This window comes from Phoenix dactylifera, chromosome 14 (assembly GCF_051530095.1).
Source record: "Phoenix dactylifera cultivar Ajwa chromosome 14, Ajwa_hap1_PhDact_Kaust_v1.1, whole genome shotgun sequence".
NCBI classification, from domain to species: Eukaryota; Viridiplantae; Streptophyta; class Magnoliopsida; order Arecales; family Arecaceae; genus Phoenix; species Phoenix dactylifera.
Window position 1 is genome coordinate 10,499,248 of NC_143203.1, and position 144,179 is coordinate 10,643,426.

General features: G+C 41.0%; 2 protein-coding genes and 1 non-coding gene across 5 annotated transcripts; 2 read left to right on the plus strand and 1 right to left on the minus strand.

Moving 5' to 3' along the window:
• Positions 1-15,005: 15,005 nt before the first annotated feature.
• LOC103697088 (Small nuclear ribonucleoprotein family protein) lies at positions 15,006-21,112 on the plus strand. Of its 3 annotated transcripts, none has more exons than XM_008778869.6 (2): positions 15,006-15,143; positions 20,490-21,112. In XM_008778869.6, the coding sequence occupies exon 2, from the start codon at positions 20,519-20,521 to the stop codon at positions 20,897-20,899; it is 381 nt and encodes a 126-aa protein (XP_008777091.1). In that variant the 5' UTR covers positions 15,006-15,143; positions 20,490-20,518; the 3' UTR covers positions 20,900-21,112. The 3 variants fall into 3 exon arrangements, with proteins under 3 accessions (XP_008777091.1, XP_008777092.1, XP_088566869.1); XM_008778870.6 differs by having other exon boundaries at positions 20,494-21,112; XM_088710743.2 differs by having other exon boundaries at positions 15,007-15,143; positions 20,412-21,112.
• Positions 21,113-22,462: 1,350 nt separating this feature from the next.
• On the minus strand, positions 22,463-61,718 carry LOC103697090 (uncharacterized). Its single transcript, XM_026801122.4, has 19 exons — positions 61,193-61,718; positions 59,316-59,419; positions 54,502-54,588; positions 54,330-54,405; positions 52,985-53,059; positions 52,791-52,844; positions 47,860-47,919; positions 47,588-47,704; positions 45,924-46,018; positions 45,582-45,784; positions 30,761-30,858; positions 30,086-30,189; positions 29,841-30,006; positions 29,572-29,694; positions 28,954-29,036; positions 25,609-25,750; positions 24,063-24,092; positions 23,655-23,725; positions 22,463-23,574 (listed from the first exon to the last, which is right to left on the minus strand). The coding sequence occupies exons 1-19, from the start codon at positions 61,229-61,231 to the stop codon at positions 22,890-22,892; spliced, it is 2,412 nt and encodes an 803-aa protein (XP_026656923.3). The 5' UTR covers positions 61,232-61,718; the 3' UTR covers positions 22,463-22,889.
• Positions 61,719-128,150: 66,432 nt separating this feature from the next.
• LOC120109115 (small nucleolar RNA R71) lies at positions 128,151-128,259 on the plus strand. The gene has a single exon (XR_005510150.1). It is a non-coding gene; the product is annotated as a small nucleolar RNA R71 (small nucleolar RNA).
• The last annotated feature ends 15,920 nt before the right edge of the window (positions 128,260-144,179 follow it).

Consider the following 144,179-nt stretch of genomic DNA (forward strand, 5'->3'; position numbering starts at 1 on the left):
TGGCTTGCACATGAAATTTTAGGAAGACTTTGAATAGCTAATCGTGGATGTGATAATGATCAGATAGTACAACGTAACGAAAGTTCGAACTCGATTGGATGCGAAAGAAACAGGGGAGTGAGGCTGGACCGGGGTGTGTGTCATTCGGGTTTAGGGATCATCCGAAAAAGTTTGACTCGACCTGCATATATTAGATTCGACCTGCATACATTAGGCTCAATTAATAAATAATCAAATCAAACTTGAATTACCTTGGATAATTTATTAAAATGCAATCATGAAGGTAATACATTTTTTGGTTGAATTTATAAATTATGTGAATTAAAATAATGATAAGTGCTATGAATAAGATATTAATTTATGCATTATTTAGCACTTATCACACCCCCCAACCTACATTTTGCTAGTCCTCAAGCAAAATAAAAACTAACTCACTTTCGCAGGAATCGCGATTGCATTTACCGTATGCAATAAGCCTTTAAACCCCTAGGTGGCCCTAGTGGACGAGTTTTGTCTCGTGAGGGTTTCCGGCTCAGATACCCACAAACTGTTGTCTCTACTCAAAGAGTTTATTGTTTTATAAAATCTAACTTCAAATGCATAAGTGCCAAGAATTTCAAAAGCACACAGAGTTTTAATTACTAAGTCAGCCCAAATCCTAGGTCAGTATGCAACTTAAGTTGAAGTCATTAAGTTTCTGTTAGAGAGTTGTAAGGCTAATTTATACTTGGGTGCCCGGTGATATCTGGACCATACACAAGCTAAGGCTTTAGATTCTCCAAAATACTGCTAAAACTAGTAGCTTCCAAGAATTGGTCAGATAAGACCTAATCACTGATTCAAAATCATCCTACCTTGCAGGATTTCGAGAGTTGTGGATGTTTACTTTAATACCTCATGGGCTTTATCTGTAATATTCCAGTTTACTCGAATTTTTACAACGACGGCTTTCACACTATCGTCTTTTTCAAGGTCAATATTATTTTCTCTTTTTCTCTTTTTTTATATTTTTATTATTATTATTATTATTATTATTTTTATTTTATATTTATTACGCACTTTTACTCTTGTAATGATTCTTCCATGTAACGAGCATTCAGTCAACACTCCCACACCAGATGGCATAAGGTGTTAGGCATCAAGACTCCCCTACGGACCTATGCTCGGATTCATCATTGCAAGCCCGCTAACCTTTGACAATAGGTAGCCCTTTTCGATGTACCTGACTAAATTCACTTTTTTTTTTTTTTAAATAGTGAATTAGATAGGTATGATTCATCAGGACTCAAGGTTGCTACCAGACTTAACAACATAATGTTGAACCTAACCCTTAGAAGTGCAGGCCATGTGTGTTGTGAAATTCCAAAGTAAAAATTATCTTACAACTTGCTAAAAGAATATTTAATAAAAAGAACTCAAATTGACTTACTCCTGACTAGTTATTGGGCTTTTTAGATTTTATATACTTTGTGTGTTTATCATTTCAGCACTAAGGCATAGAAATTAGGTTTTTTTTTTTTTGAAATTCATTTTTTTTTTTTGAAATTCACTTAAAAATGAGAAAATGCGAAAAAATTTTCAAAAATTCGAATCCTATACCCCCCAACCTAGACCAGACATTGTCCTCAATGTTTTTTTTTTTTGATGAATTTGTTTTTTTGAATATTATATTATTATTTTTATTGTTTTATATATTTTTTATTTTGGACGAAAATATGATGCATATGGAGGATAGAAGCATTTTACCGTAGTTGCATCAGTAATATGAGGACTCCTAAAAAATGCGATAAATAAATGTGCAAAAATAACATATGAGAATTGGGTTGCCTCCCAACAAGCGCTAAGTTTAACGTCTTCAGCCAGACGCATCAGGTGCAGTTAAGCATGTATTAAAAGAAAAACACATCAATTCCTTATATTTGCCCTAAAATCACTAGACAGCTCCTAACTGATTTGAAGAGGGCACCTAAGCCTCCAATCCGGTCTAATGAACTTAGTTGACCAGGTAAGCTCCCAGGTAAGTGGAGGGGTCACGATACGTTTGCAAAGGTCCCACTTAAAACCCACTTGCCTCGAACAGATGAACTGTCTCCCTTAAAGGGACAAAGCTTGCCTAGACATCAACTAAGCCACAGAGCGAAATTGGTGCAACTTTCGGTGATCTTCATCCTATTGAGCTCGAATGTCCCTAGGGGCCAACGTCTAATTGATTTTAATTAAGGTGAAAACTATGTAATAATTGATTCACCTAATTTGGGCAAGAATCTGGTGATGAAATCCAGTTCTTATCTTGTTGGGGTGATTGCCCTTACTATGTGCAGATTAATTGGTGTATGTGTATCAAGCATGCATTCACACTTTTGCTGAAATTAAAATCAAGCAATCACTACAACTTGCAGGCTAGATGGGAATCAATTTAAATAAGAAAGGTTCAGATGTTACCAGAATTTCCAGCATTTTTTTTTTTAAAGCAAACCTCTACAGTATTCCCTTTTCAGCCGTTCCCTTTCTGATTGTCCCAGATGTCTTCTTCGGTTCCTGATCAAATGATACCAAGAAAAATCAAAAATTAGTAAGAGAGGAGAAGGAGATAAGGAAAGTAAAAATAGAAACTATTTTTATTTTATTTTTTTTTCGATTTTTTTTTTCGAATTTTTTTTTTTGAAAATTTTTTTTAATAAAAAGAAAAACAACTATGCTACCAATCCCCGGCAACGGCGCCAAAAATTGATAGTCAACTTTAAAGACCACGCAATAGCACGTATCAGGTAGGATAGTGATTACGGGTATCGATCCACAGGGATTGGGGTATAGTTGTTTTCTTAAAAATAAAAATATTTAAAAGGAAGAGTTTGTGAAGAAAATTAAACTAAGAAATTTAATAAAGCAAAATGCAATTAAAAGGATATTAGTTTGGGAGAACCTAGGGCAAGGAATTCACCACTAACATCAGAACAAGGGTTATTTATATTTTATTTCATTCTTGGATTAACATGCAAATTGGCTACAAGCCTAATAAGCATTTAAATAAAAATTCACAAAAGTAATTTGGGCATAATCCATCTTCAGTAGGCATGAAATGTCTACCCTAATCTAAGGTGGCAGCATATCGCATCTTCCCTAAGCATGGACTATCTTATATTTACTTAGTGATCATGAAGAACAGTTGTATAAACTTCACATTTAAAATCACAGAAATTAAACATGAAATAAAAGAAGATATTCATTAGAAACAATAAGTTCATACAACTCCAAGAACATAAAATAAAATATAAAACCCATGTTCCTGTGTTAGGGCTGCATCCAGCCCTAGAGAGGAGATCAGCCTTCCATGGAAAATTGAACAGCTGCACTGCAGGGGGACTTCATAATGATTGGCTCCTTCCTCCCGTCGGCTTCCTCTCTCTCTCTCTTGGATTTCGGTGGAAACTCTCCTGCCAAGAGATGGAACCGAACCGAAGTTGAAGAATGATGGGAGCAGCCCCCCCGGTGGGGAAGGAGAAGTGCCCCCACCCCCCAGTGGGGAAGAGGGAATGCCCCCCCCCCCCGGTGGGGGAGGAATGAATGGAAGAGAAGAATGAATCCCGGAGAAGAGAACTCCCTTCCTTTTATAGCTTTCCTATCCTCTGTTAGCATCCGGAGGATAAGCTTCCCCAGTGAAAAGATGAGGATGGAGGAACGGCTTCTGTTCCACGGCAGCGGGCGACGCGTAGAAGATTTGATTCGAGCGTTGGGAAGAGGCAGATGGTTGGGAAGCTTGATCCGCGGACTGTTACAGTTCTGATCCGTTGAAGCAAGGGATAAGGGTGGTAGGTGGTTCGAAGATGCTGCCGTTGGCTGGTTTGGATCTGCTTTCCGTGAAGTCTGAGAGGAAGACGTTGGCGTTGAGAGGATCTCAGCGGCTGATGGCTGGGAGCTTATCCATTGAGAAAAATCGGAAGGAGTTTGATCTTGCGAACGATGAGAGAGTTGGGATAGCAGCTGAAAAATAGGGGATGAAGCTGGAAGATTCAGAGAAAAGGATGAGGTTGAATCGCGGAAGAAAAGGAATAAGAATGAGTTGCATAAGCGGCTGGGAATGGTTCTGAAACAAAGCTTTGTTCGTTAGACTCGGAAGAGAGAAGAAGTTCATCCGAAATGACGTGGGTGGGGAGATGAGCTGGGAAGAAGAGATGATCTTATCGCAGAAGAAGAAGAGATTCGCGGAATGGTTGCTTGAGGTTGTTCCAGAAGTAGGTTCTGGTTTTCATCCGCACGAAACAGGGGATTTGATATGGATGTTTGGATATCAGCTGATAACAGGGAAGATGAAGCCAAATCGCGGAGAAGAGGTGCGAAGTAGTTGCTTCAACGAGGTGGAGATGAAGATGTTGAGGAGATCTGGGCGTGGGAGAATCAACGTGGAGGGGATCTAGCAGGAGAAGCTGGGAGAGGTGCTTGGTTTTGTTGTGGAAACAGGGGAGGATGATGCATCGTGATGGACTCGATGTGGATGAAGTGCTTGATTTTCGGAGAAGTTATTCTGTTCTGTTTGGATGCAGGTGATAATCACATGGATTCATTCACTCGAGCGGGAAATGCTGGGAAAATCCAGAAACGGATGCGAGGGAGGGCACGCGGATGGAATGCGTGAGATATGAGGTCGGCTGAGACGTCTTGGGATGACCCTGTTCTTTGGGCATAGAACCTGTTCTTTGGACATGGAACAGGGGAGATTGGGAATGCTTAGAAGACATTATGACGTGGCTGAGATGTGGTGGAAGAATAGGAAGATGATGTGTAAGACTTGATGTGGATGGCTTGCACATGAAATTTTAGGAAGACTTTGAATAGCTAATCGTGGATGTGATAATGATCAGATAGTACAACGTAACGAAAGTTCGAACTCGATTGGATGCGAAAGAAACAGGGGAGTGAGGCTGGACCGGGGTGTGTGTCATTCGGGTTTAGGGATCATCCGAAAAAGTTTGACTCGACCTGCATATATTAGATTCGACCTGCATACATTAGGCTCAATTAATAAATAATCAAATCAAACTTGAATTACCTTGGATAATTTATTAAAATGCAATCATGAAGGTAATACATTTTTTGGTTGAATTTATAAATTATGTGAATTAAAATAATGATAAGTGCTATGAATAAGATATTAATTTATGCATTATTTAGCACTTATCACTAACATATCTTTGTTTTTCTTCTTTAGAAACAGTGTTGTATCTACATTTCCCCTAGAGAACTCATGTTCTAATAAAAATTTGCTAAGTCTCTCATACCATGCTCTAGGTGCTTGTTTCAAACCATAAAGTGCTTTGTTCAGTTTATACACATGATTAGGGTATTGATGGTTTTCAAAACCAGGAGGTTGTTCTACATACACCTCCTCATTAATATACCCATTTAAAAATGCACTTTTTACATCCATTTGGAATAATTTGAAATCCTTAGAGCATGCAAATGCTAATAATAATCTAATTGCCTCGAGTCTAGCTACAGGAGCAAAAGTTTCATCAAAATCTATACCTTCTTCTTGATTATACCCCTTTGCTACCAGTCTAGCCTTATTCCTTATTACAATTCCATTTTCATCAAGTTTGTTTTTATATATCCATTTGGTACCTATAATTGAATATTCAGAAGGTCGTTCAACTAGGTTCCATACCTTGTTTCTAGTAAATTGGTTTAATTCTTCTTGCATTGCATTTATCCAATTTACATCTTTTTCAGCTTCTTCTATGTGTTTAGGCTCAAAATGTGAGACAAAAGCTAGATGATTATTTAAGTTCCTAAGAGATGCTCTAGTCCTAATAGGTTGAGATGGATCATCTAAAATTAATTCCTTAGGATGCCCGTGAGCAAACCTCCAAGCCTTAGTCAGCCCATGATCCACCATAGCCTCTTGGCTTGATGATGCATTTCCAATTAATTTTTGTTCATCATCTTGTAATGTCATCTCATCAATCTTTTCTTCAAGAATTTCAGCATCATCATCAAGATTAACTCTCTTGCTAGAAGAGATATCAGTAGAATCATCAAAAACAACATGTATGGATTCTTCTATAACTAGGGTTCTTTTATTAAAGACTCTATAGGCTTTACTAGTTGTAGAGTACTCCAAGAATATACCCTCATCAGATTTAGAGTCAAATTTTCCTAGATTATCTTTCTCATTATTATGAACAAAACACCTACATCCAAAGACATGAAAATAGTTCACTTTTGGTTTTCTGTTTTTCCAAAGTTCATAAGGTGTTTTCTTTATAATGGGTCTCAATAAAACTATATTTAAAATATGACATGAGGTATTGATGGCTTCTCCCCAAAAGTACTTAGGGAGGTTACTTTCACATAACATGGTTCTAGCCATTTCCTCTAGAGTTCTATTTTTCCTTTCCACAACTCCATTTTGTTGTGGTGTCCTAGATGCAGAAAAATTATGAGTTATCCCCTTTTGACTACAAAACTCATCAAATAAATGATTTTCAAATTCGGTTCCATGGTCACTTCTAATAGCTATGACTGAAGTATCTCTAGCATTAGTTACTTCTTTATGAAATTTCTTGAAAACTGAAAATGCTTGATCCTTATGAGCTAAGAACATGACCCAAGTGTATCTAGAATAATCATCTACAATAACTAGACCATATTTATTTCCACCTAGACTTGTGGTTCTAGTTGGTCCGAATAGATCCATGTGTAGTAGTTCTAGAGGTCTGGAGGTAGAGACACAATTTATAGATTTAAAGGAGTTCCTTGATTGTTTGCCAAATTGACATGCTTCACATATTTTATTCTTTTCAAACTTTAGTTTTGGCAAACCTATCACGGAATCTCTTTTAACTAGTTTTGATATTGTGTCCATGCTTGCATGACCTAACTTACGGTGCCATAACCAACTAGCATCATTATCCTTAGTTTCATTAACAACTAAACATGGGTTATGTTTGGCAAGATCCTCAAGGTCTACAACATACACATTCCCACGTCTTATTCCTTTAAAAACTAAACTATTGTCATTTGAGTTGGTTATGATGCATAGTGATGGTTTGAACAAAACATCAAAACTTCTATCACATAATTGACTAATGCTAAGTAAATTATGCTTTAGACCATCAACATATCGAACATTATCAATAAAGGTTGAAGGGGTAATTTGTACTTTACCTATACCAATGATGTGACCTTGGTTATTGTCTCCAAAAGTCACAGCACCTCCCTTCTTAGCTTCAAGGGTGAAGAATTGATCCTTGTCACCCGTCATGTGTCTTGAGCAGCCACTATCTAAGTACCAATAATTTTTGTCGACCTTGGCTGCAAGACACTCCTACACAAGCAAATCATACAATTTTAGGTACCCAAGTTTTCTTGGGTCCTTCATGGTTAGTAATGTTGGTTCCTTTTGGAACCCAAACCCTTTTAATTTTTTTTTTAGTTTTTCCTTTTCTATAATCACACACATTTGCTTTATGTCCTAATGTTCCACAGCAAAAACATGTTACTTTCTTAGTTTTACTTTCCCCAGCTTTAACAAAGAAATTACTAAGGAGTTTTTGCTTATTTTTAGGTTTATACCCTAAACCAGCTCTATTGAATACAGCTCGTTGACTATTAAGTATCATCTCTAATTTTTCTGAGCTATAAGTAAATTTTTCTACAAAAGGTTTGTACTTTTCAAGTTCTAGTGTCAATTTTTGTTTTTCTGTTTTTAGATTATTTAGGTCTTTTGTGAGACTCTCTTTTATGATATGATTATTGTTTTTAAGTTCTAATATTTCTTTGTTCAGCCTATCGTTATCTTTAGTTAAGGTATTAGTCTTTTGAATTAAGATTTGATTGCTTGTCTTGAGTTCTGAATTTTCTTTGATAATAATATCTTTTTCTTTAACTAATGTATCATACTTACGGAGGTGAGTTTGGTTAGTTAGTTTTAATTCTTTATTTTTAAGGTTTATTGTCTTGTACTCGTTCATTAATTCATTGAAGGCATCATATAATTCATCGAAAGTAAAATCTAAATGTGTTGCGGATGTTACCTCATTGTCGTTAGCCATAAAACACAGATTGGCCTTTTCTTCTTGTTCTTCATCCGATGATGATGATGATGTGTCGGAGTCCGATAGGGTGGAGACGAGGACTTTCTTCTTCTTGTACTTGCTCCCCTTCTTCAGCAAAGGACACTCAGCTCTGAAGTGCCCCGGCTTCTTACACTCATAACATCCAATCCCCTCATTTTCCCTCTCCTTACCTTTATCCTTGTGATAGGAACTTGAGGGGCCTCTTCTTTGATGTGAGGACTTCTTCCGGTTGATGAATCTTCTGAATTTTCTTACAAGGAGAGCCTCATCATCATCTCCCTCATTGTCTTCTTCTTCACTGCTACTGCTGCAAGACATATCTTTGTTAGTGGAAACCGATTTTAGTGCTATTACCTTTTTCTTGTGAGAAGATTCTTCTTCATGGTGTTGTTTCATTGTTAGCTCATGCGTCATGAGGGATCCAAGTAGCTCCTCGAGTGGCAGCTTGTTTAAATCCTTAGCTTCTTGGATTGCCGTCACCTTGGCTTCCCATGACCTTGGTAAACACCGAAGAATCTTCCTGACAAGCTCACTGTTAGTATAATTTTTGCCAAGACTTTTTAGGCCATTGACAATATCAGTAAATCTAGTGAACATGCAAGTGATTGTTTCATTAGAGTCCATTTTAAATAATTCATACTTATGTACTAATATATTTATTTTGGATTCTTTTACTTGATTTGTGCCCTCGTGGGTCACTTCAAGTCTATCCCAAATTTCTTTTGCAGAATTGCAAGTAGAGACTCGATTGAATTCATTTCTATCTAATGCACAGTAAAGCACATTCATTGCTTTGGCATTAAGTTGTGCCTTCCTAATGTCATTATCATCCCAATCCTTTTCAAGTTTGAGTACAGTGACACCCTCTACATAAATGGATGGGATGTATGGTCCATTTAGTATAATGGTCCACATCTCATAGTCTTGGGCTTGGATAAATATTCTCATCCTAGCCTTCCAATATGAGTAGTCGGATCCATTAAAGTATGGGGGTCTTTGGGTGGACTGGCCCTCAATGTGGGAAGATCCAAATGGGGTTGTCATTTTGATCTTTTACTCTTTGGGTAGAAGAGTTCCGGCTCTGATACCACTTGTTGCCCAGATAGACAACCCAAGAGGGGGGGTGAATTGGGTTTTAAAATAATTATTACAATTATTTGATTTGTGAAATACTAATTAACACTTTTTGCAAGTTGATTAATTAGATGCTATGTGCTGTGAATGAAATAAAAGTAAGAGAGAGACACAAGCAATCACAAACACAATGATTTTGTAGTGGTTCGGAGCTAACCCTTGCTCCTACGTCCACTCCCCAAGCCTCACTTGGGAATTCACTATAACCCCTCGGATTACAGCCGGTTGTTTTACAAGCTCACAACCCAACTTGTTGTTTTACGAGGTCACAACGAACTCGGTCGGTTTTCCCAGGCTCACCGACTAGAACCACCCGATTGTTTTCCCGGGATCACAATCGAACCCTCACACGTTGGTTTCAACCTAGGCTCACCAACAAACCTTTACACCCTTGATTCAATCCCCTGATTGAATCAAGTAAGGAACAAATGGAAAGAAGGAACAAAGAGAAAAATACAGCTTCTAAATAAGCAGATATACAGCGATATAATTAAGAGAAAAGTTAAGAGCCCTCAAACAAGTTTATGATGATGTAGAGGAGGGCTTCTCGAACTTTGGGTCTCCTCTTGAATGTCTTGAAGACTAGAAGGCAGGAGGAGACTTCTTTTAATGCTGGGAAGAAAATTGCTAGATTTTATAAAAATAAAATCAATTACAAATAACAATGGAGATTAGAGGTCTCATACTCCTCTTTTGCAAATAACAGAAAGAAAACAAAACAAGAAGCTTCTCTCTCCTGGTGGAACCCCTAAAACAAATAAAATATTACTTCTTTTTGTTTTCATCTTCTTCTTCTCGAAAAACAGGGCCTCCCCTGTTTTTTTGGCCCAACACCTAGCCCGCCCGAACCGAGCTCCCCCTTTCTCCCCTTGAACCAGCTGACCACCTCCCTTGTTTCTTGGCCCCAATCCCAACCGAGGACTCCCCTCCCCTCCTCCTCCTTTCCCAGCTGATGGCCTCCTTATATAGCTCGCCCCCACCTCTTGAAGCCGGCTGAGAATCGAAACGGTGGCGGGATCACGGAAGGACGCCGTGGAAGATGGACGGATGCAGGACCACTTGGAGGAGGCGGTCACGGCTTGGATCCAGGTGCTGGGACTGCTGGGAGCGTGATCGATGGGGTGGCTTGGAGTCTCTGGGAGGAATCTCGGAGGAGGCGGACTCGGACGAGCGCGTGAGCTTCGTGGGATGCTAGGAGCTGCTCTCGGGATCACTGGAGGAGCCATTCACGGACGGACATCTCGAATGGCCGGATCCGGAAGGGTGAGACGCGAGCTGAGGCGCTGGCATTGACGACTCCAAGATGGCTGGGCGCTGTGCTTGGATCACGCTGCAGTCGAACGGGCGTGGGAGGTTGGGGAGGCTGGGAGGTTGATCCGGAAGAGCTGGCACGGGAGCTCTCTATGCGGAGGAGACCGGACGGGGTGATGGCGTGATCCGAGGTTTGGACGCAACCTGTGAGGTGGTTCCTTGATGGCTGGGAAACAGAGGAAATGGGAGGCTGCAGTGGAATGAAGCTGGAACATTGCGGGATCACTGGAGGAGGCTGGATCGCTAGGATTTTCTTTGCCCTCTTGGGAGACACCAAGTTCCGTTCAATTAGTCGTATAGATAAAAAAATAGTATGATATGAAATTTGGCTTGTAGACGGATGGACTTAGTTCGTCATGAGTCATCTGTTCTGACTGGAGGTCAATTGCAAGTCTTTCAAGTCATGGGTCACCCAGCACCTCATAGTTATGATATGGCCAAATTAGATTTGCCCAAAATTCTTTCCCAAAAGCACAGAAAAATTGGACCCGATTCGGACCCGAACCCGACTCGGACCTGACCCGATCTTCAACCGGGTCGGATCTGGAAAGGGATCCTTCTGAAGTCAAATTTGTACTCAATGTGCATTTTATCTCTAATTTATGATAATCTGTGTCAAACCCAAATATAATATTAATCTAGTGAATTTATTATTATCGGTTAGCAATAACACTAATTTTAGTGACATTTAGGTCGCACTTTTGTGCTCTCATCAGGATGGTGGGTTCTGGAAGGGGAATAACAACGGGACGGCGGCTGCGTGATGGAGGTGCTTGGCCGCAGGTGGGCGGCTGATGAGAGCACAAAAGTGCGATCTACACATCACTTAAATTGGTATTGTTGCTAATAAATAATAATAAAAGTGCTACATTAATATTATATTTTTGGTGGATGCAGTTGATCGTAAATCAGAGTTAAGATGCGAATTTGGTACAAATTTGGATGATACATAACCCCGAACCTGATCATGCTGGAGCATAATTAATATGATCAATTACACTTGCACTCGAGCAACACTTGGCAGTCATTCGGAGGCACCGCATAATGGATTCGCCAAGGGCTTTGTTTCATTATCCGAGAGGACCCACAAGCCCGTGGGCTCACAGCAGCGGATCCGTCATCACGATCCATCCGCGCCTCCCTGCATCATGTTCGTGTCCAACTCATTTCGTCCACGTCTGCCTCTCCCAAACTCCAGCTCGCGCGATCGTGAAGCATCCCAAACCGTCCACGAGTCCAAGCTTCATCCCTAGCGATCTTCCGGATTCCCAGCATCTGCACGTCGTCCGCGTCCGCGATCACCTCCGGCACTCGTCTCGTCCGCGTTCTCCTCCTTCTCAGCCTCACAACCCGATCAACGCTCCTCCACAGCAGCCGCGATCACCTCCCAGATTCCACCTCACCCGCGATCAACGCCCGCATCCAAGCTTCCGAGTCCACATTTCCTCCATCCCGCAGCCAGCTCTTCAGCCATTCCTTTTCCACGTGTGAGCCAGCATCCATTCTCGCGATCGTCCCGGCAGCAGCATCCCATGCTTCCGTACTCGTATCAGATCTCCCTGCAACCCGTGAAGCTTCCCAGCGGCCGTCCGGAAGAGATCGCGATCCAACCGCAGCTGTCCTCCTCCTCCATCGATTCATCTTCACCAGGACAATCCCGCAATCAGCGCCCTAGCCCCATCCATGGCGTCCGATCCTCTTCTCCCACGCATCTCACGCAGCCTCCATAGCGTCCGTTCAAGACCGAGGTTCCCAGTGATCCCGCCGCATCATCCTCTCCCGTTTCTCGCCATCAAGGAGCCACCAACCCCCTCCTCCGTGATCCGGCCGCAATCAACACCCAGTCGAGATCAGCGCCCGGTTCTTCCTCCATTCCAACGTTTGTGAGCATCTTGGCACAATCCGCATCCCAGGTTTCCTTGAATAAATAGGAGGGGGGGAGCTCCGATTCGAAGGAGGAAGGGGGGAGGAGGAAGAACGGAGGAGGCGGGAGCTGCTGCGGTTGAAGGAAGGAAACAGAGTAGGAGCTCCAGCCGTTTGGGAAGAAGAAAAAAAAAAAAAGAAACAGGGTATGCCCTGTTTCGGAAAAGAAAAAGAAAAAAAATAGGGGAGTTGATGTTAGTAATGGCTTGCTAACTCTTTTGGCAAAGGGTGATGGATGAATCCTTGTCATGTTGCTTTCATCAAGTATACTCTAATCTTTTATTCTAATTGTTTTATATCTATTGGTATGTTTTGAATTCTTGAATATTTATTTATTAGATAGATCTTTTATGGTTTATATATATATTGATGCATGGATTGTTTCGATTTTTGATTTGTCGTAGACGTAACCGGCACGATAAATACTTAGATGTTGAATTCATGTTTTCAGATTGTATACTCCATGATTAGAACTACTCTATCTTATTAATCTTTAATCAAGAATCGCCGAGTTTATTTATTGAAAGTAATATTGTTAAGGAGGATTCCGGATCCCTAGCCTTCTCTATATTCTTGAACTTTGTTTAATTATCTATTAATCCTCTGCTTTTAAATTTTGAAAATCAACTGAAAATTACATCTAAAAATTACGCTAATAATCTATAGATCATTCCCTGAGGAATCGACCTCGGACTCCCGAGTTATATTACTTGTGCGATTCTCCTGCACTTGGGAGAGCAATTTTATTTTTGCACCAGCGGCGTCTCAGGCGGCGAGGCGGCACGGAAAACGGGTGGTGGAGGGTGGTGCTCGGGGAGCCAAGGCAGCGGCGGAGGCCTTGAGGTGGATGCGGACAGCGGCGGCTTGGCAGCGACGCAACACAACGATGGAGGAACAGCGCTGCGGTTAGCTGCGGGAAGAAGGTGCACGAAGGAGGCGCTCGGGGGAGGCACGGCCGAAGGGTGGTGCTCGGAGGATGGTGTCGGCAGCGGTCTTCCAGCGCTGGCTCAACTGGAGAGGATGGAGGGGCGACGGCCTCGGCGGCTAGGGTGGAGCGGCGCTTCACAGGTGGCGGCAAAAGCGAGCGAACAGAGGTAGAAGATGAATAGAGGTAAGGGTTTTTTTTTTTCCGCGTGCAAGGCACGTGCTACTTTTTTTTTTTTTTGAACCTTTACGGGTTCGGGTTATCGACTTCGGGTTTTCGGTTGCAACCCGTTCCGATACCCGTGAGATCTAACACGTGCAAATCACGTGCACTTTTTTTTTTGGATATTTGGACCCGGGTTATCGGGTTGTGGGTAACGGGTTTAGCACGTACCCGTTACTTGACTTTGTCTTCAACCTCCCGACCGATTCAGGAGGGTGAGCCGGTCTCCTCGGCGGCAGCTGCGGAATGGCCGAAGGGGACTGTGACGAAGCTCGTGGCCGCGGCGCTGTGGTCGGCGGCGACAGGCGGCAGCCGATCACGGCGGCGGGTGGACCCTTATTGTGTGCAGTGGCCGGTGGTTGCTACGGCGGGTCCGAGAGACAGGGCCGAAAGAAGGGCGGCGATGCTCCTCTTCTTTTTGGCAACGGGAGTTGCGCGTGGCCCGTGGTCGGGGTACAGCGTAGATCTTGTGCGCCCACCGGAATCCTGGAATCCGGTGCTGCTCCGCCATACACCAAGGTAGAGCTTCTGTGGGACATCGTTCTCCAGCAGAAATCAGTGGTGCGGCGGCGTTGTGAGGTGGTTCGGGGAATGGGTCTCGACGCCGAGAAGGAAACATAGGGGAGGGAGAGAGCACAGCGACGGGGAAGGGCAAATCACGCAGGGGATGTTCCTTTTTTTTTTTGGGTCTTGGTGTTCCTTCCAGTGAGGTCTGAAAAGAGAGGCACGGGAAGGGGTCTTTTTCCGACCCACGGCAGCCCAGAAAAGAGAACGATTTTGGCACAGGGGCAAAACCAGAAGCTCTGATACCAAGTTGATGCCGGACCGGGAGAGAGAAGGCGGTAGCGGTGACAGATCAATCAATCTTGGATGACTGTTGTCGCTACAAATCAGGAGACAGAGGAAGGAGAAGAAGAAAGAGGGAGAAGGAGAAGGAGGAAGAGAGAAGAGGGAGACGTGGGGGAAAAAATTCTTAATCCTTCATTAACCCTAATCATCATAAAAATCCGCTATAAATAAGCCCAAATAAGAACAATTAAAATAAAACCCCTTACACAAAATAATTCCCAATAAGCCCAAAATACATAAATAAAGTCCAACAATAATAAAATTGTAAACAAACCCAGAAATAAAAGAAAATAAAATGCAAATAAAATATGGAACTAAATAGAAGGATGATCAGCTCTGATGTCCCCATCACAAACACTGTTTAACAAAAAAATCCTTGGTACCTAAAACTATTTACGTACAATTCTGAAAATAATTTTTTTTACAACGCATGGCTTTCAGTCGTCTTCTTTTTTTTTATTGGGTTTTTTTCCCTCTAGGCGCAGGCACGCAGCCAAAGCCGGTTCATCCCAGGAACCGGTTCTCGGAGATTTTTTTCGGACCCAACTTAAATCCCTGCCACATCGAGCACCATTTCTCGTTCCGAACGGACCTAGGGCAAGAAGGAGCGCTCCTCTTTTGCTACCTCTCCGCTCTCCGGTCTTCTCGAACCGTGGTCGACGGTGGCCGGCGAGTCTTGATGGGGGCTGGCGAGGCCAATTGAGGTAACTCTCTCTCTCTCTCTCTCTCTCTCTCTCTCTCTCTCTCTCTCTCTCTCTTTCTCGCCCCCCTCTCCGTTTCTTCTTCTTCTTCTTCTTCTTCCCCTTTTCTGATGCTGTTAAACCCCGAGGGATACGTTTTGAGAGAGGCAAAGATTCCTCTCGCAGAGCGTGCATTTCTTACAGTTTTTTTCTTTTTTATGTTAAAGCTATTTGGATTGTTCTGTTCAAATGTTTGGATTTAGGTAAAGTATTTAGTTGTACTTTCACTATGCTTCAAGTGTTCATTGTAACTTATCTTTGTTAGAATTGTGTTCTTATAATTATTTTTCTCTGTTTGTTATTTTATGCTCTCATTTTATATTTTCCTGATCGTAGTAATTAATGAAAGAGGAAGCTTCATGACTTAGGTTTATATTAGTAAAAGAGAGTAGTTTATGTTGCTTTGCTTTATGTTGTAGTCAGAGAGGAAACGGTCAACAGTTATTTCTCTATTTATTATCTCAAATTGTTCTTATTCTCTGTTATCTTCTGTTAGGAATATGCGTTGTGTACCCCTTGGCGTAACCCGACCCAGTTTTTTGAGACCCAGTTGTGGTAAAATTAGCAATAGAGCCCTTCATAAACCACCCACCCCATGTATAGTGCGCAAAAGCCTGGTTTTGCACTTATTCCAGTTACGCAATGGGGTACGCCAAGCAGTGCTTGTTTTATTATGCTTTAGAAAGAGGAAATTTGCTTTGTTCCCATTATCTTAAATTGAAGAAGTACTACTAGTGTTACTACTATTGCATATAGTAGCATGCTCTTACTAAGGAATGTGTGCTTTACCATTTGAGCTAAGACAACAAGATATTTCATTTTGTAAATTCTGTATAAATAATAAAATTGTGATAAGTGCATAAATTCATTTTTTGTGTCTGAATGGTGTGATATCGGTCATAACATCCTGTTATGACAGTTTTTGAATCCATGTTAGTACGTAGGCATATAATGAATCCATGATGTTTGAACATAAAAAAAATAAAACAAACGCACAAAATGCATCCACTAAGGCACACCAATTGCATTATGTCTTGTGCCTAGGCTTCAAGAAACCTTGGCACCTCGGTGCGCCTTCAGCCTTTAATAATTTTGAGTTTTTTACAATCAATTAAATAAACAAGTTAGTTTCTCCAAATTATCTTTTTTTAAAACAATAGGTTATTATGTACATAGTTCTAGTGGTTGATAGGTTCTATGACTAAACAAATCTAACGAATCCTAGTAAGTTCTCCCAATTTTAGTTTTCAGCATATCATAGTGAATAAGGGTGAAAATAAAAAGGGAACCATTGTCTTAGCAGCTAAAATATCTAGGAAATTGTTGGGAATATCATAACTAAAACCATATAATTGGTGGTTACTGATTTAAATAATATTATTCATTAAGCTGTCTACTACTATAATCTATTCGTTTTATCATATAATCATAGATGCTTTATTTAACAGCAACAACATGCCTTTTGTAATATAACCTTATTGACAAAGCCATGTTTTACTCTCTTCTTATTCATTTATATGCCATTATGAAATTATCAATGATAGATTTATCTTAAAAAATATATATTGCTCATCATTGATAACTAACTCAATCTTTCTTCAAGAGCTTATTTTACCAACACATTGGTGATAATTTTGTAGGTTCAATTTTATTTTTTTTGGCTGGAAGGGAGGAAAGACCCACTGACTTCATGAAAAAATTAATAAAAGATACAAGATCACCAAAGGAAAAGGGGAGGGGGGAAGAGAGAGTGATATTGGGGGATGGCAAGTGAGAGAGAGAAACAAGGAGAGTGAGGCAATTTCCTTTTAGACCTTAAGGAAACTAGATTTCCTCTTGCTACAACAAAGTGTGGCTTGCTCTTTAAAATGTTAAGTGCAACCTCCCAAAATGATCTTAGGTGGGGCTTCTACAAGAAGATTGTGGAATTCCACTTCCTTCATAGTCTCCAACAAGTTACTAAAGGGGTTAATTCCATGTAGTTTGCCATGAAGCTAGCACCCTTTTCTTTCTCCATAGCATCGTAAGAAGCAATGGTGGCAGCTCAACTGTTAGCCTTCAAGGAAAACTTTGAGTTGTAGCCAAGTACTTCTGGTGAAGGAGCAGTTCATAAGGATTTGTTTTGTAGATACTACGAGAGTCACAAGGATAGGCCAAGCTATCCAACCACCCTTTATTGGCCAAGACTCTGCTTGTCTCAATGTGATATTTAAAAGCCAGCCATATAAAAATAATGAATTTCTCAACAGCAATCGACTTCCACAGGTTAAATGTAAGGGGCAGAGGAGCCCTCTTTTGTTGAACAAACTATAGAATGACATGACTAAGTACACTTAGGAAGAGTCAAGTTTCCATCTGAATCCATCAGATTTATGACTTACCTGATGTGGGTGCATCAAATGGGTCCATTCAAAGTCTTTAGTTTTGTGTTTTGGTCACCTCACCTGAACTTTCCAAAGACTTGCTCTCTTGCTGCATTAATAAGCCGCCGAGATCTCAAGCTTCGAACAAGAAAGCTAGGAGAGTAACGAGGAGGCAAAGGGGATATCAGCTCACTAGGTATCCTTCCAAACTTTGAAGTGGGAGCCGCTACCGAAGGAGAAAGACAATACCTAAAGGACTTGATGTTTTTGCAAATGTCCCACTAGATTGGAGGAGAATCCAAGGGACTACAACATTGACCCTAAACCCATGCCACGTCCATTATCCTCCCAAAATTGGCCAATGCCATGTGTCATTAACATCATGGAAGTATCCCCAACACTATTGACAAGGTCCTATTCATATCTTCAAGATTCTTGATTTCTAAACCCCCCTTCAGTTTAGCTTTGTTGATAGTCGTTCAATTGACCACGCACAAAAAGCGACTAACAAAAGGAGTGCCCTTCCAGAAGAAGGCTCTCCTTGTTTTATCAATGTTATCAATCATGCAAATGGAAGTTTGGAAATAGATATTCACATCAGAAGGTTAGAAAGGAGAAAGTTAACTATCTTGATGTTGCCACTTAAACTTCCCTTTCCAACTAGTTAGTCTCTTATCCATCACCGCCAACCAGTGCCACTGTCTTTCTTTTGGGGTAAGTTTGAAAAAGTGGCAGCCCTCAATGCTTGACAGGAAGGGAGGCTAGTTTACAGTTTGTGATGTTAGCCAGACAATCCATAGAAGATTAATCAAGGAGTAAGCGATCCGAAAAAATTTGGAGATCAATCGTCAACTCATAGATGATATCAAAACAATAAAGTTGAACTTTGGAAAACCTAGGTGAGACTCATCAGCTTTGAAGAAAAGAAGAATGTCATCAACATATTGAAGTTTTGTCAAGCCACTCATCTGTTTTAAGACTTCCAGCCCCTTGATTAACCCCTCATCATCGCCAAGAAGGTTGAATAAACTAGCCAAGAGATCAACTGACGATTAAAAAGGAAAGGGGAAGGGGTCCTTGTGCCTCAAGCCACGATGGCATTCAGTTCAATTCCTGGGATCTCCCTAGACCAAATTTGCTTTCTTCTATGAGCTAATAATATTTTTGATCCAACTAACCCAGGGAGAAGAGAATCCATGTTTGGTAAGAAGCTCCAAGAGGAGTCTCAACTTAAGAAATCAAAGGTTTTTCCATAGTCAAGCTTGCAAAGATTACCATCTTTATGAAGTCTTTCACAGTGGCTGATGATGTCCTGGGTGCTGAGAAAACTAACCAAGATGAATTTACTCTTAGTGCAAGCCAACAGGGCTGGATGAAGGCACATGGATAAGAGGGGCTAATAGATTGGCAAGACATGGAGGTTACCTTAACAACATTTTAGAATAGACTTGGAGACTTGAAGTCCTGGAGAATTTGGTCCCTCTCATGAATCAACACAATATAAGCACAATTAAGTTTGAAAAGTTGAGTTGCTTATCAAAAAAATTGTTGAATTACAAGAATTGTGCTTTGACAAGCTCCTAGCATCTCTAAAAGAAGAAAACACAAGAAAATCATCAAGCTTGGGGGCCTAATCAGTTTCTAGGGAAAAGGCCATAGCCTTAATTTCATTTTTAGAGAAAGGAGCATAATTAAGAAGGCTTATCGGGTGAGGTTCAAAAGCTCAATCAATTGACTTTGATTGAAGAAGCACAAGGAGAAAAGAGATCTTTAGAGAAGGCAAAACGTTTTAGATATGGAGCTATGGGGTTTAACTGAGGGCTGACTGAATTTGAACCCAATTAGATGCAATTAGACAAGGATCTGGAAAGTGTTTTAGAAAGCCAAAGGGAAGTAGTCTTCAAAATTAAAGGATATCAAGAAATGCTCAAGCTCAGCTATTGAGAGCGAGTCTCTCTAGTTGCTCCAGGTCTGCTTATCAATTCTAGCTCCACCGAGATAATGATTTTTTATAAACTTAAAGATTATGCCTGATATTTTGTGTGCATGAACAATGTGTGTTCTTTGTTTTTTTTTATCCCCAGTGATATTGGTATGTATTATCAAACTTTTGTGCGGTATGCATGTTCCATATGACACCAATTCCTTACCAGCATGGGACTATTTGTACATACAATACCTTACACAGTATAATCTCATACCTCAATCATTAAATTATTCCCTCAAGGTTCCCTTAAGGTTGTCCTTCAATTTCCCAGATGTGATTTTCTTTATCTTCTGGATCCCTTAAATATGTCAGATTCTTAATTGTTTAACATATCATAGAAAATGCCCCCATACTCATGGTTTCTCCAGCCTGGCTCATTTTCTTGCGTTCAGTAAGTTCCTTGGGTTGCCCTCCCTTCATGCCCTATGCCACAGAGACCCGTTTTGTGGCACCAGTGATCTGGTTCCAGATTTTCTTGGTAATACTGTCTGTCAGATAAGTCATATAAATCAATCAGTTAGACGAAAATTGGAATGAAATTCTGTTGCTGCAAATTTGAATATCTTCATTTCATTTTGTGAATAACTAGTAGAAATTAAGTTCCAGATCTAAAGCATAAGCGTCCTTCTCACAAATGGTCACACAACGCCCTATGTTACATGGACTTGGATTTGTGTGCTTGGTGTGGGTGTACGTTTAAGCATCAGATCCTTTTAATATTTTAGAATATCTTCGCGCAGAGCCATGTTCCAGTGCCATACCAATCCCTGTGTTCATGTCAAGTGCGATACTGTAGGTCAAATCAAGGGGTCATAGGTGTTCCTTTGTGATCTCTTGCTCTAGTGACTGATATGGTGATAGCTCAATAATGTTATTTAGCAGGGATAAAATGGTATTTTTATCAAAACAAACAAAATTAGGGCTCTCGGTAATTTGGACTGTTGCCTGCTTTTATTGAAGGAAGAACATTTTAAGAAAACCAACGATCCATGCACATGGAGACAGCATCAGCATCAGCCTCAACTCCTCAAAATGCACAAGATCCCCACCCTGACTCACCATTGGTTTCAGAGGGCTCCAGCGGCAATAGCTCACCACTTGTAGCACAGCTAAGGAAGATGCTCTTTCGGCGGATGCTTATAGGGGTCAACGACGGCCGATTCTTCCTGGGTTTGTTCCACTGTATTGACAAACAAGGCAATATCATCCTCCAGGATGCTGTGGAGTATCGCAGCACTCGCCGATCCTTGCCATCTCCAATGGAACAACGATCCCTTGGACTCATCTTGATCCCCTCTTCCTGCCGATCCTCGTGTCACGTTGACTGCTCTATAGAGGAGCACATGTCTCTCTTATCGCTTAGTAAATGAAGCAGAGCTGATATTTGTTGTTCCTTGTCAAATTAGTAATGATCGTTCTTGTGGTTCATGAGATTACTAGAATAGCTTTATATGCAGTCTGTTGGGCTATGATACTTTTTGGTATCCGGGCAAAGCTTGGCATCAAATAATTTTGTATCAATATTCATTTTGGTAGTTGAAAGAGAGATTTAATAATATGCTTTAAGTTCCATTTAAATATAAGTTTTTTTGCCAGATTTGACACGGACGACGGACGGAGGGGTAACCATGTATTGAATTTAATCCGATAGATCTTGTAGGATTAGTCCCCTTGTTGGCATCTAATCGCCATGGGTAACAATGTATTCATGCTTTTGTGATGGACATAAGCTTCTGGTTACTTTCATATGTTGCATGGAGCCAGTATGTGACTCGATAGTCTATTTCAGAGTTTCAAATCAATTTACTTAGCTGCAATACAGTGTTTGAGGAACTGCGAAGATAGAAATAGCTACATCTTTCGCAGCAGCACTGGATCAGCTGTAGTTCTAATTTACCTCTCAAGTTATGTTCAAATCGTAATTTATGTTGATAAGCCTCGCTAATCATTAAACAACCTAGAGGCGTTTAAGAGAGATTGTCCACCGCCAGGTTGAGAGAGGTCAGCAGCCACAGGCTGTCCATACCTTTAGTGCCGCCTGCTCCACAAACTTTGTCAACCACCCATACTGGTTGACCTCCAGGGAACCTGGAACTCTTTTTAACGTTTTGTTTGGATTCAGGTTGAAACCATACCGGACACTGGCAGTTGGCCTCCATGCCGACAATGTTACCATTTTGTGCAGGGAGTAAAAAGATCGTTGAAAAGATGCCGTTAGAATTCCACAGAACGGCTAGGGATAGATGTAGCTCAGACTTTGCAAGCTTAACATCAAACCATACCAAAACAAATAATCACCGCATTTTATGGAGCCCGTTATTATCTTCAAAACATGTTTCTCCATGTTGGGCCACATCGAAACAGGCCAGCTTAACCGAACCAAAATAAATTGCTGAAAAGACGGAACAAGGTGGGTCATTTTAATTTGGAAAGGCGAGAGTTGATAACGATACAAAGGGGTGTTTGCGTCTATTATTTTGCCACTCTCCAAACAGAAACAAAATTCCATCAAAAATAACAAGCGAAACATCAATCAGGACCTCTTGCCCCACTACTCCATTTGGACTTAAACCTGAGGGTTCATCTACAAATCCGGATTAAAAAGAAAAAGAAAACAGGGTGTACCAATGTTGTAATAAAGTACAAAAGTAACCAGATATCCTCTTAAACTGTACAAAATTAAAATAACAAGCCACAAAATAAATTAGTATCTTCCAAAACGTAGTTGGGCCCGCAATACGACCAGCAGCAATTCTAGAATTTAAACCCTTTAAAGTGCAATGCAATCGGGCACCGTGCGGAGTAACAGGAACTAAATGGTTTTTAACAGACAAAATAATTCAAATGCAAAATAATGAATATAATACTAACACCAGAAACCAAAATTGTTTTGTCCGAACTTGAGGAAAAGGAAACAATAACAAATGCCTACCTTAGAGAAATCAAGAATCACTGTCTATATCAATAACTGAACAGGCAATTAACCATTTATGCATCACATTTGAAGCAGAGACTACAGAAACAGCAAAATAAGACTTAAACTACCTGCCAACGTCTGCCAACGTGATTGGCACCAATCAATTTCAAAAATTGGAAAGAAATTAAAATATAGAAGAAGCTTCAGGAGATCTTGCTAATACTTTCCGAGGTTAGAGAGGGCTGTCATTTTGTACAGTGTTAGTAATGATGAATGCCAAATTAGTATATCAGCCCTTATACAACAAGCCCTCTCCAAAGATGTACAAGGCTCTAGTGTTACAGCGAGCAACCTTTAGGCCATCATCCTCCGACAAGGCCATCGAATGCCACATTGGTCAAGATCTCAAGCTGAATAGCGGATGGCAGATGCCCAGCTAAATTTCAGTTCGCCGCATTCTCAACAGCCATTTTTTCATGTTCTGCATCCTCAACTGCATCTTCCCTGGTCGATAACTCTGAACTAATATCACCATTTACAGGTTTAGATGATTCAGATGAATTGGCACATAGATCACCATTCCCAGATTCTGGCGAATTTTTAGCAACCACACAAGTTGACCCAGGTGATCCATCTGCATCATCACCATGCCTTTCTATTTCTGCATCCCCTGATGATGACAAACATTTGCCTACATCTGAGGTTACCTCATTAACCGAATGTTCGTCTTCACCTTGTTCAAGTCCACCATTTAGACCACCTGAAGTTCGATTGATATCAGGCAGGTCACCTGACTCGGAAGTCTCTCTCCATTCAACCCACCCCGGTGGCTTCTCACCTTCATTTATGCTCGACTGTCCAGAGTCTTCTTTGGACTCCTTGACAGGACCATTTGCCAAAACCACGCTTTCAGGTTCCCCTGGAGTGGCACTTAACTCAGACACTTGTAAAGATGTTTTGTTGTCAATCAGATCATTAATTTCAGCAACAACAACCTCATCAGCCTCATCTATATTGGATGCTGTCTCATCTGAATTAGGGGATGGTGAAGCAAGGGAACCAGTTGAACGATCATGAACGGCTTTGTCGTCTTCAAAAGCAAACCAGTTTGAGTTTGTGAAGAGTGAACTGGTGCCACACATTGTTTTGGTCAGCCTGGTGATCAGCTGTATAATTATATCAAAGTCACACATTAGAGAAGGAATTACCTATCCTGATCATCCCCTAGACGAAGAGATGAAATAACCACCTCTGCAGATTCATCATCAAAATAAACATCCTGCGAACATCATTTGTCAGTATCTTAGTTATTTTCTCTACAATACAAAAAGAAACATTTAATGGAAGATGCAGATGCAAAGTTAAATCTTATTGGCAAGTCTTTTGTGTTGTCTAACAAGCTGGCATAGATAATACACAACAAGACTGAAATGCTCATGCAATTAGAAAACCAATAGAATAATTCATTCATAAAAATAAAATTTTTGTCAACGTTCTATATCAGACAACCCAAAAGTCGTAACCAAGACACGTCATTTGACCAAATCGATTACTGGATGAACTTTCAACAGCAAATCACAAAGCAAAATGCAAGGGAATAACAGCCTTGACCATACCTCATCATCTCGTTCAAGTGAGCCTTGCGCCTGCATCCATTAACCATGACACTAATTATTTTTTTGGGTACGAACAACAAAATACAAAAATAGTTCAGCCAATGAATTGAACATAAATGAATGATTTGACTAGACTTAAATTGGTGTCTGAAAAAACTTTAGACTTAATTCAGGATGATAACAGGGAGACAGATTCTAAAAGGAGCCAATATAAAGATTGTAGCAACAGAATCAGTATCCAACTCCAAGAAAATACCAACTGGATTTGCAAACTTCAATAGTACCAAGCATATAAGGTACCTAAAAAATTAAAAAGAACAAGTGCCTTATTTTAATAGGCAAAAGAATCAACTTCACAGGAAACTGTTAAATGGGGACACCTATGTCGTAGAAATTCTACATGCGCAAATCAAGAGAGGTGTAAAGATCATCCATAACCCCCCCCCCCCCCCCCCCCCCCCAAACAACAACCCTTACAGTGTGCATGCCTCAAGAAAATGTGTTCAAGTACATAATCTTTCCAAAAGAATCTAAAAAAACAACTAAATGGGTAATATCAACAGCACATCAAGTAAATATTTTCTAACAAATAAAATCCATGGAAAAAATTAGCAAAGCCTCACAAGAAATAATGGAAGATTTATATAACAAATGTATTTGCACAATTCAGGAATAGCTAAGGAGTAGTTGTGAGTACAAAGTATGCAAGAAACCTTGATTTTCAACCTCATTTACTATTTGGAAAAAATTCGGTCCTCATGAACAAAATTGCCAGACAAGAAAAAGAGCATCTACTAGGTCACTAGGAAGACCTGCAATACCATGTTGACATTACATACTGCATACTAGAACAAGTTCTATTTTAGGCTCATACTGATTGCCATTTTGAATTTCAAACATCACATCCAATGCATTCACTAAATGCAAGCATAAAAGAATGAACCTGACCTTAATTTACAAAGTGAAATAATGCAAAAGGGCTAAAATTACAGGTAAGAACTACCAAAGTTATGACAAGGTAGCTTTTCCGAGCCACTTACATAAAAGATTTTCTAAATCAAAAAAAGGACAATACCCTAAAATAATATCTTTCAAGGAAACAGAATTATTTTAGAAGTTTCATAGGAGAATCTGTCACTGATGCTTTTGCAGCAGATCAGAAAAAAGAAGCTATCATTTGTATGCTCCAACTGCCAAAAGTTAAGTCCCTTGACCATTGTTCTAAGAAGCAAGCAATGATGATTAGCATTCCCTTAAGTTACTGTTAACTTTCAGTTTCCAGTGCAAAGGATCAAGATTTCACACTAATCCCATCCCATGTCAAATTAATGTTTAAAAGGCGACTGTTGACAAAAAAATCTTTACTGACTCTTGAAGCATAACACTAGTTCAAGCAAAATTTAGGGACACAAAATCTAAGCAAAAGCACTGCCTCTGATGATTCACATAGTTACCAATTTAAATTCAATTGATTTCAATATGAAAAATAACGGCAGACAGAGTGCAGGAGAGTGAAAGTCATTTGTCAAAGCATCCAGGTGTTTACCTCTTCAATATCATCATTACTGTAGATCCCATATCTAAATGCCTGACTTAAGTTACTTGCCAATGCTGCCACATCATAGTCCCTATCTCGGAAGTCTTCATCATCACTATCCCTACCTCGGTCCTGTAGTGATGTCGGACGCCTGCAACAAATGATGAAAAGAGCAACGCTAGCTTCACAAAGTATCAAAATAGAATTTATATACAGGGGCGTTGATGTAGCAGTTGACACAATAACCTATAGTAAAACAAGCCAAACTAGTAAGCAGAACAGAGAGCACCAAGCATACAGGAAAATCATGCCACCAAGGCAGATATCTAAATGCATGATTTATGCCTAGAGGTCAGCATACCTTCAATTAGCACTTGAATGCCTTTCTAACGCTCATCCAAACAAGCATGGTTCAAGGAAGTTATGTTTTCTGATGCATACTTTCAGCTTGGAGAATTTTAAGCTAGATATACATCCCCATTGAATAGGACTTGAATTGGTTTTGCTGAGATAGCAAATGGGCACTTGCTCTCCCCTATTGATTCTGCTGCCAATAGGCTAAGTTTAATCTGCTAGCTCTGCCTTTTGAAAAAGAAGACAAGAAACAGATTGATGGATGGAAAACTACACTAATGAAAGGAGCCAGCCTAGCTCTTGCTGAAGGAAATAGGAGAAGGTGCGGGTAAGCCACACATTCATACGTGTGTGCATGTCTATCACATCTATATTTATGCATGCACATATGTATTGCTTTGGCCTTGGAACTGTTAAAAGAATCTTGTACTGCACATTTGTTGCATTCCAAATATACAATTTGCTATTTCATATACTTAATTTCTTGACATCAGTGCTAATTTATAAAATCTTATGTATCATACACTGGTAAGCCTGAACTTTGTTCAAGTCATATGGTGCAAGCATAGGAACAAATCAACTAAAATAAAAATCAGCTTATTCAAGTGTAAATTGTTTATAGAATCAATTGGTTTACAGCTTATGAATACAAGTATCTTTTAAATTCTATTGCACATTTTTGTAGTTTTTAAAGATATAGAACATGATATAGGCAACCATGCACTACATACAAAAAGACCTAACAAGAATAGCCATAAAAGAAGTTTGCTTAAATAATTATCGACAAAAGGTATAAATATAAAAAAATATAGTTTTACCATAGTGTTGAGTTCATTTAGGATCATAGTTTGAGTAGTTTCACACTATTTTAAAGCTTAATGCATTAAATATGTTATACTTTTCACTAATTTTTACAATCATCTACATGTTTTCTCATTTTTATAATTTTTCTACACTTTTCTATTTTATTTGTAATTTGTCCATATTAACTTTTCCCTAAGCATATTTCGCTTTATTTTATTTTAATAACTCATATAATCAAGAGAAAAAATATTTGAGCATATTTAATTATAATCCATTTCAACAATCTATTTAAGCAAGAAAAGTTCCATCCGAATAAAATCCCATTTTATTTCACTATTTCATTGATCTATCATTTTATTCTAAAAGAAGAGAAAGGAAAACTCATTTAGAGAGGAAAAGAATGAAAGGAGCACACATTCTAGTAAGTAAAAACAAACATCAAGAATGAATCTTGCCCATTATAATAACAAAGCTTAGACAAAAATAATAAAAATTAGATCATTAGAACCTTAGATAAATGTGATAGTAATAATATTAACAAGTTTTAGATAACATTAGAAATATTGAACAAATATACCTATTTAAAAAGATAAAAAATGATAGTTTGATCAGTTTCAACTAGGGCTAGAAATAGGCTACGACCAAGCTGGCTTTGTCAAGCTTGGGCTTGGAATCCAAGCGCGAGAAAATCTTGGGCAGGGTTTGGGTCTATTCTTGGCCCAATCTAAACTCAGCACAAAGCTTGAGCCTGATACTAGGCCCAACCACAGCCCACCACTAGGCCCAACCGAAGGAGCCCCCCTCACCCCATATCCGTCTCCTCTCTCCATCCCATGCCCCAGCATCCACTCTTTCTTGATCTCTCTCTTCTCTGTCCCCTCTTCTTTCTCCCTTTCTGGCGTCTCTTTCTCGAACTCTCACAATCTCACTTGCTCTCTTGATCTCTCCTCTCTCTAATCTCCCTCTCCCTCCCAAATTCTCCCTCCTCTCTAGATCTATCTCCCCTCTCCCTCCTCAATGCCCTCCATTCTCTCTTTCCTCTCTCTCAATCTCCTCTCTCCCAATTTCTCAATCTCTCCTCTCTTCTCACACACACACTCTCTCTCTCTCTCTCTCTCTCTCTCATTTTTTGCCTTCTCTATACATTAGGCTAAGATCTGAGATAGCCAAATTGTGCTTCTAGCTAGGCTCCAGCTAGAGCTTGGGCCAGGTTTGGGTCAGAGTTGGGAAAAGTTTTTTTGAGCCTATGCCCAGTTTGAGGCCCCAAAAAACTTTTCAAGCAGGGCTCAGGCTGCAAGGAAGCCCAATCCAGCCCAGCCTGGTGCCGACCCTAGTTTCGAACAAAACTACCAATCAATTTCGGCTGAAACCACCAAAACTAACTAAAACCAAATTTGGATCGCTCTCGACCAAAATGGATTTATTTCAGTTGAAAAATCAAACCATGTGTATACAACATCAAGTTTGAAGAACCCTGTTCCATGAGTTTGAATCTAACATCCAAACCCTCGAAAAGGTGGTGAAATATTCTTAGCACAAAAGAAAATGACAACCAAAGCAGAGAATGCCATAACACTTGGAGACCTATAACTAGGAAGAAGACCAGCTCTAGTTGGCTATATGGTTTAAGCTTGAGAAACAAGGGAGAAACCAATCAGAATATTTACCTGATCAATTATATGGTTTAAACAAATGCAACCACCATCCAGGATGCTTGTAGACAATGCAGACTAAAGAGATGAGAAGATTAAATTATGCATGGGAATGTGCTTCATTTGTAAAGCACAAATTACAAGAACAAGGGCCGCCTAAAAATCCAATGGTAGGTTAGATTTGATATAATTTGCAAATTTGAAACAATCAGCCCAATGTAATCAAAGGTTAATAGCAGATTGTATATAATCAAACAAAGAAATAATGTAGTCAATCTATAATCCCATGCAAAGAAAAGACTATGATACATCCTCAAAATGCCACAAAACTGCTTCCGAAGTGATACAAATTTCATATATTCTGAAGTTTTCTTTCCTCAAGACACTCAAGGAGGTTATGTTTCCTTGGTTTCTCTCTTAATTTTTTGTTAATAATCTCAAATTCATTAAGATGAAGGTCTAAGATGAAAAGGTGGGAAAATCACTGGAAATAAAAGGAGATATTAATAAGTACGAGTAAAGGAAGAAAAATGAAGAGACCTACCCACAAGCCCACTGATAGACATTTTCCACCACATTTCTTTTGGGCAAGACACTTGTATGCCATTCAACCCATTCACTGTTTTCCTGTAAACAAATCACTGCTAGTTAGATTAAATCTTTTCAACAACATGTAAAAGGCTAAGAGAAACTAGTGTTGGTCTCTATGAATGCTATAACAATCTTTAGAATACAATGCAAATGAATGAAGGAGAGCACAAGAAATATGACATTCATATAATGGAGTTACTAGAAAGAGCAGAGTCAGTATCAAGAGTCTCTATAGACTATCATCACATTATTTGATTGAAAATAACAGGTGCTTCAGATATCCTGAAAATAATTTAAAGTGTTTCACAGAGAATACTTCTATGCCATCACCATTTTAAATATGTAAAATCTATCAAACAGAGAGTGAAAATGTGAATTAGAAAGCATAAGAAAGACAGGAATGCCTGTTTGTTGAAGAAACAAAACTGCTCCATAACAACTAAAACTTCCAATTCACATGTCAGTCCATCAATTTTGCCAACATTACTTGCAAAATTAACAATTAATCAATTATCATGCAAGATATAATAACTTAATATTTGTCAAGGACAAGTAGGTAAGAATGATCAACCTGCAAGCATGTCTGGATTAAGCTGTTGTCATTCCCGAACTGACAAAGCTTGTTAGCTATGCGTGTCATGTGGCCCACACTTCCTATCCTGGGAGGTGATTTTCCCTGTGCAGATACTGTTGGCTGCAAAGAAATATTCCACCATACATGGTTTTACCAAAGTTTTTCAGCATATATACATTGTATATTTGTGGAAACACATTAGCGAAAGGGTTGGGGTTGCTGAAACATGACAGAGAAAGCTAATCATCTTAGCAGTAAATGGTTACCTTGCTCAAATCCATTGACAATGTAGGCTGTTTTTCTGCTGCTAGGATTTTACCAACAATGTCACAGTCGTGGAGAAGATGTTCAATTAGTGGAGTATTCTTGCTCTCTAAGCATGATACTACAATGTTCTCCACATGGTGATGCAAAAAATTGTTGTAAGGGTACCTATATTCATCATGACTTGTCAACACTGAGCTTCATAGATTTCAACATGATAATTTGTATTCTCAACAACACAACTTACTCAAAAAACAAATCTATAACACATTTTATGGCTCCTAGCCGGATCAGTTCCTTTTCAGCAGAGTCACTACCAATTGTCAATAAAACAGAGATGAACTCCACAATCTGAAAAATAAAAAAACCATTTTGAGTTATAATATCATAGAAATTCTATGCAATAGTCTATCATTATAAATTCTGAAATGCCAGTTAGGCTTTCTAGATGGAAAAAATTATCGAACAGTTTTCTGTTTTCATTAAAATACTTTCAACTATTGACTGATAGCAGTAACTACCCTAAGATAGTAATCCATACTTCTGACTAAAACATAAGTAATCCACCATATACAGACTTGCAGAGGCTGATATCACAAGGTATCTAAGAGTATGCTGCTGTTGCTTTTCCTAGGTCTATTTTTCCATCGTTAGGAATGAAAATGTATGTGTAAAAAGAGATTAATTAAATATCACGGTTGAGTGGCTAATTTCACACAGACAACTATAATTTAAGCTTTTCAAATTTATTTAACTAACAAGTTCATTTTAGAAATGAACAGTATCTTGTATCCATGTTGGATACACATGCCTGTGTCTAAACTGCACTATTAGAAAGGATTGCAAAGTTAAAACACATTATCCAACACCATATATAAGAAAGACAAGAAAATCAGTCCAAGACTTTTTGACTAGTTGAGACCTTCAAACGATGCTTTCCAAGGGGAGGCTGTAGGTTCCCATATGTGGTAGGCAATATGCTTTCAGAAGAAGAAACATCCAACAACTTCAGCAAATCACCTGCAATATGATGAACAATCGTGTTTAATACACTATAAACTTTAGAAAAGAAGATACTGAAGGCTGATAAATATCATCAGTAATTATGGCTGACTGTGGGAAATTGCCATATTAGGTTATAATGGCACCTAAAAGGGTAATAACAGTAGGACTAATGATATAGCTAACAATCAAAGTTGGTATTTGACAGAGCCCTGAAATTGTGATATAAATATAGCTGTCAGAATGCAAATTTCTAATTGGAGATAATGATGCAGGAAGAAATAATGTGTAGGAATATGCAGCATGAATTTTTAACTAGATTATCGATTACGATGTCTATGCATATTTTAATGTTAAGTTTCAAACAAGTTTCCAATTACATGAGGCTCAAAAAGTAACAAGAAAATTAATAAGTATATGGTGTCATGTTCAATAGTTTCACATATTTTCAAGTGGGAGGAAATTAACAATGTCCACCATGATCATAAGAAAAGATCACTATTATTGGATGGAGCAACAACACAGAACATATTCAAAATAAAGACACAAATACATGTAAAACATGTGTTCGTAATTGTTGCTGGTGGTCCAAACCGAGAACGATTGACACAGCGGTGTGAACGGGGTTCCGTCTGAGTTGTCTTGGTTGGTGTTGGTTACGCTCCACCTTCCACCGGAAAACCTGCGAGCAAGCCTCGCACCACCACTGGGGTAGTGGGGGCCCTCCGACGATCAAGTCAGAGGAGATTGGAGGAGAAGGAGAGATAATAATCGCAAGCAAGAGAGTGCTCTGGAAGATATTGCTTACCCCCCCTTCTCCCCCCAGCCGCATATATACCTGGCTGGGGGGTCTCTCAGAGGGGTTTGTCATCGTGAGGCGCGATGGAGTGGCCACTGACATGGCCGTTACAGGGCGTCGTGGAGCAGCGCTGGGTACGGCCATGACAGGGCGTAGTGGAGTTCCGCTTTGTACGGCTGATACAGGAGATCGTGGAACAGCATCGGATACAGCCGTTGCAGGGAGTAGTGGAGCAGGAGGCCTCGGCGTGCCTCTGGGAAGCAGCCTGTCGTTATCAAGAGATCTCCGACTCGGGGTCGGAGTGCTGGATCAGGGGGCAGCCGACCCGGGGTCGGGCTGCGGTGCTGAGGATATCCGACTTGGGGTCGGATTGCTAGATTAAGGGGCAGCCGACTCGGGGTCGGGCTGCGAAGCCGAAGATGTCCGACTCGGGGCCGGACTGCTGGATCGAAGGGCAGCTGACTCGAGGTCGGGCTGTGGAGCCGAAGATGTCCGACTCGGGGTCGGATTGCTGGATCAAAGGACAGCCGTAGTCTTCATGGGCGCGCGTGCCGGTCACGTGGAGCATGGCGGCTTAGTTCCCCCGTAACAGTAGCCCCCCACTTCCGAGCCTGGAACCAGAAGGGGAACGGGTGAAGGGAGTGATGCTTCGAGATTGCCGCCATCCCTCGGAGAGGCGCGCGCGCTTCGAGCTCCCCGCCTTCTTTATGGCGTATGGCGGTTGTTGCTGACCTGGCAGTCTGAGGATTTCGGCGGACATCCTTCCTTAATGGTGTCGATTTGCCTTTGGGGCGCGAGCGACCCTTCGGCGGCCAGGCGTCCTCTGGCGTCATCGAGGCATCACCCGCCTTTCCGCCTATTTAACCGGGGGCCCTCCCCCGTCCGTCTTCCTCTTTACAGACATTTTCGAGTTTCCCCTTTGCGCTGCCGTTGTTGCCGTCGGACTGTTCGCTTGCTTCTCCTTTGACGCTCTCGGAGCCGTTCTTCCTTCTCTTCCGGTGAGTTACCCCATTCTTCTACTTAGGGCTCTTCGTACTTTCTCCTTTTGTACTAGTGTACCCCAGTCGTCCCGGTCTTTCCCCCCTTCTTGTCCCCGTCCTGACCGTAGGTTTATTGGCCATTAGGAATGGGCGAAGTGAGAGCAGACCACATTAAGTCGGAGCTGGTCGCCGAGGACTTAGACAAACTCGTGGCTCGGTACCACCTTCCCGAGGCCTGCAACGTTACGCTCCCGGGGCCTGAGGAGAGGATGTCCCATCCTCCTCCAGGGAAGATCGCCATCAATGAGGGCATTCTCCAGGCCGGGTTCCGCTTTCCCCCTTCGGACTTAGTCGTGCAGGTACTCCGGGGTTTAAGAGTTGCGCCGACGCAACTGGTGCCGAACTCGTGGCGTGCCCTGACGGTCTTCCAGGTTCTCTGCCGCATGCACGAGATTCCCGCCACTCTGAATGTTTTTTGGGAGTTCTACAGCCTGAGTGGCCACCCCCAGGACAAAGGGTGGTGGTGTTTTGCGGCGCGGCGAGGGTGCGGCCTCGTCAAAGAGGCTCCTTCCTCCATTCACGGCTGGAAGGAGCGTTTCTTCTTCATCGATGTAGATCCCTCTTGGGAAATCAGGGCGACCTGGGAGACGCCGATGAAGTCCCCGATCGGCCTATCGAGACTGTCGAGGGAGCAATCCGATGGCTTGGCCGCCTTGAAGGGGTTGGTTGCCGAGGGCCAGCTCCCCCCGGTGGCCCGCCTTATTTCCGAGGATACCTTGGTGAATGTCGGTCTGAGCTCGGTCCCCACCGACCGTGAGCCCGCCACCATTTCTTTTTTGACTCTTTTCTCCTCTTTCGTCTCGTTCTTTCCTTCGGTTTCTCAGCCCTCGACCATCTCGTTCTTGTTGCAGAGATTGACGACGTCATGCGGTCGGACAAGGGACCGGCTGTTGGTAGGTCGTCCCTACTGGAAGCGGTCCGGAGGAGGAAACGAGCTCCTCCGAGCGGGGCCCCGCCGGCGAAGAAGTCCCGCAAGGAGGTGCCTCCGACGCCGACCGACGAGTCCGGGCCCACCGATCAGGGAGACGCCGTGGGCACGGACCGGCAGCTGACGCTGTATCAGCCCTCCGGTGGTGAGACTGCCGCTATTCCGGAGGTATCATCCGAGCCCGCTCAAGACGGACGGGTCGGACGTGATCGGTCCCCGGCCCGGCCTTCGACTCAGCCGGCTCCTGATGATTCAAGGAGGGACGCGCCGAGGCCCCGGCCGAGCGGGGCCCTATCAATTCCTGGAGTGACCCCCGCCCCGAGCACAATCAGCAGGACTCTTCTCCAGGCGATGGATAAGGGTAAGGCTGCAGAACCACCATCCGGCTCCGGGGAGAAATCGGGGTCGGCCTTCACTACCGATGGCGCCCGAAGCCTCATCGAAACAGTGCTGCTGGAGAAGGACCGTCGGCGGGTCCGGGAGTTGGGGGTCTCTGACGTCGGGGCTGCCAGCTGCGTCTGTCTCATGTCGGTGAGTGTTCTTCTGGCCGCTTTTCACCATTTATTAGCTCTGTTGTTCTCCGCCTGACGCCCTCACTTTTCCTATCTCTTAGCTCGCCCAGTACATGATCCGTCTAGAGGAGTGCTACAAGGAACAGGCGGGGCTTCTGGCGAAGGCCGAGGACCGACTGAAAGCAGTGGAAGAGGGAGGCCAGGCTGTGGCGGGCAGGACGACCGGGGACCTCGAGGCGAGGCTCCGGGAGGCCGAAGAGCGGGCACTCGGCTTCGCCGCCCTCGAGAAGCAACTGTTGGAAGCTCGGGAGCAACTCAAAGTCGCCTCGGGCCTCGAAAGCAGGGTTAAGAAGGCGGAGGAACGAGCTGAAAAGCAGTCCCGGAAGGTCGCGGACTATCGAGAGAGGTGGGAGAAGGCTCAGTGGTCTGCCGACAGCGCCCGCAACCGAACCCGGTCTCTTGAAGCCAAACTGGGCGAATTGGAGTCAGCCTTGGAGAGGTCCCGCGCGAACGACCAAGAGCTCCGTTCGCGCCTGGAGGAAGCTGAAGCCGCTCGCACTGCTGCCGAGGCGAAGCATAAGGAGGCTCAGGCTAATCTGCTGAGGGTCTCTTCCGAGGCTAAAGACCGGATTGTGGTGAAGGTCTTGGAGGCTAAGGCTCAGATTACGGAGCGAGCAGAGGCGGCGCTGGCCGAGAAGAGTGCGGAGATCGGGCGCCAGGCGGTACAGGCTTATCGTCAGTCCGCCGAGTTCACCCGTGATATGTCGGAGGCGGTACGGGCCTATCGTCAGTCTGACGAGTTCATCCGTGACGCGTCGGACGCGGGGTCCGAATCCTTCATCTTAGGCTTCGAGGAGGGCCTGGCAAGGGTGTCGGCTAAGTACCCCGAAGTTGACCTGAGTGGGATTTCCCTTCTCGACTCCTCTCCGGCGCCATCGCCTGCTGATTCTCCTACCGCCTCCCTACCCCCTGCGGACGAGCCCGACGCTCCCGACCCGGGGGTTCCTCCAAGCTGACCTCTTGTACCTTTCGTTGTCCTCTTTTTTTTGTATGTCGGCGTTTTGCCAAATTGTATGGGCCTTGGCCCTGAAACAATGAAAATTAATACAAGTCGAATGTTTCTTCATCTCGCTTTCGTCCTCCTCTTTTTTTTTCTTTTTAACTCTTGGCAGCGTCTTGCCGACTCCTAACTCTCGAAGTTCTTCCGGCGCTAAGCCAGGCATCCGAGGGTTAGGCCTCAGGAAATTCTTCCGGCGCTAAGCCAGGCATCCGAGGGTTAGGCCTCAGGAAATTCTTCCGGCGCTAAGCCAGGCATCCGAGGGTTAGGCCTCAGGAAATTCTTCCGGCGCTAAGCCAGGCATCCGAGGGTTAGGCCTCAGGAAATTCTTCCGGCGCTAAGCCAGGCATCCGAGAGTTAGGCCTCAGAAAATTCTTCCGGCGCTAAGCCAGGCATCCGAGGGTTAGGCCTCAGGAAATTCTTCCGGCGCTAAGCCAGGCATCCGAGGGTTAGGCCTCAGGAAATTCTTCCGGCGCTAAGCCAGGCATCCGAGGGTTAGGCCTCAGGAAATTCTTCAGGAAATTCTTCCGGCACTAAGCCAGGCATCCGAGGGTTAGGCCTCAGGAAATTCTTCCGGCGCTAAGCCAGGCATCCGAGGGTTAGGCCTCAGGAAATTCTTCCGGCGCTAAGCCAGGCATCCGAGGGTTAGGCCTCAGGAAATTCTTCCGGTACTAAGCCAGGCATCCGAGGGTTAGGCCTCAGGAAATTCTTCCGGTACTAAGCCAGGCATCCGAGGGTTAGGCCTCAGGAAATTCTTTCGGCACTAAGCCAGGCATCCGAGGGTTAGGCCTCAGGAAATTCTTCCGGCACTAAGCCAGGCATCCGAGGGTTAGGCCTCAGGAAATTCCGCTCGTTGGTCGGCCAAAGCTGGCGCAAGCCGAGGCGACCGGTCGGGGCTTCAGGCTAGTCTGGTCCCCGGATGGTCATCGGGTTAGCCTGGCATCCGAGGACCGAGCCTCGGAAGATTCCGCTCGTTGGTCGGCCAAGGCTGGAGCAAGCCGAGGCGACCGGTCGGGGCTTCAGGCTAGTCTGCTCCCGGGATGGTCATCGGGTTAGCCTGGCATCCGAGGGCCGAGCCTCGGGAGATTCCGCTCGTTGGTCGGCCAAGGCTGGCGCAAGCCGAGGCGACCGGTCGGGGCTTCAGGCTAGTCTGCTCCCGGGATGATCATCGGGTTAGCCTGGCATCCGAGGGCCGAGCCTCGGGAGATTCCGCTCGTTGGTCGGCCAAGGCTGGCGCAAGCCGAGGCGACCGGTCGGGGCTTCAGGCTAGTCTGGTCCCGGGATGGTCATCGGGTTAGCCTGGCATCCGAGAGCCGAGCCTCGGGAGATTCCGCTCGTTGGTCGGCCAAGGCTGGCGCAAGCCAAGGCGACCGGTCGGGGCTTCAGGCTAGTCTGCTCCCGGGATGATCATCGGGTTAGCCTGGCATCCGAGGGCCGAGCCTCGGGAGATTCCGCTCGTTGGTCGGCCAAGGCTGGCGCAAGCCAAGGCGACCGGTCGGGGCTTCAGGCTAGTCTGCTCCCGGGATGATCATCGGGTTAGCCTGGCATCCGAGGGCCGTGCCTCGGGAAATTCCGCTCGTTGGCCATGCGCTTGTCGCTTGCAGCCCGACGGGGTTTCTCCGTGGCCAGCTGCGATCGTGTTTCTCCTCTTCTCCAAGCGTTGCCTGGGGAACACCAGAAGGGCATTAAACGCTAATTGATGCGTTACCTGAGAAATCGGATCGCCAGTTGCTGCTTGCGAGGAGTGTCAGTTAAGCGGCCGCGATGCGCGCGTTCTTCGAGGCGGATGCGGCCTGGGCGCGGGCGGAGATACGTGGACCTAGGGGTACAGGGCACCCGGAGTGTCCTGCACAAAAAATGCGATTAAGGAGAATGACGCTTAGAAAATCGCGGAAAGATACGCCTTGAGAGCCGGATCGGCTCCGGATTCAATGCGCCCGCATCTATTGGAGCCACCCGTATCGGAACGACCGGGGGGCCGCAGTTTGGCTATAAATATAGGTGCAGGTGCGATGGAGCCTGCCAAGCCGGAGCTGTTCAAGTTGCCATGGATCGTGGACCTTCTCTCTGGCGCATGGCTGAGAGACTCCTGCCGAAGGAACGGGAGGCGCGCCCCTCGCGACTTCAGCCAACTAGCCGTTTCATCTGGGATCAGCAAGGAGGGTCTCCCCGGCGGAACTCCGCTCTAGGCGTTTCATCCGGGATCACATCTCCCCTCCTTGAAGTTCAGCCTCCCGATTGAGCTCTGCACCAGACGCCTGATCCGGGACCGCGCCTCCATATGCTCTTCCCCCTCGTATTCCTTCTCTCCCCTAACACTGGGGAGGACCGGAATATCCCTTGGAGGTGGCGTTCCTCTGGAGGCAGCGGGAGCTTCGTCGGCGGCGGCTCCTCATCCTCTTCGTGGGGCGTGGATGGCGCCTCCGGTTGGAGGCAGTGTGGACTTCTCCTTCGTCCACTTCTTCTTCATCCGCGCCGGCTCTTCGTCTCTTTCGTGAGACGCCGATGGCGCCTCCGGTTGGAAGCACCCACTTCCGACGGGATTGCAACCGCTTCAGATGGAGGTTTCGGGATCCCAGATCTTCAGCTCCTCGGAGTCTCCACCTCTTCTTTACTTTCTTTACACCCTAATTCCCCCCTGGGAATTCCTTGTAATCACACGAGCACGCCGTTGTAACCAGAAATTATTGAAATGCAAAACGTTATACATTTTTGAACTGTCTTTCTGGCATCGTCGTTCTACTGGTAATACATCCGCAGGTTAGCGGAATTCCAGCTCCTTAGAATTTCTCGACCATCTAGGGCCTCCAACTGGTAGGAGCCAGGTCGGTTTACCCAGCGAACCTTATATGGGCCTTCCCAATTTGGCGCTAGCTTCCCACCTTCCGCAGGTCGAGATGCTCTAGCTCGCCTTAGCACCAGATCTCCGATTCTGAAAAGCTTCGGTCGGACCTTGGAGTTGTAATATCGGGCCACCCTCCGCTGATACATCGCCATCCGAACCTGCGCCATTTCCCTCGCTTCTTCCAAGAGATCCAGGTTCCCTCGGAGTTGTTCCGAATTGGCCTCGGGTCGGTGCGCGGCCACCCGAGGTGAGGGGAGTCCGAGCTCCACGGGGACAACGGCTTCCGTGCCATAGGTTAGGCTGAAAGGCGTCTCCCCGGTAGGGGTCCGATGCGTGGTCCGATACGCCCAAAGGACATTCTCGAGTTCTTCGACCCAAGCTTGCCCCGTCCGACCGATTCGCGCTTTGATTCCTTGGAGGATTGTCCGATTTGTGACCTCGGCCTCGCCGTTGGTTTGGGGATGCGACACAGATGTGAACCGATGCTCGATCCCGAACTCCTCGCAGAAATCACGGAAATGCTTGTTGTCGAACTGTCGCCCATTATCCGAGATGAGGACCCGAGGTACCCCAAATCGGACAATAATGTTCTTCTTCACGAACTTCCGAACTTGTACCTCCGTGATAGCGGCCAGCGGCTCTGCCTCCACCCACTTGGTGAAGTAATCGATTGCAACAATCAAAAATTTCCGCTGAGCTGAAGCGACGGGGAATGGTCCGAGGATATCCATTCCCCACTGGGCGAAGGGCCAGGGTGCAGTGATTGGTGCCAAGGGGACAGAAGGGACTCTCTGGACGTTGGCGTGGCGCTGGCAGGCGTCGCATTTCCGCACATGATCCTTTGAGTCCAACAAGGTAGGCCAATAATAGCCTTGCCTCATGATCTTATGCGCCAAGGACCTAGCCCCCAGGTGCGATCCGCAGATGCCTTCGTGGACTTCGCTGAGGGCGTAGGCCGCTTCCGAGGGGCGGAGGCACCTTAAGAGGGGGGCGGTGAACGAGGTCCGATACAGCCTCCCTTCATAGAGTACGTAGTGGGCGGACTTCATGACGAGTCGAGAGTACGTAGTGGGCGGACTTCATGACGAGTCGCCGAGCTTGATCTTCGTCCTCTGGGAGGATTCCTTCGGCGAGGTAGGCGACGAGCGGGTCCATCCAAGATGGCTCCGGATCAATCGCCATCACCGCTCCGGCCTCGCCGATGCTCGGGGCATCCAGGGTCTCCAGGTAGATCGCCCTCGACAAGTTGTGCGCGTCTGCGCCCACCAAGCGGGACAGCCTGTCGGCCCTGGCATTTTCGCTTCTTGGGACCTGCTGAATGTCAACACTGCCGAGGTCGGGAATGAGTGCTTGCACCTTCCAGACATAGCTCTGCATGGTCGGGCTCCGAGCCTCGAACTCCCCTCGGACCTGCCCGACCACCAGCTGGGAGTCGGTGAAGACCTTCAAACGCCGGATGCCGAGCTCCTTGGTGAGTTTGAGTCCTGTGACTAGGGCCTCGTATTCCGCCTCGTTGTTGGTCACTGGAAATCCGAACCTCAAGGCATACTCGGCTATCACTCCATCGGGACTGGTAAGGACCAGCCCGGCCCCTCCACCTTCGGGGTTCGACGACCCATCAATGTCAAGCGTCCAGATTGGGAGGTCGAGGCTGGGTGTTTCCGGCGGCCTAGGTTCCGCCTCCTGCACAGTGCACTCAGCGAGGAAGTCCGCGAGCACCTGGGCCTTGATGGCGGGTCGGGGCTGATAGCGGATGTCGAACTCACCAAGTTCTACTGCCCACTTCACCAGCCGTCCCGCATTCTCAGGATTGCTGAGGATCTGCCGCAGTGGTTGATCGGTCAAGAGGGTGACAGGATGAGCCTGGAAATAGGGGCGAAGCCTCCTGGCCGCGGTGAGCAGCGCGAAGGCGATCTTTTCCGCCTTCGTATACCGCGTCTCGGCATCCCGTAGGATCCGGCTGATGTAGTACACAGGCTTCTGGAGCTTTGCCTCTTCCCGAACCAGTACTGCGCTGACTGCGGTTGGGGAGACCGCCAGATAGAGGTAGAGCATCTCCCCCTCTTGCGGCTTGGACAGCAGGGGAGGAGACGCCAAGTACTCCTTGAGTTGGTCGAATGCCACTTGACATTCGGCCGTCCAAAGGAAGTCTTTCGGGCGCTTCAACACCTTGAAGAACGGTTGGCAGCGTTCGGCCGATTTTGCCACAAATCGTCCGAGCGCGGCGACCCTTCCAGCGAGCTCCTGAACCTCCTTCACTTTGGTCGGAGGGGACATATCTTGGATGGCCTTGATTTTGTCAGGGTTGGCTTCGATCCCCCGCTGGTTGACAACGAAACCGAGGAACCTCCCGGCCGAAGCGCCAAAGGCGCACTTCGCTGGGTTCAGCTTCATGCGAAACTTCCGCAGGGTGGCAAAAGTCTCCTCCAGATCCGCGATGTGCTGGTCGGCATGGTGGCTCTTCACCAGCATATCGTCCACGTACACCTCCATGTTCCGGCCGATTTGCCCTTTGAAGATTTTGTTGACGAGGCGCTGGTAAGTGGCGCCAGCATTCTTCAGACCAAAGGGCATTACCTTGTAACAGTACAGCCCCCGGTCTATTATAAAGGCAGTTTTCTCCTCGTCCTGTGGAGCCATCATTATTTGGTTGTAGCCGGAGAAGGCGTCCATGAAAGACAGCAGCTGATATCCGGAAGTCGCGTCGACCAGTTGGTCTATCCGTGGAAGCGGAAAGCTATCCTTGGGGCACGCCTTGTTCAGGTCGGTGTAGTCGACGCACATCCTCCACTTCCCGCTCGCCTTCCGGACAAGTACGACATTTGCCAGCCATTCGGGGTAGCTGACCTCCCTTATGAATCCTGCCTCCAAGAGCTTGTCTACCTCCTGGTCGACCACTCGGATCCGATCCGGGGCACAGTGTCTCTTCTTCTGCTTTACTGGTCGGTGGGTTGGGTCGACGTTGAGGGCGTGAGAAATGACCTCCGGGTCGATCCCAGGTACATCGGCCGCCGACCAGGCAAATACATCAGCATTGGCTCGGAGGAATTCCACTAACCTGAGCCGAGCTTCCGAGTCGAGGTTGGCACCGACCCGGACCGTACGGTCCGGGCGACCCTCCTCAAGGGGAACTTCGATCACACCCTCGGCCGGCTCCCCGTGCCGCAAAGCCACCTCGTCTCTGGCGTCAAGGGACTCGACGCTTAGGGCCTCCACGGGCTTCTTCCCTTTGAGAGTTGCTAGGAAACATTGCCGTGCGGTCGGTTGGTCACCTCGGACCTCTCCAATCCCGGCCGCCGTGGGGAACCGCATTAGCAAATGGTATGTAGAGACTACCGCGCGAAGGGCGTTCAGTCCGGGTCGTCCGAGGATAGCGTTGTAGGCCGAGGGAACACGGACGACCAAGAACCCGAGCCGCACCGTGGCTTCTGCGGGTGCAACGCCCGCAGTCACAGGCAGCTCAACGACACCTTCGGCCGAGATAGCGTCTCCAGTGAATCCTATGAGGGGGGTGGATGTTTTGTGCAACACTTGTCGGGACAAGCTCATCTTTTGGAAGGCCTCGTAAAACAAAATATCAGCTGAGCTTCCACTATCCACAAGAACACGCCTTACATCATAGTTCGCCATAGTGAGGGAGATCACCATGGCATCATCATGGGGGGTCTGAACCCCCTTTACATCCTCATCACAAAAAGTGATTACATTTCCGACCCGCTGCCTCTTCGCGTCGGCCACCCCTGATGCTTCCACCGAGCCCCCTGCGTTCCTCACAGGCCGAGAGCAGCCCCCAGTGATGGCGTGGATCACGCCCGCGACGGGTCGATTCTGCTCCCGAGGCTCCTGAGGGGCCGGGTCGGCCGGGCGCGGGTCTGCGGGGGGACGTCGGTCGTTTACATATCGACCGAGACGCCCTCGGCGGATGAGAGCCTCGATCTCGTCCCGAAGCTGGAAGCAGTCTTCGGTGTCGTGGCCGTGGTCTCGGTGGTACTCACAGTACGCTCGAGAGGGCCTCCTCCCAGGGATTTTCTTCATCTGCCTCGGGACCGGGAGGTTCTCCCGCCCCTTGACCTCCATAAGGATCTGGGCCCGGGGGGCCAGGAGTGGGGTGTACCGGTTGAAGCGTCGGTGCGGAGAACGAGGGCGTGGGGCGCCGTGGTTCCTCGCCGGTGACGGGCTTCTGCGCCGATGTTGAGGCGTCGGGCTCCTCCTCTGGGGTGCCTCTTTTCGCCTTTTCTTCCCGAGCTTTAGAGGGGCCTCGGCGGCCTCCTTGTTCCGGTGGGCGGCTGCCTCCTCGGCGTCTGCATACTGGTTCGCCCGAGACAACAGCTCCTGGAAGCTCCGCGGCAGGCGTTTGTCCAGGGAGAAGGTGAGTCTGCCCTTCCGGAAGCCACGCTTCAGGGCTGAGAGAGCCACCTCCTGGCTCAGGTTCCGGACCTCCAATGTAGCCTTGTTGAAGCGGATAAGGTAATCCCGCAGGCTTTCTCCCTCGTTTTGCCGGACATCAAAGAGGGAGTCGGAAACCAATCGCCGCCGGCTACTGACGGCGAAATGGCTGATGAAGAGGCGAGTGAACTGGTCAAAGGACTGGATAGAGTCAGCCTCCAGGCCGGCGAACCACGCCCTGGCTGGGCCACGGAGGGTCGCCGGGAAGGCCTTGCAGAGAAGGGGATCTGATGCTCCATGGAGGAGCATAAGAGTCCTGAAACTCTCCACGTGATCCCGCGGGTCCGCCGCCCCGTCATAGGGCTCGATCGCCGGCATTTTGAATCCCGGCGGATTTGGGGTCCGCAGGATCCTCGAGGCAAGCGCCGGTTGGGAGGAGATCTCCAAGTCGGCGAAGAGATCTTTGGAGTGGCCCTTCAGGACCTGGAGTTGTCTGTGGAGATCGTCCACCCGCCGGTCCAGGGAGCGCGACCGGTGGGTGGGAGACAAGGAGCGGCGCGAGGGGGACCGACTGGAGTGCGGGCCCCTCGAGGACTGGGGGGTCGGAGAACGCGCCCGGGTCCGCCTCTCGTACCCCGCGCAGCTTCGATGAGAAGGTCCTGGCAGAATGGACCGTGCTCGAGAACCTTCCTCGCGCCGGCGCTCCTTCCCATGGGAGAGGAAGGAGCGCGGGTTGAGAAAGACAGGTGAGCGCTCGGGGGGCAGCGGCTCCTGGGCCCGCTGTGGCGCTCGAGACATCACACCCTGCAGGTTCTGCACTACCTCCGCGAGGGTGCGAACCTGCTGGGCTAACTGGTCGAACTGAGCGGCTTCGACCATCTGAATGGGGGGTGGAATGGTGGAGTGTTGCTAAGAATGTGTTGGAGACGCAGCGGCCTCCCGGCCGGAGGCGCGAGAGGCCCCGCGACCGGAGGCATTGGAAGCTCCACGACCACCTCGCCGTGCCATTACGATCGCTCTGAGATCAGGGGCCCTCCTTCCTCTAGCGCCAACTGTTGCTGATGGTCCAAACCGAGAACGATTGACACAGCGGTGTGAACGGAGTTCCGTCTGAGTTGTCTTGGTTGGTGTTGGTTACGCTCCACCTTCCACCGGAAAACCTGCGAGCAAGCCTCGCACCACCACTGGGGTAGTGGGGGCCCTCCGACGATCAAGTCAGAGGAGATTGGAGGAGAAGGAGAGATAATAATCGCAAGCAAGAGAGTGCTCTGGAAGATATTGCTTACCCCCCTTCTCCCCCCAGCCGCATATATACCTGGCTGGGGGGTCTCTCAGGGGGGTTTGTCATCGTGGGGCGCGATGGAGTGGCCACTGACATGGCCGTTACAGGGCGTCGTGGAGCAGCGCTGGGTACGGCCATGACAGGGCGTAGTGGAGTTCCGCTTTGTACGGCTGATACAGGAGATCGTGGAACAGCATCGGATACAGCCGTTGCAGGGAGTAGTGGAGCAGGAGGCCTCGGCGTGCCTCTGGGAAGCAGCCTGTCGTTATCAAGAGATCTCCGACTCGGGGTCGGAGTGCTGGATCAGGGGGCAGCCGACCCGGGGTCGGGCTGCGGTGCTGAGGATATCCGACTTGGGGTCGGATTGCTAGATTAAGGGGCAGCCGACTCGGGGTCGGGCTGCGAAGCCGAAGATGTCCGACTCGGGGCCGGACTGCTGGATCGAAGGGCAGCCGACTCGAGGTCGGGCTGTGGAGCCGAAGATGTCCGACTCGGGGTCGGATTGCTGGATCAAAGGACAGCCGTAGTCTTCATGGGCGCGCGTGCCGGTCACGTGGAGCATGGCGGCTTAGTTCCCCCGTAACAGTAATATTATACAGCAGGACTCTAATGAAATTGATGTTTTGGTGCTCTACTGTAAATGTAAAAGCATGGAAAGCACAAAAAAGGAAAAAAATTCCTTGGAAAGAAAATTTGAATGAAGAAAATAATACCATGCCAAAAACTTAAGGTTTACCAACAGGAAGCACAGCCCACAACCATAATGCAGTGTCTTGACTTAAAAAAAAAAAATGTTATCCAGCCAACTCAGCCTAAAGAATAAAGTGATAACAGTTGGACCCAGTTGATACAAAAATAATATTATGAAGCTGTGATAGACGATAGGTAATAAACCAGGCAAGTCATTTATCAGTATCAGATTCACATCAATTCAAATCCAAAACCAACACCTTAAAGTAAATCACAAAATGTATTCAAAATAATAAAGTTCTTAACAAATATACATAGAAGTATTAAATGTAATCATTCTAGGGTTCAGAAAGGCTTGTTAAGGTCTGACTTGAAGCCATTGAGTTTAGTAATTTAAGCAAGGTGGTGGACTGAAATAAGTACATTCTATGAAGCAGGACTAGCATATAAATATTGATCTGATCCACAAGTTTGTTAATTTCACTCGACATTGGTCTTCCTAACCCACATTTTAGATGGCATAAACCTTAACCAGCAAGCATTAAAACCATCTACTTGGGTTGGCTTGATGGATGAGAATTTATTGCAGTCCAATAATGTGAACTCATCACCAACACAATTTCTAAATTGAGGACACACTAAATAATTTCTTGATTACATGCATTCTTGAAGACAGTATGTATTTTCAACTTATCTGTTGTAAAAGCAACTCTCAATGAAATAGTCAGATCACATACTGGATAGTTTATCAGATTGAATTGCACTAAATTGTGTCAACTACTCTCAAACCAATTAGCCGAAAAATCGGACATCGCCCTAAATTGTACAATAGCAAAACTGCAATACGGTCTGATTTCATGACCCCATACAGTTGTACCACATTAAAATGGATTAAAGGATCAAAGAGAACAACATGAAGGTTGCGAGGAAATAAACATGAAACCTACATAACTATTAAAAACGGATGAAATGAGCCACAAAGTCCGAAATATTCGATGTCTAAATGGGAAACTTAAACTGGCCACAAAAAATTTGGACAATAATTAACAGTTGTTATCACAACAATTAAACTCGAGCATCTTGAGATTCTGTAACTTCAAACAGAAACTGTTACTGTTTTGTGATAATAAAACTAGAATGCTCCTAAATAAATGTCTATAATTTCAAATTACGGCATTCCACCAATGGAAGCAGCCACCTACCTAAGCTCTCCAGCATGCCATCAACTGTCTCAGGACTAGCAGCAACCATTGTACCATGACTCAGCTGGCTCCGAAATGATTGATAGGAAGATGATAGTAGTCTTTTAGGATCTAACAAAGATATACATACAGACAATGAGTGCACCAGCACAGATTTAGGTCTCGAATCTTCCAGTGCATGACGAAATAATCTTCCCACGAAACTGCATTTTAACATCAAAGTGTTGTCATTGGTAAAAGTAATTAAGGGTTAAATATAAAAAATAATAGGTTCAAACTCATCAATATGATGATTTATGAAAAACTAACATTAGACAACTAGAAATCCTAAGAAAAAGTCACCTTGGACTGCAAATCTTAGCAGCAAGACCTGGTGGGGCATATCGAGTTATGGCACAAAGGATCTCTGATGCATTGGCATGCACTTCAGCAGAGTCCTGTTCCAGTAAGGCAAGATAAAATACAAACAAATGAGGTGATTGGTATAGAAATTTATAGCAATCAAGAAAATAAGTTTTGTTTCACTTAATGCCAAAAGTTAAATAAAACTGAATATAAAACATCAAAATTATGCATAGCTTTATGATTTCAACAGACATACTTCAATTACAATGTCTAAGAAATATAAAGTCATGTTCAATGGCAACATAAGAACACCTATGCCCAAATATGCAAGCCAACAGATACTCTAAAACTTGTACATAAGAAAGTATCCGCTAGTTAAAGGAAAGCTCAATTTTAGAATGAGACGTATGAATTTCTCTTAAACTTTAGCAATGCTTGACAATGATCCAGCAACAACGTGAGAGGTGTCAAACCCCTTATACTGAAAAACCTAGAATAAAGTTACGGTAACATGTAAGATTTTAACTCTCCTTTTCTTTTCCCCTCCTGTGATAGGATCGCTAACTTAAACAAGGATTGGTGGCATAACATATGAGACGGTAGACACCAGAATCACAGCCAACTATACAATCTTGTTCATTTCCTCCTTGAAGACTTCCTTTAGAGTTGTATGACAAAGCTAAACGCATGTTGATGGGAAAAGGCTTGTAGTTATTGTTATCGCATGCAATTATCATAGTTAAACAGTGAATTATTATATGACAAAAAAGATTAATAAAGGAAAAGGAGAAGAATAATACATGATTTATGGCTCCCATCAAAGAACAAAACCCGCATATAAATAATTAATTGTATAAAAGTGTCTGGCATGAGCAGTATTAAGAACCTATAACCAATGCTATAAAGTGTTCTATTTGCCAAGCATATTCTGATGACACATGCAGCTAGAAGTAAACATGCGAGGACAACTAGTGAAAATCCACAGGTCCTTAAGTCACTGTATGTAAATTAACTCTTTGAAGGAATCTGATGTCTAAATGGCGAAACTGCTCTTCCAATTCCCACCTACGATAACTAGCATGCTCACTCAAAAAATTAATTTAAAAAAAAAATCATGTCTCTTATTATTCATCCATTTGCCTGACTTGAAGAATTCACATTCTAAAAGATAAAAAATCTGACATATTCCTCCCTTATTAAGACATGAAATCTAACCATAAATCACTAAAACTACAAAAAAAAAAAAAATCCACTGAAGAACATTGTTGTCTCCATGTAGAATTTTAACATTCTGGGCTATGGATTCTTGAAAAAATAAACTACTTTCCGGCATTTGTATAGATCATGCATGATAAATTTTAATGACTACCATCAAATTCTAAAACCTGGTTTCTTTATCTCAAAAAAATTTGACAGTTTGTTCATGTGTCTGCTCTAGTAGATATACTAACATAATACAGCTTTAAATGTTTGACCAATGAGCATTTAGTCTCTATTTTCTTGTCTACAACTGTGTCATTTTTCCTTTTTTCTTTTTTTTTCTTTTTTTTTTCTTTTTTTTTTTGTGGGGGTGTGGGGGGGGGGTGTTTATAGATTGACACCACCAAAACAATATACAACACAAGACCGAATATACAAAATCATGCCACCAAAACACCTACCGATGAGCCAAACTTATCCACTATCATCTCAAGAACATCAGTATCTTCTAGCCATCGCATTGTATCCACATAGTTGGAATACATATTTTCATCGGCGCCAATCAACCGAATCAGTACCTGCTCAAAAAATCAATAGAAGAATTGAACTCTTGATTATTTGTATAAAAAACTAAGAAATGGTTGGAGCATAATGAGAATGGCTAAAGATTTGTATATTAATTAGATGTGACGTAGTCGGTTAAATAGATATTCACAACTTCTGCATGGCTGACCTCCATGATAGACGTGATGCCAATGAGATCAACAAGTTGGCAGATTATCTCCTGATGGCCCTAGATAATCATCAGGACAAAATGTCATTACAATGCAATGCATATTTATGAGATATATTAACAAAAATAATTATCGCAAAACTGTACAAAATTTTTCAAAATAGTAAGTCTTAATGCAGATAAGAGAGTAAAACTTACAAAAATACAAATAAAGAAAAAATGCAGGATAAGGGGCAGCCATACAACTTCTGCTGTTTGCTTTGCCCCAATGCAAGGCTGTCACCAATGTCGATAGGTATTTCTCATAATTTCCTAGTGGAGATTCTAACACTACAAACAATGAAGAGATTAACATTTTGTAATATTGCATTCCCCATCACACGATGGTAAGTACTGCACCAAGATATCCACTGGTTTCAATACATGAAACAGCAATCTACAGAAGGCCCCTTTTAAAATTATTACGCAGAGCAAGCAAGAAAGAACATTGCTCCCTCCCTCCCTTTTAGACCCAATTTATTTCATTAGTCTTGGACTTCCTATTTAACTACATTGTGGGCTTAGTTCCACCTAATCTTACAGTCATAAGATTACAAGTAAGAACTTATTACTCTACCTCATGTAGCCAAAAACTTGGAACAGAAGCAACAAAGTGAAATCATAATATCAAAAAAGGTAAGAGTTAGGTTTGCCGTACCGGTCGGTACCGTGCCATATCAGATGTACCGTATCATACCAGTACCGAACCGGTACGCAGTCTCGTACCGTGCCAACACTCGGTACGCCTTACCGTCTCATACCATACCGCATACCAACACTATAATAAGATGCCTACCTGTATGGAGTCTGGTACCGAAACGGCGAACCTTGGGCAAGACAATGCCTTGTATTTAACAAGGCAAGGGTACACTTGCTCCCTATATTTTCATGTCTTTAATTTCTACTGCTATATCAAGAATATAATGAGGTTCGGTTAAAATAAAAAAGAACATAGAAGTAGAACCAAAAGTCAAAAAATAAGGGCTGAAAAACAAGAGCTAAACAAGGTGAAAGACAGAAAGAACCTATGATTTTAATCCTAGTGCCGGCGGGCATGCCAGCCACCGACTAGCATGGCATAGCGACTAGCATGGCACATGCTGTGCCATGCCGTACAGGCATGACTATTCTGCACTGAAATAAAGAATATAAAAGGACTCAATACCCCCTTTTAGTTAAAACTATCTTTAAAAAGAATTAATAGATGCCATGCCGGTGCCAATATTGGCCTACCATGATGCATGCTAGCAGGCATAGAACAACAGTTGAAACCTCAGAAAAAACCATAAACATCACCCATTAGTCAATCTGGTAAAGCCTCTCTTAGTGGTTGCACAAAGATACTTGGGCACAAATGCCGCCTTCACCAAGTGTTTGAGAGGTTACAAGTATTTGGACAAGGGCTACCCACACCATGTAGCCCATTTCCTATAAACTTTTTCTACTGAAAAATAAATAACAAATAAATTTTGTTTAGACTAATGAAAGTCCATCAGTGAATTATATATTTCTAAAACTACTGAAGCCAAGAAAAAGAATTAGGCCATACATCAACAGCAATTCCTATTCTAGATTACCCTTTATTTTCCCACATCTGAAAGCAAGCCAGGTTATGCATGTGGAAGGTAATAATAAAAGCACAATTAGTGGTAACAGAATGTGTTGATAAGTTTCATATAGTTTGAACTCATGAACCTAGAAGAACTAGATGTCCGTTGCTTCTCAAACTTAACATCACAAAGATTATGGACAAAACCCACAATTTTTCATGTCCTAAAGAATCTTAACTAACAGGGGAAAGAACTCCATATAAATTTGCACCAAGAAATTGCTAACCAAGCTCAATTTAATATGGATGACTCCAAATAAAACAATCGAGCAAATGTCCTATATGTATATCCCAGATTCCGCATGGTCAGTCCAGCCCTCTGAAATCAAGGTACTTACCAACCAAAGCAACTGACTAGTGAGATGAGAACAACTTTAACAGCGTAACTTTAAGAAGGTACCTCCATATGCACCGAAAAAAAAGGGTACCTCCATGAGGAAAGGTTCATGGTATAAAGACTCTCCAAAACTGGTAAGTCTTATCCCAGACAGCCATAGCCACCTTTCACCATAATTTGGAAGAGATCCAATAGTCAAAAGCAAACTTCAAAACCAAAGAAACATGTCCACCCTCTAGGTTCTCCTTTCCTTGTACAACTTAGCTCGGCTACATGTTTCCAAAGAGCTCTATCTATCCTCCCCTCAAGTCAAAACAACTCGTGCCCAAAGTGAGAAATATTACCAAGTGTATTATAAGACCAGCCTCACTTAAACCTAGAGCTGGTTTCATATAACTAGGCTATATCCAGCATTTCCCTCTAGTCTTCCCCTTAGTTTTCTGTTGATGGGAACAATGTCAAATCTATACACAAACAAGGACCAAAAGAACATTGAATATTATATAGTTGGAAAAAAAAAATTGAGTAATGAAAGGTACCTCCATATATAGATAGAAGTTTCTATTGCACCTTGCCAATGAATCTACTATTTGATTTTTCAATCAGTAAGTCCTTAATCTAACTTCCTACATCATCAAAAAACCAGGAGATGCCCATAATACTTTCACAGAAGCTCCTACATCACAACAGAAAATCAAGTACTCCATCAAAACATTTACCAATATTGATTCCAAAAGGACAGAAAAAAACATGTTTCTCTTAACCCCATTCACCCACTCATAACAACCCAGTCAGATTCACAGTTCCTTCAATTGTTCAAATGAACATCATGAAACAGCACTAGCACAAATGGCAGTAGGGTTTTCCACACCTTGGCCATTCAAGAAACCATGAAAGGAAATCTTTGAAAGCTCTTTGACAGAACCTCTTCTACACTAATAACCTCCTAATTTAGGTAAAAAAGAAAAGTTAGAAGAGATGCTCACTAAAAAAATCCTTTATAAATACCATAATGAGTATGAAGTCGAAAAAATAAAAGCAATGCAGGATTTAACCATATCCGCCTCAACCTAAGACTCAATTCTCTTCATAACAGATACGAGTTGCCCCTGATCCACATAATCTTAAGCTTTATGAACAATCATCCAGACTTCTAGCCTTGTATCACTCCTATACAATAAGAATCCATTGGATACAACTATAAGTCATGAGGAAGTAGTTGCTAACGGAGCATCTTTTTTTTCTTTCATGGAAATAAGTGCGAGGAAATTTAAAGGCATGCAACTTTCCATGAGTTTAAGGCATTTCATGGGTGCTTAACTAGCAAACCTCTAATATATATGATCAAGATACTTTGCACACCCTAATTCCTGGTACAAGAGATGCCATATCATCCTATAGTTGAGGGTCTCGAGGTCTTTATATAGCAAGTTGTGCTAGCTGTAAATTTACTAAAACTGAAACAAATATGAGAAAAACTTATGTGAGTTTCTATGAATAAACTAAAAAAATACTGAATATTGTCACAACCACTCAAATTCCTGTTCATCTTGACAATAGTATGAGTTTATCTATTGGCACATAGATCATGTCTCGAACTAAAGATTCTCAGGAGATCTCTCTTCTCATGAATTACCTCCAGCATCCCAACGAAATTATTGCAAAGTTCCTTTTCTTGTTCTTATGCCTCATATATAAAAGAGGTAAGGGACAGTTTCTTGATTTTGTATAATACTAACTAATAGTACTTCCCATTAACCAATGTTTTTACTCAAAATTGAGCTCTTTGCCAAGTTTTTCATACCATTCAACAAGTACCAGAGTCTCCCAGATTCTGATCCATGAAAAAGTACCATTACTGCAGAAAATGATATCTTTAAATGTCCCTTTCAGCAAGAGATCCCCAAATATGAGCAGAGAGACTTAGCTAAAGAAGGTAAACAAAAAGCAACAACAGATTGATTGAAGCAAGAAAATCGAAGAGTTCAAATTATTCAAATCATGCCCATGCTATACTGCTTTGCATATCAAAGAATGTGCTGGACAACAAGATCCTTGAGCTTATCTGTTTTCTCTGGACATAATTTTTGACTAATGACTGAAATTCTAAGTGGATTGTCAAATGATAGTCTTCATAAGCACCATTTCTGCTCAATTACGTGGCCATTAAAATCCCAAGATGAGCATCGTACTTTATGTGAGTCGACTGGATTGCACACAACCATCATCAGTATGATCACCATGTTTATAAATTTGCCAGCAAACAAAGTAACGCACCTATTTAATAGCTTGATTGAAGCCATTTTTCACACATCATCACCAGGATAAGACAGCACATAGAATCATATTTGTCAGTATGAACCTTTTCATCTGTATACACCATCTTGTTCTCAATTCACGAGTGGAAACATCCCAAGCAAGTTCCCATAAGAAGGTACTGATTGATTAAAAAGAAAAAAAAAGACTTATGTTGACAAGTAAGACATGCCCCACAGAGGCCTTTATGCCAAAGGCGAACTGATTCTTTACAACATACACCAGCATACTGAATCAAGAAAGATAACAGGAAGAAAGACAGCAACTCCATGATTGAGTGCTACACAACTTTTTTTTTTGATAATAGTGCTAGACAACTAAGTGCACGCACATGTTTGGTTTTCATATGGATAGTTTGCTTTAGGCGATTGGAGATGGTTTCAGCTGCAAGGTGACAGAGGCCCATATTACAGAAAAATGATAAATGCAGTTTGACATTGTTCTCGTGAGTTTTATAATGTTTCCTTGCATTCATTTATTTTCAGGTTTTGGCTGTGATAAAATCTGGTTAAACATTTTTATTCACAGGTCTCGTGACCAAAAAAAAACCTTAGTTATTCATAAAGAGAATTCAAATACAAAACAATTTAAATAAACAAATTGAAGAAGTCCTTTTTTTGGATGAATCACCTGAACATAACTGATAAGAGGAGCTGTCTTCCGCAGCATCAGACATATGACAACCTGGCAGGTGTGAAAGAAAAGTTTGCATAGAGATTATAGGAAACTTTAGAACAGTGTAAGATCTCTTATATTTTCAAAATTTTATTTCCTTCCTTAATGTACTTAATCCATAACATACAACAAATAAGATAGAAGAATACCTTACTGAAGTAACCAGCCAATAATGTACTATGCGGGTGATCCGGTTTCAGGAAAGAGAACAACAAATTCATCAGCTGCAAAACAACAAAAAACACAGAGGCAACATAAGTAAATTAAAAAGAAAAACCAACCATGCTTAACACAAACTGAAACTGTGCAGGACTGATTTTTTAACAAAGAAAAATATAGGTATGAGGAATATATGTACATATCAAGGAAGGCAAAACCACCTTGAACCGCCCAGTTCAGGATGTACCGAGCTGTACCGGCGACGGACCAGGACAGTTCTAGCAATGAAATCGAGGAAGAGGGAAAGGGAGCAAAAAAGAGAGGAAAAGAGAGAGGGGGGAGAGAGGGAGGGAGAGGAAGAGAAAGAGAACAAGATGCCGGAAGAGGGAGAGAGAAGGGACTCGGAAGCCCTCCTCTCCTCCTTTGCTTGTCCGCAAGGGCCGCTGGGTGGAGCCCCTATCTCCCTCTCTCTCCCCCTCCCTCTCTGAGCCTTTGTTTCATTTGAAACAGGGCTCCGTCTTGTGGGGCTTACGGACGACCGAAAGAGGAGAGGAGAGCTTTCGAGCAGCCTCTCTTTCCCTCTCCCGACATCACTCTCTCTCTCCCCCCTCCCTCTCCCTCTCTCACTCTCTCTTTTCCTCTCTCCCCTTCCCCCTCTCCCCCTCTAGTTTTACCAAGATGGGACGGCATGGTACCGCACCATACCGTACTGTCGGCCTACCAGCATGAATGCCAGTTTCGGTACTGTAGACTCTAGTGTATGCATTTATACATATGTATATATGCATATGTATATATATGTGCCTGTGTGCATATGCATGTGCATGTGTTCATATGTATGTGCGTGTGTGCATATGTATGTGCATGTGCATATGTGCATACGTATATATATGTGTGTATATACATAAGTATATGTGTATATACACACACATATATATATGTATGTATATATGTACGTATACGTGTCTACGTATACGTACGTGTCTACGTATATATACATATATCTATACAAATACATATATACATATATCTATACATATACATATATACATATATCTATACATATACATATATACATATATCTATACATATACATCTATACATATATCTATACATACATATACATATATACATATATCTATACATATATATATATGTACGTATGTATGTACGTATGTATGCATGCATATATGTGTGTGTGTGTGTGTGTGTGTGTGTGTGTGTGTGTATCTATGTGTGTGTGTGTGTGTATCTGTGTGTGTGTGTATGAATATATGCATATATATGCATATATACACACACAGAAACTGGAGAGTATATGATAGATGAACTTACCTCCTCATCCTCTACCAAGGTTCTCAATATAATGTCAACCTCGCAAGTAAATATCTCACATGCAATAAAAGGAAACCTATACAACACCATGAAACAAAAGTCAAAAATAAATAAATAACACATAGAAAGGTGACACTACAGCAAATTCATGTGCCAATTTATTGTAATTTACTTGAAAGCCTGTTTCTTTTCAGCATCCTCAGGAGCTTCCTCTACAATATAGTGAAGCAATTGCTCCACTTGAGTCCTATCTCGCAAACTACACATGCAAAAATGATCAAAGGATAAGTAAAAGTACAGCAAACTATATTCAATTGGAAAGTGGACATATCGATTTAATGGTCACAAATTTCTTGAAATATTCATAATAGATATGTGTGTTTCTATATACATACAAAAACACATAAATATATACATACACACACACATATATATATATATGCAGATATATATACATATATATATATATACATATATGTATGTATATATGTATATCATTCGCATAGCTTTGCTTATTCATCTTCCAATTAACATAAAAATTCATTAAAAATTTGAACTTGGTGACAGAGTCAAGGACTATTTTATTAACTCTACCTTAAAAATTCTTAAGCCTGCCCCACTTAAAATTTTTATCCATTTTCTCAAATTTTGGTAGCATCTGCCAAAGAGAGTGACCTAAATCAGATGCTTACAAAAATATAGTTCCCACTTCCGCAAATGGCAAGAATTTTATTCTTTCAACACATACAAAGTCTCAAGTGTCCTGACCATAAGTCCCTATCATCCTTTGTTCTCTTATTCTTCTCCTTTTATCCATCTTTTTTCCATTTCAGAAGGGGGCCCTAGGGTGTACTATATCTCCTAGAACATTTCTAACATTCAATAATTTCATTTTCCATTTTTTTTCTTGAATTTAGCATACTAAAAGCTCCACAAGCTATTTGAAAGTGTGTTAAAAGGATAAATTAAATAGGAAAAAAATTAACAGTTAATTCAACTACCAAACAATAGTTTACTAATTGCAAACTTATGTCAATCTCATTTAATAATGTATTTATCATCTCAGATACTGCCTGCCAGTCATGGTAAAATATTTTAAAAAAAAGGTTCATTTGGGATGTCAGGTAGGAAGATCTCATTAAGCCTTCCACCAAGAGTCTAGAGCTACCTAGTTTCAATCCTTAGTTCATCAAAATTTTATAATGTATTGTATAACTATTTCACATATTTGATAAATATTAGATTTTCAATGTTGTTGTCTAAACATCATTAAAAATGAAAATTATCTGAATTTCCATATTTTCTCCAGATTATATGTTCTTTTCTTCATTTAAGCAACCAAAAATGTTGATTGACCCATGGATCATGCTGAAGTATAAAGATTATTTTAATTAGGAAAAGATAATTAGTATAAAGGACTAGACTGCCTTACCATTCCTTTTAAAAAAAAAGGTATGGTGAAAACAAATTAAAAAAACATAAGTCAGATTGATGAAAATCAGAAAAAGGTGAAGACATATCATATGAAAGACAAGGAGAAGATGAACAAGAAGGGAGAAGACAAAGGAATAGAGACAGAGGTGAGGTCCCATTAGTTATTTGGTGACGTTAAATGACCAAAGCAGAAATTTTACTTTCTTTTAAATGTAGGAGCTCCTTGGGAAGCTATAAGTGGGTAACTGGCTCTCCCTGTTTTTTTTAATAGAGGGTCGACCCTCTCTAATTAATATACATCGATTATTTTGAAACTAAAATATTTCTTGGTCTACCTTGATGGTGCAAGTCAATGCATCCTCTTGGATCATCAATCCTAAAATCACCAAATACAAACATCACCTCTGTAACGTATATGATTCCTCTATATTTAAACCTCAAACTAATATTTTCTTTGCTGCAACAAATACCAGCATAGACCAGTATCCACCTTTAAACATGAATCTTTTGTATAACACAGGCTTCCTAAAGCCTAGATAACCCTTCCTAAATCCTATTTTCCTTAAGAATGCAGCTCTAACTGTAAAGATTGAGGTATTTCAGATCTGACTTGCAAATTTCAGCAAGAAACTGATTGCTTCATACAAATACTAAAGCACACCGAACAGGATTGTTCCTACTCAGTTACCTGTTCCTGAACCAAATATCTACATGAATAACTCAACACAGGTTAATTATCCATGCCATCCCAAAATAAATTTATATCCTTCTAGAATCCTCACATGCCAGAAGCAAACAGTTTACAGCCTTCTTCCTCTTTGGAATATACAGGTATTTGGGCAACCATTAAGGTGAACTTCTCCACTGCTATGACCAAGAAACATATCTCAAATAAAATAAAATTCTGCGATTTGCAAATCAAGTCATATGTATTGCTTGGTCATATAGTGTTGTATTGCAGAAATGTATAGCCAACTTAGACTCAATGGTTTTGTTGGGGCTCCAAAGCTAAAAGGGGTGGCAGAGGTAACAAGTTTTGGCTAAGAAAGTAGGTAGGGTGATCTAATATTGGCCAGGGTATTAGATTTAGATTTTTCTATAAGATTTTAATAAGAACTAGGATCAAATATGAAAAAGGAATAAGTGGTGATCTTTGGAGATATTCTTTTCATGATTCCATCTTCAAATCTTTTATAAGAGCAATTAGTAGGAAGCCTTGAGGAACCTAGTAAGCTCCACACAGCTCAAATGGAAAACCAATTGGTTATTTGCTTCGCACTGCTCAAATGGAAAAGCAATTGGTTTTCCAATTTAAGATAGATAATTCATATTGTCTAATTTCTGTTCAGAACTACATAGATTTTTAATTAACAAGAAAGAAAAAGAAAATTTACCAATATTTTTTTGCTAAATTTAGACACATTCACAAAAGAAAACTCAAAAAAAATATTATTTAGATAAATAATGAAAGTACTATTATTAGCTATACATAACTCTAGAATGAAAAAAAAAAAATCACTCCCACTGCATGGATATTTTTGCAAGGACACATCAATTCTAACTTCACATTTTCATGTTGGATTTAAGACCTGATGAGATTAACATGGCATCCTTAAAGTTGTGACTAAGCATGTTGGAGGTTAACATGGCATCTTTAAAGTTATGACTAAGCATGTTGGGGAACTTAAGCATCAATTTCACATCAAAGTCATGTCACATTAGGGTATGCCCTTGCAAATTCTTAATGGAGGATTACTCAATGATCTATATTATTTATAATAAACCCCAAGCAACAAGTTGTTGCAGCAGAAGTTTAACTGATATAACTTAAAATTTAGAATGCTCAGGCATGTCAGAACTTCAACCCTCATAAATTTGGATAAATAATATACAACTTTATCAACTTTAATTGTTTATCATCATGGCACACCCTTCACCGTTGTAAAGGCCGTAAATACATTGAACAACACCAATAGAGAATCAATCCATTTCTCGAGTCAGCAAAAGTGCAAACAAGGTATTCCAATTGATCATCATATTGTCAAAGCATTTGGTTGCATTCTACTTCTAATTCTTAACTCGATGATCTTCACTTCCAGTACCAATTAAGGTAAAATAGACACAAAGATTAAAACCTTACAATTACAAATCCAATTTTAGATCAGACTGAAAGAGAAGAAAAGGAGGGTAGATCTTTGATCAAGTAAATCATCAAGAAAGATGATGAGATGAAACCCAGCCTCTTCTACAAGGGAGATGAAAAAGAATTTCAAACATCATACCTGAAAATAACATATAACAAATTCCCCTTAAAGGGCCATAACTAACCAATATGTGTGTATGCATAAATGTCTATATTTTCTAAAAACTATGGAACAATAATCAGTGATATAAGGCTAGAAACTTAAAAAACTGCAAAAAAAGAAAAGATGTTCTTGTCAAAAGAAATGATACTGCCATGCTTACTAAACTTTTAAAATTTTACTAATTCTCAATATCTATACGATATTTTTATATTATACGACTATTATATGTACATACATATAAGCTAAGAATAATTGTGAAGCAAGTTTATTGTACTTTACATTTCCCAAACATCCCAATTAGGTATATCAGACATCTTTGTAAATTCAACTGCCACGCATAAACCTTTTTTATAGTTCCAATATTGTCATTCCTGTAATAATGTTTGCATACCATAGGACCCTTTTCCAGTATTCTCAACATTTCAGGATTCATGACTAATGCTACCTCGGAGATGGGTGCCATTGCCCCTTGCTTGACGAATAGGAGATAAGACTAAAAGATTATCTTAAGTAGACATCCATGAACTATGTGGAGGAAAAGAAAAGATGTTGAACAGTTACAAGGAGAGTATAAGTATTCTTATCAAGCTTAAACATATACCGGCTGGTTTTTGGCTTTCAATTTTACCTCTGAAAGACGTCTGGTACATATAGATCTTCCCATGCTATAGATGAAGTTTGCCTTTTGTTTTGCATTTTTAAAGAAACACTTAGTATTGTTGTCCCAGCAAAGGGTTTCAAGATGAGCATACACAATCTCCATATCAAATAAGGCATTCTAAATGCTTCACAATTTGTTGGATTCTTCCATCTCAAGTTCTTGAGTCAAGGAAAGTTTGATCTTTGACAAACATTTAGTTCTTGAATTGTTTATTTCTTTCTTTGAGCTGGTGTTTTCACACACATTCATTCACCTTGAATGGATCACATTCAAAAACAGTCCTCCCTTATAGTCCAGTAGTTTCTATTGTATCCAGTATTTTGGTGGTGCTCATAATTGAGCAGATGTAACATTACTAAATCTGTTGCTTGATCATTCTTTCATAGGATACATGGATAAGTTCTCTTTTCAATGTTAAAAATACATTATCAGTTCATATGGCAAAAAGAATGAAAAAGAAGCAAGCAGAATATCAAAGATAAACATCTAATATACCTAGATATTAATAAGGCCTCACCTAAAAACTGGAAGCAAATGAAGAAACAAACTATCAGAAGGTAAAGTCAGAAAGGAAAAGCTCATTACAAATTAATAAGACGGGTATTCAGAGCTTTGCATTCTTGAATTATTTCATCCTCATCAAGAAGCTCTTCCAAAGTAAAGCTTTCCTTGTCTAAAATAGTATCCACCTGAGTAATAAAAACAAAAATGGATCAAAAAAAAAACAGCACAGTTGCATTACTAATAGATTGTTGAAAATAATATCACCTACAACAATAAAAACAGTAAAAAAATTTCATGATGACACCAGAATAGATAAAAATCCTTGCATTAATAGATGATCTGAAAGAACATACTTTGAAAGATAGCATAAAGGTTTTAACATAGGATCTTGAAAAAAGGCATACCTCCTGATAAATATACATGGTAAAGATGATAAAACAACAAACTATATAGATGTGAAAAGCATATGGGTTATAATTGTGGATATCAAACTCAAAGAAATAGTGAAAGTTAAAACAACACAAACTCATCACACTTCCCAACAAAATGAGACCTTATCATGGAACAGAAGGCTCCACACAACAGACAGCCATAAACAATAAGATGTTAAGCCTAAATCTTGATGTGGCTGACATCCATAAGAATAATTCCAAATTACAAACTTAACCAACCAACCCAACCTTCAGGCTTGAAAGATAACTTTAATATATGGTGAGGGTCACTCAGTCAGTTCTCACATGCTTTAATACTTGTAGATACAAAGTCCATGTGAGAATTGTATATGAACCGTTAAAAAATGATGCATTCGCATATGATTGAACGTATATAGACAGTAGTTTGATGGTATTCTCAAAGAAGGACGCCCAAAAATGAAAGCAACTATAAGTTCTATTCTCAGAACCATTAATTCTTTCAAAAGGTTGGCAATTTGAAGTCTATGTGCAGCTGTTTCCAAAATTAACACAGAGTTAAGTTTCTATTTTCTGCAATACAAAAATGCAATATAATCATTTCAATGGGACAACCAAGAGATGAAAAATATAAATACTGTTTAATGAAGAAGAAAGTAGAATAACATCAAGACTACGATGAATAGTGCTGGTACCACACCAATAAAAACCACAAGCAACCATTGAATTAGTTACATTGAAATCCATTCATTCACCGCAACAGAAGAGTGGACAATGTTGTGTTCATTGGATCATTTATCACTATTGCCATCATGACCATGACTTCCAATGGGAACCCAATGGGGAACAAAAGGCAACAAATACATACATTGAAGGAATAAAAGATTGCAAGCAATGATATGGATTCCCAGAGTATATCAAAGCCAAATGTATTACATCTATTCAGCAATAGACAAAGACCATGCTGTCAAGAGAGCATTATGCAAGAACCTAGATAAGAAGACAAATCACCCATGCAGCAATGTGCGGCAGCATATTTTCACAGGCAGAAATACAAGCATTCTAAATAAACTGCCTGGTCATTCTATTAACTCTTGCCTCAAATAGGGAGCTATAGGACTCCATCCATGACAGCTTTTCTTCTTTCAATTGCCCTGCTTTCTAGAATTCAAATTGTTCAAAGTGAAAGAAAGAAAAGGCGACTCCTCCTAAGCTTCACAATAACATTTAAAACAGCTAATTCAGTTCATTGTATGATCCGCTGATTCACCCAAAAAAAAAAAAGATTTATTAATGTTTTCGACACTAAAGGAAATATGGCTGCCTTCAAAACACAAAAAAAAAATCCAGGCTGCAACTCTAAATCAATAATAATCACACAGAATAACATAAACCCAATCCAAATACTTACTCTCTAAACTCGGAGCGTTCGTAAATACAGGAAAACCCTAAACTTTCCCGCGGATTCCCCAATTACACCCTCATATCCAAACCCCAGGGGTAGGAAACTAAATTAAAAGAAAACGCATGAAGGGCTTTCAAACTTACGGGAGAGGCCGTGGACAATCCGGTCATGCGCCAGAACATCTTGACAGGCCCAAATGAAACAGATCCCAATTGCTTCCTCGATTCCCTAAACCTCAGATCTAGGGTTCCAAGCGCCGGAAACCGGATTCCGGATTGCCCAAGGAATGCCCTAAAACTCCAGGAATGAACCAAGAAACCTAAACAAAATCCTAGAATTCCTCCTCCAGTGCCTCCAATCTCCCCGCTCCCAGAGATCAAATTGAGGATCGGATCAACCAGCAGCAAGAAAACGCCCTCGAGAAGCGAAGAAGGGGAAGCGAAAGAAAGATTGAGACGAGCGGGGAAGGGATCGAAGGCTTCTATCAAGAGGGTTTGGAAAAACGGGGAAGGAAAAGAGAAGAGACCGGGAATGGGAGGAGAAGGGGGGTGGGGGGGCGCGAGCAAACCCTTCAATCGCGGGATGGAGTGTTTTGGGAGGAAAAAGGGACTTTTAATGGGGGAATTATTACTATACTTGTGGTATGTAGGGAGCTTAAATACTTGGCTTACGTTGGTTTTAGTTTCATTTTTATTTGTTTAATGGATTCTATCGGGGCTGGCTGGAAATGGATAGCTATGAGTCAATGCATTTAAGGGCTTTTATTGCAAATCACAACTTTTATTATGCACCATTTACGGCTTGAAACTCTTCTTGTCGTCTATTCGAAGACATCCAATAAAAAAACAGAAATTTGTCTTGTCGATATTTGCAAAGTGATCCAGAAAAGGCTGTATATATATAAGCTTGAAAAATCTAATGTTAAACGCCGTTACGCCGAATAACGTAATCCGTTAGTTGACGTATAGAATAGACTTTTAGGATGAAAATCCCTCGAACTTGTTTGGAAAATCCAACAGACTGAATTTTCTATAGAACCATAAATTATACAATCGATTTAAGCTACACTCATATGAACTTAATCCCTTTCAAACCTAAATTATATGAGAGGATAAAGATATTTCTTCTTCATCTTGTAGTCTAATAAATTTATAGATGGCATTTAGGCTAAAACTAGGACGAGCCTTTAGAAGAAAATAGACTGGACAGATTAATAGGCCTGATTCCTATAGAAAATCTGGCTCAGTACTGCTAAATTTCCTAAACAAGCCTCAAGTGCCTTGGTTCTTTTCTCATCACCCCCCTTCAAGCAGCCCATTTTCACCATGCCACCCCCTCCACGGTGGTAATTATATCTATCAATCTCCACCACTCCATCATCATTTTCATCAAGCACATCAACAACTCCTCTTTCGCCCATACTAGGTACCCGTCGTTGCACCACTATGTGGGTGGACAATGGATACAAGTAGCACCGATTCGAGATGGGTCACCAATTTGATAGCTCGAAGGCGCAAGACAAAGCTGCAAAGTAATAACCTAAACTAACAAAGTGATAATCTAAATTGTTAACCAAAGTAATAGTCTAAATTGTAAAGTAAAATTAAATAAAACCTATAAAAAGGAAGCATAAAATAAATTTTAAAATCTAAAGATTGAGAATTAAACCACCAAAGAATAACTAGTAGCAAAAATATATGTTATGGATTTGCCTAATATGTATTTTAAACTAATATATATCAAACACTAACCAAAGGAACAAAGAGATTCAAGCCAAAGCCAGTTCTAAAAGGCTGCTACATATAAGAAAATAATCTTAGAGATCTTATACAATTAAGCAATGTTAAGATAAGTCAAAGATTTTATTTAGTCAATCGATGTCAAGATGAGTCATAAATCTTGTCATGATGCATATTATAGAAATATTCTTATTTTTTTTTAATGGCGAAACAAATGTGGTCATACTTATAAAAAGATTCAGGGATCAATTACAAATAGAAGTGCCTAGCCATTAGTAAAAAGCATCTTGAATTGATTGAAATTTATAGTCCTATTATCTATTATTCCTTACGTTTGGTTCACAGAAAGAGGAGGGGAAAAAATGTGGTCAATGAAAAAATAGATAAATGCCTCATGTTTGATTGGAGTTTTCAAAGAAGAGAGATGAAAAAGTAGCTTTCCTATGAAAATAAAATTTTTATATTTTATGGAGAAAAAAAATCCATATAGGATATAAAAAAGCCACTTTTCCACCAACAAAAAATTGGGATAATTTTTTTTCAAATGTATCCTTAAGCTTTTAGATATAATGGGGTAAGATATTTCTCTTTATTAAATGCATAATATATATTTTATATAACTTTCTCAAAAAAAAAAGCTCAATCAAATATAAGCCACCCTGAAATGTGCTACTTTTTTGTAGTTAACCCAACATGCAAAAACCATTTTTTCAGGCATCAGCTTTTCAGAAAAATATTGCAGTAGAAAATTTCTTCCCGCAAACCAAACGAGTCCTGGATTTTTTTTTTGTTTCTTCCACCTATCTTACTTTTACATTATTGGATAGATTTTCTTGCTTAAGGAGAAAGTTCACCATGTGCACTATTTTGATATTAGAGTGAGCATGATTTGCTTGTTGTATTCTGCATTAATATTGAAGCTATGGTTCACTAAAATACTCACAACATCTCAGTACCAGATATTGATCCAGTAGATGTAAGATCCAATAGTTGTAAGAATATATAGCAAACCTACAGGAGGAACGTGATCGTGCGGTTGGACATAATCGCCATCTTGAATTAGGAGAATAATGTACCATCATATGCTTCTTTCTAGCACCTTTTATCAATCCTTTCTAGTATCATGCTTTAAATCAAGCTCAGTTTAATTTCCTTTGCTTGATGAAAGAGTCTCATAAGATCATGAAAGGCTCTTCCATATCAAAGCAACCTATCTGAGTTTTATAGGAGGCTGAAATATGCAAACTTTCTCATCTATATCACCACCATCAAAAGATTTTTTGAAGCTATAGACATCTTTGATAATAAGAAAGTGGAGATTGTGGCCTTCAAATTATGAGGGCATGTATATATATATGGTGGGAGAATATCTAGTGCTCGAGTAAGCGTAACAAATATAAAGATCACCATTTGGGCAAAAATGGAGAAGCAACTATGTGCCACTTTCTACTGGTAGATCAATCTAACTCCCTTTATCGATCTAATATGAATCTTAGGTAGGGTGAAAGGAAGGTCATTGATTACATGATGAAATTTTTTAAACTCTCTACTTTGGCATGCTTGCATGAAGTTGAAGGAACATATGTAGACCATAATCTCAATGCTTACGGGTTTTGATCTATGATGAGATCACTTATCACACCATGTGGCATGTGAATAATGCTTATGCCAAGGCACTGCATGTAAAGAAGAAGCTACGATAAGATCAAATAGCAAGAAAGGGATCCACCTTTGTATGTGCCATAACATGTGCTACCCTTCCTCCTTTAAGACACTACAACTTGCCTATTCTAGCATTGGAAGGAGACCACAAGCTAGCCAACAATCACATCATGGTCTCAAGCGAGGCGAGTCCTTATGAACCATGCCACATGACACACATAGTCCACCATCTTGCTATACTTATGGAGATCCAAGGAATTATATATTTGAGTCCTTAGTGGTGCTCCCTACTAAAGTCCATCTTGTTATAAATGGGATGGTGAGTATAAAGAGCATGGCTGTTGCCCAAGGTGACAACCCAAGAGGGGGGGTGAATTGGGTTTTCTAAAAATTATGTTCCCTAATTTTTACTTTGAATAGAATGTAGCGGAATGATAAGATGTTATTTACTTAAGCTCTAGGCAATTACAAGTAAAGCAGTAGAAAATTAAGCTAGAGCAATTATACTATGGCTTTAGGGTGCAATTGATCTAAAATTAACTTATAGTTGTATGATCAATTTTAATCTATGTGTATGGTAAGAATGGAGTGGAAGCTAAGCAAATTCTAAACAATCACTTGTAACTCTATAGAAAACAAAGCTAGAGATGTTACACAATCAAGCATGAATGTAAGGCATGAAATACAAGAGATAAGGCATCACAAACACAAAGATGTATAGTGGTTCGGTGCACCCCAGCACCTACATCCACTCCCCAAGACCTCTTGGGAATTTCACTATAATCCCTCAGATTACAGTCGGTTGTTTTACAAGCTCACAACCCAACTTGTTGTTTTGCGAGATCACAACGAACTCGGTCGGTTTTCACAGGCTCACCGACTAGAACCAACCGATTGTTTTCACGGGCTCACAATCCAACCCAGTTGGTTTTTTCAAAGGCTCACCAACCACAACCTTACAACGATTGTTTTCCGGGTTCACAATCAACCCAGTTGGTTTTCCCAAAGGCTCACCAACCACAACCTTACAACGTTGGTTTTTCCTTTGGCTCACCAACAAACCTTAACCCCTTGATTCAATCCCTTGATTGAATCAAGTTACAAGATATTAGAACAAGAATTTAAAACAAATACACGCTTCTTAAACAAGCAAATATAGCAATGTAAACAAGTAGAGTAAAGAGAAGAAGCCCTCAAACAAATTTGTAGATGAAGGAACTCGGCTTCTTCTTTACTTGACCCTCTTCTGATTTAGCACGAGGTAGAAGATCACTGAGGCAGCACACAGTTGAAGAGGAAGCTTTGGGATTCACTTGGATGCTCTTCTTCTCTCTCTTTTACTTTGAATGGCCCTTTTGTGCTTTTGGGAGATTTCCCTTGTAATCTCTTTGAAATCTCTTCCCTAAATGTTCTCTCCCACTTCCATCCCTTCTTCCCTAGCTCTCCTCTTGATTTTATAGCTTTAGAGGGAGTGGAAACAAAAATCTAGCCGTTAGAGACAAAAATAGAGCCGTTGGAATCAAAAAAAAACTAGCTGTTATGCCTCCCAGCGTGCTGGAGTCGACTCGGCTGAAGTAGAAGTCGACTCGGCTGAAACAGGAGTCACTTGTGAATAGTAGTCTGTCGGCACTGTAGCTGGGAGTCGATTCCGCACTGTAGCGCTGAAGTTGGAGTCGACTCGAGCACTGTAGCGCTGAAAATCAACTCTCTGTCGTTTTGTCTGTTCTCAGTCGGAGTCGACTCGCAGAGTCCCGGAGTCGACTCAAGCACTGTTTCTTGAAACTCTAGAGTGCCAGAGTCGACTCTGAACTTCCAGGAGTCGACTCGAGGACTATTCTTTTGAATCTTTCTTTGAATTTGCTCCTCCAATTTGAATCCTTTGAACTTGAAACTTGGGCCAATGAAGTGTAGCTTTCTTCCAACTCTTCTTGAGAGCTTTTGAGGCCTTCTTGTGTTTATCCAACTTGCTATGTTCCTTGCAATACAAATTATCTTTCTTCTTGCAACACACACATTAGTATTTATACTTCAAGATTTTGTGATCATCAAAATCAATCTTTAAATAAATCTTTGGGTCATCAATGGCATTGATAGATGAGAGTTGGTTGGTGAACCCATCTATAACGACAAACAAAGTGATGAAGTCACCATCAAGCTTGAAGCAGATCAAGGCCAAAACCTTCTCTTGCATTAAATGTTGCATGCATCTAAAGTTAAAAAAGAGGATGAACTTTGAACTAATATTATTCATACTAGCTGCACTATTAGGGGACATGTTTGCAACATCATCATCAATAGCGTGTCATACGAAGGTATTGCATCTCAAGTAATCATAGACAAGCTCAATCTAAAGGTAGAGAAGCTTTTGATACCATAAAAAGTTGGTTGGTTAAAAAAAGCCAATGGAAAAACTATCTCTAATCACTGCTTTGTCAAATTTTCTATAGTAATACTTATGTTGACATGGTTTTGGTGCAATATAACACTAATAGATACTTACCATATATTACTTGATAACTCTTGGTAATATGACTAAGGGTTGATACATAATAGAAGATGCAATGCATACTCACCCTTTCATAAAAATGGAGTAAAGATCGTACTCTCACTCATGAAATAAGAATCCCCACCAAAGAGAAAAAAAGGAGGATCTAGGTCTCCTTACCATCAAAAACTTCCTGGTAGTAAAAATAAAGGCCCAGGTTGCACCAATATGGTTATCCACAAGAAAAAGGATAGCGTAAATCCAAGACCTAATGATAAAAAACCACTCATTATGGATTTTGATATTCTGCTGCCTAAAGAGCTCCTCATACTTAGTGGCAACTTAACAAATTTTCCACTATCGCATCGCATCAAAGGAATATGTGGAGTTACAAAAGCAAGTCAATGAGCTCTTTTTGGAAAGGCTTGATTTGTGAGAGTATAAGTCTCTGTGTCGTGCCTACCTTGATCACTCCAAAGAAAGATAGAACCAAAAGATGTGTGTGGATATTCACACCATCAACAAGATCATGATGAAGTACCAATTTTTCATCCCTCAGCTAGGTGATATGTTGGTTACAGATGCTCGTATCATCTTCAAGATTAGCCATGGCTTGGCCTATCACCAAATTCCAATCCTTTTAGGTGATGAGTGAAAAACTGTGTTTAAGGCACAAGATAAGCTTTATGAGTGGCTCTATATGCCATTTTATCTCTCTAATGCCCCGAGCACATTCATGCAAGTAATGAACCAAGTACCAAAATTTTAAATCCTATGGGATTAAGGCATCTCAATTTTTTCATGGAATAGGATGTTACCCATATAAGCAACATAAGAGGGGGGTGAATAGGGTTCTTTTAAAATTTTAAACATAATATGCAGCAGAAGTGATTAAGTGCAGTGCAGAGGTAATGAAATGCTTAAATGAAAATGTCAACCCTAAAGGATGAATTTTGATGATTACAAAATACTTGAGTTAATGTTGTGTACTAATGATGTTGGCTTAATTGTAAAATCCTTATCCTTAATTCTTCATAAACACTTTATTGGATATGTTCTAAAAAAAAATGATCTTAATCCAATCCATGAAAATCAAGGATAAAGTCTAAAGAATTCTGTGTGAGACACTAAAGTCAACCCCAAATAAAAAGGACAAGTTTGAGTTGACTCTGGCACGTTTTTTTCAAGTAGCACAGTCAATGAGTCGACCCCCATAAAATAAGAGTCGACCCTTATGTAGTTCAAATTAAACAGAGAGCTTTTACCGCCTAAGATTTAAACAGTCGACCCTTGCTCCTAATGAGTCGACTTCCGACATTGAAGAGTCGACCATTATGTTTAAAGAGTCGACCCCAGTTTGATGAGTCAACCATTATTTCAAATGAGTCGACCCCCGACATTGAAGAATCGACCCCAGTTCAATCTCAGCATTGGCTAGAAAAACTATTGGATGAGTCGACCCTTATGTTCGAAGAGGCGACTCCTAAATAAGATGAGTCGACCCTTAAGTTTAAAGAGTCGACCCTTTGAAGTTACAACAGCAAGAGTCGTCTCAATATTTTGAAGTGTCGACCAAGGATAAATATGAGTTGACCCCTATACAGCTGGGACCACAATGAAAATCTTGTAACAAATTTTTTCTTTTTCTGTAATAGAAAAGATTCCTATCAGAACGGCAAGAAAAAAATTTGAATCCCTCTGAAGAACTTATCTATAAATTCAAGAAAATCTTAGAAAGAAAACAACAAGGAAGAGAGAAACATTCAATCAAGAAAAAGAAGTTTCCACAAAGAAATGAGAAGAAAAAAGCAAAAAGTTCATTATCCTCACCGGTATTCCTCTGAAACTTGCTCCTGTGAGGAATTCAGTCAAAGCTTCTTATCCATTGCAACAAGAAGAGTTGGTGCTCGGCATTGGAATTCACATCATCAGCCAACCTCTTCATTGCCCTCAGCATTGCTTCTATTGATTCATTTTATACGTTATGAAGCTTTAGTTTTCTAGTTGCAGCAATCATTTATTTGGTTTATTTGTTGTTGTAACAGTTTCATAATCTGAAACTTGTAAAGGCACTTCCAAGTCTTAATTGGAAGTTGCTAAAAACCAATTGGGTTGTTTGTGAGCCTGGAAAAATAAACAGTGTAAAGTTTTTGGTTTGTTTATCTGAAAACCAACTGGGTTGTTTGTGAGCTCGAAAAAACAAATGGTGATATATTTTCAGTTGGTTACCTGAAAAAATCGACTGGGTTTCTGATTTTGCGCCCGAAAAACAATCAGGCTGTAATTTGCTGGGTTATAGTGAAATCTCAAGCTTGACTTGGGGAGTGGATGTAGGTGTTGGGAATGCACCGAACTACTATAAATCCTTGTGTTTGTATGTGGCTTGTCTCTCTTTTTTACCGTATTTTTCTAACTGTGTTCCTCATCTTATTTACTGCTTTATTTGTGCTACTTTAATTCCGCTGCTAGATCTCTGAGTTATCAAAAAATTTTAGTGAGTCATTCACTTCATTATTTTTTTTAAGAGACCCAATTCACCCCTCCTCCTCTTGGGCTATACCTTTGGGCAACAAGTGGTATCAGAGCCTGATACTCACAGTCACTTATTGATCTAACAATCAAGAGTTAAAGGTCATGGCAGCCTCTATGGGATCTTCCATTGTCGAAGAGCAATCTACCAACAAACCACCTCTTTTCAATGGCACAAACTTTACTTATTGGAAAGCCCGTATGCGTATTTTTATTCAAGCACTTGATTATGATTTATGGATTGTTATTGTCAATAGACCTCACACACCAACTAAGATTATTGATGGCATCACCTTATTCAAACCTGAAATTGAATGGAATGACCATGTTAAAAGAATGGCTCAGCTGAATGCAAAAGCCATGAATGTTCTTTACTATTCTTTAGATGCAAATGAATTTAATCGTATATCTATTTGCATGACTGCTAAAGAAATCTAGGATATGCTGAAAGTTACTCATGAAGGCACTAACTAGGTCAAAGAATCTAAAATCACTATGCTTGTGCATAAGTATCAACTATTTAAAATAGAAAACACTAAGTCTATAACTGAAATGTTTTCTAGATTCATTGATATTATAAACGGCTTGAAAAACCTTGATAGATCTTACTCTAATAGTAATCTTGTTCGAAAAAATCTTTAGATCTCTTCATAGAGCATGGAAAGCAAAAGTCACTGCCATCCAAGAAGCCAAAGATCTCAACTCTCTCCTACTGGAAGAACTGCTAGGTTCCTTAATGACTCATGAGTTTTCAATGAAACAGAACCTTGAGGAAGACGAACCCAAGAAGTGCAGAACTATTGCTCTTAAATCCACTCAGCTTGAAGATGAGAGCGAGGATTCTGATTCTGATAATAGTGATGAATGGCCCTGATTACAAGAAGGTTCAGAAAGTTTTTCAGAGAAAAAGAGAAAACTTCAAGAAAATGCCTGTAATCAAGGGGGAGCAAAGTAAGGAAAACAACAGGGGGCAACATATTTGCTATGAATGCAAAAAGCCAGGACACTTCAGAACTGACTGTCTTTTGTTAAAAAAAGGTTCCAAAAAGATTGAAGAAGAAAGCTATGCTGGCTACTTGGAGTGACAGTGATGATTCCAGTTCTGGAAAAGAAGAACAGCAACAAAAAACTGCAAATCTGTGTCTAATGGCACATGAGAATGAGGTATACTTAGATACTTGTTGCCCAGAGATGGTCACCCAAGAGGGAGGTGAATTGGGTGTTTTAAAACTTTTTGTCTAATTAAAACAAAACACACAAGGGTATGTGCTAAAGTAAAAATAAAGTTATAAGCACAGTCAATCGCAAACACAAAGATTTATAGTAGTTCGGAGCTTCCACTGCTCCTACATCCACTCCCCAAACACCTTTGGGAATTTTCACTATAATCAGCGATTACAGTTCGGTAGTTTTCCGAGTGCACTACCCAACTCGTTGTTTTACCCCGGGCTAACAATGAACCCTACAATCCCCCAATTTGACCTAGGCTTGGGACGCCTATCCCTTGTTCCAAGTTCCTTGACTGGAACAAGCACAATAATCAAATGTTTTACAAAGATTTAAAAGCTCTTATGAAAGCAAATATAACAATGAAAAACAACAAAATCGGAAGAACCCTTTTTGCCGTTGGAAGCGTGGGTAATGGTGGTTCTTCCGATGTAGATCACGTTGGCTTGAATGCGAGCTTTGAATGCCGAGTGGGAGTGAGTAGTTGAGCACGAAATCAGATGAAGAAAACTTGAATGCACTTGATTTCTCCTCTTGAAAGCACCAACTCCCTTGAACCTCTTTTTCTTTCTTCTCTCTCGAATGATCTTGTGTTTGGTTGGTGAGAAGTTGTTTATGTTGGGAAATGTATCCTAAATGTCAATCGTCAGCATGTTGATGATTAAATGAATTGACAAATCAATAAAGGTTTTTTTGGCATTATTCATCATTTTACATCTTCAAATGAACTCTTATATGATGAAGTCCTTAGGACTTTTTAATGATAAAGGAGGATTTATCTTCGAGTCCTTAAACTAGTTCGCGACCAAATGATATGTTGTTACAAGGACGACAGCATTATCAAGATTAGGTCGTTGTGTGACATATACGTTGGTTGTCCTCTTAACCAAGGAGTGTGGAGACACTGGTATGCCACACAGGTGAAGTGTAGGAGTACATTTCACTGAACGTGACCAATTCCGGAACGCTCTACTGTCAAAAGATGTTCCGAGTGGATATGGGTATAAGTTTGGCCTTCTGACCTGAGACCGCAACCTGTGACTAGCAAGCAACTCACTGTACTTTGGTACCGGACTACCTGAATTTTTAATTCAGTGACGGAAGGTCACTGGGTGCAGTCAAGTACTTGCGTAGTCAGTTGTGAGTCAAGATGGAATTGACCCCTCCTGGAAACAGGAATAATGTCTTGTGATTAATTTAGCAAAACCTTGGCCAGGGTAATCCCAGTGAGGAGTCACGGGATATCTAAAGTTAATCACATAATGGATGTACTAATTATAGGGTTGACAGTGAGCTCTAAGTCATCCTGGCATTAAGAGTCAAAGGGATTGAATTATACAGTAACCATAGTTCAGGATTCTAGAATATTTGCTTCGCATATATTCGGCCTATTCGGACGTCGGGTACCATTGCTAGATGGTCACATCGATTAGTGTAGGAAGTCGTTCCTATACTACCGGCTTAGGTTCGAACCTATGAGGTCACACGCATAGAAGATTCCTGATTGATCAAGAAGGCTGATGAATGATTAAAAATCATTCAGGGGTAATTTGGTCAATTCGATTGGCAAATTATCTTATAAAATAATTAAAGTAATTATCGGAGGATTAATTAGTAATTAGATTGCTAATGAACTCAATTGGATTGAGTAATTAGACTAAGAATGAGCCAAATTGAATTAGATTCAATTCTGGGCTCAATCAGGGTTTTTGACCTGATTGGATTAGGTCTTAATCAAGAGGACTTAGGTTGACCAAATTAAATTAGATTAAATTTGTGCTTAATTAGGGATTTACCTAATTGGATTAGGTTCAACCCATGGTAATTGGATCATTCTAATTGTTAGGATTTAATTAAATTAAATGGGTTTGATCTGAAACTGTTCGGATCTTGAAATCCACCTGTCACATATCCATGCATGGCGCCATAAATTGATTTTTAATATGATTAAAAATTAATTTAATTTATTTAATGGTGCCATGGGACACTTGGCAACATCAGGGACCTCTTTCATCATTAGATGGGTCGAAATGGAGAGATAAATTCATGAAAAGAATTGGATAAGATCAAATTCTCTCTCTTCATGACATATGTCATCCTTATCTTTATCTCACTTCTAATTAAGGTTGAATTTCGAATTTAATCATCACAAAATCACCACGTGACCCTCTAATCTGTTTGGGGGCATGGGAATTTCGAAATTGAAAGAGGAAAGTGGCAACATGATGAATGGTTTAGATTAGATCAAGCTTCATCATGTAATGGCACATGAACTTGAATTTTGAATTCAAAATTCAAAACCCCACAAAATCCTCCACAAATATGGGATGGTTGGCATGAAGTTAGGTAGGAGAGCAACATTAAAAGGACCTCCATCATCTGGTGGTCGAATTCAAGGAAAAAAGAGAGAAAAAGAAGAAGAAAAAAGGGAAAAGAAAAGAGAGGAACCCTAGTTCATGCATGGAAAAATTCTGCATTCAATCTAGCTGACTTCTTCCTCCTCTAAGTCCATCGCGCCATTAGTGTTAGGGGTCCCTGATAAGAGTCTTTAGATCAGATCTAGGTCCTCTTCAATCCCTTTAAACCTTTCCTCCAAGTTCTTCCAAGAAGGCGGATCAAAAGTTGATAGCGTTTGGAAGATCAAATTTCAGCCTCAAGAAATTCTGCGCAAGCTAGCACTTCCGCAGGATTGGATCTCTTCAGGAACTTCGCGTGGACTTCTCGTAGAGGCCATTCGTGTGCGTGGCTGCGAAGTCGAGGATCAGATCCACAAGTTTCATCCATCATAAAAGTTATTAATCCTACATTAATCTTTTATTATGGTGTCAAGATCTAGGTCTGATTCCCCGAGGTTTTACCCTCTTTTGGGGCTCCTCACGGAGATATCTCCAGAATCCATTCAATGGATATTCGGAGATTAATCGGAATAGAGTTCTTAAGTTTCAGATCTGATAGTTAATCATGCATGAAAGTTTTAGCATAATTGTTTAAACGATTCCGGCATAATCCTATGTATTCTTAAGGTGCTGATTTCTAGATTTGATCTTGTAAGCATGCATGAATTAAATTGTTTGATTCGATTTTTCCGCTGCGTTTTAAAACTTAAAAAGAACTACGTATGGCTTGATCTCCCTTATGAAGGGGTACGTAGGCAACCCGATCAGGTTCAGCCATGGTTTTAAAAAAAAAAAAAAATCAGCATGCTTAACACCGAAGAACCTAGGATTCACTTTCAGTGGTATCAGAGCCAGGTTCATGTTTAAACTTTTATGTTTTAATTCTTGTAATTAAATCTGAAATCATGAGCATGCTTAGATTAGATCTAAAGTATTTTTTATGATTGATTTAATTGCTGATTATGCATGATTAACTAGATCTGAAATTTTGAATGCATATGATGCATGTTTGTGTTAAGATTTGTAACATAAATAAATCTGAAATCATAATATTGTTTAGATTAGATCTAAATAAAATTTATGATTCATATGATCTCTTATTTTAATGAACAAATCAGATCTGAAAATAAAAGTGAAAAAATAAATACATAAGATGTATGTTGTTTGTATTAATTCATGTTGTTATGTATATGTGATGCATGAACATTAAATATAATGACTTAAACATGAATTAAATCTGATTACATGCGATTAATTACAAAAACTCAGATCTAAAAATATGTTTTAAGAACTGAAAGATTGTAATTAATATGTAATTAAAAAGAAATATGCAATGATCAAAACTTTCATAAGTCTAAACTTAATTGAGAATTAAGTGTTATGAAATAGAATTGTAACTCAATTAATTGACATTGCATAATTCTTTGGGCATATGGGTTAGCTTGAATCAAGTTCCTAGGATTGGGTTAGACCTAAGGTTAGAATCATACATGGACAAATAGAATTAATTGATCAAATCTAATTAAGTAGTAACTAGATTAGGTCAAGAAAATTCTACATCAATTTACAATAGTTGTAGATGGATCAAGTCCATATCTTTGATTAGACCAAGATGGAACTTGATTTAGGCTTAGAGGTGTAGCCCGAGTCATTTGAGTAATCAAATCAAAATTGATTAACCAGTCGGTGTCTAAGGTAAGTTTGGCAGTTTTGACTGGTGGTTTTTAATTGGGAGCTACTCGCACTGATTCGTCTTTGTCGAGTTAATGGCATATCCCTTCCACCGATCTCACTTACCTGGCCGACATGGTCAATCACATTTTGATTGGATCACTTAATGATTCGAGTTAGCCCATGCCTATAAGAAAAATCAGTTTGACTGATTTAGGTGCCTCCTTAACCGGTTTGAGTCTAATCTGATTTGGTGAAGTCAGTGGGAGAAATTAGACTAACCGGATCTTCTTATCTATCCTAATTAAGAAATCTTCTAAAATTATTAGGTCCTTAAAATGAAATGGTTATGGGGATAACTAGGTCATAGCCTCCCATTAAGTTGTGTGATAATGGGTCCAATGTTTTGATAATTATTGGAGGCGCGACACGCCTGGTACTTATCAAGCATTGGAATTGTCATTCAATATATGATGAGTTAAGTGTACCTTCAATAGGCGGTCAGGTGAGCTGAGCCACACTCGGGCTTGGTCGTCTATTAGTTGATTAGATTTAACTCTATCATTTAATGGTTGGACCTGACTAGGGTATTCGGTGGAGGCGCCACACGCCTGCCGAAGAACCTAGGGCAAAATTATCACTAGAAGTTGCTTGGTGAAGCAACTGGTTTAGAACCTACCAATAGGTGCATATGGGTTAGCCGAGCCACACTCGGGCCTATATGCGATCTATTGGGTTCTAGTGCCCACTAAAGAATTAGGAGTAATTTTTCGAATTGGAGGTAGAGGCTACCAATTTGTATAAAATAGTGGGAGTATCTTTAGACTAAAGTCCAAGTCTACTGTGTTTAGTCAATTCATATACTAATAGCCAAATTTCCTTTTATGTAGAAATGGCCACAAGTTTGTCACTTCGCTCATTATTGGATAATGACAAGTTGACTGGTCCCAACTTCAATAATTGGTATAGAAAGCTGAAAACTCAGCATAGTCAGACCAAAAGGATTAAGGATGACCAAAGTCAGGCAGAATGCTTCTATTGTAAGAAGCAGGGGCATTGGAAGAGGAATTGTCCTCAGTACCTTACCTCACTTGACCCGAACAGGCTAAGCAAGAGAAAAGGGCAATCAGTTGCTGATCAAGGTATTTATATGATAACACCTTGTAATTTCTCTATATGTGATAATTCGACCTGGGTATTAGATACTGGAAGTCCGTTTAATATATGCAATTCGTTGCAAGGACTTCAGGTCAATGAGAGATTTGAAAACAGTGAGAGATTTCTGAATATTGGAGATGGAAGATCTGTTCCAGTTCTAGCTTTAGGAAATCTCAAACTTGTTTTCAATTCTCATGTAGTTGTCTTGAGTGATTGTCACTATTGTCCTACATTCTTATTGAATGTAATTTCCGTAGGCCTTTTGGCCATGAACGGTTATGAAATTTCAATAAAGAAATATTCTTGTGATATCATTATGAATGGTGTTACTGTAATGAATGGACAATTGAGCAATGGCATCTACTTGTTATCACAACCTGTTAATGTAATGTACACGTCAAGTAAGCGTCCTAGAATAGATAATGTCACGGATGTCTACCTTTGGCATCATAGGCTAGGTCATATTAACAAGAACAGGATGAACAGGTTAAGTAAAGAGGGAATCCTCAATGTTAATGATTGTGAATTATTGACAACCTGTGAGTCATGTCTTCTTGGTAAGATGACCAAATCACCTTTTACCGGAAAAGGTGAACGAGCCAGTGATTTATTGATCCTTGTACATTCTGATGTATATGGGCCAATAAGCACAGATGCTAGAGGTGGGTATTCATATTTTATTACGTTTACAGACGACCTTTCTAGGTATGGTTATGTCTATTTAATGAGACATAAATCTGAATCATTTGAAATGTTCAAATTATATCGTAATGAAGTAGAAAAACAAACTGGAAAGAGTATTAAAACTCTTCGATCAGATCGAGGAGGTGAATACCTCACCAGTGAGTTTTTGACATATCTAGGAGAGAATGAGATTCTCTCCCAATGGACTCCTTCTGGTACACCACAGTATAACGGTGTATCAGAAAGGAGAAATCGAACTCTGTTAGACATGGTTCGATCCATGATGGGGTTTGCTGATCTGCTCATATCCTTTTGGGGATATGCACTTGAGTCAGCCTGCTACATTCTAAATAAAGTTCCAAGTAAGTCTGTAAATAAAACACCACATGAGATGTGGACTGGACGTAAGCCGATGCTCTCTCACCTTAGGGTTTGGGGGTGTCCAGCGTACGTCAAACATTTGAAAACAGACAAACTTGAACCCAAGTCTGACAAATGTTTCTTTGTTGGTTATCCTAAAGAAACTAAAGGATATTACTTCTACTTTGCTAAAGAACAAAAGTTATTCGTAAGCAATAGAGCTGTTTTCTTAGAGAAAGAATTCCTTAGTGAAGGAACTAAAAGCTCTAATATTGAGCTTAGGGAAGTTCAACATGTAGAAGATCCGACACCATCTACTGAACTAGTTGAGTCGGATTTGATTAGATCAGATCCAGAACCCATCTTAGATGCACCATTAAGGCGATCAGGTAGAGTATCACGTCAGCCGGACAGATACTACAGTTTCTTGGTCCAGGACGGGGATCCTGTCGAACTTGATGAAAACGATGAGGATCCGATCACCTATATGGATGCTATGCAGAGGCATGACTCTGATGCATGGCTTGGAGCCATGCAATCCGAAATGGAATCCATGAAGGTCAATGATGTATGGACATTAGTTGATCCATCCGAAGGGATTAAATCCATAGGGTGTAAGTGGATTTTCAAAAGAAAATGGGGCGCAGACGGAAAAGTAGAGACCTATAAAGCCCGTCTGGTTGCCAAGGGATATCGTCAACGTTATGGTATTGACTATGACGAGACGTTTTCTCCTGTGGCAATGCTCAAATCCATTCGGATTATGCTTGCGATAGCAGCACACTTAGATTATGATCTGGCAGATGGATGTTAAAACCGCTTTTCTAAATGGAGATTTAGAAGAGGAGGTGTATATGATGCAACCTGAAGGTTTTATATCTGCAGATGAGTCTAAGGTGTGCAAGCTTCAAAAATCCATTTATGGATTAAAGCAAGCTTCACGGAGTTGGAACATACGATTTGATAAGGTGATCAAATCATATGGCTTCATTAAGAATGAAGAGGAACCTTGCATTTATAAATGGGCAAATGGTTCAGTTATTATATTTCTTGTTTTGTATGTGGATGACATTCTTTGAATCGGGAATGACATTCCTGCATTACAAGGAATAAAGGTTTGGCTATCATCTCAATTTGCCATGAAGGATTTGGGAGAAGCATCTTACATCCTAAGGATGAAGATCTATAGAGATAGATCTAGAAGATTGCTTGGATTATCCCAATCCACATACATTGATACTATACTGAAAAGGTTCAGTATGATTAATTCCAAGAAAGGCTATCTTCCAATGGGCCATGGAATTAACCTCTCTAAAAGGGATTGTCCGACAACCTCTCAAGAAAGAGAGAGTATGGATAGAATTTCATATGCTTCGGCAGTGGGATCTATAATGTATGCCATGACATGTACTAGACCAGACGTGGCATACTCACTAGAAGTAGTGAGTAGATACCAGTCTGATCCAGGTAGCAACCACTGGAAGGTTGTAAAAACCATCCTTAAGTATTTGAGAAATACTAAAGATCAGTGGCTTGTCTACGGTGATTCTGACTTAAAACTTGAGGGATATACCGATTCAAGTTTTCAGTCAGATCAAGATGATAGCAAGAGCGTGTCGGGATATATCTTCACTCTTAAGGGTGGGGCCATCCGCTGGAAGAGTTCCAAGCAGCATACAGTGGCAGATTCTACATGTGAAGCAGAATACATTGCAGCATCTGATGCAGCCAAGGAAGCCGTATGGTTGCGCAAGTTCATCACCGAGCTGGGAGTGGCACCTTCCATTGATGGTCCAGTTCCTATATTTTGTGACAATACTGGAGCCATAGCTCAAGCAAGAGAACCCAAAGCACATCAGCGGACCAAGCATATTCTACGTCGGTACCACTTGGTTCGAGAAATCGTCGAACGACGTGATATTGATCTTCAGAAGATCGACACAAAAGAAAATCTGGCTGACCCATTTACCAAAGTCCTCGGCATCAAAGAGTTCAACGAACACAAGTCGAAGATGGGTATTAGATACTGTGCCGATTGGCTTTAGGCTAAGTGGGAGTTGTTGGGAAATGTATCCTAAATGTCAATCGTCAGCATGTTGATGATTAAATGAATTGACAAATCAATAAAGGTTTTTTTGGCATTATTCATCATTTTACATCTTCAAATGAACTCTTATATGATGAAGTCCTTAGGACTTTTTAATGATAAAGGAGGATTTATCTTCGAGTCCTTAAACTAGTTCGCGACCAAATGATATGTTGTTACAAGGACGACAGCATTATCAAGATTAGGTCGTTGTGTGACATATACGTTGGTTGTCCTCTTAACCAAGGAGTGTGGAGACACTGGTATGCCACACAGGTGAAGTGTAGGAGTACATTTCACTGAACGTGACCAATTCCGGAACGCTCTACTGTCAAAAGATGTTCCGAGTGGATATGGGTATAAGTTTGGCCCTCTGACCTGAGACCGCAACCTGTGACTAGCAAGCAACTCACTGTACTTTGGTACCGGACTACCTGAATTTTTAATTCAGTGACGGAAGGTCACTGGGTGCAGTCAAGTACTTGCGTAGTCAGTTGTGAGTCAAGATGGAATTGACCCCTCCTGGAAACAGGAATAATGTCTTGTGATTAATTTAGCAAAACCTTGGCCAGGGTAATCCCAGTGAGGAGTCACGGGATATCTAAAGTTAATCACATAATGGATGTACTAATTATAGGGTTGACAGTGAGCTCTAAGTCATCCTGGCATTAAGAGTCAAAGGGATTGAATTATACAGTAACCATAGTTCAGGGTTCCAGAATATTTGCTTCGCATATATTCGGCCTATTCGGACGTCGGGTACCATTGCTAGATGGTCACATCGATTAGTGTAGGAAGTCGTTCCTATACTACCGGCTTAGGTTCGAACCTATGAGGTCACACGCATAGAAGATTCCTGATTGATCAAGAAGGCTGATGAATGATTAAGAATCATTCAGGGGTAATTTGGTCAATTCGATTGGCAAATTATCTTATAAAATAATTAAAGTAATTATTGGAGGATTAATTAGTAATTAGATTGCTAATGAACTCAATTGGATTGAGTAATTAGACTAAGGATGAGCCAAATTGAATTAGATTCAATTCTGGGCTCAATCAGGGTTTTTGACCTGATTGGATTAGGTCTGAATCAAGAGGACTTAGGTTGACCAAATTAAATTAGATTAAATTTGTGCTTAATTAGGGATTTACCTAATTGGATTAGGTTCAACCCATGGTAATTGGATCATTCTAATTGTTAGGATTTAATTAAATTAAATGGGTTTGATCTGAAACTGTTCGGATCTTGAAATCCACTTGTCACATATCCATGCATGGCGCCATAAATTGATTTTTAATATGATTAAAAATTAATTTAATTTATTTAATGGTGCCATGGGACACTTGGCAACATCAGAGACCTCTTTCATCATTAGATGGGTCGAAATGGAGAGATAAATTCATGAAAAGAATTGGATAAGATCAAATTCTCTCTCTTCATGACATATGTCATCCTTATCTTTATCTCACTTCTAATTAAGGTTGAATTTCGAATTTAATCATCACAAAATCACCACGTGACCCTCTAATCTGTTTGGGGGCATGGGAATTTCGAAATTGAAAGAGGAAAGTGGCAACATGATGAATGGTTTAGATTAGATCAAGCTTCATCATGTAATGGCACATGAACTTGAATTTTGAATTCAAAATTCAAAACCCCACAAAATCCTCCACAAATATGGGATGGTTGGCATGAAGTTAGGTAGGAGAGCAACATTAAAAGGACCTCCATCATCTGGTGGTCGAATTCAAGGAAAAAAGAGAAAAAGAAGAAGAAAAAAGGGAAAAGAAAAGAGAGGAACCCTAGTTCATGCATGGAAAAATTCTGCATTCAATCTAGCTGACTTCTTCCTCCTCTAAGTCCATCGCGCCATTAGTGTTAGGGGTCCCTGATAAGAGTCTTTAGATCAGATCTAAGTCCTCTTCAATCCCTTTAAACCTTTCCTCCAAGTTCTTCCAAGAAGGCGGATCAAAAGTTGATAGCGTTTGGAAGATCAAATTTCAGCCTCAAGAAATTCTGCGCAAGCTAGCACTTCCGCAGGATTGGATCTCTTCAGGAACTTCGCGTGGACTTCTCGTAGAGGCCATTCGTGTACGTGGCTGTGAAGTCGAGGATCAGATCCACAAGTTTCATCCATCATAAAAGGTATTAATCCTACATTAATCTTTTATTATGGTGTCAAGATCTAGGTCTGATTCTCCGAGGTTTTACCCTCTTTTGGGGCTCCTCACGGAGATATCTCCAGAATCCATTCAATGGATATTCGGAGATTAATCGGAATAGAGTTCTTAAGTTTCAGATCTGATAGTTAATCATGCATGAAAGTTTTAGCATAATTGTAAACGATTCCGGCATAATCCTATGTGTTCTTAAGGTGCTGATTTCTAGATTTGATCTTGTAAGCATGCATGAATTAAATTGTTTGATTCGATTTTTTCGCTGCGTTTTAAAACTTAAAAAGAACTACGTATGGCTTGATCTCCCTTATGAAGGGGTACGTAGGCAACCCGATCAGGTTCAGCCATGGTTTTTTTTTTAAAAAAAAAATCAGCATGCTTAACACCGAAGAACCTAGGATTCACTTTCAGTTTAAAGGCACTTAAAAGCTCCTTTTTATAGCCCTACAAGCAATAGATCCGTTAGACATAAAAATATAGCCGTTTGAAATTCAAACAAACCTGCAAAAGTGTGTCAGTCGCGTCCCAGGCGCTCCGGAGACGTCTCCGCTTGAACGCGAGACGTCTCGGTTGTATAAAAATTCTTTTGACGATGTTGGAGTCGACTCGGCGCTTTCTGGGGACGACTCCGAAGAAGAACAGCTTGACTTCTTGTTTTTCTATTTTTCTGAGAGAGTCGGCTCGGCACTTTACGGGGACGTCTCGGGATGTTTGCGCTTTTTGCATGGGGATGACTCCGCGACGTCGAGGACGACTCCGTAGTTTTATCACCGAAAAACAAGTCCTCTGGAATCCCTGAGAGAGTCGACTCCGCGCTTTCTGGGGACGTCTCGGGATGTTTGTCTTTTATGCGTGGGGACGACTCCGCGTCCTTCGGAGACGACTCGCGCGCATCCTTTGAAATCTGCCTTTCTGCCGTCTCTGAGAGAGTCGACTCCGGAAAGTCGGGAGTCGACTCCGACCCTGCGAGACGCCTCGGCAGGTCCCGGGGATGTCTCCAGACGTGCCAGTTCTTCCTCTACGTGCCAGAGACGTCTCTGGGACAAACCGGAGACATCTCGGCTGCCCCTGATCTGTTTTCTTCATCTCAAAAAATCTTCAATAAATCCTTAAAAAATATGGGAACATGCCTTGACAATTCTTAACAATATTCTTAGTTAAATACCTGAAATCCTCAAATAAATTGTTAATATAAATGAAATTATACTCTTGTGTTTTGTATTCATCAAAATCCATTAGGGGGTCAACAATCTCCCCCTTTTTGATGATGACAAAACACTGAGTATATGCAAAATTTAAAATTTAAACATATACACAGTATTTGATCAGATGTACAAGTATTGTGCTTTGGTTAGAGCTAGTTACAGTATGCATAATTCAGTATAATCAACAGTCAGTTCTATCCTTATGCATAAGCATTGATCTTAGTGGCTCTTTGAGCAATTTTGGCATATCAACTATTACTTTTAGATTTGAATCAAGTTAAAGTGAAAATTAATGAAATATTGATGCTATGAACAAATCAAAGCCAAATACTTTTGACTCCCCCTTTCTATTCCAGAAGGACAATTGTCTTAAAGCCAATATTCTTCAATTTTATCTTTTCATTTTGTTGATTCTAATTAAACTTTCAAGTGTGAGTGTAAATTTTGTATTTTGCATTCCATTTCCATATTTTGCATTCCATTTCCATATTGGTGGTTCTACTCCCCCTTTTTGTCATCAACAATGAAGGGGACAAATTTTCCTTAGATTAGAAGTCAGCATTCATTTTACCGTGAATCAATCAATGATTTCCAAGTTATGCTCCCCCTTTCCAAGTTATTTTCATTAATGAATTCAGCATTCATTTCACTCCCCCTTTGTTTTGGAATTCATTTCAGACCTTTCAAATGCAGTTATTACAGATTGTGCTCCCCCTGTTTAATATGCATTGTTAAGTTGGCAAAATAGTAACATGATTGCACATTGTCAAGTTTGAACATTTTAAAGTATGTTATGACATTTCCATGGCACATCACAGAATTAGAAACATACACCAAGTTTCAAAAAGAAGAGTATGACATTCATATGGTATTACAATCATTTGAAGCCATTACAAGGATAAAAAGCCATTACAAGTATAGATTGCTAATACAAAAGAAGTTTCAAATAAGCCTAGGGTTTTACAAAAAGATGAACCCTAGATGTCCACAAAATGTCCCTCACCGGCGACCACGCTCAATAGCCCCAGCAGCAGCCTCTATAAATCTATTTATTGAATCCATTAGAGTTCTAAAGTGATCTCCCTGAGATTGATTGAAGGCTGTCACTAGTGCTTCGAACTCATGGGTTGCCCTGTTAATCCTCCCTCTAAGTTGGGCAGCCACACTGCCCACATTGCCTCCAGGGCTTGCCAACTCTTGAAGATCATCCGATATGATCTTCAATTCAGCCTGTATCTCACATGATCTTCTTGTTTGGTTTGTTGCCACACAAACCAATTCTGATGCTATAGCTTCTATCTGAACTTTGATTTCCTTCAGTTCTTCTAGGAGTGCTGCATGTGAGGTACGGATGGGAGCTAACTCAGCAGAGATTATTGATCTCATCTCTTCCCTCATCTGCTGGCACATCATAGATGCAAGGGTGTGCATCTGCTCATCTGATAAGGATAATGATCCACTGGCTGGAGGAGGAGGCACTGAAGTGGATGGTCCAGCCGAGCTGGAAGGTACATCAGGAAAGGCCATAGGGCTATGTGGAGGAGAGAGGTGGTCAGGCTCCTGATGTTGGATCTCAGGCTCTATGGTTTGGAATTTTCTTTTAGAGACCTTAACCCAAGACCCGTCCTTCTTGTGAAACTCCATCCTATGTAATGTGCTCTCATTGTAGTAATCAGTGTTTCTCAAAGGTTTTTCTGGCTCATTTTCAGGAATTGGAACCTTAAAGTGTTTGAATAGTAGGGTGAAGACCATCCCATATGGTATGCTAAATCTGGAATACCTATGACATATGGAGATGTAGTTCAACATGAGCCTCGGGAGGTTTAGGGGAATCCCTAGCAAAATGTGGTGCATGATGGCTAAGTCTCGCTCCGAAACGAAATCGAAGCGACCGGTTTTTGGGAACAAGACCCTATTGATTATGCTCAAGAGCAATCTCATTTCAGCATTGAGGTCTTGGGACTTGACTATGTCAAGAGGGCCGCAGTCCTCTCTACCTAAAATTAGGTTTAGGGCAATCTCCCTTTGGGGATGTGAGGTCGGAGCCTCACCGTATTTGGGGATTTGTAACAAGCTAGATAGGATGTCCTCATTGATTTCTATCAGTGTCCCTCGGACATATCCGGTGTACCCCGAGTCCCCTAAGGCCAAGTTGCTAAATATTTCTCTCATTAGGCCGGGATAGGTTGACATATTTAGGGAACATAGATGTTCCCAACCTTGGGCACGGAGTCTCTCTCCAATAGAGAACCCCTCACTAGCTAGAAACTGAAAATCTATGTATCTACCTGTAGTTACTGTGCGATTCGCACAGGAGGGGGTCACGGTTGGCGGAGCAACCGGAGGAGACGGCGCGGAGGGCTCTTCCCTCCGTTCCTCGTCGTCATTTGCTACCCTAGGACGCCTCCCACCCGTTCGCCTAGCTTTCTTAGGTGCCATGGATTGGAAATCTAGGAAAATGGGAAGAGATTTTGGTTCGGTTTGTGGTGGAGAGAAGATGGAGGCTAGGGTTTAGGTTTTCGTTGGGGACGAAGGAAGGCAGCTCGGGACGGCTCGAGCTGTTTTGATCTATTTTAAAAACTTTCATTCGGTCCCCGAGACGTCTCCGCGACTAATGCGAGACGTCTCGCCGGGGGGACGTCTCTGTGATTTGCCAGAGACGTCTCCGGCACTGAAGAATTTCAGAATGATTTCTATCTTTTCCCAATTTGTTTTATTCAACCACAATAATCAGCGTGATTTCTTTTGGTGAATATAGAGTGAGCTTGCTTGTGATCCTTCCCCTTAATAATATATCCTATAAAAGTTTGATAATGATTTTTGAATTATCAATATTGAAATGAGGAATGTTTGACCAAATTTCGAATGCCTATGAAATAGGCTCTGAAAATATCTCCATGTAGAGTCCAAGGGAGGGTAACCATCCTCCGGAAAGTCAAACAATTCGTCATCTAACTTTGATAGATTCATGTTTTCACTTATTAGGCACTAGGTTTGCTATATGTGACCTTGAAGTGTATTATTAGTTTGAGTAGCATTCATATGTATCTCTAGAGCTTACAAAGCATTGCATTACAAGTTCAATCTATTTGTTAGGATCATACAAGTACAAAGCATTCCTTAAAAAGTTGAACCTATCTTTACAAAGGGGCTTTGTAAAGATATCGGCCAATTGATTTTCAGTGCATACATACTCAATCAATACATCATTTTTCAGCACATGATCCCTTATAAAGTGATGCCTAATCTCTATGTGTTTTGATTTAGAGTGTTGGACAGGATTTTTTGTTAAATTAATTGCGCTTGTATTATCACATCTAATTGGTATGTTGTCCATTTTGATACCAAAATCTTCAAGTTGTTGCTTAATCCAAAGAACTTGGGCACAACAGCTTCCGGCTGCAATGTACTCAGCCTCAGCTGTGGACAATGCAACTGAATTCTGTTTCTTGCTAAACCAAGAAACCAAGTTAGCACCCAAGAATTGACAAGTACCACTTGTGCTTTTTCTGTCGAGTCTGCACCCGGCAAAATCAGCATCGGAATAAGCAATTAAATTTAAATCAGATTGTTTAGAATACCATAAGCCTGCATTAGATGTCCCTACTAGATATCTGAATATTCTTTTAACAGCTTGCAAGTGTGATTCCTTAGGACATGCTTGGTATCTAGCACACATGCAAACACTGAATAATATGTCTGGTCTACTAGCAGTAAGGTAAAGTAAAGACCCTATCATACCTCTGTACAATTTGCAGTCTACACTTTTACCTTTTTCATCTTTGTCAAGCTTGCAACTTGAGCCCATGGGTGTGCTGATTTCCTTTGCATCCTTCATCTTGAACTTCTCCAACATTTCCTTGATGTATTTGGACTGACTGATGAAGATGTCTTCCTCTGATTGTTTTATTTGTAGCCCAAGGAAAAAGTTGAGCTCACCCATCATGCTCATGTCAAATTCTCCCTGCATAAGCTTAGCAAACTCTTGACAAAGACTATCATTAGTAGCACCAAAAATTATATCATCCACATAAATTTGCACAAGCAATAAGTCATTCCCTTTTCTTTTAATGAAGAGTGTTTTGTCTACATTTCCTCTTTTAAATTTATTTTCAATTAGGAAATTACTTAATCTTTCATACCATGCCCTAGGGGCTTGCTTAAGTCCATACAATGCTTTATGCAATTTAAAAACATAATCTGGATGTAAGTGGTTCTCAAAACCTGGAGGTTGTCCTACATAAACTTCCTCCATTATATAACCATTTAAAAAGGCACTTTTTACATCCATTTGATAGAGTTTGAAATCCATGAAGCATGCATATGCCAAAAGTAGTCTAATAGCCTCTAACCTAGCAACAGGAGCAAAAGTTTCATCAAAATCTATTCCTTCCTCCTGATTATATCCTTTGGCTACTAGCCTAGCTTTGTTTCTTATTACTATTCCATCTTCATCTAGTTTATTTCTATATACCCACTTGGTGCCTATAATTGAAACATTAGGGGGTCTTTTCATTAGAGCCCAAACTTGATTTTTTTCAAATTGGTTTAATTCCTCTTGCATAGCATTTATCCAATTTTCATCTTTTTCGGCTTCTTCTAGTGATTTAGGCTCTATCTGTGAAACGAATGCAAGATAATTACTAGTGTTTCTTAAAGAGGATCTTGTCCTTATCCCTTGTGAAGGATCACCAAGGATTAGATCCCTTGGATGACCATGTGCATACCTCCATTCCCTAGGAAGATCTTGATTTCTCGCTGGAGGTTGATCTTCTTCATCTTGCTGAATTGTATCTTCTTTGATTTCATCCTCATGTTGTTTGTCTTGTATGGAGAATTCCTTCATTCTGTCTTCAAGTATACCTGCATCACCATCTTCTTCTTTTCTAGAAGAATCTCCATTAGCTTCATCAAAAACAACATGAATGGATTCTTCAACAACGAGAGTTCTCTTGTTGAAGACCCTGTATGCTCTACTAGATGAGGAATAACCTAAGAAGATCCCCTCATCCGATTTAGCACTAAATTTACTTAGATTGTCCTTTCCATTGTTTAAAATAAAGCAGCGACAACCGAAAACATGAAAATAGCTTATATTGGGCTTCTTATTTTTCAACAACTCATAAGGTGTTTTCTTTAAGATAGATCTAACTAAAGCACGGTTTAAAATATGACAAGCAGTATTTATTGCTTCAGCCCAAAAGTACTTTGGTAGATCCGATTCGCACAACATGGTACGAGCCATATCTGCTAGTGTGCGATTCTTCCTTTCTACCACCCCATTTTGTTGGGGTGTCCTAGGAGCCGAGAAATTGTGATTGATACCGTTTTCTTCACAAAATTTTTCAAAATGCTGATTTTCAAACTCGGTACCATGATCACTCCTAATTGCTTTTAGTTTAAGATTAAGTTCATTCGAAATCCTATTATGAAACTTGATAAAAGCGGGAAAGGACTCATCTTTGTGGGCAAGAAATGAAACCCATGTAAAACGTGAAAAATCATCAACAATTACAAGACCAAACTTCTTACCCCCTAGACTAGCAGTTCTAGTGGGTCCAAATAAATCCATGTAAATTAGTTCTAGGGGTTTTGATGTTGAAACTATGTTCTTAGACTTGAAAGAACTTCTTGTTTGTTTCCCTAGTTGACATGCAGCACAAATTTTGTTCTTTTCAAAGTCTATTTTTGGTAGTCCTTTGACTAGATCTTTTGTAATCAATTTAGAAATTAAATCCATGCTAGCATGCCCTAACCTACGATGCCATAACCAGCTAGTCTCATTGACCTTGGCATCCATGGCTACAAGACATTGGCCATCTTTCATGGTGAGATCATCAAGATCTACCATGTAAACATTTCCACGCCTATGTCCCATAAGTATGATCTCATTGTCAATTGGATTACTAATTATGCATAGGGAAGATTCAAATGACACTTTAAACCCCTTGTCACAAAATTGACTTATACTTAATAAATTATGTTTTAATCCATTAACTAACAATATATTGTCAATAAATGAGGAGGGTGATATGGAGATTTTACCAACGCCAATGATTTGACCTTTAGCATTGTCTCCAAATGTGACTACTCCTCCTTCTTTTGATTTCAAGGTGACGAAAAGACTCTCGTCACCGGTCATATGCCTTGAGCAACCGCTATCAAGATACCACATTCTCTTTTTGCTCCCGGCTGCAAGGCATACCTGCAAAATAATCATGTGAAGCTCTTAGGTACCCAAGTTTTCTTGGGTCCTTCTTGGTTAGTGTAGTTGGTTCCCTTAGGCACCCACATTTTAGTTGTGTTTTTACCCTTTACAAATGTATTCTTGTTAGTTTGAATCTTTCTTTGAATGCAAGAATAGGCTTTATGTCCACTTTTTCCACAATGAAAGCATGTAGGTTTTTCAGTTTTGATATTTTTTGCTTTCACAAAAAAGTTCTTTAGATATTTTTGTTGTTTGCTAGTTTTGTATCCTAATCCGGCTTTATTAAAAACAGCTCTTTGATTGGATAGAATAAGATTTAATTTTTCAGAGCTATGTGTAAATTTCTGCACAATTGGTTTGTATTTGTGTACCTCATCTTTAAGGTCCAAATTTTCTTTAGCCAATTCTTCCTTATCATTTTTAAGGGATTCAACATTTTGTGCAAGTGAGGTATTACTATTGAGTAGGAATTTGACTTTTAGACTTAATTCCTTAATGAGTGTTTTTGCCGTTTCATTTTCAATGCTAAGTTTTGAATTTTTATTCTTTAGGTCAATGGTGTTATCATTTTCATAGCTCTCTTTCTCAATTAATAGGTTTTTAATGTCATCCTTTAGTTTTTGATTGGAGGCCTTTAATTCTTTATTTTTTGCTCCTAACATACTACAATCACTCATGAGCTCTTGGAAAGCTTCATATAATTCTTCTAAAGTAAAATCTGTAGTTGAGCTTTGACATACCTCATCATCGTCGAATGCCATGAAACACAAGTTGGCGGTCTCTTCCTTCTCTTCCTCGGAGGAGGATGTGTCACTATCATCCCAAGTTGCTTTCAACGCCTTCTTCTTCTTCTTTCCATAGTGCTTCTTCTGTTGAGGGCATTCGGAGCGGATGTGTCCCGGTCTCTTGCAATCATAACATATGATTGGGTCTCTTTCTTTTTCTTTTTCCTTTTTCCAATCATTTCTCCCTCCAAACTTCTTTCTTGGGAAGGGTTTCTTTCTTCTCATGAATTTTTTGTACTTCCTTACTATTAATCCCAAGTCTTCATCTTCACTTTCCTCTTCACTCTCACTGCTTTCTTCTTCACAAACACTTGAAGTAGCCTTGAGGGCGATTGTCTTCTTCTTTGGCACATCTTCTTCATGTTGCTTCATTGTGAGCTCATGCGTCATCAATGAGCCCAATAGTTGTTCAAGTGCCAATGTGTTGAGGTCTTTAGCTTCTACGATCGCCGTGACCTTCGCTTCCCAAACTTTTGGCAAGGACCTGAGAATTTTCCTCACAAGTTCTGAGTTAGTGTAAGATTTACCCAAATTCTTTAGACCATTTATTATATCAGTGAAGCGTGTGAACATGCATGAAATAGTTTCGTTGGGTTCCATCTTAAATAACTCATATTTGTGAACTAGAATGTTCACTTTAGACTTTTTGACTTGATTGGTACCCTCGTGGGTAACTTCAAGCCTATCCCATATTTCCTTGGCGGAACTACAGGTGGAGACTCTATTAAACTCATTTACATCTAGAGCACAAAACAATGAGTTCATGGCTCTAGCATTGAGTTGAACCATCCTACTATCATTCTCATCCCAATCCTCCTCAGGTTTGGGAACTTGAATGCCATTAACTATGTGAGATGGTTCGTGTGGTCCCTTGATTATAACCCTCCACAAGGCATAATCTTGTGCTTGAATAAAAATTCTCATTCTAGTCTTCCAATAGGAATAATTTGTCCCATTGAAGAGTGGAGGTCTATTGGTTGCCTGCCCCTCAGCAGGAACATTGTTGAAGGGTGTTGCCATCTTGATCTTTGGCAAAGACGGTTAAGTCTTCAAGAATACACAGAGCACCCGCTCTGATACCACTTGTTGCCCAGAGATGGTCACCCAAGAGGGGGGTGAATTGGGTGTTTTAAAACTTTTTGTCTAATTAAAACAAAACACACAAGTGTATGTGCTAAAGTAAAAATAAAGTTATAAGCACAGTCAATCACAAACACAAAGATTTATAGTGGTTCGGAGCTTCCACTGCTCCTACATCCACTCTCCAAACACCTTTGGGAATTTCCACTATAATCAGCGATTACAGTCCGGTAGTTTTCCGAGTGCACTACCCAACTCGTTGTTTTACCCCGGGCTAACAACGAACCCTACAATCCCCCAATTTGACCTAGGCTTGGGACACCTATCCCTTGTTCCAAGTCCCTTGACTGGAACAAGCACAATAATCAAATGTTTTACAAAGATTTAAAAGCTCTTATGAAAGCAAATATAACAATGAAAAACAACAAAACCGGAAGAACCCTTTTTGCCGTTGGAAGCGTGGGTAATGGTGGTTCTTCCGATGTAGATCACGTTGGCTTGAATGCGAGCTTTGAATGCCGAGTGGGAGTGAGTAGTTGAGCACGAAATCAGATGAAGAAAACTTGAATGCACTTGATTTCTCCTCTTGAAAGCACCAACTCCCTTGAACCTCTTTTTCTTTCTTCTCTCTTGAATGATCTTGTGTTTGGTTGGTGAGAAGTTGTTTAAAGGCACTTAAAAGCTCCTTTTTATAGCCCTACAAGCAATAGATCCGTTAGACACAAATATATAGCTGTTTGAAATTCAAACAAACCTGCAAAAGTGTGTCAGTCGCGTCCCAGGCGCTCCGGAGACGTCTCCGCTTGAACGCGAGACGTCTCGGCTGTATAAAAATTCTTTTGACGATGTTGGAGTCGACTCGGCGCTTTCTGGGGACGACTCCGAAGAAGAACAGCTTGACTTCTTGTTTTTCTGTTTTTCTGAGAGAGTCGGCTCGGCACTTTACGGGGACGTCTCGGGATGTTTGCGCTTTTTGCATGGGGACGACTCCGCGACGTCGGGGACGACTCCGTAGTTTTATCACCGAAAAACAAGTCCTCTGGAATCCCTGAGAGAGTCGACTCCGCGCTTTCTGGGGACGTCTCGGGATGTTTGTCTTTTATGCGTGGGGACGACTCCGCGTCCTTCGGAGACGACTCGCGCGCATCCTTTGAAATCTGCCTTTCTGCCGTCTCTGAGAGAGTCGACTCCGGAAAGTCGGGAGTCGACTCCGACCCTGCGAGACGCCTCGGCAGGTCCCGGGGACGTCTCCAGACGTGCCAGTTATTCCTCTACGTGCCAGAGACGTCTCTGGGACAAACCGGAGACGTCTCGGCTGCCCCTGATCTGTTTTCTTCATCTCAAAAAATCTTCAATAAATCCTTAAAAAATATGGAAACATGCCTTGACAATTCTTAACAATATTCTTAGTTAAATACCTGAAATCCTCAAATAAATTGTTAATATAAATGGAATTATACTCTTGTGTTTTGTATTCATCAAAATCCATTAGGGGGTCAACAATACTAAATATGATTTCACTTTTAATGAACTTCAAGATGCTTTTTCTGAGCTAATGATTGAATGTAAAAAGCTTAGCCTAAAGAATGAGGAGCTGAAAATTAAGAATCAATCCTGGGAAAAGGAAAATGCTCTGCTTCTGAAAAATGAAAAGGAACTGCATGAAGAAAATCAAAAGTTAGCTAAAAAAGTTGATAAACTGAAACCTATAGTAGATAAATTCACCTTAAGCTCTGAAAAATTCAATCTAATTCTTGAAAGTCAGAAAGTTATCTATGATAAAGCTGGATTAGGATACAATCCATGGAGAAAATAGAAATCCCTGAAAAACATGTTTGTAAAGCCTTCTTACATTCAACCGAAATCTACATTCTGTAAGTTAGATAAACAGAAACAGAAATACATTGCATGCAATCCTATAAGCGAAAATCTTGTGAGCAATATTTTAATTAAGAAGATATGGATTTCAAAAGGAAGTATTATTGCTAACCTACAAGGACCCAAGACAACTTGGGTACCTAAGATGAAAGTCTAAATTCTGTTTTGCAGAAGTGTCTAGCATCCCATGAATCAAATAGAAGATGGTACTTAGACAGCAGGTGCTCTAGACACAGGGGATGCATCCCAATTTATGTTCCTCAAAAAGAAAGAAGGAGGAATGGTTACCTTTGGTGATAATGACAAAGGCAAGATTATTGGTATTGGTAACATTCAGATCACTCCAACAACTTTTATTGAAAATGTTTTATTAGTAGATAGCTTAAAACATAATTTACTAAGCATCAGTCAATTCTGTGACAAAGGATATATTGTAACTTTTGAATTATTTATGTGTTTAGTTTCTAGTACCAATAACAGTGGTATAATATTTATTGGACATGACATGGAAATATATATTTGGTTAATTTAGATCAAATACTCATAAAAAATATGCACTGTTTAGTAGCTATGAATACCAAAGTTAGTGAGACTAGCTGGTTATAGCATCGTAGATTAGCTCATATAAGCATGGATCTAATTTCAAAACTTATTCAAAAAGAACTTGTTTTCGGATTGCCTAAATTGACTTTCAAAAGAGATATAATTTGCACTGCATGTCAATTAGGAAAACAAACCAGAACTTCTTTTAAATCTAAGAATGTTGTTTCCACAACTAGACCCTTGGAGCTTCTCCACATGGACTTATTTGGACCAACTAGGACTACAAGCCAAGGTGGAAAACTTTATGATTTTGTTATTGTGGTTTTTCTAGACATACATGGATTTTATTTTTGGCACACAAGAATGAAGCATTTTTAACATTCACAAAACTGTATAAAAAGATTTCAAATGAACATGGATTACAAACTATCAAGATTAAAAGTGATCATGGAACTGAATTTGAAAATCATGACTTTGAAAGTTTCTACACTGAAAATAGTATTGATCATAACTTTTTTGCACCTAGAACACCAAAGCAAAATGGAGTTGTGGAGAGAAAGAACCAAACTCTTACTGAAATAGCTAGGACAATGCTATGTGAAAGCAATTTGCCTAAATATTTCTGGGCTGAAACTATAAATACAGCTTGTCATGTTCTTAACAGAGTTACTGTTAGGTCAATTCTAAAGAAAACCCCTTATGAGCTTTTGAAAAACAAAAAACCAAATCTTTTATATTTTAATATTTTTGGTTGCAAATATTTTGTTCTAAATAATGGTAAAGACAACTTGGGTAAGTTTGATTCTAAATCAGATAAAGCTATTTTTTTTGGATATTATTCATCAAGCAAAGCATATAGAATATTCAACAAGAGAACTCTAGTTGTTGAAGAATCAATACATATTATTTTTAATGAATCTAATGATCCTTCTTTAAGAAAGGATATAGACTTCGATGAAGATGTAGGAGAACTCAACAAGCAAATCAAAAAATTTAACCTAAAGGATGTCTCTGCATCTGAAAATTCGGAACATGATGAGGATCAAGAAGAAGATGATCAAATGCTTAAAGGTATAACTAGTCTACCAAAAGAATAGAAGGTATGCACCCAGTCATCCTAGAGATTTAATAATTGGTGATCCTTCACATGACATTTGGACTAGATTTTCTATTAGAGATGCTTGTAATCATCTTGCATTTGTTTCTCAAATGGAACCAAAATTTTTGAAGAAGCTGAAAAAGATAACAATTGGTTAATGGCTATGCAAAAAGAATTAAATCAATTTGAAAGAAATAATGTTTGGAATTTAGTTAAAAGATCTAAAAATATTTTTGTAATTGGAACAAAATGAATTTTCAGAAATAAGTCTAATGAAAAGGGCATTATAATTAAGAACAAAGCTAGATTAGTTGCTAAAGGATATAATCAAGAAGAAGGAATTGATTTTGATGAAACTTTTGCACCTGTAGCTAGACTTGAAGCTATTAGGCTATCACTTGCATTTGCATGCTTTATGGATTTTAAATTATTTCAAATGGTTGTCAAAAGTGTATTTCTAAATGATTTTATTACCGAAAAAGTTTATGTAGAATAGCCACCCGACTTTGAAAATCATAAATTTTCAGATCATGTTTTTAAATTGAACAAAGCACTTTATAGCTTGAAGCAAGCTCTTAGAACTTGGTATGATAGATTAAGCAATTTTTTGATAAAGAGTAATTTTTCAAGAGAAAATATTGATAAAACTCTGTTTATTAAAAAGAAAAATGCTGATATCCTGATTGTTCAAATATATGTTGATGACATTATATTTGATGCTACTAATGAAAGTTTATATGAAGAATTTTCTAAGCTCATGCAAAGCGAGTTCGAGATGAGTTGATGGGTGAACTCAACTTCTTTCTTGGACTCCAAATCAAGCAAACAAGATATGGAATCTACATCTGCCAAAGCAAATATACAAAGAAAATCTTAAAGAAGTTTGGTATGGAAGATTTAAAACCATTAGGTACTCCTATGAGCCTCTCTTGTAAATTAGAAAAAGATGAGCAAGGTAAATCTTTTGATTCAAAGCTGTATAGAGGCATGATTGAATTTTTACTTTATCTTACAACAAGTAGACCTGATATAATGCATAGTGTTTGTATGTGTGCAAGTTATCAAGTTAGTTCTAAAGAATCATACTCTATTGCTATTAAAAGAATACTAAGATACTTACAAAGAACTCAATATTTAGGTTTATGGTATTCTAAAGCATCTACAGTTGACTTAATTGGCTATTTAGATGCTGATTTTGCTGGTTGTAGATTAGACAGAAAAAGTACAAGTGGAACTTGTCAATTTATTCGAACAAACTTAATCTCTTAGTTTAGCAAGAAGCAAAATTTCATAGCACTATCTACAGCTAAGGCTGAATATATTGTTGTAGGATGTTGCTGTGCTCAAATCCTATGGATTAAGCAACAACTCGAGGACTATGGCATAAAACAAGATAAAATTTTCATAAGGTGTGACAATATTAGTGCCATAAATCTGTCTAAAAATCCCATACAATACTCAAGATCCAAACATATAGAAATCAGACATCATTTTATAAGAGATTATGCTCAAAATAGAGATATAAAAATGGAATTTATAAATACTAATAAATAAATTGTAGATATTTTCACTAAACCTCTTAATGAAGAAGTCTTTCGTAAATTTAGAGAAGAATTATACATTGTGACCCTTTTTGATGACTGATTATTAATGTTGTATTGCATATTTTGATTGATTATTAATGGTTGAATTTTAGTTGATTTGATATGTAGTTTATATTTGGTTTTTAAAAACTTATTTAAAAGCATTTTGTTTCTTGAACTATTTGAGGAGACGACTCACGTAAATGAGAAGTCGACTCAGGTAGTAAGGGACGACTCACTACTTTCATGAGTCGACCCCTGACTTACAGGAGACGACTCATCAATTAAATGAGTCGACCAAAGTAGTACTATTTGAAACGGCTTTTTAAAACGTTCTCTCTCTGAAACGTTGGACCTGAAATGTCTCCTTCTGTTTTAGAACGTTTTCAGTTTTCAAACCCCCTTTCAAACAAAAAAGCCTCCAAAGCTTAGAAAATCTTTCCGAGGTCCTGATTGATCTTCTAATGGTGTGAAGGAAGCAACTCACATCCGAACCGAAGAGAAAGAGTATTACTGCTCAAACTGAGAGAAGAACAAAAGCTAGGGCAGAGAAAACCATGAATCCACTTAGACAAGAAACGCCGCCACCTCAGCTAGATTCGGCCCCTTCACAACCTCCGTCTTCAGTTCAGAAACAAGGATCTCTCTCCATAAGAACCGTCTCCATCGGAAGAAGAGTAGATTTTGAGTTTTTGGAGAAGAAAAACTTCCATCTAGGTCAAAATCTAAAGGAGATGTGGTGCTCTCGAAAAATTGTTCTCCCAAGTGCAGGAGAATCGCACAAGTAATATAACTCGGGAGTCCGAGGTCGATTCCTCAGGGAACGGTCTATGAAGTATTAGTTTAATTTCGGATTTAATTTCAGTAGTTTAGAGAAACTAATTAATAAATTAAGTTCGATAATATAGAGATGGCTAGGGATCCGGAATCCCCCCTTGACTATATTACTTTCAACAAATAAACTCGACGATTCTCGATTAAGGATCGAATAGATAAAATAGTTTTAATCATGGAATATATCGATTGAATACATGAGCCCAATGTCTAAGCATTCATCGTGCTAGTTATGTCTACGACAAATCAAATATCAGAGCGATCCATGCATCGATAAACATAAAACATGATTAATTTATCTGTTGCCCAAGAAGACAACCCAAGAGGGGGGGGGGGTGAATTGGGTTTTAAATAATAATTGCAATTTAAAACCTTAATGAGTACCTAATTAACCTTAGTTGCAGGTGGATTAATTAGTTTACTATATGCAGTGGATGAGGGGAATGGAAGAGACAATTAAACAGTCACAAACACAAGTGATTTTATAGTGGTTCGGAGCTAACCCTTGCTCCTACGTCCACTCCCCAAGCTTCACTTGGGAGTTCACTATAATCCCTCGGATTACAGCCGGTTGTTTTACAAGCTCACAACCCAACTTGTTGTTTTACGAGATCACAACGAACTCGGTTGGTTTTCACAGGCTCACCGACTAGAACCACCCGATTGTTTTTCCGGGATCACAATCAAACCCTTACACCGTTGGTTTTAACCTCGGCTCACCAACCAATCTTAACACCCTTGATTCAATCCCCTGATTGAATCAAGTAAGAAAAATAGTTTGTAAGGAATACAGGAAAAGCTTCTTAACAAGCAAATATGAGCAATATAAGAAATGTAGAGTTCGAAGCCCTCAAACAGATATTGGAAGAGGAGGAAGGGGCTTCTCGAACTCTGAGTCTCCTCTTTGAATGCTCTGATGATCTGATGTCAGAGGAGAGCCTTGAATGCGAGGAAGACGTTTGGAGAGTAGACTTCAATGTACTTCTTCCTTTTTTCTCTTGTATTACCTCTTGAAAAGCTTTAGTAGGTGGAAATCTCTTTTGCTTTCAATGGAGTCTCACCTTCTTACTCTATTACTGTTCACTCTGGCTATTTAAGCCATCCCCAACGAAAACTAGCCGTTAGACACACTTTTGGAGCCGTTCTGCACAATCTGCAACTCCTGACAAAGTGTCCATTGGGATCGGAGTCGACTCGGCTGTTGCTGGAGTCGACTCATGCTTTACTGGAGATGACTCGCCCACTGTTCAGGATTTGAATTAAAGTGCTGTCCCGTTCTGGAGTCGACTCGGCCAAACTTGGAGTCGACTCGCCAATGCCAGGAGATGACTTTCCCTTCTGGAGACGACTCGTTCTTCAGGATTCCAAAAATCATTCTTTCGGTTTTACTTCCTCAAGTCGACTCGGATTCTCTTGGAGTCGACTCGGCTTTCACAGCCGGAAAAACAGGTCTTCTATCTTTGAACTTGAACTGTCTCGGAGTCGACTCGGACTTTGCTGGAGTCGACTCGGCTCTCAGATACCGAAAAACTGGTCTTCTGTCTTTGGAGGTGAACTGCCTCGGAGTCGACTCGGACTTTGCGGGAGTCGACTCGGCTCTCAGAGACCGAAGTTGGCTATCTGACTTTTAGTCTTGCATTCCTCTGAGAGTCGACTCTTGCTTTCTTTGGAGTCGACTCGCCAACCGTTGGAGTCGACTCGAGTTCTTCTGGAGTCGACTCGGTTCTCAGAGTCCAAAACAACTTCTCTGTCTTTCTGTCTGTTACTCCATGGAGTCGACTCGTACTTTGTTGGAGTCGACTCGGCAAGCATCGGAGTCGACTCTAATTCTTCAGGAGTCGACTCGGTGACAGGGTCTGAGATTCATCTTTCTGTCCTGCTGTCTGTTCTCAGTCGGAGTCGACTCGTAATGTGCCGGAGTCGACTCGAGCTTGTGCCAGTGCTTCTGATACACTTGGAGTCGACTCGTAATCTTCCGGAGTCGACTCGAGCTTCAGACTTTGGTTCAAATTGATTTCCATACTTAGCCAAAATGTATTGAACCAAAGCTAGAGACACTTAAACATAAATTCACAAATATTTGGCTGAAACACTAGATTGAATTCATTAGTATAAGATATACTCAAATGCTTTGAGCTCATCAAAATCAAATAGGGTTATAATCAATCACTCCACAAGCTCCCCCTTTTTGATGATGACAAAACATTGAGTATTTATAAAGTGAATTGCTCAACCAAAAGGAGATTTATAATAAAGTTTTGAAATGAATTCAAGTGTCTAGTCATTTATTTTATCCAATATTGAAAGGTGTGAAACAGTAAATTCTGAAGTTAAAGCTCCCCCTTTCATTTGGAATTATATAAGCCTTCATGTCATGCAATCAATTGTTTGGCTTATATATGTTTAATGAATTTGCTTTCTTAAAATTTCAGATTCTCCCCCTCAACATATGCATTCAATTTTGTTTAGATTCTCTGAATTTTGCTTTCTTCAATTTTTGGTTTTAGAGAAAAAATCTGCCTATTTGTTCTTGAGTATGATTCAACTAATCTCCGAATATCCCTTGAATGGATTCTGGAGATTACTCCTTTAGGAGCCCCAACAGAGAGATAATGAGCCTCGAGGTATCGAATCCACTTAGAACAAATTACTTTGTGCTTTAAAAATCTTCTTTTTATTGATTCCCTTTACATTTCAATTCAATATATTTTCTTCCCCTTTTTGTCATCATAGCAAAAAGGCAGAAAGCACAGTAAGGTACAAGAACTCAAGAATGCACAATTTTTGAAAGGAATTTCTACTCATTGTATTTAATTCAAATTTGAGTACATGTGTGATTACATATCAAGTGAGTCCTCAAGGGACTGTACATCATAAAGTAAAAAGAACAAAAAGAAACACTAGGGTTTCTTTGTGGTGGAGGATGTGGCTCCTGATCTGAGTCTATTCATTTGCATGACTAAGCTTATCCCCTCAGAAACGTTCCCTAGCTGTGCGATGATCTCCGGGGTGAGTCTAGACTGTGTGGAGGAAATCTCGTTCACTTTTTCTTGGATGGTGTCAAGCTTGAAGATCAAAGCATTAGCTAGCCGCTCTGCACCCTGACTCTGGTTGCCTAGCTCATGTCTGATGCTGTCTCGCATCTTCCTTGTGTCGTCCTTGACGTCACTTATGTTTCAGTATTGAGCTTGAACTAGGCTTCGAATATTGAATATCTCCTCCTTCAGATTTGCAACCATTTCTATCACGGCTGCTAAGGAGGGAACAATCTCGGTGGAGGGAGCACTCGAAGGACCTCGGAGCTCCCTCAGCAACTCATCTCTGAGATCCCTCACTATCTCCTGCCGCAACTCTCGGAGCTGCTCAGAAGAAATGCGGACCTCCAGTGGCTGCTGCTGAGTAGATGGGGCAGTGGAGGTGGAGGGCTCTGTATGTGCAGGACCAGAGGTAGAAGGATGGGTGGGTAGATCTGTATGGTGGTCCTGGTCATGGTCAGAGGTAGGAGAGTGATGAGTGGTAGGGTCAGAAGATGTGGATGGTCTCCGTACCCAGACTTCCTCTACTCTATGGAATCCCATCCGATGAAGGGTTCCATCACCCATGCGATCTGTAAACCGCAGTGAGCGAGAGGGTTCCCCCTCAGGAATGGGGACCTCTAACTCCCTAAATATCAAGGTGAACAACATGCCATAAGGGAGACTGAGCCTAGGTTTATCTAGGGGCTCACAGAGGTACTTGTAGATAAGTTTTGGAAAGTGGATGGGAGTATCTTGGAGGAGGTAGAACATCAATGCTAGGTCTCTCTCCGAAATGAAGTCAAATCTACCTGTCTTCGGGAAGAGAGTCCTAGAGATAACACTAAGGAGAAGTCGTATTTCAGCCGAAAGCTGATTTGCGAACACCTCCTCTATGGGGGACACTGGTGGACTCCCTAGAATGGCCGTAAGGGCCTCTGTCCTGTCAAAGGGGTGTGTGGGAACAATCCCCTCACTCGAGAGATGGAGGACTCGTGCAATAAAGTCCTCCGAGATGAATACAGGGACACCCATAACAGTTCCCTGGATACCCCCGCCTACCCGTTGTTAGCATCCCTATATGCCATGAAAATTTCAAAATAATTTTCAGATTGCAGCGGAAAAACATATGCGGGATCCGTTCATCGCATGAACGTACTTTAAAACCTTTCGTTTGTAGATAGATTAGAATTAAATTATTTTAAACCATTTTAAAATCATTAAGAAGATTAGATCTTCACCTTGTGCGGGTAGATGGTCTCCGCAAATCTGATTCACGTGGATTTGTAGAAGGTTCGATGGAAGCCGCACACGCGTCCGACCTCTACGGGTATCCACACGAGGTAATGATTCGATCGAAGCCTACGTATCTCCCCGGGGTGCTAGCTCCCTTGCAGAGATGGCTTTTGATGGCTGAAGTCCTCTCTTTACTATCAACTCTTGAATGCCAAAAGGGAGGAGGTAGAAGAAGGATGGATCAAGGAACAAAAAAACAAAGCCCTTGCAGCCTTTTTCTTTTCTCATGCGCTAGACCCAAGGAAGAGGAAGAAGAAGGCGCCACCACCCTTTCTTTTTCTCCCTTTTCTCTTGCAGCTGGAAGGAGGAATGAAGGGAAGAGAGGTTCTCACGAAATGCCCAAGAAAAGCATCAAAAATTCTGGCCGAAATCACCTCTCCATTTTGAAATGCAAAGGGATAAAGATGAGCTCCTATTTTTTAGGAGCTCATCCTTATCTCTATTTCATGCCACCTAGGAGGGGCGTGCTCCCTTCCTTTTTCTCCCACGCATGGCTCAAAGAGAGGGGCATATTCCCCTCCCTCTTATCCATTTAAATCTGCCACTTAATCAAATTAATGGGTGATTTAATTTGGGTCTAGTGCATGAGTCCAATCCTAGTCAAAAATAGACTTGTATGAACCCATTTCAATTTCCTCCTTATCCTAATCTAATTAGGATTTAATTGAACCATGACTCTATTGAACTCTTCAATTCTAATCCAATTAGGAGTCATGAAATTAATTAGATTAAATTTAAAATTAATTAGGACTTAAGAGAATCCTAATCTAATCAGGACTTGTTCAATTTTCAGCCCTAAGACAATTAGGACTTTAGAAATCCTATTCCAAATAGGATTCTAATTTAATTTGAAATCCTAATCTAATTAGAACTTCATAAATCCCACTCCAAGTAGGACTCATGATCAAGTCCAATTAATTAAATCCAATTAATTAAATTAAATTGCAATCCGATTGCAATTAATCCTTCTTCTAACCACTAACTCTTAGCGGGTTTTCATTTATCAATCTAATTGATTATTTGTGATTCCTAATCACATTCAACCATCGGATCGGTCATTACCTCTAATGTGTGTGACCCCATAGGTTCTATTCTGACTGGTAGTGAGATATATTGCGATCTCTATCACAATATCATTGAAAACTCCTTTTAATGGGTTGAAACAATTTCAACTCAACTCATCAGGGTTTATCGACCATCAAGATGATCCCTGTGAGTCTCACCATCCACCAGTGACACCTAGCAGTATGTAGTGGCCACCCAGCAGAATAGAATGATGAACCTCTAGGTGCAGTTATCGTATGATACAGTCCATCTATCGTGGATCCCTACAGACCGGAGGTCATGGATAACTCGTCAAACCCCGTCGTCTGTCATATGTCTAGATTTATTCGACTTGAGTTCGATAGTGGAAAACTCTTTCTCCACTGTATATTATTGCCTTGGCCAAGATCTTAGAACTCTGTCTAATAAATCACATAGGATCACTCCTCTTCTATCAAGATCGATAGATTCCATGTAAGTGCATACCCTACTCCTACAGTGAACCTACTGCAGTCAATCTACACAACAAGGACCCATATGACTAGAGACCATGTATATGTGCAGTCAAACTACAATAACCTCACTGTGAGTAGCCGAAGCACCGCAGGTCAAAGGACCAGTCACACTACTGCAACATCAAGTAAGTCACTGATGAGTGGATAGACATCCAAGTGACTTCTTGTCTTGGTCACGCTCAGTACCCTTGTTCTCTAACAAGCACCTGCACTCTCACTTCAGTGTCCCTACACTGTGGACTCGAGTCTCGTCCATCCATAAGAAAAGCGATCTGTGCACTGATCGGATCGATCACCATCCTCGTGATGATCCATTGATCATGAGCATTTAGAAATTAATCACCAATGATACATGGCTCAAATTCTCAACTCTTGAGAATATGTATCATCATCTTATTAATTTCTTGGACGATTCATAGACACATAAACAATATGAATGAAAAGATCCCCATTTATTATTCAATAATAATAATGTCAAGTACAAATTTATGTCTAAGAGAAAATAATGTGTCTGCCAGATTGGCTTCTAGGGCATACATCTAACAATTTCCCACTTGCACTAAAGCCAATCAGCCATATATCTAAGTCCCATCTTCTCAAGATGGGCTTCAGTCTTCTGCTGACTTAGCTGTTTAGTTAGCGGGTCTGCCACGTTGTCCGCGGAGTCTACTCTCTGTACCTCGACATATTTCTTTTCGAGATAGTCGCGTATGAGGTGGAAACGCCGCTCTATGTGCTTGGACTTCTGATGAGACCTTGGCTCCTTAGCGAGAGCTATGGCGCCATTATTATCGCAGTAGAGTGTGATGGCATCTGATGGCATTACATCTAGCTCTGCAATGAATTTCTTGAACCAGAAGGCTTCCTTTGCAGCTTCAGAGGCGGCGATATACTCAGCTTCCATGGTAGAATCAGCAATGATCGGTTGTTTGGAACTCTTCCAATTTACCGTACCACCATTGCACAAGAACACATATCCAGATGTAGACTTTCTATCATCAATATCAGTCATAAAGTCTGAATCTGTGTATCCTTCTACCTTTAACTCCGATGCTCCTCCAAAGACCAAGAACAAATCTTTAGTTCTTCTTAAGTACTTAAGAATGTTCTTCACAGCTGTCCAGTGCTCTTCGCCTGGATTCGACTGATATCTGCTAGTGACACTCACAACAAGGGCTATATCAGGTCGTGTACATAGCATGGCATACATGAGGCTCCCTATTGCAGAAGCATAAGGAATCCTGCTCATGCGTTGAATCTCTTCAGATGTGTTGGGGCACATCTTTTTGGAGAGATGAATCCCATGCCTAAGGGGTAATAGACCCCTCTTGGAGTTTTCCATACTGAACCTCTTCAGTACCTCCTCTATGTACATCTTCTGTGATAGGCCAAGCAACCTCTTAGATCTATCTCTATAGATCTTAATCCCCAAAATGTAGGATGCTTCCCCAAGGTCTTTCATGGAGAACTCTTTTGACAACCAGACCTTGACCGAGGTTAGCATGGGAACATCATTCCCAATCAAGAGGATGTCATCCACGTACAGTACGAGGAACACGACAGCACTCCCACTAACCTTCTTGTAAACACACGATTCCTCTTCGTTCTTGATGAAATCAAACGATTTGATTGCATCATTGAAACGAGTATTCCAGCTCCGAGATGCTTGCTTTAGTCCATAGATGGACCTTTGCAACTTGCAGACCTTGTGATCTCCATCACTGGAAGTGAAACCCAAAGGCTGCTCCATATAGATATCTTCATCAAGATATCCATTCAGGAAAGCAGTTTTCACATCCATCTGCCATATTTCATAATCATGAAACGCTGCGATGGCAAGCAATGTTCGAATGGATTTTAGCATGGCTACAGGTGAAAAAGTCTCCTGATAGTCAATGCCTTCGCGCTGACTATACCCTTTCGCCACTAGCCTTGCCTTATAGGTCTCTACCTTCCCATCCGAACCTATCTTCCTTTTATAGATCCATTTGCAGCCAATAGGTACTATACCTTCTGGTGGATCTACTAAGGTCCAGACTTGGTTGGAATACATGGAGTCTATCTCTGACTTCATGGCTTCCAGCCATTTCTCGGAATCGATATCTGATATCGCCTCGTTGTAGGTATTGGGATCCTGTACATGTTCCCTATCTCCCATGAGAAATATTTCCTCGGTGTCCTCTACTAGTATACCTAAGTATCTATCGGGAGGATGTGAGACCCTACTAGATCTACGAGGTGGAGGAGGTACTATGTGTACTGGCTCTATGTGAATAGGTTCTTTAGGATCCATTACTCGTTGCTTTTCAGAGACTTTCTCTTCAAGCTTAATTTTCCTCCCACTGCCTCTATCAAGGATAAACTGTTTTTCCAGGAAGACGGCATGTCGGCTCACAAACACGTTGTGATCCTCTGAGATGTAAAAATTGTATCCTAATGACTCTTTAGGATATCCAATGAAACGAGCACTTATGGTCCTAGGCTCTAACTTGTCCGCCTGTAGTCGCTTGACGTGGGCCGGACATCTCCAAATCTTGAGATGATCAAGACTCGGCTTCTTACCATGCCATATCTCATACGGTGTGGTAGGAACTGATTTAGAGGGAACTCTATTCAATAAATAAATCGCGGATAATAAGGCATCTCCCCAAAGAAACATAGGTAGATCAGTGAAGCTCATCATGGATCAGACCATATCCAATAGAGTCCGATTCCTCCTCTCTGACACCCCGTTGAGTTGAGGTGTACCCGGAGGCGTCCATTGTGAGACTATGCCATTCTCCTTGAGATAGTCCCGAAATTCCCCACTAAGGTATTCTCCTCCTCGATCTGATCGAAGAACCTTAAGGGTTTTTCTAGTCTGTTTTTCTACTTCATTTCTGAACTCTTTGAACTTTTCAAAAGACTCAGATTTGTATCTCATAAGATACACATACCCATATCGTGAATAGTTATCGGTAAAGGTAATGAAGTATGAATAACGACCCCTGGCTAGCACATCGAATGGGCCACATACATCAGTGTGTACCAGGGTAAGTATTTCAGTGGTCCTCTCCCCATGTCCTACAAAGGGTAATCTAGCCATTTTTCCTTAAAGACAGGACTCACAAACTGGATATGACTCGGAAGTCAATGGGCCAAGAAGCCCATCTTTCTCCATTTTGTTCATTCTGTCCTCTCCAATATGGCCAAGCCTGAGGTGCCACAAATACTTCTGGTTTATCTCATCTCTGGATCTTTTAGATCCTATGGCATTCACTACTTGCTCAGACACATTCACAGACACATCAATATGTAAGTGATAGAGACTGTCAATCATGAAACCACGTGCAACTAATTTATTTCTGAAATAAATAGAACAGCAGTCTTTGTCAAAGGTCAAAACATGACCATCCTGTGCTAAACACGAAACAGAAATCAAATTCCTGCTAGTAGCAGGGACATAATAACAGTCTCTAAGCAATAAACTAAATCCAGACGGTAATCATAGAGGGTAGGTGCCCACAGCTACAGCAGCAACTCTTGCCCCGTTGCCAACCCGAAGGGTCACTGCACCTTCCACCAGCCTCCTACTTTCCTTTAGACCCTGCACAGTAGTGCACAAATGAGCACTAGAACCAGAATCTATAACCCAACTAGAAGTAGAAGAAACCGTAAGGTTAGTTTCAATTACGAGCAAGTCTAACATACCTTCAGAAGGTGTGTCCTTTTTGTTCTTCAGGCTCTCGAGGTATGAAGGGCAGTTCCTTTTCCAATGGCCGTTGACGTTGCAGTGGAAACATTTTCCTTTGTCATTAGCCTTTTTCTTATGAACTTCCTTCTTAGGCTTTTTGTCTTTCTTGTGCTTCTTTGCAGACTTCTTTTTCTTCCAAGTAGACTTTCTCTTGGAACCAGAAGTCAGCTCAGCAGCCAGAACAGAGCCCCTTGAACCTTTCAAGGCCCCTTCAGCAGTTACCAACATGTTCAACAACTCGGTCTTCGTGCATTCAATTTTATTCATATGGTAGTTTACTATAAACTGACCAAATGAATCAGGAAGGGATTGCCAGATCAGATCTATCTGCAGTTCCTTATGCATGGACATACTGAGCTTCTCAAGCTCCTCGAGGTCCTTGATCATAGTCAGACAATGATCATGGACAGACTGCCCCTCGCGCATCTTTGCCTTGAAGAGCCTCTTGGACACTTCAAAGCGTGCAGTGCGGCTCTGCTCACCATACAACTCTTGCAGGTGAGCCAGTATTTCCCTAGCAGTCTTTATGTTCTCATGCTGGCATTGAACTTCGTTAGTCATGGATGCCATGATATAGCACTTGACCCTAATGTCGTCATCAGTCCACTTCTGATGCGTCTCACGCTGATCATCAGTAGGACGTGCTGGTAGCCTAGGGATATCATTCTCGAGCACATACCCTATTTTCTCACAATTCAGAACAATTTTCAGGTTCCTAAGCCAGTCTTTATAGTTGGTTCCGGTCAGTCGATTGGTCTCAAGGATACGGGTCAAAGGGTTTGACGCTGACATTGTGATCTGTAGAGAGTAAAGATTCTAGTTAGACTTTGTACTTGAACTTAATTTGTTCTATGGACTTTTAAAACAAATATGCTCCCACTATTTTCTCGAATCCCTCATACTCCCCTGATGGAGAAACGAAAATCCTACGCGACTAGAATTTTTAGTGGGTACTGCGGTCTCACCGATTTACATGCCGCCTCACCTAACAGTTATTGGTGACATATAAATGGATGAGTGTACAACTCTTGTACAATGCTTCTCAAGCATATTGCAGTGGTACTTGGTCTCTAAGTGATGAAGACCTCACCTAACAGTTATTGGTCCCATTACTTAGTTAAGTCAGACCCACCGTATAACCACGGAAATAAAGTCGTCATTGGGTCCTCACCTAACAGTTATTGGTGCCCAACCCCACCTTTACCCCACAACATCTCATGTCTAATAGAGAGGTCCAGTCCCCCGATGCAACTTGCCCACTATGTCCAGCCGAGACAAATCAATACCGAAAAGACCTTAGCAGCTCTACCACGGTGGAAGATCTAGGCATTTATCAAAAATAAAATTAAATGGTGATGATCATGGATCCAGGATGGGGTCATTTTACAAGCACATGCACGTCAATTGGTTTGATCGTCTTCAACTCTTGACTCGATCTTGATCCTCTAGGTCCAATTGTGATCAACTCCTTGATCCATCTTCAATCAACCCTTGATCTCGATCCGCGCATGTTGAGCTTGTTGATGTACATATCGATCAACCATCGACGTGCAACACACATCACAGATTACATCCCAGATTGCTTTAAAAATTAAATAAAAATAAAAATAAAATTACAACCCTTTTCATGAGACACGTAGGTCTCTAATACATGAATTTAAGATGCACACAGGCATCTAAAAATTAAAATTACATGCATCACAGAACATCGCAGAACATTTCAGCACATTCAAAGGGTCCATCCATGATCATCACCATACGCATCACATGCATAAAAATTATTTTTCAGATCTGATATTTAACTGATTATTTCATCTCATAACTTGCTGATCATGCTAGATTTGACTCTAAATATTTGTAATCACATTATCAAAGCTTTAGAATCATTAATCTAAGCATCTAAAAATTAGTATGCAGAAAAATCAGCAAGCTGAAAATTCTGCATACATAAATTTCAGCAAGCCTAATTCCTTAAATTTCAGATCTAAAATGCCTTGAAAAATTTAATTCTAATCTTAATCTACATAACCATGGCTCTGATACCACTGTTAGCATCCCTCATATGCCATGAAAATTTCGAAATAATTTTCAGATTGCAGCGGAAAAACATATGCGGGATTCGTTCATCGCATGAACGTACTTTAAAACCTTTCGTTTGTAGATAGATTAGAATTAAATTATTTTAAACCATTTTAAAATCATTAAGAAGATTAGATCTTCACCTTGTGCGGGTAGATGGTCTCTACAAATCTGATTCACGTGGATTTGTAGAAGGTTCGATGGAAGCTGCACACGCGTCCGACCTCTACGGGTATCCACACGAGGTAATGATTCGATCGAAGCCTACGTATCTCCCCGGGGTGCTAGCTCCCTTGCAGAGATGGCTTTTGATGGCTGAAGTCCTCTCTTTACTATCAACTCTTGAATGCCAAAAGGGAGGAGGTGGAAGAAGGATGGATCAAGGAACAAAAAAACAAAGCCCTTGCAGCCTTTTTCTTTTCTCATGCGCTAGACCCAAGGAAGAGGAAGAAGAAGGCGCCACCACCCTTTCTTTTTCTCCCTTTTCTCTTGCAGCTGGAAGGAGGAATGAAGGGAAGAGAGGTTCTCACGAAATGCCCAAGAAAAGCATCAAAAATTCTGGCCGAAATCACCTCTCCATTTTGAAATGCAAAGGGATAAAGATGAGCTCCTATTTTTTAGGAGCTCATCCTTATCTCTATTTCATGCCACCTAGGAGGGGCGTGCTCCCTTCCTTTTTCTCCCACGCATGGCTCAAAGAGAGGGGCATATTCCCCTCCCTCTTATCCATTTAAATCTGCCACTTAATCAAATTAATGGGTGATTTAATTTGGGTCTAGTGCATGAGTCCAATCCTAGTCAAAATAGGACTTGTATGAACCCATTTCAATTTCCTCCTTATCCTAATCTAATTAGGATTTAATTGAACCATGACTCTATTGAACTCTTCAATCCTAATCCAATTAGGAGTCATGAAATTAATTAGATTAAATTTAAAATTAATTAGGACTTAAGAGAATCCTAATCTAATCAGGACTTGTTCAATTTTCAGCCCTAAGACAATTAGGACTTTAGAAATCCTATTCCAAGTAGGACTCTAATTTAATTTGAAATCCTAATCCAATTAGGACTTCATGAATCCCACTCCAAGTAGGACTCATGATCAAGTTCAATTAATTAAATCCAATTAATTAAATTAAATTGCAATCCGATTGCAATTATTCCTTCTTCCAACCACTAACTCTTAGCGGGTTATCTATTTATCAATCTAATTGATTATTTGTGATTCCTAATCACATTCAACCATCGGATCGGTCAATACCTCTAATGTGTGTGACCCCATAGGTTCTATTCTGACTGGTAGTGAGATATATTGCGATCTCTATCACAATATCATTGAAAACTCCTTTCAATGGGTTGAAACAATTCCAACTCAACTCATCAGGGTTCATCGATCATCAAGATGATCCCTGTGAGTCTCACCATCCACCAGTGACACCTAGCAGTATGTAGTGGCTACCCAGCAGAACAGAATGATGAACCTCTAGGTGCAGTTATCGTATGATACAGTCCTTCTATCGTGGATCCCTACAGACCGGAGGTCATGGATAACTCGTCAAATCCCGTCGTCTGTCATATGTCTAGATTTATTCGACTTGAGTTCGATAGTGGAAAACTCTTTCTCTACTGTATATTATTGCCCTGGCCAAGGTCTTAGAACTCTGTCTAATAAATCACATAGGATCACTCCTCTTCTATCAAGGTCGATAGATTCCATGTAAATGCATACCCTACTCCTACAGTGAACCTACTGCAGCCAATCTACACAACAAGGACCCATATGACTAGAGACCATGTATATGTGCAGTCAAACTACAATAACCTCACTGTGAGTAGCCGAAGCACCACAGGTCAAAGGACCAGTCACATTACTGCAACATCAAGTAAGTCACTGACGAGTGGATAGACATCCAAGTGACTTCTTGTCTTGGTCACGCTCAGTACCCTTGTTCTCTAACAAGCACCTGCACTCTCACTTCAGTGTCCCTACACTGTGGACTCGAGTCTCGTCCATCCATAAGGAAAGCGATCTGTGCACTGATCGGATCAATCACCGTCCTCGTGATGATCCATTGATCATGAGCATTTAGAAATTAATCACCAATGATACATGGCTCAAATTCTCAACTCTTGAGAATATGTATCATCATCTTATTAATTTCTTGGACGATTCATAGACACATAAACAATATGAATGAAAAGATGCCCATTTATTATTCAATAATAATAAAGTCAAGTACAAATTTATGTCTCAGAGAAAATAATGTGTCTGCCAGATTGGCTTCTAGGGCATACATCTAACACCCGTGCCACTGAACCATAAAACTCCCTAACAAGCCCTGGATAGGTAGGGAGGTCAAGAGTGCAGAAAAACTCTAAACCTTGGGCTCTAAGTTGATGCCCTAGGTTGAACCCTTCCCGGGAGAGGAAGTCAAAGTTGACATGCCTCCCGGTAGAGACAACCTTCCCGGCGCATGAGCGCGAGGGAACCGGCCTAGGCGGGGAAGGAACCGGAGGTGGTGGCCTCGCCGGTTCGTTCCGAGCCTTGGACCGTCGCTCGGCCCCGCTCGCGGAGATGGGTCTCTTTCGGCTTGGGACAACTGCTTTCCTAGGCATTTTTGACCTAGACACGGGAGAGGAACTAGGAAAAATGGAGGAAAACTCGATGGAGAAGACCTAGAATGGGTCGGAGACGAGGTCGGAGTCGGCTCTAGGGTTTTGGAACAGTGTCGGCTGTGAATAGAAGTGGGGATTGAACGTTTCGATTAGGGTTAAAACATCGGATTTCCGACCTCGAGTCGACTCCAGTAAGTCGCGAGTCGACTCCAAAATATGCGCGAGTCGACTCCCCCATGTGCCGACTCTAAAATGTATCCGAGTCGACTCGAACTCTGGCACGCACCCAAAAATCATGTTATTTTCGTGCCACAAGAGAGAGTTATGGACTTACCCATGATTTAGGAACTGATTTGATGATCATTGATAACAAGTTCTATGTCCACCATAGACTAATCCTCAAAATCTATGAACTAGAGGAGAGTATCACGAGAATGGATCAATCACTCCTAATCCTCTTCTAAGTATGCAAAATCGATCCTCACTCAGAGGTTTTGTGAAGATATCAGCAAGTTGATCATCAGTACACACAAATTGAAGTGTCACATCACAATTCAGTACATGATCTCTTATGAAGTGATGTCTTATCTCAATGTGTTTAGTTTTTGAGTGCTGAATTGGATTTTTAGTTAGATTAATGGCACTTGTATTATCACAGTTAATGGAAATTTTATCTTGTTTAATACCATAATCTTCAAGTTGTTGTTTAATCCACAAGATTTGAGCACAACAACTCCCGGCAGCAACATATTCGGCTTCCGCCGTAGATAGTGCAACCGAGTTTTGTTTCTTGCTAAACCAAGAGATTAAATTTTTTCCTAAGAATTGACATGACCCGCTGGTGCTTTTTCTATCAAGTTTACAACTAGCAAAGTCTGAATCTGTATACCCTATTAAGTTTATGCTAGATTCTTTAGAGTACCATAAACCTATATTTTTTGTTCCTATTAGGTATTTAAAGATTCTCTTAACTGCAATTAAATGTGATTCCTTAGGATTAGATTGATATCTAGCACACATGCATACACTAAACATGATATCAGGTCTACTTGCAGTGAGATATAATAAAGATCCTATCATACCTCTATACATCTTTTGATCTACTGATTTATCTGATTCATCTTGGTCTAGTTTGCATGATGAACTCATAGGTGTGCTGATTGACTTGTTTCCTTCCATATCAAACTTCTTAAGCATCACCTTGATGTATTTAGCTTGATTGATGAAGATCCCTTCTTCAGATTGTTTGATATGGAGTCCGAGGAAGTAGTTCAGCTCTCCCATCATGCTCATTTCAAATTCACTCTGCATTAGGTCAGCAAATTCTTCGCAGAGGCGATTGTTAGTAGCACCGAAAATAATATCATCTACATAAATCTGAACTACTAACATATCTTTGTTTTTCCTTTTTAAAAACAATGTTGTATCAACGTTCCCTCTAGAGAATTCATGGTCTAACAGAAATTTGCTAAGTCTTTCATACCATGCTCTAGGTGCTTGTTTCAAACCATAAAGTGCTTTGTTTAATTTATACACATGATTGGGGTATTGATGATTTTCAAAACCAGGAGGTTGTTCTACATACACCTCCTCATTAATATACCCATACAAAAAGGCACTTTTTACATCCATTTAAAATAATTTGAAATCTTTAGAGCATGCAAATGCTAGTAACAATCTAATTGCTTCAAGTCTAGCTACAGGAGCAAACGTTTCATCAAAGTCTATACCTTCTTCTTGATTATAGCCTTTTGCTACTAGTCTAGTCTTGTTCCTAATCACGATTCCATTTTCATCAAGTTTATTTTTATATATCCATTTGGTTCCTATTATTGAGTATTCAGAGGGTCGCTCAACTAGGTTCCATACCTTGTTTCTAGTGAATTGGTTTAGTTCTTCTTGCATTGCATTTATCCAATTTACATCATTTTCAGCTTTTTCTATGTTTTTAGGTTCAAGGTGTGAGACAAATGCTAGATGATTATTTAAGTTCCTAAGAGATGCTCTAGTTCTAACAGGTTGAGATGGATCATCTAAAATTAATTTCTTAGGATGCCCATGAGCATACCTCCAAGCCTTAGTCAGCCCATGATCCACAATTGCCTCTTGGCTTGTTGATGCATTTCCAATTAGTTTTTGTTCATCTTCTTGTAATGTCATCTCATCAATTTTTTCTTCAAGAATTTCTGCATCATCATCAGGAACAACTCTCTTGCTAGAAGAGATATCATTAGTATCATCAAAAATAACATGTATAGACTCTTCAATAACAAGGTTTCTTTTGTTAAACATGTTGTCAGCGCCCACGCCGGAACCCACTCACACCAGCGCCGCCACCGACGTCGGACAAGCAAAGAGAGATACAAACGGATAAGCACTCTCTCGCTCCCTCGACTCCGGACTCAAGGATCACCTCTTCGCTCTGCCTACGAAGGGCAAAAGATTACCCCTTGGTATCAGTAGGGTAAAACACTTGAGCACCGCAACGGATTATCAAAGATCAAAGGAAGAAGAAGGAAGAAAATAGCAAAGCAAACACAAAGATGTAACGAGGTTCGGCTACAAATAGCCTACGTCCTCCATCGCTCCCAAATCTCAATAAGGATGAACTGATTACAGAGATAGCACACACCCGAACGATCACAAGTGATCGATCTACAAGAGATTCACACAGAATTCCCTTTGCACTAGAAGTAGGATCCCAATCCTCTTCTTCTCTAGAACCCTAGCCTCACAAACAAGAGTTTTTCTCAAAATACGGCCAATAACCTTAACCCTAGGGCTCTCATGAGTTCTATATATAGTCTCAAGACCTTCAGATGATCATAGCCGTCGAAACGCCAACAAAACACCAAAAAGAAACTCATCCGTATGATTTCCCGCGAGCCCGAGTCGACTCGGCTGAAGTCCGAGTCGACTCTGGCACGTCTGAACAACTTCCAGTTAAACTGGCACGATCTCGAGTCGACTCCACTGTATCTCGAGTCGACTCGACGATGCTCCGAGTCGACTCGACTGTAGTTCGAGTCGACTCTGACAGTCCAGACAGAAACATGGTTTTTGCGGCTTTCTCCTCTCGGGTCGACTCGACAGACCTCGAGTCGACTCGACTGTTCCCGAGTCGACTCGACTGTAGCTCGAGTCGACTTCGACAGTCCACCAGACAGAACTATGCAGAATTGATTCTTCTTCAATTCTCTTCATCACTAAAGGTCTCCACATACCCCAACAATCTCCCACTTGGAGACCTTGGGTATATTCTCTTGTTACTTGGTTCTCCTCTGTGCTCCCACTGAAACTGGATCATCCTAGTGAGATCGGTACGATGCCTCCTCAACGTCTTCAAGCATGAAGACCAGCAGAAGCTGAACAACTCCTCAGCTTCTCCACCGTGACGACCTTCGTCAACATATCTGCAGGATTCTGACTTGTATGAATTTTCTCCAACTTGACGAGTCCCTGCTCGAGCAATGACCTCACGAAGTGGTACCGTATGTCAATATGCTTCGTCCTTGAGTGAAAAGCTGAATTCTTCGCTAGATGAATTGCACTTTGACTGTCTGAATATAACATGCAATCCTTCTGTTCCTTCCCAAACTCCTTCATCAAGCCTTGAAGCCATATTAGTTCCTTGCACGCCTCTGTGGCTGCCACATACTCCGCCTCCGTAGTCGACAATGCAACAACTGGTTGCAACCTGGAAATCCAACTGACGGCTCCACTGCCCAAGGTGAACAAGTACCCTGTCGTGCTTCTCCTGCCGTCCAAGTCCCCTGCCATGTCTGAGTCCACATAGCCCTGTAACCGGATCTCAGAACCTCCATAGCACATTGACATGTGCTCAGTGCCTTTCAGATACCTCAGTATCCATTTGACCGCGCGCCAATGCTCCAAGCCTGGGCAGCTCATGAAGCGACTCACAACTCCCACTGCTTGAGCAATGTCTGGTCTCGTACACACCATAGCGTACATCAAGCTCCCCACTGCCGATGCATACGGGATTTTTGACATATTGAGCTCCTCCACCCGCGTCTTCGGACTTTGCCCTTTTGAGAGCTTAAAATGGGCACCCAGCGGTGTGCCAACAGGTTTGGCACCCTCCATGCAGAATCTCCTGAGTACTCGGCTGATGTACTCCGCCTGAGATAGTCTGAGGATATGTTTAGACCTATCTCTGCTGATCCGCATCCCAAGGATCTGTTTTGCTGCTCCTAGATCCTTCATTGCAAATTTTCTTGACAGCTTCAGCTTCAATTTTGCAATCTCATGCATGCTAGCTCTTGCAACTAACATGTCATCAACATACAATAGCAAGATAATGTAAGATGTACCGAAGTCCCGGAAGTAGCAACAGTGATCCTCCTGACATCTCCTGTATCCTATCTCAAGCATGTAACTATCGAACTTGAGATACCATTGTCTGGGTGCCTGTTTCAAACCATAGAGACTTTTCTTTAGTTTGCAGACTAAGTCACCCGTGCCAGCTGCAATGTATCCCTCCGGCCGCTGCATATATATCTCCTCATCGAGATCTCCGTGGAGAAAGGCCGTCTTCACATCAAGCTGCTCTAAGTGAAGATCCTCTACTGCCACCATGCTCAGCACCGCTCGAATAGAACTCATCTTGACTACAGGAGAAAAGATCTCTGTGAAGTCGATACCTGCTCTCTGTTGAAATCCTTTTACAACCAGCCTGGCCTTGTACCGCTTCTTCCCGCCTTGCTCTTCCTTCAGCCTGTAAACCCATTTGTTTGACAGTGCTTTCTTCCCCTTGGGCAGATCCACCAAATTCCACGTTTGATTTTGCTCCAATGACTTCATCTCATCATCCATAGCCAACTCCCACTCCTTCCTGGTATCAACCTCCAATGCCTCCGTGAAGCATTCAGGTTCGCCATTATCTGTGAGCAGCAAATAACTAAGAGTCCCATCATACCTTTGAGGAGGCTTCCCATGAGTACTACGAGTGGACCTTCTTAGTTGTGGAGGGGGTGCCAATGCTTCAGGTTCTTGCTCTGACTGAGTCTTCTGACCAGAATTTGTAGACTCCTCTTCAGGATCCACAAAACACGGCTCAACAGGTTTTGTTTCTGATTCATAGCTCTGCTGTATTTTCTCATTGAATACCACATCATTACTACGAATGATCTTCCTGTGTTCGGGATTCCAAAGCCGATACCCAAACTGTTGACCTCCGTATCCAACGAAAATACACTTCTTTGATTTGGCGTCTAGTTTGCTTCTTTGACTGGAATCAACATGGACATAACCGGTACAACCGAATACTCGTAAGTGCGCCAAATCAATCTTCTTCGCTGTCCATGCTTCCTCAGGAATTCCAAATTCAAGTTTCTTTGATGGCCCTCTGTTGATCAAGTAGGCAGCAGTGTTAACTGCTTCCGCCCAAAACTGCTGTGGCAATCCAGCATGTATCCTCATACTCCTGGCACGCTCATTAATTGTTCTGTTCATCCTTTCAGCAACTCCATTTTGTTGTGGTGTTCCTGGAACTGTCCTCTGCCTGACGATCCCAGCATCTGCACAGTAGTCCTCAAACTCCCTGCTACAATACTCACCACCGTTGTCCGATCTCAGGCATTTCAACCTCTTTCCTGTCTCGAGTTCTACCATTGCCTGCCATCTCCTGAAGACCCCAAATACCTCTGACTTGTGCTTCAAGAAGAACACCCAAAGCTTCCTGGTAGCATCATCAATAAAAGTAACATAGTACTGAGATCCACCAATGGAAGAAACCGGTACAGGCCCCCACACATCCGTGTGCACAAGATCTAGCTTTTCTTGCTTCCGAGGTTTACCTTCTTTGTTGAATGAAACACGCTTCTGCTTTCCGAGAACACAATCCTCACAGAAGTCCATCTCAACACTCCTGAGACCCTGCAGCTTTCCCAACTGGTGCATCACCTCAAGTCCCTGATAACTCATGTGCCCTAGTCTGCAATGCCATAACTTGGTGTCCACATCTGCTGCAACAACTCCAATAGAGTTCTCCGTGCCGTTGGTGACATAAAGTGTCCCAACCTTTTTGCCACTAGCCACCGTCAACGAACCTCTGGATATCTTCCACTGATCAGCTGTGAAAGTAGCCTTGTACCCCTGGCTCGCCAACTGTCCAACAGAAATCAGATTCCTCTGCAGTTGAGGCACGTGCCGTACGTCCTCAAGCTCAAGTGAAGATCCAGAAACCAACTTCACTTCCGCGCTTCCCCTTCCTTGTATGGTGCAAGACTCTCCATCCCCTAGGTAGACTTTGCCAAAGTCTCCCTTCTCATATCCTCCAAGAAGCTTCCGTTGGGATGTAGCATGGAAAGATGCGCCCGAGTCTATCACCCAAGACTCGTCACAGGTAGATAAAGATAGAACGAGGGCATCCATATCACCGTCTTCAGCAAGATTTGCCAGATCCTTGCTGACTCCTTCGGTGTGGTCGCCTTGCTTCCCTTTAGGAGATTTGCAGTCCCTCCTAAAATGCCCCGTCTTTCCGCAGTTCCAGCACTTCGCTCCCTTGTTCTGAGGTGCTCGAGACCTGCTGGATCTCGACTTCGAGTCGCTTCGAAATCGACCGTCCTTCTTTTGTCTTCCCCGGTCAGAGGTGTTTAGTGCACTTCCAGACGACTCCGTAGCTCCAGAAGATTTCCTTCTTGCTTCTTCACTCAGAAGCACTCCCACAACGTCATCAAAAATCAACTTCCCCGTCGCCGAAGAGTTGCTCACCGCCATCACCAGGCCCTCCCAGCTATCAGGCAATCCGGAGAGGATTAGCAATGCCCGAATCTCATCGTCAAAACTAATCTCCACTGACTCCAACTGGGCCGTGAGTCCATTGAACTCGTTGAGGTATTCTGCTACACTGCCGCCATTTTTCATACGAAGATTAAATAACCTCTTCATGAGAAATACCTTATTTGATGCTGAGGGTTTCTCGTACATCCGCGACAATGTTGCCATCAACTCCATCGTCGTCTTCTCGTTTTTGATGTTGAATGCCACTTGGGATGCAAGTGACAATCTAATGGTGCCGAGCGTCTTCCGATCGAGGACCTCCCAGTCTTCATCGGACATCTTCTCTGGTTTCTTTGCTCTACCTTCAAGAGGTAAATAGAGATCCTTCTGGTAAAGGTAATCTTCTATTTGCATCTTCCAAAACCCGAAGTTCGTGCCATTGAACTTCTCAATTCGCAACTTTCCTTCATCCGCCATTGCAGAATAACCAATAGCTCTGATACCAATTGTTGTCAGCGCCCACGCCGGAACCCACTCACACCAGCGCCGCCACTGACGTCGGACAAGCAAAGAGAGATACAAACGGATAAGCACTCTCTCGCTCCCTCGACTCCGGACTCAAGGATCACCTCTTCGCTCCGCCTACGAAGGGCAAAAGATTACCCCTTGGTATCAGTTGGGTAAAACACTTGAGCACCGCAATGGATTATCAAAGATCAAAGGAAGAAGAAGGAAGAAAATAGCAAAGCAAACACAAAGATGTAACGAGGTTCGGCTACAAATAGCCTACGTCCTCCACCGCTCCAAATCTTAATAAGGATGAACTGATTACAGAGATAGCACACACCCGAACGATCACAAGCGATCGATCTACAAGAGATTCACACAGAATTCCCTTTGCACAAGAAGTAGGATCCCAATCCTCTTCTTCTCTAGAACCCTAGCCTCACAAACAAGAGTTTTTCTCAAAATACGGCCAATAACCTTAACCCTAGGGCTCTCATGAGTCCTATATATAGTCTCAAGACCTTCGGATGATCATAGCCGTCGAAACGCCAACAAAACACCAAAAAGAAACTCATCCGTATGATTTCCCGCGAGCCCGAGTCGACTCGGCTGAAGTCCGAGTCGACTCTGGCACGTCTGAACAACTTCCAGTTTAACTGGCACGATCTCGAGTCGACTCCACTGTATCTCGAGTCGACTCGACGATGCTCCGAGTCGACTCGACTGTAGTTCGAGTCGACTCTGACAGTCCAGACAGAAACATGGTTTTTGCGGCTTTCTCCTCTCGGGTCGACTCGACAGACCTCGAGTCGACTCGACTGTTCCCGAGTCGACTCGACTGTAGCTCGAGTCGACTCCGACAGTCCACCAGACAGAACTATGCAGAATTGATTCTTCTTCAATTCTCTTCATCACTAAAGGTCTCCACATACCCCAACAAAACACTCTATAAGCTTTACTTGATGTAGAATATCCCAAAAAGATACCTTCATCAGATTTTGAATCAAATTTACCTAAGTTATCCTTGCCATTATTATGAATGAAACACCTACATCCAAAAACATGAAAATAGTTTACTTTGGGCTTTCTATTTTTCCAAAGTTCATAAGGTGTTTTCTTTATAATGGGTCTCAATAAAACTCTATTTAGTATATGACATGATGTATTAATGGCTTCTCTCCAAAAATACTTAGGTAGGTTTGTTAGAAAACCCCGATCATGCCGCTGAAATTTTAAAAAAATTCAGATGCAGTGGAAGAGGCATGCGCGGGATCAACCGTTCATCGCATGAACGTTGTTCAAAAACCGTTCGTAGATAGATAAGGATTAAAAACTTTTAAAATCTTTAGAAGATCAGATCTTCACCTTGTGCGGGTAGATGATCACCGCAAACTGATGTTCGTGGTTTAGGATGAAGGTTCGCTTGAAGCCGTTCAAATGCCCGGCCTCTACGGGTATCCACACGAAGCAGAGGACCGATCCAATCGCTCTAATCTCCCCGGGGTGCTAGCTCCCTTGCAGAGATTGGTTTTGATGGCTGATCACCTCCATTTCTTTCAACTCTTGAATGCTAGAGGGAGGAGGAAGAAGATGGAACAACCAAGGAAGAAGATCACCAAGCTTTGCAGCCTTTATCTTTTCCCTGCGTTGGAAGAAGGAAAGGTGGAGGAAGGGAGCCGCCAACACCACCTTTGTTCTTCTCCTTGCTTGCGGCTGAAACCAAGAGAGGGGAGAGGGTGGCCACGGCACAAAGAAGAGGACTTCACCTTAGGATGCCCTAGCTGCCGCCCTCACCCCTTTTTAAAGCATGAAGGGCTCCTACAAGTTAGGAGCCCTTGATTGCTTTCCAAGAGGGGCGCCAGCCCCTCTTGTGTTGCCGCACCAAGGAGGAGAAAGGGGAGGGGCGTGAGCCCCTCCCTTTTGTGTTGCCCTAATCCTCATCTAATGAGGATTGGGTGGCCCTAATTTGGTTTAGCCCTAATCCAATTAGGGTTTAACCAAATCATGAATCAATCGGGTTCAATCTTTACTAGCCCTAATCCAATTAGAACATGAATGAACCATGACTCAATTGAACTCTTCAATCCTAACCCAATTAGGAGTCATGTTGATTCATTAGATTAATAATTAATTAGGACTTAAGAAACCCTAATCGAATTAGGACTTATTTAATTTTAGTCCTAATCCAATTAGGACTCTAATTTGAATTCGAAGTCCTAATCCGATTAGGACTCTAGGAATCCTACTCCAAGTAGGAATCCAATTTTAATTCAAAACTCCTAATCTAATTAGGATTGTAGGAATCCTATTCCAAGTAGGAATCCCAGTCCTACTCCAACTAGGATTCTCAGTCCTAATCCAATTAGGACTCTAGGAATCCTACTCGAAGTAGGATTTGTGTTTAAGTCCAATTAATTAATTCCCTTTGTTCCTTCTTCAACTGAATATCAATCTAATTGATTACTTGTGATTCCTAATCACGATTCAACCATCGGATCGGTCAATACTTCTAGTGTGTGTGACCCCATAGGTTCTACTCTGACTGGTAGTGAGATATATTATGATCTCTATCACAATATCATTGAAAACTCTTTTCAATGGATTGGAACGATTCCAACTCTACTCATTAGGGTTTATCGATCATCGAGATAATCCCTGTGAGTCCTACCATCCACCAGTGACACCTAGCAGCATGTAGTGGCTACCCAGTAGAATAGAATGATGAACCTCTAGGTGCAGTTATTATGTGATACAGTCCTACTATCGTGGATCCCTACAGGACGGAGGTCATGGATAACTCGTCAAACCCCTTCGTCTGTCATATGTCAAGATTTATTCGACTCGAGTTCGTTAGTGGAAAACTCTTTCTCCACTTTATATTACTGCCCTGGCCAAGGTCTTAGAACTCAGTCTAACAAATCACATAGGATCACTCCTCTTCTATCAAGGTCGATAGATTCCATGTGAGTGCATACCCTACTCCTACAGTGAACTTACTGCAGCCAATCTACACTACAAGGACCCATATGACTAGAGACCATGTATACGTGTAGTCAAACTACAATAACCTCACTGTGAGTAGCTGAAGCACCGCAGGTCAAAGGACCAGTCATACTACTGCAACATCAAGCAAGTCACTGACGAATGGATAGACATCCAAGTGACTTCTTGTCTTGGTCACGCTCAGTACCCTTGTTCTCTAACAAGCACCTGCACTATCACTTCAGTGTCCCTACACTGTGGACTCAAGTCTCGTCCATCCAGAAAGAAAGTGATCTGTGCACTGATCGGATCGATCACCGTCCTCGTGATGATCCATTGATCATGAGCATTTAGAAATTAATCACCAATGATACATGGCTCAAATTCTCAACTCTTGAGAATATGCATCATCATCTTATTAATTTCTTGGACGATTCATAGACACATAAATAATATGAATGAAAAGATGCCTTTTATTTATTCAATAATAAATAGTCAAGTACAAAATTATGTCCCTAGAATTAACAATGTGTCAGCCAGATTGGCTTCTAGGGCATACATCTAACAAGGTTACTTTCACATAACATGGTTCTAGCCATTTCCTCTAGGGTTCTATTCTTTCTTTCTACAACTCCATTTTGTTATGGTGTCCTAGGTGCAGAGAAATTATGTGTTATCCCCTTTTTACTACAAAATTCATCAAATAGATGATTTTCAAATTCCGTTCCATGGTCACTTCTAATAGCTATGACTGAAGCATCTCTTGCATTAGTTACTTCCTTATGAAATTTCTTAAATACAGAAAATGCTTGATCTTTATGAGCTAAGAACATGACCCAAGTATATCAAGAAAAATCATCTACAATAACAAGACCATATTTGTTTCCACCAAGACTTGTGGTTCTAGTTGGTCCAAATAGATCCATGTGTAGTAGTTCAAGAGGTCTAGAGGTAGAGACACAATTTATGGATTTAAAGGAGTTCCTCGATTGTTTGCCATATTGACATGCTTCACAAATTTTATTTTTCTCAAATTTTAGTTTTGGCAAACCTACTACAGAATCTCTTTTAACTAACTTAGATATTGTATCCATACTAGCATGTCCTAATTTACGATGCCATAACCAACTTACATCATCAACCTTAGTATCACTAGCTACTAAGCAAGGACTGTTTTTAGCAAGATCATCTAGATCTACTACATAGACATTTCCACGTCTTATTCCTTTGAATACTAAGCTATTGTCAATTGAGTTGGTTATGATGCATAGGGATGGTTTAAACAGAACATCAAAACCCTTATCACATAATTGACTTATGCTAAGTAAGTTATGTTTAAGACCATCTACCAATCGTACATTATCAACAAAGGTTGAGGAGGTGATTTGTACTTTACCTATACCAACGATGTGACCTTGGTTATTGTCTCCAAATGTCACTGCACCTCCCTTTTTTAGGCTCAAGGGTGAAGAATTGGTCTTTGTCACCCGTCATGTGTCTTGAGCAGCCACTATCCAAGTACCAACAGTTTTTGTCGACCTTGGCTGCAAGACACTCCTACACAAGGAAATCATACAATTTTAGGTACCCAAGTTTTCTTGGGTCCTTCATGGTTAGTAATGTTGGTTCCTTTTGGAACCCAAGCCTTTTTAATTTTTCTTTTAGCTTTTCCTTTTCTATGGTCACACACATTAGCTTTATGTCCTATTTTTCCACAGCAAAAACAGGTTATGTTCTTAATTTTGCTTTCCCCTGCTTTCACAAAGAAATTACTAAGGAGCTTTTGCTTATTCTTAGGTTTATACCCTAAACCAGCTCTATTGAACACAGCTCGTTGATTATTAAGTATTATTTCTAATTTTTCAGAACTATATGTAAACTTTTCTACAAAAGGTTTGTATTTTTCAAGTTCTTGTGCCAACTTTTGTTTTTCTGTTTTTAATATGTTTAAGTCTTTTGTGAGATTATCTCTTATAGTTTGTTTATCGTTTTTAAGTTCTGAAATTTTCTTGGTTAGTTTTTCGTTATCTTTAATTAAGGTATTAGTTTTTTGAGTTAACATTTGCTTGCTTGTTTTAAGTTCTAAATTTTCTTTAATGATAAAATCCTTATCCTTAACTAATTTATCGTATTTATGGAAGTGAGATTGATTGGTTAGTTTTAGCTCTTTATTCTTAAGATTTATTGTCTTATATTCATCCATTAATTCATTAAACGCATCATACAATTCATCAAAGGTATAATCTAAATGCGTTTCAGATGTTACCTCATTTTCATTCGCCATAAAACAGAGGTTGGCCTTTTCCTCTTGTTCCTCATCCGATGATGATGATGATGAATCGGAATCCGATAAGGTGGAGACGAGGACTTTCTTTTTCTTATATTTGCTGGCCTTCTTGAGCAAAGGACAGTCCGCTCTGAAATGTTCCGGCTTCTTGCATTCATAGCATCCGATTCCCTCATTTTTTCTTTCCTTACCTTTATCCTTGTAGTAGGAACTCGAGGGACCTCTCCTCTGATGAAAGAACTTCTTCCGGTTGATGAATTTTCTGAACTTTCGCACGAGAAGAGCCTCATCATCATCTCCCTCATGATCTTCTTCTTCACTGCTGCTACTGCAAGATAAATCCTTGTTATAAGAAGTAGATTTGAGAGCTATTACCTTCTTCTTATGAGAGGATTCTTCTTCGCTGTGTTGTTTCATTGTGAGCTCGTGCGTCATTAGGGATCCAAGAAGCTCCTCAAGTGGAAGCTTGTTCAAGTCCTTGGCTTCTTGGATTGCCGTAACCTTGGCCTCCCATGACCTTGGCAAACATCGAAGAATTTTTCTGACAAGGTCACTGTTAGTATAATTTTTGCCAAGGCTTTTTAGGCCATTGACAATATCAGTAAATCTAGTAAACATGCAAGTGATAGTTTCATTGGATTCCATCTTAAATAATTCATACTTATGAACTAGTATATTTATTTTAGATTCTTTTACTTGATTCGTGCCCTCGTGGGTCATTTCAAGTCTATCCCATATCTCCTTTACAGAATTGCAAGTAGAGACTCTATTGAATTCATTTCGGTCTAAAGCACAATAAAGCACATTCATTGCTTTGGCGTTTTAGTTGTGCCTTCCTAATATCATTGTCATCCCAATCTTTTTCAAGTTTGGGTATAGTAACACCCTCTACAAAATAGATGGGGTGTATGGTCCATTAACTATAGTGCTCCAAATCTCATAGTCTTGAGCTTGGATAAATATCATCATCCTAGCCTTCCAATAGGAGTAGTCGGTTCCATTAAAGAATGGAGGTCTATGGGTGGACTGCCCCTCAATATGAGAAGATCCAAATGGGGTTGTCATTTTGATCTTTTACTCTTTTGGTAGAAGAGTTCCGGCTCTGATACCACTTGTTGCCCAAGAAGACAACCCAAGAGGGGGGGGGGGGGTGAATTGGGTTTTAAATAATAATTGCAATTTAAAACCTTAATGAGTACCTAATTAACCTTAGTTGCAGGTGGATTAATTAGTTTACTATATGCAGTGGATGAGGGGAATGGAAGAGACAATTAAACAGTCACAAACACAAGTGATTTTATAGTGGTTCGGAGCTAACCCTTGCTCCTACGTCCACTCCCCAAGCTTCACTTGGGAGTTCACTATAATCCCTCGGATTACAACCGGTTGTTTTACAAGCTCACAACCCAACTTGTTGTTTTACGAGATCACAACGAACTCGGTCGGTTTTCACAGGCTCACCGACTAGAACCACCCGATTGTTTTTCCGGGATCACAATCAAACCCTTACACCGTTGGTTTTAACCTCGGCTCACCAACCAACCTTAACACCCTTGATTCAATCCCCTGATTGAATCAAGTAAGAAAAACAGTTTGTAAGGAATACAGGAAAAGCTTCTTAACAAGCAAATATGAGCAATATAAGAAATGTAGAGTTCGAAGCCCTCAAACAGATATTGGAAGAGGAGGAAGGGGCTTCTCGAACTCTGAGTCTCCTCTTTGAATGCTCTGATGATCTGATGTCAGAGAAGAGCCTTGAATGCGAGGAAGACGTTTGGAGAGTAGACTTCAATGCACTTCTTCCTTTTTTCTCTTGTATTAACTCTTGAAAAGCTTTGGTAGGTGAAAATCTCTTTTGCTTTCAATGGAGTCTCCCCTTCTTACTCTATTACTGTTCACTCTGGCTATTTAAGCCATCCCCAACGAAAACTAGCCGTTAGACACACTTTTGGAGCCGTTCTGCACAATCTGCAACTCCTGACAAAGTGTCCGTTGGGATCGGAGTCGACTCGCTCGATCTGGAGTCGACTCGGCTGTTGCTGGAGTCGACTCATGCTTTACTGGAGATGACTCGCCCACTGTTTAGGATTTGAATTAAAGTGCTGTCCCGTTCTGGAGTCGACTCGGCCAAACTTGGAGTCGACTCGCCAATGCCAGGAGATGACTTTTCCTTCTGGAGACGACTCGTTCTTCAGGATTCCAAAAATCATTCTTTCGGTTTTACTTCCTCGAGTCGACTCGGATTCTCTTGGAGTCGACTCGGCTTTCAGAGCCGGAAAAACAGGTCTTCTGTCTTTGAACTTGAACTGTCTCGGAGTCGACTCGGACTTTGCTGGAGTCGACTCGGCTCTCAGACACCGAAAAACTGGTCTTCTGTCTTTGGAGGTGAACTGCCTCGGAGTCGACTCGGACTTTGCGGGAGTCGACTCGGCTCTCAGAGACCGAAGTTGGCTCTCTGACTTTTAGTCTTGCATTCCTCTGAGAGTCGACTCTTGCTTTCTTTGGAGTCGACTCGCCAACCGTTGGAGTCGACTCGAGTTCTTCTGGAGTCGACTCGGTTCTCAGAGTCCAAAACAACTTCTCTGTCTTTCTGTCTGTTACTCCATGGAGTCGACTCGTACTTTGTTGGAGTTGACTCGGCAAGCATCGGAGTCGACTCTAATTCTTCAGGAGTCGACTCGGTGACAGGGTCTGAGATTCATCTTTCTGTCCTGCTGTCTGTTCTCAGTCGGAGTCGACTCGTAATGTGCCGGAGTCGACTCGAGCTTGTGCCAGTGCTTCTGATACACTTGGAGTCGACTCGTAATCTTCCGGAGTCGACTCGAGCTTCAGACTTTGGTTCAAATTGATTTCCATACTTAGCCAAAATGTATTGAACCAAAGCTAGAGACACTTAAACATAAATTCACAAATATTTGGCTGAAACACTAGATTGAATTCATTAGTATAAGATATACTCAAATGCTTTGAGCTCATCAAAATCAAATAGGGTTATAATCAATCACTCCACATTATCTAATAAATAAATATGCGAGAATCATAACATACCAATGATTCTTCTACTTTTGGTCTCCACCCATTGATCATCATAGCGTTCGAAAAATTCATACTAGGTTTGACCAACAAATCCTCTTCATTGGTGCCATTAGAGCACCAATCAATTAAACTATCGCCGGATGGATCGTTAAATGCTTCAGCTAACAAATATTCCTCCGCGATGGTTTCAACCCAATCAACCTCCTTATTCTCTTCATGATCATTGGGTTGCTTGCAAACATTAAAAATGTTAAGTTCCAGGGTCATGTTACCAAAAGAAAGCTTCATGACGCCATTCCTACAATTAATCAATGCATTAGAAGTTGCAAGGAATGGACGTCCTAAAATGACCGAAATCTGAGACTGTGAGTTCGAAGCTGGATGTGTGTCCAATACGATAAAATCGACAGGAAAATAGAACTTGTCTACTTGGACCAATACATCCTCGATAATCCCCCTCGGAATTTTAACTGATCTGTCAGCTAATTGCAAAGTGACGGAAGTTGGCTTCAATTCACCTAGACCAAGTTGCTCATATACAGAATATGGCAACAAATTCACACTTGCCCCTAAATCTAACAATGCTCGCTCTATCCTAAAGTTGCCTATGATGCATGAGATGGTTGGGCAACCTGTATCCTTATATTTAGGGAGAATGTTGTGCTGCAAAATAGCACTCACATTTTCAGTTAAAAATGCCTTTTTCTTAACATTTAATCGGCATTTGACAGTACACAAGTCCTTCAAAAATTTGGCATATGAGGGTACTTGTTTGATTGCATCAAGAAGAGGTATGTTGATCTTTACTTGCTTAAAAAGCTCAAGAATTTCAGAATTAGGTTCGAGCTTTTACAACGGCTTTAACCGTTGTGGAAAAGGTGGAGAAAAAGGACATTTAACTTTCTCGGTAGAAGTTGGGACCTCAACTTCTTCTTTGTCCCTTTCATCGGCTTTGGGAGCATCAGAATTAGAAGTGACCTGCGGTCTCAATGGGACGGTCTGATTAATGACTTTTCCGTTACGCAAAGTCATGATGCTCTTTGCATGTTCTGTATGCGAACTAGAAGGAGCCGTATTATTACTACCGTGCACTTGTGGATTAGGTTGGGGTTGAGCTGGAAGCTTACCCTTCTCTTGGGTACTTAGGACGGTAGTCAACATTGACAATTGGTTCCTTATATCTTCAAAATTTCGAGTATTTTGAGCATTGATATTAGCTTGACCTTGTAGAAAAGTTTGTATAGATTGCAAGGTATCCTCAATATTCGGCTTCTGAGAGGGTGGTGATGCAAAAGTAGGATGTGCAGGTGGAGGAGCTGAATGGTGTGACTGTTGAGGATGATCATTTCTCCACCTAAAATTTGGATGATTCTTCCAACCAGGGTTATAGGTATTTGAGTATGGATCGTTATAAGGCTTTTGGTAGGAGTTCATAGCATTTGCTTGATCGTGCAAGACTTCCTTGAATGCCGGTATGGTGGGGCAATCTGTAGTAGTATGACCCGACATATCGCAGATATCACAACACTCGTTTCTAAGCTCTATAGTCTTGACAGGCTCAACCTTCCTAAGCTCAATTTCTTCTACCTTCCTAGTGAGGGCTGCCATTTTAGCGTGAAGATCATCCTCAGTTCTGAGGTTGTAAAGGCCTCCCTGTACAGAGCTAGTAGGCTTAGGCAAAGACTTGTTGTTTCTATCCCCGTTATCCCAAAGTTGGGCAGTCTCAGCAAGGAAATCCAAATACTCCCATGCCTCATCAGGTTGTTTTTCTAAAAATCTACCATTACACATGGTCTCTACGAACTGTTTCAACTGTGGAGATAAACCTTCATAAAAGAAACTAATGGTTCTCCAAGTTTCGAACCCGTGATGAGGGCATGAGAGAAGAAGGTCTTTAAATCTTTCCCAACATTCATAAAATGTTTCATTATCTTTTTGTTGGAAATTGCTGATATGTCTTTTCAAAAAGTTGGTCCTTTGTGTGGGGAAGAACTTCTTTAAAAATTCTCTCTGCATATCTTGCCAAGTTCTTATTGATCTAGGTCGAAAGAGTTTAGCCATGTTTTGGCCTTATCCTTTAGAGAGAAAGGAAACAATGTCAACTTGAGGACATCCTCGGTGACGTTCGGCACTCTAAATGTAATGCTCAATTCTTCAAAATCTTTTAAATGAAGATACGGACTCTCTGACTCTAACCCGTGAAACTTGGGTAGCAATTGGATTACCCCTGGTTTGATTTCAAAATGTCCTACATTATCAGGAAAAATTATGCATGAAGGCTGACTAGTCCTAGTCGGTTGTAGGTATTGTCTTAGAGTCATAACATGGGGTTCACGTTCTCGATCGTGGTGACTTCCCACATCTTCATTTAAATCAGCCATCTCACAAGGTGTGAGATATTGAGAAGGAGTTTCAGGGGTATGTCCTAAGGGATGATCTAAAGTTGTACGACTTAATCGACCAGTGTCGTCCCTATTCCACTTTAGCATGCAAAATATTTCCCTCTCTCTTTTTTTTTTTTTTTTAAATATAAGTACCAACTAAAGATAACCTAAAACAACATCCTAAAACAAAAATCTATTCACAATCAAACATGCAACAAAACATTACACCTCAATTTCTAATATTTTTCTTAAATTTCTAGACAGCTCCTAACTGGTTTGAAGAGGGCACCTAAGCCTCCAATCCGGTCTAATGAACCGAGTTGACCAGGTAAGCTCCCAGGTAAGTGGAGGGGTCACGATGCGTTCGCAAAGGTCCCACTTAAAACCCACTTGCCTCGAACAGATGAACTGTCTCCCTTATAGGGACAAAGCTTGCCTAGACATCAACTAAGCCACAGAGCGAAATTGGTGCAACTTTCGGTGGTCTTCGTCCTATTGAGCTCGAATATCCTTAGGGGCCAACGTCTAGTTGATTTTAGTTAAGCTTAGGATATTTATGCACAGGGGTGATTTTTGGGCTAAGGACGAGTGATGAAATCCCGACCTTATCTTTTTAAATGGGTTCAGCCCTTAGAATATTTTATGTTGATGCCTTATACTATATGCAATAATCAAGAGATTTTTTTTTTTAATGTTTTATGACATGACATTAAATTTCATTGAATAGGTGATCAAGCAAATTATTTATTTATTTTTTAAAATTTTATGAGTTGAAGTTTGAAATTTGAATTCTGAAATTTGAAATTTAAAATTTGAAATTTTAGTTTTTTTTTTTTCAATTTTCAGTTAGCAACAAGGGTTAATGAGATATAATAAAATTCTGATTCTAAAAAAAATTAAATGCAGAAAATTCAAAACAGAAATCAGCAAGGTTTTATATTAATCTAATGATCTTAAAAGTCTCAGAATGTCAATCAGACCGTTCAGATTGTTGAACAATGTGTCTTGCACTAGCTGACCAAATTTGAGGCAAATCAGACGGCTAATTTCTATGAGATCAGAGTTTGATGCAAACTATGCAGGGAATTAAAAATAGTAGTAAAGATTTATTTATTTATTTATTTTTTTAAAAGAAAAATACTAACTACTAAGGTAAAAATTAAATCTAAATTTATACTAATCACTCAGCCGTTCCCCGGCAACGGCGCCAAAAACTTGGTGCTCTCGAAAAATTGTTCTCCCAAGTGCAGGAGAATCGCACATGTAATATAACTCGGAAGTCCGAGGTCGATTCCTCAGGAAACGGTCTATGAAGTATCAGTTTAATTTCAGATTTAATTTCAGTAGTTTAGAGAAACTAATTAATAAATTAGGTTCGATAATATAGAGATGGCTAGGGATCCGGAATCCCCCCTTGACTATATTACTTTCAACAAATAAACTCGACGATTCTCGATTAAGGATCGAATAGATAAAATAGTTTTAATCATGGAATATATCGATTGAATACATGAGCCCAATGTCTAAGCATTCATCGTGCTAGTTATGTCTACGACAAATCAAATATCAGAGCGATCCATGCATCGATAAATATAAAACATGATTAATTTATCTAATAAATAAATATGCGAGAATCATAACATACCAATGGATATTAAACAATTAGAATACAAGTTTAGAGTGTACTTGATGAAAGCAACATGACAAGGGTTCATCCTTCACCCTTTGCCAAAGGAGTTAGCCTCCCATTACAAGCATCACTTCTTCCCTTTTTTTTTTCTTTTTCTTTTCGGAAACAGGGCATACCCTATTTCCTTCTTCTCTTTTCCTTCAACCGCAGCAGTAGAGTTGGGCACTGGGCCGGGCCGCCCACGGCCCGGCACGGCCCGCTAGCTACAGTGCCGGGCCGTGCCTGGCACGGCCCATTTAAGGGGGCCGTGCTGGGTTTCTTCTTTACTGGCCCGTGGGCCGAGCCCGGCACGGCCCGCTTCGGGCCTGGGCCGGCACGGCCCGCTCTAGGCCCGCGGGCCAAGCACGGCACGGCCCGCGGGCCCGCCCGGCACGGCCCATAAGGGCCTGGGCCGGGCTGGCCCGCGGGCCTGGCACGGTCCGGGCCTGGGCCCGGCCCGGCCCGATAAAAATTAATGCTTCATAAATTTTTTTATTAAATTAATAAATATTGAAAACTAAGGATTTATGAATATAAAGCCACCTTAATGGTGGGGGGTTGGCATAGACCCCTGCCAGTTTATTAATTTAAATCAAAATGGTACATGAAGGGAGGTTTGGACCTTGGTCTGACCTCCAGAATACAATAAGAAAGTTCTGAGGTTTGGACCTTGGTCTGACCTCCAGAATACAATAAAAATGTACAATTATAAAAAATTAAGAAATCTTACTAATCATCAGTGATTCAGTGAATCAGTATTCACTCTTCAGTCTTCAGTAGTGTTTGTATCATCATCATCAGAGGATGTTGTATTATGTCCACCTTTATCTTGAAGTCTTGCCTCAGCATCCAACTAATCTTTGAAGCAGAGAAGCATCTCCACCGTTTCGCCCGTCATCCTACTTCTCTTTTCGTCAAGAACACGCCGACCTACACTAAAAGCGGATTCCGATGCTACCGTGGACATCGGCACAGCTAAAATATCGCGTGCAATTGCAGACATAACAGGATATTGATTTCTAACACTCTTCCACCAAGATAATACATCTAGATTCTCTATTTGATTTTCATCATATGCAAACTGAAGATCATTTCGTAAATAAAATTCTAGTTCACTACTTAAAGATGAAGAAGATGAAGAAGATGAAGCATGTGTGTGTCTTCTCTGTGCAATGAATGAAAAAATAGATGACGAACGAGAACTACTAGAAGAAGAAATAGAGGTTTGTATTTGTGTTCTAGATCCACGAATTTTTTCATCATATATAGCATAAATATCATAAAGAAGTTGTTTTACCTCATTTTTAGCAGATTCAGAATCTTGATTCATATTTTCACAGTATGCATCAAGTAAAATTAGCACGCCATTTAATTTAACTCTAGGATCAAATACAGCAGCTAAGTTATGCATAGGACATATCTTGTCCCAATACTCATTCCATTTAGATTCCATTAGGTCAATAATAGGCATTAAAACATCATCATATCTATGTTCTGCAAATTTTTGACTAATTATATATGCTTGTTGTAAAAATGAACATGAAGTTGGATAATAAATACCAGAAAGAACATTGGTAGCATTATAAAAACTAAGCAAAAAATCTTCCAAAATTTTTCCTTTATTCCAATCAGTTTCAGTCAATGTAAAGCCTAATCCACGATCATTAATATATGCACTTAATAAGTTTTTATATGGGTATGCATCATGTATCATGCTATATGTTGAGTTCCAACGAGTAATTACATCAAGTTTAAATTTTTTAAAACGTTTACCATGATTTATGCATAGTTCCTTAAATTCTTGAAGTCTTGATCTTGAAGCATGAATAAAAGAAACTGCATTTCTAATTTTATCAATCACATCTTGAATCATGCCCATGCCAGCTTGAACAGAAAGATTTAAGATATGACATGCACATCTAATATGCAATAAATTTCCATCTAACATGGGATGCAATGAGTCTTTTAATAATGCAACAGCAGAATTATTATTAGATGCATTATCAAAAGTAATAGACATAATTTTATCATTAATATTATATGAACATGCAGTTTGATAAATGATATTTGAAATTTGTTGCCCAGAATGTGGAAAATCAAAAGCACGAAAAGCAATAATACGTTTATTTAATTGCCAATCATTATCAATATAATGAGCAGTAATGGCAATAAAACAATTACTACCTACAGATGCTGACCAAATATCAGAAGTTAATGAAATTTTTACATTTAAAGTAGAAAGTGTTTCAATTAAACTTTGTTTCATTGCTAAAAAGTTAGTCATAGCTACTCTTCTAAATGTACGCCTACTAGTTCTTTTGTAAGCAGGTTGTAGGTTTAATTGAACATATTCTTCAAAATTAAAAGATTCACATAAACTAAAAGGTAATTCATCCTTAACTATCCATTTTACAAGTGCTTTTCTTTGATTTTCATGATTATATGCAAAATTACCTACAAGTAATCCCCCTTGTATATTAAGGGTACTTTGAGTTTGAGCATGAGAATCATGCATCCTATGACTCTCTTGATGTCTTTTTAAATGCCCTGTTCCCCCACTACTACTACAACTATAAAGTTTGGCACATTTTTTACATTTAGCTTTCCAGACTCCATCAACCATAACTCTATCAAATTCATTCCATACAGCACTAGTCCTCTTACGAGAAGAGGTTTGATCTTCACTCGGTTCACTAGTTCTAGAGGAACTAGGAACATGGGGTTGGGATTAGTTTCTTCTCCCTCAGAAACAGGAGGAATGCCAAACTGACTTTCCTCAAAAGATGACATATCTAAATTGATGAATTCAAAAAATAAAAACTAACCACAAGGAGGAATTGAGTAGAGGGTCGGAGGGCAGAGGCAGAGCCGAGATTCTGAGCTTCCTCTTGTGCTCTCAACAGAAGCGACCTTCTCTTCTCAACAGGAACCTCCTCTTGTGTAGCACTTGAACACTTGCTAAATGCAAACTAAAAATTAAATTGCTAGAAGAGCACTTTAGAAGAGAGAAATAATAGTAGTAGAGAAGGAGAGAATAGTTGGTTTGGTGTGGTGAGAATGAGGGAGGAAAGGGCTATTTATAGAAGCCCAAAAATTTTTTTTTCCCAAAATACCCCTCAATTTAGCCGTTTTTGGACTGTTGGGAGGGGTAAAATCGGAATTTTCCCAAAATAGCCGTTGGAAACGGCTATTTTTCTCCCCCCCTCACCAGACGGGCCGTGCCTGGCACGGCCCGGTTGCGCCCATTGCGGGCCGTGCCCGGCACGGCCCGTCTCGTGCCGTGCCCGGCCCGGCCCGCCAATAGACGGGCCTGGGGCCGGGCCGGGCTGGCGTTCCGTGCTGGACGGGCCGTGCCCGGCACGGCCCGCTTCATAAGCGGGCCGGGCCAGGCACGGCCCGTTTAGACCTAGGGCTCGGTGGGCCTGGGCCGGGCCGGCCCGGCACGGCCCGTTGCCCAACTCTACGCAGCAGCCGACTCCTCTATTCTTCCTCTTCTTCCCACGAATCCGCCCCCCTGAGCCTCCTCCCTTCCCTCATATATATCCTCCCACCTTCCAGCTAGCGATGGAAAGAGGATGGGTGCGGACTCCGGATGCATCGCCGAGGATCGTGTGCGGATGGCTGCGACCACGGACGAGACGGACACGGGAGCTGATCGCGGGTGCGGATGACGTGCGGATGGCTGCGACGCTTCACGGGAAGCGGGATTGCTAGGAGATTGTGGATGCTGCTAGGTGGTCGCCGAGATGCTCACGAACGGCTGGAACGGAGGAAGAAGCGGGCGCTGATCTCGGCTGGGATCTGTGACACGGAGGGTGAGACGCGGACGCTTGAGATGCCGCTCCTCGGACGTGAATCTGGGTATAAGCTGATCCGGAGGCTGAAGATTTGCTGGGAACGAAGGCTGGCTTGATTCGCGGAGAGGATTGGGCGCGGAAGGAAATGGATGGGATGAAGATGGATCCATCGTGGGACGCTGGAGGTTGAGCCCTGTTTTGAGAAAGTAAAAAAAAAAAAAAACGTGTGGATTCGGTTGGAAGCGATGAGCCGTGAGCTGAGCTGGAATTGGCTTGGACCGTGGACGCGGGATTGGGCGTGGAAGGAAACGGATGCTGGATATGCACGCGGGAAGGAGTTGATCACGGGAGATGGAATATGGGATTTGGACGCTAAAGCGCGAGCTCCTTCAAATGGACGCCTGAGATTGTGCACGGGAGCCGGGATGCGTGGATGCGGCCGGATTGGGGCTTGTACGCTCGGGCTCGCTGAATAAGAGTCATGTACTCTATTCTGCAGTTGGGAAGATGCATTCTTTTCAGATGAATTTATATAAAATAATGATAAAAATTATAATAAGTGCTAAGGATAATATTTAATCGTGCAAATGTTAACACCTATTATTTATCATTATTTTGCTAGCATTAAGTTAAGTTAAATGGTACTTAGATCGCACTTTTGTGCTGTCATCAAGATGGGATGGGAATACTTGTGCTCATTGAACGTGCCGACATATCCAGACTTGGTACGAGAGTTCTACAACAATGCTAGATTTGAACAAGGTTAGATCTCATCCAAAGTTAAAGAGACTTCTCTCCTAATCTCAGAAGAAGTACTTAAGGATGCTCTTCGGATTCCTACTGATGGAGAAAGTTCAGTTCACTTAGAAGACTGAAGAGCAGGAGTAAGCACCATTCTAAACAGAAAAGTCATAGAAGAATGGACTGAAGTAAATGCAAATCAACTGAATATAGAGATGCATCTGTTGCATCACATGATCAACAAGATGCTATTCCCGAAGATAGAAAAATTAGACTGTCTCTGAGAGAGACATACTGGTCATGCACCATGTCATTCAAGGATTGCCATTGAATCTATCCTGCATGATGATCAGATACATGGAGACTCTGGGACAAATAAAGGGAGCTTCACTTCCTTATGATATGGTCTTAACATTAGTCTTCATTTATTTCAATATGAATGTAGAAGGGGAGATCAAGAAAGAACTACTATACTCAGATGTCTACAATGACAAATCACTGAAGAAAATGAGATTTGTCAAAACTGAGGACAAATGGATTCACAAAGGGAAAGGAATTCAAGAGAAAAGTGGTCAAGAGACTCCAACACCAGTCAAAGAAAAAAGAATCCCTACTGAAGCCTCTCCAAAAGAACCAGCAGTCAATCAACCTCCTCCAATCCAAAGACCTTCAGATCCACCACTCAGACTTGAGAAATGGCAGTTGAAATTTATTGGTGACAACATCATTAAAACACTGTTCAATTCTGGAGTCTGCTGGAACTCAGTCTATGACCTCACTAACTTAACCAAAGAAATAAAAGTAGAGCTTCGAGGAATGAGGACACTTGCAGCTAATCAGCAAAGAAGAATTACTGAGATTGAAGAACACTTGAGGACTCAAGAAAATTCTCTTCAAGGTTCTCTACAAGAGCTGAAAGAGGAGCACTCTCACCTTACTGGCTCTCTCTCTACACTGCAAACAAGAATTGACAAGTTGATGGAAGACAAAAAGGAAAATCAGTCTAGACCTTCATCCTCTTCAAAATTCTAAATCTAGACTGAACCCATCTTTAGATGTTTTTAAACCCTTCCAAAAGCTTTTTGCATTGAGTTGATTTTTTAATTTTCATACCTTTTTGACACAGTTGTTTGATGATTAACCTTATCAATTGTATTTCGATTTACAGATGTGTACTTCACTCTTACTGCAATGAAAGTTTACTTTTCTTGAAATGAACATGTTTGTTGTTCTGATGCATTAACTCTATATTGGGTCTGATACCCTCTCTCCTAAACAATATTATTAATCCTTAATTAATCTTTAATGCTTAAGATCACAAAAAGGGGGAGATGGAAATTATATTTCTTCCTTCCTTTTGTTGATGACAAAAAGGGGGAGAAAAGAAGAAAAGAATTCCAAACTATATATGACTATAATGGTACATAACAATGGAATAAAAAATGAAGAAGATGGTGATATATAGGGGGAGATCACTATAACTGTCAACTAGTAAGAAAAATCTTAAGAAAAGAAAAAAAAAGAACTCTGCATAATTTAAATATTTGTAACTAATAGGGAGAGATTTTCTTCTCAACTTGTTGAAATTATGCATATGTCTCTGAATGTCATATTTGCTTGGAACTTCATTACAAAATTCTTATAATTGCTCTGAATTTTATTGCAAAATTTTTTTAGGCTCAATGGTTTTGTCATCATCAAAAAAGGAAAGATTGTCAACCCTAAAGAATGGATTTTGATAATTACAAAACACTTGAGTTAATGTTGTGTACCATTGATGTTGGTTTAATTGTGAAGTTCTATAAGTTAAGAAAAATTAGAAAAAATGAAGCACTGCAAAATCCTTATCCTTAATTCTTCGTAAATACTTTATTGGATATGTTCTAAAAGAAAAATGATCTTAATCCAATTCATGAAGATCAAAGATAAAGTCTACAGAATTCTGTGTGAGACAGTTAAGTCGACCCCTAAGCAAAAAGAACAAGTTTGAGTTGAATCTGGCACATTTTCTTCAAGTGGCATAGTCAATGAGTCGACCCCCACAAAACATGAATCGACCCTTATGTAGTTTAAATTAAACAGAGAGCTTTTACCGCCTGAGACAAGATTTAAAGAGTCAACCCTTGCTCCTAATGAGTCGACTCCCGACATTGAAGAATCGACCCTTATGTTTGAAGAATCGACCCCAATTTGATGAGTCGACCCTTGTTCCAAATGAGTCGACCCCCGACATTGAAGAGTCGACCCTTATGTTTGAAGAGTCGACCCCCAGTTCAGTCTTAGCGTTGGCCAGAAAAACTATTGAATGAGTCGACCCTTGTGTTCGAAGAGGCGACTCCTGAAGAAGATTAGTCGACCCTTAAGTTTAAAGAGTCCACCCTTTGTAGTTACAACAGCAAGAGCTGTCTCAATATTTTGAAGTACCAACCTAGGATAAACATGAGTCGACCCCTGAGTTACATGAGTCGACCTCCGTATAGCTGGGACTACAACGAAAATCTTGTAACAATTTTTGTCTTTTTCTGTAATAGAAAAGATTCCCATCAGAACGGCAAGAAAAAAATTTGAATCCCTCTGAAGAACTTATCTATAAATTCAAGGGAACCTTAGAAAGAAAACAACAAGGAAGAGAGAAACATTCAATCAAGAAAACGATGTTTCCACAAAGAAAGGAGAAGAAAAAAGCAAAAAGTTCATCATCCTCACCGGTATTCCTCTGAAACTTGCTCCTGTGAGGAAATCAGTCAAAGCTTCTCATTCATTACAACAAGAAGAGTTGGTCTCGGCATTAGAATTCACATCATCAACCAACCTCTTCATTGGCTTCAACATTGCTTCTATTGATTCATTTTATATATTATGAAGCTTTAGTTTTCTAGTTGCAGCAATCATTTATTTGGATTATTTGTTGCTGTAACAATTTCATAATCTGAAACTTGTAAAGGCACTTCCAAGCCTTAATTGGAAGTTGCTGAATCAGAAGAATTCAGCAAGGGTGAAGTTTTTGGTTGGTTTATCTGAAAACCAACTGGGTTGTTTGTGAGCCTGGAAAAACAAACAGTATAAAGTTTTTGGTTGGTTTATCTGAAAACCAACTGGGTTGTTTGTGAGCTCGAAAAAACAAACGGTGATATATTTTCTGTTGGTTGCCTGGAAAAACCGACTGGGTTTCTGATTTTGCATCCGGAAAACAATCAGGCTATAATTTGCTGGATTATAGTGAAATCTCAAGCTTGGCTTGGGGAGTGGATGTAGGTGCTGGGAGTGTACCGAACTACTATAAATTCTTGTGTTTGTGTGTAGCTTGTCTCTCTTTTTCTACCGTATTTTTCTAACTATTTTTCTCACCTTATTTACTGTTTTATTTGTGCTACTTTAATTCCACTGCTAGATCTCTGAGTTATCAAAATTTTTCAGTGAGTCATTCACTTCATTATTTTTTTTAATAGACCCAATTCACCCCCCCTTGGGCTGCACCTTTGGGCAACAGAAAACACAATATACAGAGAATTTAATCTAAATGCAAATTAAACAAGAGCAAGTAGACAAGTAAAAGATAAAGAGAACTCTGCAAAATAAGTACACAACAAACACAAGTATTTTGTAAAGGTTCGGAATCAAACCCAACTCCTACATCCTCTCTCCAAGCAAACACTCTTGAGAATTTTAATTCACTATCAATAATCCATTGATTACATGAGTTGCCATCAATCTACCACTGACACACTCATCCCAAGCTTCTCACCAAGCTAGTACAACTTCTTTAAAGTACGACCAGGCCTTTTCCCCAAGTTTCAAATCCCTTTTGAAACTTGTCAAAAACCACTTACAAATCACAAAGTAGTGTAACATATTCAACTGGAGTTGACACTTGAACATCTGGGTTCAATTCTTATTCGACTGGAGTCGATTCTTGGACTATCGTAGAAAAACAATCTTCTATTTGCACCCTATGGCCATTTTGTCATTAGCTCCTGGTTGCATCGTAGAAATCACTTGTTTTGTCTCTACTCTATGACCACTTTGAAATTGGCTCTTTCGAGACTAGAGTCGGCTCCTAGCTTGTACTAGTTAGCGTAGTTGGCTCCTAGGATGCTAGGATTGGCTCTTGTAGGCCTGGGGTCGACTTTTGACCACTGTTTAGAATTCAATCTATCGGTTTCACCCTATGGTTATCCTGGAGACGGCTCCTCCAAGACTCGAGTTGGCTTCACTTGTATGCTTTAAGAATCTATCCAATCATTAGAATTTTAAGGGTTCTTCACCAATTCAAGCATCACGAGCTTCCTATATGACATATTTCTTTTTTCAAAACATATAAAACCTATAGTATCATATTCAGATATTTTATATCATCAAAATCAATTCTTAGGGTCAACATAAGATATCCCGCTTCCTGCCCCTCGATGGCCGTCCCGGTCAAGCATCCCGATATTTGCTTGGGATACCATTTTTTATATTTCATTTTGATTTTTTTATTAACATATCTATGAAGTTTTTGTTTGTTTTAAAGATCTTTGAACTTCAAAAATAATATATTTATGATAAATTGGGCATACATAGTATACTTTAAGTCCAAGGTGAGAAGATTCGTAAATAGAAATATAATTTTCTAAATAATTTCAATTAGTTTTTTTCATTGATCAAACAATACAAGCTAATATTACAATACCACATTAGATTAATGCTAACTAGGTTGTATTAGTACCATGAGGGCAAATATTTATATAACCTTGGAAGATCTATTTATGTTGGTCCATTATGCGCTGAAACCTTTTGGTTGAATGTCCTAATACTTTCTAGATTATATATCTACTTGTTGGGGGAAAAACCAAGTCGTGCCAACCAGGGAGCGCCGACCAGAAAAGCGCCCGACCAGGGAGCGCCGACCAGAAAGGCGCCCGACCAGGAAGGCGCCGACCAGAAAGGCGCCCGACCCCACAACGCTCAAACTGGAGGCACTCCGCTGAGCAACTGGCTCGGCTCGGTACCCGACCAGGTGCCGAGCCCATGCCTTGTCCAAATATTCGACCCCAGCCTAATCCCTTAGAGAATCTGACAACTAGATACCCGACTCCACCGTACTCTATTACCGTCGTCAAGCCATTAAGGCACGTGACCTTCGCAGGCCTTCGGCGCGCCCTATCATTAATGCGTGTGACCTCTGCGGGCCTCCAATGCACTTAACCATTAAATGAACACGGCTCAAGATGATCTTCGGATCACTAGACCATCAAAGCGTATGGCTCTTCCTGATCACCGGTTCACTCAGCAATTAATGCACTTGCTATCTACGAACTCCAGGCCCACCACGGCCGGCGGTTCAACCACTCCAACAGGTCCGATCAACCATGAAAATTCGCTGACTCCGGTCTGATCCGGTCTTATTCTCCACAACGCCATTAATGAGCATGATCGTGCCCAATTATCACGAAAAAGACAATTTACCCTGTCACCTCTCAGGTAACATAATATCCTTCTATAAAAGGGAACATGGGGGGAAAGAAAGAGGACAGACACAAGAACCAACATTCTCCTCTTTTACTCCACTCATATACTAGCCCCCCTCTGACTTAAGCATCGGAGGGCCGGCGCCGGAGATCCCGGCCACCGGCTTCTTGCAGGACTCTCCAGGAGGACGCCACCAGCTGACGCGCCGCCACCCACCGTTCCAGCAGCGGAGCTCCTCCCCTCTCAGCCGACGGTCGCCCCCGGGTCCAATTTCCAGCAACACTACTTAAAGCTGATACTATGATTTCTTGTGGCCTTCTAGGCAATTAACATGATGACCCATTCTTCTAAGTTTGAAAATACTCCTATTAGAGAGGAGTAGGATGAGAAAGAAACATTATCTAATTTTTGATATTTATAAAAAATAAAGGATAAACTTACTTGGAATATATCTTATTGATTTTTATATAATATTATTTTTTTAAGATATCTAATATTATATATGGATACATGCAATATATTCTCTTTTTATTTTTTATTTTATATAATATTATAATAAAAATATAATATAATATTATTTTAATTTTTTATATAATATTTTTGAGAGGTTATATAATGCATGCTCTTAAGTTATTGCTCAGACAGTTAATATGATGACCCATTCTTTTGAGTTAAAAAGTGTTGTTGTTAGAGAGGAGCATGATGAACAAGAATTATTGTCTAAATTTTTATTGTTGCCCAATGTGACAACCCAAGAGGAGGGGGGGGGGGTGAATTGGATTTTCTAAATTCTTTCGATCTTAACTCTTCTTAATGGATGTGTGTGTGTGATTTAGTTAGTGTCAAGTGTATATGTGAAATTGAAAACACAAACAAGACAATACAAATACACAAGAAGTATAGTGGTTCGGTGCACCCCACGGCACCAACGTCCACTCTTCAAGCGTCCCCTTGAGAATTCACTATAATTCCTCGGACTACAACTAGATTATTTTCCAGGTTCACAATCCAAAAATCTTTGCAATTGGTTTTTCGGGCTCACCAAAAACCGATGTTAGTTTTCCGGACTCACCAACAACTTATTCCGTTGGTTTTACGGGCTCACCAACAAACCTTACAACAATATTAAGATACAAAAAATAATGCTCCTAAATGAGCATATAAATCAAATTTGCACTAAGGAGAAGAAAAGAAACATGTTATCTCTTTGAAGGCGCTTTTCTTTTCTTCCCTGAGATTGCTTCACTTTTCAAGGTTTGGTGGAGCTCTTGATTTCTCTTTGAATATGCTCAACCACCTTCTTTTGACTTTAGAATGAAGCAAATTGATGAAACACTTGAAGACTAGGATTTTTACTAGGATGCTCTTCTTAATTGTAAAAGATTCTTTCCACTGATGAATAGTACCCCTTAAATACTTCTCCAACCTCTAATAGTACCTCTTTAACTGTTTGAATGGAGAAACTAGCCGTTTCTATCTGTTGGAGACTCAAAAAGTACTTCTGTAGAACTAACCGTTATGCTGTCAGTCGTGCTGGAGTCGACCCAAGCAAATCTGGGGTCGACTCAAGTACGATTCCTCAGACTGGGGTCGACTAAAGTTTTTTTGGGGTCGGCTCCGGCTGCAGTGGGATCGACTCAAACTTTTCTGGGGTCGACCCTCTCAGGGTTTCCAGAGAGTTGTCTTTCCGTCATTCTGGGTTGGGGCCGACTCAGCTTCTCTTGGGATCGACTCAAGCTTCAGTGAGGTCGACTCAATCTTTTCAGGGGTCGACCCTCTCAGAGATTTCAAAGATCCGATTTTCTGATTTCTCAGGCTGGGGTCGACTCATGCCTTCCTGGGGTTGACTCATGACCTTGAGTCGACCCTCTCAGAGTTTTCAGAGAGTTGCTTTTCTGGCTCTTTTCACTGGGGTCGGCTTATCATATCTTGGGGTCGGCTCAAGGTTTCCTGAGATCGACCCAAGGTCTGTGCCAACTTATATCATCTTGTGCCAGTGTGCCAAGGAGTGCTAGGGTGACTCTATTACTTCTGGGGTCGACTCTAATTCTATGCCAAGTGTTCCAAGGTTGTGCCATATCGTGCCAGGATGTGCCAAATGTATCAGGGTCGACTCCAAACTACTTGGGGTCGACTCTAATCCTATTTTTTTGCACTTGAAGATTAGTTTAGCACAATGAAGTAATAAAAAGATATTCCAATGAAATTGATGAAGTATGGCGTATTCAAGTTTCATTCTTTAATTAACAAAATTACAGAAATGCCCTTATCAAGAGAAGCTTCACTTTTAGTTTTATCAAACTGAAAATTAGATTTTCTCTCAAGTTCTTTTAGTAGAATTATCCTTGAATAAGTTCTTGAGGATCTTATTAAGCATTGTAGATGAGTGTACTATGAGTGTATCAAGTTTGTTAGATGTATCGAAAGTGTATCACTTCTCTCTTACTTGATTAACTTTGTTAATTGCATTGGTACTTCCCTACGACCTTCATGATTTTGTAAACATCAAACTAACATTATTATTCTTAATCTTCTCCTTTTTGATGATTACAAAACATTACATATTGTTGATTTGCCATACATAACAAAAGTTTAATTTAACATCATAAGATGCTTTTGGTTCAAGATTTTCAAAATAGTCTTCTTTTTGGAGTATGTATCAAGGAACCAATAGCTCTCCCTATCATCATCAGATTGATGTCAAATCTGTTTAAACTTTACTCCCCCCCCACTTTTTTTTATGTCTCATTGAGTTAAAAGTTTCAAGGATTTGTGCCAAATTGAGAGTTTCAAGTTATGTATCGAGGCTATAAAACTTTCTTTAGTTATGTGCCATATGCTTATATTAATGAGAATTCAGATTTGCATGTATTCAATATTTCCCCCCTTAAATATTGATTTCTCTTCTTATATTTTTTCTCTTATATGTTTTTCCTTTTTTCTTATATCTTTCTTCCCTTTTTCTTATATATTTCTCCCCCTTTTTGTCATCATCAAAAAAATATGTAATATCAAGGAGAATTGCATGCCAATGACAAGGATTATAAATCAAAGGAAGACATTGTATTTCATAGATATCAAAATTACAATGTTCCATACATTCAAAATGTTGTAAAAGATACAATCAACAAAAGACAGAAAACACGTAGAGATCTAGAATGACTCTAGGCACTAGTCTAAGTGAGCTCCTGTAGTGCTATCTGTAGGCCTAGTAGCATCTAAAGGCTGTGATCTAGCTCTAGATCTTCTAGTGTAAGTGGCGAGTGGAGGTCTGGTCTAATGTGACTGTGATGGTCTATGAGCCCTATGGACTGGCTGGCTCTGTGCCGAGCCCCCTGACTCAGCTGCTCGAGCTCCAGGGTGACCATGATAATCTCTCTCTAAGGTGGTCAAACGGTCTTTGTGACTCGTCACCTGGGCAGATACTCCTCTGACTTCAGCCGTAAAACTATCCAATCGACTCATCATCCTGTTGGAAAGGCCCATCACCTGAGCTGCTACAATCTCTATCATCCTACTCCAGTACTCCTCAGTGTATCCAGTAGGTGTAGAGGATGACGGTCCTGCCTCTGCATGTGATGCAGGATGCTCTGCAGGGATCTTAGGCTTAGGAATGGAATCTTCGAGCTCTGGTACATCACACTCTGGTGCTTGTGCTCCTGCACTTGTGCGCACTTAGTGGCCATTCAGCTTGTCGTAGCCCATACGAATAAGTGTTCGTGCAGTGTAGGTGTCGGTGTGCCGTAGGTCTCTGGAGATCTCACCAACTAAAGGAATCTTGTACTGTCTGAAGATCAGAGTGAGTACCATACCATAGGGAAGAGAGGCCCTCGCTCTAGTCACGGCCT

Excerpts from the sequence above, each read along its gene's own strand:
- LOC103697088 (XM_008778869.6), top strand. The coding sequence starts at position 20,519 with ATGCACATGGAGACAGCATCAGCATCAGCCTCAACTCCTCAAAATGCA.
- LOC103697090 (XM_026801122.4), bottom strand. The coding sequence starts at position 61,231 with ATGTTCTGGCGCATGACCGGATTGTCCACGGCCTCTCCC. Across the intron at positions 45,785-45,923 it reads GCTAAGATTTGCAGTCCAAG|TTTCGTGGGAAGATTATTTC; the intron begins GTGACTTTTTCT and ends GTTAAAATGCAG. Across the intron at positions 23,726-24,062 it reads CACTTGAACGAGATGATGAG|GATGTTTATTTTGATGATGA; the intron begins GTATGGTCAAGG and ends TGATGTTCGCAG.